Source organism: Amblyomma maculatum, chromosome 11, assembly GCF_055883805.1.
Source record: "Amblyomma maculatum isolate TAMU_Amacu chromosome 11, ASM5588380v1, whole genome shotgun sequence".
Classification (NCBI taxonomy): Eukaryota; Metazoa; Arthropoda; class Arachnida; order Ixodida; family Ixodidae; genus Amblyomma; species Amblyomma maculatum.
Genome location: NC_139354.1, coordinates 63614955 through 63759133, shown reverse-complemented (window position 1 = coordinate 63759133; position 144179 = coordinate 63614955). Strand labels below are relative to the sequence as shown.

The 144179-nt window shown below is 44.0% G+C and overlaps 3 protein-coding genes and 1 long non-coding RNA gene across 4 annotated transcripts in view; all 4 read right to left on the bottom strand.

Annotated features, from left to right (window-relative positions):
- The window catches only part of LOC146173973 (PDZ domain-containing RING finger protein 4-like), a 2016-nt gene extending 1723 nt beyond the window's left edge, over positions 1-293 (bottom strand). The window contains exon 1 of the mRNA XM_084585308.1: positions 1-293. This exon is cut by the window's left edge and continues 504 nt beyond it. Within this exon, the coding sequence (XP_084441434.1) occupies positions 1-171 (171 nt within the window). The 5' untranslated portion in view covers positions 172-293.
- Positions 294-38376: 38083 nt separating this feature from the next.
- On the bottom strand, positions 38377-53552 carry LOC146173972 (uncharacterized). The gene is made up of 4 exons (XM_084583671.1): positions 53415-53552; positions 49528-49701; positions 40437-40631; positions 38377-38465 (listed from the first exon to the last, which is right to left on the bottom strand). The coding sequence occupies exons 1-4, from the start codon at positions 53491-53493 to the stop codon at positions 38431-38433; spliced, it is 483 nt and encodes a 160-aa protein (XP_084439797.1). The 5' UTR covers positions 53494-53552; the 3' UTR covers positions 38377-38430.
- A 5453-nt stretch (positions 53553-59005) lies between these two features.
- On the bottom strand, positions 59006-69799 carry LOC146173971 (uncharacterized). Its single transcript, XR_014701879.1, has 4 exons — positions 69551-69799; positions 64180-64356; positions 59956-60147; positions 59006-59120 (listed from the first exon to the last, which is right to left on the bottom strand). It is a non-coding gene; the product is annotated as an uncharacterized LOC146173971 (long non-coding RNA).
- Positions 69800-82590: 12791 nt separating this feature from the next.
- On the bottom strand, positions 82591-137041 carry LOC146173970 (papilin-like). Its single transcript, XM_084583667.1, has 9 exons — positions 136715-137041; positions 97481-97666; positions 96003-96170; positions 95167-95331; positions 92340-92525; positions 89475-89654; positions 86429-86593; positions 84076-84249; positions 82591-82675 (listed from the first exon to the last, which is right to left on the bottom strand). Exons 1-9 carry the CDS (start codon positions 136797-136799, stop codon positions 82647-82649), a joined length of 1338 nt encoding a protein of 445 aa, XP_084439793.1. The 5' UTR covers positions 136800-137041; the 3' UTR covers positions 82591-82646.
- Between the last annotated feature and the right edge of the window lie 7138 nt (positions 137042-144179).

The window sequence follows — 144179 nt, the reverse complement described above, 5'->3', positions numbered from 1 at the left end:
ATGGGAGGAAATCGCCTTCACTTGTGCTTGATCGCCTGACGATGGCGACAGACAAGAGCGAGCTCCGTAAGGCCGTCCCCAGACCAATGGCCTTATGGAGCTCCTGAACAAAACGATAACGGACATGATCGCCATGTACGTCGACGCTGAACACAAGACCTGGGACGCCATCTTGCCGTACGTGATCTTCGCGTATAACACGGCAGTCCAGGAGACGACCAGAGCGACCCCGTTCAAGCTTGTGTACGGCAGGGAGCCCGCGACGACGCTCGACGCAATGCTGCCGCACGTAACCAACGAGGACAACCTTGACGTCGCCGCCTACCTGCAGCGTGTAGAGGAAGCCCGACGACTAGCACGGCTGCGTATCAAAGACTAACAGCGCACCGATAGCCGACGATACAACTTACGACGACGCCACGCAGAATACAATCCAGGAGACCAAGTGCGGGTTTGGACATCAATTCGCCGTCGCGGACTAAGTGACAAGTTGTTGCGTCGATACTTTGGACCGTACAAAATCATTCGCCGCGTTGGACCACTGGACTATGAAATCATTCCCGACGGAACGTAAGCATCGCAACGGCGACGCGCACGCCCAGAAATTGTACATCTTGTACGACTGAAGCCATATTACGCGCGTTAAAGAAGCTGTGTTGTTTAAACTTTTGTAGTTTTTATGTTTAAGTTGTTTTGTTTTGGCACATCGAGGCGATGTTTTTTTAAGGGAGGAGTAATGCCGCGAAACGCTCAAAACTGTATTTGTTGTTTTTTAACAGCCGCCGGCGTGCGACCTTATCACTCTGCTTCTGGAGCGCGTATCAGTTCTGTATTCTTTGTTTGATAATGCTCGATGTCGCGAGTCGCACCTTTATCAGTTTCGTTGTAGCGTAAGATGCACCGAGATCTGTCTCGAAGATTCCGGCCACTCGTGTGTCTTTCTACAATGTTTGAGCTGGCGCTGGTAGCTGTTTACGACGTTATCTAGATTGTTCTGAGCAGCCTTTAAATTGAGCGTTGACGAGTGCGACGGGCATTCTTTGTTCGACGAGCATGTTCGTTGCTATAGCCGCAGCAGAGTTGCTTAGCTCTTTTGCGGGCGCAAGTCAGCCCAAAAAAGAGTTAATTTCAGTACCATCAAGCCTGTGTCTTCTTTTGGTGTCAACGGCCTTGTCACCACTACGTGACAATATCAAACTTTTAAGAAGGTATGCAGAATTTATTGATTAGCTTGGGTTTTTCTTTAAGGACTTTTCAGTCAAAAAGCACCTGACGCTCTGAAGGACACTGTTGCTAAGAGCTTCGGCAATCGTGATCATCCTGGGTCGGTTAACGTGCGCCGATATAACTATGTATAGGGGTCGCTTTGCCCTTAGCTCCAGATATGACGCGGCCGCGGCTAAGATAGCAAGCGCGCTTTAAGCATTGGCTGCCGAGTGCCAAAACAGTTATGGAAAATTAAGTTAAACATAACGCGCTACCGTTTGCAAATCACATACTACACATGATATTGCGACAAGCCATCTTCTTGCGCATTGCTTATATATAGAGCAGAAAAAGTAATGCGATTTTTTTTTATCTGCCTCATAGATTTTTAAATTTCCGCCTGCTGCTGCACCGGATGGCTTAAGAGAGAAGGTATTGTTGATTCTGTCTCCAAAGGAAAACAATTTCCAAATACAGTCAGGAACCGGAAAAGGCAATGTAGAACATAAGTTGTTTATCGGGTATTAGCTTCACCAATAGAAAATTTAACATTTTATCACATCACATTATGTGTTTATGATAGCTGATGAAGGCCTTATAAGTGCCCTGTTTTCATACATTGAGCCCTGTGAATTGGGCACGTGCTTCTGTCCGAAACATAATCCAAAGGTACGCAAAAGCGCCAAAACCATTGTCTGGGAGATTAAGCAGCCTCTGTAGTGCTGCGTCGCACGAAATTGAACGTGCTGTAAGAAACGTGTAGATCTCAGGCAGCATTGTGACTTTCATAATATTCTTTTTTTAGCTGTCTACTGAAGCTAAGAGAAAGGAGTGCCATCATTGGCTCGAGGCTGAAGAGCTTGACTCAGCATGTCTTTATCTCGAACGCAAGCACGAGCTCCTTATAAGGGACATAACACGGAATGTCTTGTTCTTCTGATTGCCAGATTTTTTGTCGTGACATTGACGATAAGGTCGCGTCACTGACATCACTTTTTGTACACTTCAACGCACTTGCTTGCCTTATTGTCAATACTAAACTGATATGCTTTGTTTTTATAGGTTGAGAAAATTAATCTGTGGCGAGATTCCCTTTGCTGCAGCGCCTTTTTTTTTTTGTTCTCAATAAGTTTAACTTCTGGTCAGCTTTTTCGGTGAAGACCGACTTCATTATTATTTACCAAAATGCATAGCCGAAATATATCCTTTCCTTGAAGCCAGTGCCAGTTGGTTATAAATTGTTAAACATTTAGGCCGCGAATATTTGTTTATGAACGACAAACTAACCGCACGGTTCTTTATTCAGGACACCCAGGAACCATTGCAAAGAAAATCCTGAATGTATCAGCAACTACGCAGGCTTTTACAGGCTCAGTCTAGCATAGTCACTAGGCATGGTATGGAGCGGAATCAAATAGGTGAATTATTTGATGCTATAACAAGATATATTTTTATAATAGTGGGCTTACCTGTAGCACATGTTTTCTTGCATGCTTGTTCTGATTCAAATGCATTGGCATGAGACGAACAGACGAAGTCACGCTCGCACTTATTCGAGTTTGTATCGAAACTCCACATCAAACGGATTATGCTGCACCCTTCAACAGTTCTCGCTTCTAAGCAGTTTTTTGTTGCGGCGGCATCTGTAACAGAACACAGAGGTACTGTATATAAACATTAATATCGAAACGCCTAAAATTTTCAATTTCCCATACGAATGATATGTCCTTTTAAATCATAAATGCTTTTTATCTACTCTCCAGGCCACAATACTGGTGCCTGGAAGTAATTCAGCACGCAATATTATCACGCATTTTCGAACTGGTACAAATCCCACAGAAGAGGTTCACTAACATTGCGGCGGAATGACGCAATAGCCTTTCCAAAATATTCGAGAATTCTTTTAGGTTATATAAAGTTTCACTTTTCAAAGCGACTCATGCTATGAAGAACACCGCAATCTAGACCCCAGATATATTTCGACCACCTGGAGTTCTTTAACAAGCACTGGCATCGCACGATTCACGGGCGCCTTTCGTTTCGTCTCTTTGTAGGCTGGGCTGCAGCAGCCGGCATTACATCTTGTCCTCAATAGCAGCCATCAAGGCCCTTTACTACTGACGTATAATCACCGACATTTACGGCAGGAATGCCATCACTAACTACAAAGTGCTGTGACTTAAACTTTCTAGGAAGCTTTTCGCCTTCAAAAAATAAAACAACACGTGAGGCTTCTGGGAACAAGGATGAGTAAATGTGGCACACCTGGAACTTAGAGGCTACGGTGCGAGTTTGAGGGGCACCGAACAGAGAAGTTTGACACGCATTTCTAGATTATGATGCTTCACGTTTTTACTTCAGCGCGGTCGGCTACGGAACAGTGCAGCCCGATCAACAATCACAAAATTAGGTTTGTCGCTTGTCTAGGTTGACTCCTCCACTTCTTCTACAATCAGAACGAAGCTTTTAGACAACGGAGAAACAAACAGGGAACCATGCATAAAGGGTAAACATCGCAGTATTCTGGTTTTACCTAGGGTGAAGTGGCTTTTCCCACGTTGTAGAACGCGCCTTATAGACAGGTAGTTTGTCTTTCAGAGCAGAGTGCATTGCATTGATGCCAGTCAAGTTATTAGAAATAACCGTTTAAAGATAATTTTATCTCACAATACAAGCGTTCAATACCAATATTTTACAATTTTTCCTTTCTGCCTGTATGGCATTTTTTCTTTAGGTGCTCTTCGTGCCATATTTTGAGTATTGACTGCTGCTTGGCGACTGCTTTATTCAACAAGAAGGCCGATATAAGTTCTATATGTAATTGAGAATTACAATATGTAATTCTGCAGATGCAGGAAACGTTTTGTTCTTCGATAAGTTTCTAAATTCAGCAGCGAATTACTCTAAAACTATAAGCCATAAATAAACCAATATCCAAATATATTATAGATACACCATGGGGCCTTAGCCGAGACGAACGTGGATTAACATTGGCGCAGAACTTACCTTTTATATACAGTAGAAGGCTGAAATATATTATGAAACTTGCCACCTCTGCGCCTGACCTGTGCATTGCGGCTGCCTTATCACAGAATTAAATTTTACTCTTTGACCTCCACAATCTCTCTCCTTTCAGTCCCTTAGTTTTCTGGCGGAGCACAAAAAGGCTCTTTGAAATTTTTTCCTATAAATGCTTTCCTATTTCCACGAAACCACTTGCGAACAATTTCTTCTTCATCCTTGCCTCACTACAGATGCGCTCTGTGGAATTTATATCAGCTATGCTTTGCGGCTCTTTTGTCGCTTTGACGTAACGACAATTGTTTAAGGGCATCCACCTATTTTATTGCAAAAGCTTAGTATGGATACGTTTCGCTTTGTGACGTCGTAAGTAGCTGAAAAGACGCAAAATCGACAGGACTGCCACTACCACCTGTTCTTTCCATTTCCTTCCTTCCATGAGTACTCATGCCCCCCACTTTTAGACGTCATTCCATGAGTATCAGCCTACGCGCTCACCTACCGGTGACGACAGCCGGGAAGAAAAATAATGGTCTGTGGAAGAAAGATGACAAATAGAAAAAATAAACCAAAATTGGAAGGGGTGAAAGCAGCACACGAGCTTAGGTCACCATCAGGACATTCGCCAGGGCCGTCAACCTTGCTACGTTTAGGCGTGACTCACACCTTCCGGCTAATGCACATGTACCGCCGTTAATTGAGAACATTGGCGACGCTCAGGTCTTGACACTGAGCCTCAGACATTAACTTAAGATGGGCGTATAAGGCTGGTGGGCATAGTCGGCGGTCTGCAGCTGCTCTAACTTGATGTAGGATGCAGCGGCAAGCGCTGAGTGACGCCAATGCCTGTCCATTGTATGCGTTCTAATGTACCGTCTTTGCCAAAAGTAACCAGGCGGCAAGTTTCGCTTCTAGGTCGGGCAGCAGAGAATTCGTACGACTTCTGAAGCAGTAAATACGTGCAAAGTAAAGACGAGTTCCTGCTCTCACTTATTAACAAGTTGTGATCCTGTAGGAAGCCATGTTGGCTTTAGAATTCAAGCGAGAAGCAAAACATGCAGCTTGGTTACTTTTGGCAAAGACGGTACGTGTTATGTATATTGACGGCAATACGGATAAGGTTTGGGCTCGCTGTGAATAACTGGACTTTGAAGAATGCCAAGGAAAAATACTATGACCAGGTCTAAGCTTTTGCGCAAGAAAGAGCTACAATTTTCGATATATATAACTGTTTGTGTTTTAACGTTGGCCGACATGTAAAACTACGGCGGTTACTTCTGTAGTGTGGTGCGTGGTGCATGTAAACGGGGAGCTATATTAAGATGAATGGAGCAAATCTAACGCGATAAACATAACTGCCCTTAGTACTAAAAAAGTGCTAGATGGCACCGACACACAAAATGACGACAGCCAAAGAAACAGGTATGGTCACCCAGAAACTCAACAGTGATTTCGTACCAAGGAAACGACCCCTACGAAGTAAGGTACCATAATGTAGCCAGTGTTATCTGCTGCTGAATTGTTGTGTTCACGTTCAGCTGAGCTGCATACGCATGCGCCCGATGGAAAGCACAATGGCCCATCCTTATTACTGCGACCAAAAATTACGTATGCGCCACTAAAAGCGCTTAGGGTGACTTCAGTTCAACGACCTGAAACAAAACTTTGCGAGAAAAAAAAAAGTGAAATGATCGGTGATGCACTGCATTTAAAATTCTGTTGGCGTTTGGCCTTTGTTGCTTTAAAGAAATTACCAAAACAACACTTTCATGAAGGGATGCCTTTTAGATCCATAAAACTTTCTTTGCATTGCATTGTTTAAAGGGAAATGACGAAACCTTTTTCCTTGCGTGTGGAAATTTCACGGGTCAAGCGAATGACGAAAATCGTGCATTTCCTCTCAACAGTAGATGATGCGGGAATTATTAAGTGCCATCTCTTAGTCCTCCGAGAATTAGCCTCGCCATGTTGGCTCGATCAACAAATCAATTGCTGCGTAAACACAGCTAAGCGCTCTGTGAAAATGAAGTCCGGATTCAATATATTATGCTGCGCTTTTCGCTCTGTGAGAATAAAACGATGCGGGCGTATCTGTCTTGCGTTTGTCATTTTCCGAGCGTGCGCGAGCGTTCATCAAAGTATTTGATAGCTTATACGTGTAGACAGGCCATGAAAAATACGGCGTTTACTTTCAGGGCCAATTTTCAACGACTCATTGCAGGCCGTCCGCTTTAAATATACGATACCGAATGTGCTATGTGTTATCTCTATGCAAACAAGAAGCCAAATTGGATGTTAAATAATTCTCTGGCAGAGTATATTTGCCCGATCCAGTGTAAACATACTGCAACGTTCTACATAGATGGATATTAGCACCAAACGGTTCATCGAGGCTCGCGAACCATGATACTGCAGTACACGCAGTCCTGCGCACGAAAGTATGCAGTGCCAAAAACCATGCTCCCTCCAACACAAGTCCACACAGCGTAAAATAACTGCTCACTGTCTTACCACAATGTCTGTCAACCTGAGAATAAACACGGACGAGACAATGGGCGAAGATTGACCCTGTATCTAAACGCGCGCATCAAAAAGCTCCTCCCGGTGAAGTATCCTCGGTGGCCGTCGCGAGAACTAACGGCGCTGCAGTCGACTCTTGCTCCTTGCCGGGCGCGCCCTATGCTACAGGTGGCGCGGAAGCGTGAAGCAACCGGCGCACACATTCTTGTTACATGTTGCCGTAGCGCTCTACATGGCTGCAGTGCAATTATAGCAACATTACGACAGCTTTGGCTTCGAATGCATGCATTACCTCGGGGAATACGTTTCTGTGGGACGGAATTTAATGCCGTGAAATTATTGGGATAGCGCTTGTCAACTTTCTTGCCATCACCAACATTCTAGTGACGGTGGCTGCTCTTCGTTTTCATTTCTTGTTATTACACGATATCTTACGTAGCGTGTCCAGGGGAAAAGGCGTCATCATCGCCGTAACCTAAAAGTGAAAAAAAAAAACGTATCCAAAAATACGGACGTTATTTCGTATATATATTATGGCGTAGCCATTAAAGGGACACTAAAGACAGCCAAAGATGGTATGAAAATCTAATAAACTACATTTGGTGACACTGTCGCCGCATATCCGGCAGCAAAAAATCGAATAATTGCTGAGGTATTGCGATAAGAAGTTGAGGTTTTTTCTTGTTCCCGCCGGTCAAATTCAAACTGTGGCCTCCAACTACGTAGTTGGAGTTGAGTGACGCACACTATGACGTAAGCGGAGACTCCGTGATAGCTAGCGAGCCGGCGCGGCCCGCGGCGTCGCATCCCTCAAGGGCCAACTTGGCAACAGCGTACTCGCAATGACGGCCTCAGCCGAAATAAATAAAACGATGAAGACAGTAATTTACCGAGCGATGGGCCCATAAAGGAAGAAAAAAAAAACATAGAGCGCTTGTAATGCACAATACATGTTTCTCAAGCTTTTGCGCTCCTTGCACTGTGTATAAACAAACCGAGCCCTCGGTCATCGCAACGCTTCCTGACATGTTTACATACAAATCAAGATTTAGTTACCAGCAAAATAGTGTCCTCGCTGCTGCGCTTGTCAGTTTTGAAGCTTCGTCGCACTTTTTTCCTTCAAGGTTTGTGCTACAGCTCCGTGTTCAGCGAAAATTACGTCCACGGTAGCAGAACATGACCGAAGTGCCGGCGCCACTACATTTGCCAGCGCTGTGAAATTCCACATGTTAAAATGGATCCAGTGCACAACATAGTGCGCATAGGCATCCAGAACATTAGTTGCAAGACATGAGAGCAGGCAGCATGCGCCGATGATCAAGAAGTTGTCATTTTTAGACCGGGAGCAGAAACACTTTATTGTAAATGGGGCCATGACATAAAAACCAGAAATATTTCCAATGTTCTTGTGGCATCCACCTGACTGGATCAGTGTGCTCGATGAACTGGCTGTCCTCAAAAAATTTTAAACCTTTCGTGACAGCCGAAGTCTGGTTGCTGCGAGTTTTACCATTATTGTGGATCCTTTTTGAATTGATGTGAACTCAAAACAGGCAATAAAGAAAGAAAAAAAAAGAAAGCGGCGTAGCCGAGCGGTTAGCGCCGAACGTTACGGAGCAAGCAGTAGCGAGTTCGAGTCGAGTCTTACCGCTTCTGGCATTTTTTTTTTTTTTTACAAATAGATTTTTTTTAACCTTCTGTAATGCATTTCTGGTGCTTCGTTATTTTTAGTTTTTACTTTTTACCCGAGGCCCTTTCTTTCGCCGGGCGACGAGCGCAATATATCGACGCTCTCCTTGGTATGAGCGGCAAATATGCCCCTTTTGTTTACGACGCCTGCAAATAGCACGTTGAAGGTCTTGTTGACGCAGTATATGTTGGTCAGATGTGCCATGATTCAGTGAACAATTGAATGATAATGCGTTTTTCCTTCGGTACTTAGCATATGTATGCTTTTCGTGGCGTACGTAGCTGCAGTCAAGCGGTCAGGTCGCAGTCGAAGCGGCAACGGCGGCGATTTGTTGGCGCAGAAGTGTGAACGAAGGAGTGTGTCGGCGGTAGCGGATTTCGCTCGCTCGTGCCTCCGAATGCTCAAATGGGAACCATCAAGGCGCATCTGCTGCTCCAAGCTCGTAATTCAGGCGCTGCAGGTTCAAACAAACTATCCGACTGCGCACGAAATGCCTGAGCCGAAACATAACCAAAACTGAAGTGGGCGCCTGTGGCGCCTCCAAGTATATTTTTGTATTTGCCTTGCAACGTTTACGTTGTCTTTTCGCCGTCGTTTACGTATGATAAAAGCCTGTTATCATGTTTGAGAAAAGACGTACTACCGCATTCAAACATACAACGTAATTCGCATTTGTCAGCCTCCGGGATCCCTAGCGCGTCACGTGATTTGTAGTTGCGAGCCTCGGCCGTTTGGCTGTGGTGGCGATACCTGTATTTCTGTTATTCTTCTTTACTACCTTATAACAGCTCTGTTTTCAGTAAGAGTGGTCTTTTTGTAATCAGGAACTGGCATTCTATCGATGCAAACCCACTTCCTTTCTCTCTTTAGTGTCCCTTTAAGTGCGCAATATTAGTGTGGTGCCATGCAATTTTGCTTCTAATTTAGCATCCACCTTCTTGTCCAGTTAAAGTCTAGTTTCCGGCATGGATTCAAGCCGCCGACATGTGTACCTCCAATTCTTTGCCGTTCACTGTAAACGTAGGGTGTGCGCTGAGAAGGTGCTGCGTTTTTCCTCTAAAATCAAACCAAATAGACGTTTAATGCTCTGACAACAACATGCCAGCCCCTCGACGCCTAATATTGGCGAAAAAAAAGAGACGGCGGTAAAGGCGCTATTGCGTCCTAACTTATGACTAAGCTTTAGCGTTCTGCTACATTTTTTCTTAACATCAGGCCTCTGCATGCCGGCCTCTATGCTTTGCCCCAGGGGGAAGCAGCACCCATAGAAACGATTACTTGGAAGTCCCTTATTTGTTCGTGTCGCTGATAGACGCACTCGACATTAAAAGGTGGGCGCAAGCTCCGCCCAGAAGAGTGAACTATTTCTTATCTGCATTTAGAAGAGGAACTATATTGAAGTACTCTCCTGGTGTAGTTCGTGTAGTAGCAAGAGCTAAACAATTCCGGTGAAGTTGTGAGCATGAATAGATGGACTTCTCTATACGGAAGATATTTTTTGCTCCTTTCCTTTGTCTGCCTTCGCTCGCACAGAGTGGTTGTTGGTGACCCCCGCTGTGTTCGTGGCTCAGCGACACATTGCGGTGCGGAGATGAGAACTTCCCTTCTCAGACTGTAGACATTTATTTACACTTTTTACAACTTATTTACATCAATGTCGTCAGATCCCACACGGCATTTGACACCCGACGGACGACCGTCGGTACGCCCGCTTCGGACGTTCGGACCTCCGTCGTACATCCGGTTTTTGTTCCGAAGTCATCTCTCGGACGTCCTACGGACCATCCGATGCAAGACCGCAGAGCATGTACAGTTAATCAAGCGGACGTCCGAGCGCGGACATATGGACTGTCCTCGGCGGTTTCACAGTAGCATGCATACCAGGCAAATCCGCGTGATTTTTACATGCATTTGTTTGTAAAACGGTGGCAGGCCACAGTTTTTATTAAAAGAACTAGTCCTAAGTGAAATGAAAGTTTTATTTCACGATATCTACATACATAAAGAAGAACGGGTTTAGTCAGATGTGCTCTTGCGTGTTGAGCTGATCGTTCCGATGAATTCATCGGCCACGATTTCGCGACAGCCTCACAGGTGCCCCTTGAGTCCGGGTGTAGGCTCCTGACCGCAACTAGAAAAAAATCAGTTCAAAATACCACACTGAGAACTCGAAATTGTTTGGTCGGGAAAAACCTTTGCACAGCGAATGACATAATCATTGGGTGAGATTACTACTACTACTATCTAAAAAGATAAAAGCAATGCCTCTAGAAGCAAACAGTGGAACGTATGCGATTTTAACCAGAGCTGCGTTCTAACTTGTAACGCTAAACGCGAATCGTAACATCTTTCTATCGGTTAATCCGCTTGCTTATTCGGCTGTTATTTGCCAAATAGTATATAACTGTATGGTTTTCAATATCAGTTTCGGCAGTTTACTTGCCTGATACGATTAGAATCAAGCTCAAGCATGTGTCTGCAGCATCGGCGGTCGGCGACTCAGATAACGAGGCTTGGCTGCTTATGGGTCGCCGGGGCAACGATGCTGTAGAAGGATTTCGAATGATTTGTGGTCGAATCAGGCAGGTACATATTCTAAACTGGTATTAAAAAAGACATACGCTTGTATGCTATACGTGTGCCGAATTTCAGCGTGAATAAGCGAGCAGTGTAACGGACAGAAGCATTTCGCAGTCCGTGTTGACCGTTGGCACACTCCTACCAAATGAACCACTCCGAAAACCAAAATTTGCGCTGTTAATTACTAGACAGATTGAAGAGCACTTAAATAACCCTGATGGGCGCATTAAAAGATGATTACTTAACACGACACGGCTATATGCTCCGGATTGTGAATCGTACGCCGACGAGCGAAGCTACGGTGAGAGCACGGCCACTCGTGCTGAGCGGCTAGTGGCTATGGCTGGCGTAGGCTTAGGCTGGCTTAGCCGAGACTTTGGCTGAGCCGCCAATAACGTATATGTAGCATGTTACCACAGTATGCTGAAATAAAAACTTCGAATTACATTTTTAATGTGTCGCAATGAACAAAATGCAGCGTTTTGTATTAAAACAATTTTTTAACAGTAGTTTGTTAATATTATTTGTCACTTCGAGTCAAGACAAGCCGAAGCCATCTATGATATGTAAACAAACATGGCGGATAAAGCGTCAATAATATATTCAATATAGCATAGTTATAGTGTGCTTGAAGCGCTGGCTCAATGCATGTGCGATTGAAGTTCACGAACTGAGAACATTTCTTTGCGGTTAGTGACATCATTAATGTAGTAATTAGGATCAGGGCGCTGTGAGCGCGTCCAAGGAGCGGTGCGGAAAGGCCAGCGCTCTGCGGAACACCGCAGAACTGCTCTGACAGCTTCTTAAATGGATAGCTTTTCCCGAGAAAACACGACCATTGATAAATTGTTATAAATTGCAATGAATGCAAGGGGCTGATGTTTTTTTACTGGTACATGGATGTTATAATGAATGCGCTCAAGTTGGAGTTTCCTTGGTAGCTCATTCCACTAATGAGTGCCCATCAGTGCCCACACATGAACTGATGAGCACGGGTTCTGTTGAGGTCTGCATAGAGACTATTTTTCTGAAATACTTGTTTGAATGTTGATCCGAGGAAGATGATCCCTCGTAAATCCTACAGACATCCCGATATGAATGTCCGTTCTCAGCTGTGTTTAGTTCCTACCGGTTTATGTCCCAATTCGGATGACCGTTTTCGGATGTGTTTCGTTCTTCCGGCGGATGTCCCGCTCCGGCTTCGGTCGTGCGGACTTTATCCGGACGTCCGACGGACATTACTGGCCATGTGGGATGCGACATCAAAACATAGAGGGCTAACTGGAAATGGGTGAACGATCTGAGGTCAAAGGCTAGCAGAATCAAACCTTGGCTTTTTATGCATTTTAGGCCGGAGTCCCTGGGACCTCCGCCAGCCTAGCCTCCCTCCTCGAACAACCCATCTGTCCTCGACTCTCGCCCAGACCCAACTCTCATCCGAGCCACACTGGCTTAAAGCTCGCTTCCTTAGCGTTAGCAAAATTCGAGTCCAGTCCGTTGACCAATCAACGACTAGTCACTCTGTGGCCAATAACATGCAGCGTTTCAAATTGAGCTGGCCAATCACTGTACCCCATATACCCCTCTCCTATGCATGTCAAGTACAACAAACACAACGCACGCACTCAGCAGCGAGTGCTTGCGCACGCAAACACACACATCTGCGATTTACACTCTCTCCCGAGGTATTCCCTCAGTTCCGTCAAGAGGCGCCAAACAGTCGCAAAGACAAACGGCGTGGACGGTTACACTTCCGAAAACACACACATATAAACACACACACGCAAATCTCAGGCCGGAACATTCTGATCGCTGCCCTTGGTAGGAAGCGACGTCCAGGCGTCTTCCCGAGAAGACATGTCAACAGCGGCTCCCTCTGCAGCGCGCTCTCCCCAGCCCGTGTTTTGCCGCGTTTCGGGACTTATGGCCCCCGCGCCCTTTCTCCTCAAACCGAGAAACACAGCAGCTTTGCGCCGAACCCACAGCCACTGCGCTTACGATGCGATTTCTAACTGGTGTGTTTTGCCTCCTTCGCGGTACAGTCGAAGCGCGACTTTTTCGAGAATCGGGACGGACAGCACTGGCAGCGTCTCCCGCTGCCATGTGTTCTGGCATCACTTCCGAAAAGCGGCCTCCTGCGCGATCGTCATAAGTCAGCCAGCATAAAGCTGCCCCTTGACCTTGGTCGCCCTTCCGAATCTCCCCCGCGACATGTACCCGCGAAGAACACTTCGTTTCTGGGCGAAGCCGACAAATTTACCTTCAAGGCTCTTTATTTCCTTGTTGAAACATATATTCAGAACCTAAACGGCATTATAAAGAAGAGAAAGCCCCATAATAATCGCTTTGCCCCGTGTGTTTCGTTAGCAACGCCGGAAGAGAACTTGCAAGATTCCAAGAGCCTACCAGTGTACATAGCGCAAATCGGACAGCTGAACAGCAGGAACGGGTTTTGATTGATCATTTTGAGTTAGTTGCAAAGCCAGCAATTCGTAGAAAATTTGAGTATATTCGCGACGAGTAAATAGACGAGCCATGAGGGCGAGGGAACATTCCTCTTAAGGAGACTTTTGTCATTGGTGAGCGGATGTCACGGCAATGAATATAAGTTGCGCATAAAGTTATTATATCACGTCAATTGAGCGTTGGTTACGTAGAACCTGTTCTAGAAGGTTTATTCTATAAAACTGTGCACAGGGCTTGCAACTCAGAGCTAATGCGAAGAGAGGAGACATCATAAGAAGTGCAGAGAAATTCAACAAGCAAATCACAGAAAATTAAACCCCTTCAAAATAATTTCGCATGGCGCGTAGAAAACGCATGCTGCGAGCAGCGGCAGCTGGCAATAAAAAAAAGATATCGCAGTTAAAAGATAACAACCTAAAAAGCTAATTAAAGCATCTGGATCGGCGTCTACAAGACCTTCTATAGACTTGCAACAGCTGGCACGTCAAACGCCTCCCTACACTGAGGTATGATATTTTTATGAGCTTTTATGTCATTTTTATGAGTTGGGTAAGTACACAAGCGTATAAGGTCTGAATGAGATGAAGATATGCTACCAAACAAGCTTATGAGCCCTTTAATTCAGGCATCGAAGCACATTCACTGCAAATGCGGTTTTTGCTGTTGAAGCAATCCAAAACCACTTGCAAGAAAAGATGGTCAAGGGAAATTAGGAACGCTAGTTCTCATTTCAAACTGGACACAAAAAACAATTGTTTCCCACTCGAATATTTCACAGATAAAATATAATTGGGTGTCGTCTGAAATGCTTGTAATCTTGTACTGTATGTCGATGTTGATGAAATAAAGTTCTGGTTTTTCCTGCGTTTCATTTGCATACGACATTATAGTGTTGTTAATGATACTGCGTTTTTGAACATTTTTTTCTTCTTGCGCTAATACGAGTAAATACCTTAAGTTGATGGAATCAACTAACGCCCTTTCCGACTCTGTATACACCTTCAATATATTGTTTTAAAATTGCAGTCCAGTGCTAGTTTGAAATTACATTATCGTCCCGTTCAAGCACTAAAAAGTATGTCACTTCTTTTTTCTGTGTGTGCGAGTGTGTGTGTGTGTGTGTGTAAAGGGAAGGGGGCGTCTCTCAAGAGCGCGACTAAGACTGGAATGACAAGTTCCTGTGATTACACGTTCCAATTCGTTTTGAATAATAATAGTCGTGCTTGTTCATTCATTGCCTTTTGGTGTGCGCACGCCTATTCTCACTGGTTCATTTTTCAGTAAGCTTGCCAAATAAATTTTCACATCTGACGTTGTTTATTCGATACAGCAACAATACTTTTTTTACGTTGCTATGTACGGGAGTGCGAGAGTGCCGATCTAGAGCTATGTTCTGCGCCATACCTAAAACGTAAACATTAAGAAAAGAGCTTCTGATTAGAATGCGGCGGAGGCCGCTTATTCGTAATCTTGCTCATTATATTTTTCGATGCGAGTAACCATCCTCATTCACTGCATAAAGATGCTGCCCAGCTGATCAGCCTGGCTAGCAGTTTTCTGCATGTAATGGAGGCAATGTGCGGAGCGCAGTAGCAAACGTGACCCCCGATGCGTCACCTTCCGTGTTTAGAGGGCTCCTCTGCACTAAAAAATTGACTAATTTGTTTGCATGACAGTACCTATGCCCCGAAAGCACATACTACAAAACACAGGCCAGGGAGTAAAGCAAGAAACAGTGCTTGTGAGCAAGCCGACGGCGCTGTCACACTTGTTTCACAGCATTGCCAAGTGAATTTCGCATAGCACGAGCACGTTCTCCAAGGTAATGCGTGGCTTCGAAGGCAGTGCTGTCGTAACGTAGTTATAATTATACTGTATACATCAAAAGCTACGTGTGTGCCGGCCGCTCCACGCTTTCGGCCCCGAGTAGCAGGCGACGCGCCCGGCAAGGAGCAAGAGTTGACTGCAGTGCCACTAGTTCCCCTGACGACCACCGGCGACACACTCCCTTCGCTGGTGAAACGCGCCGAGTTTGCCGAGGGCACAACGAGGGGGATGCTTCTTCCGGTCATGTAAGATAATCTGTTGTTGTAGCACTGCGCCAATGACTCTAAATGATTTGGTAGCACTAAGGAAAGCATAAGAGAATTATGATGTGCGTAATGCTCATAAATGGTATATTATACTAGAAATATTTTTTTACAGTGCCAATAACTTTCACCGTGGGAGAGAACTTTCACACACTTAATAAAATTTAGGATTATAAGCGATCAATTTTAAGTAACGTTAAAGTACAAGCTACGAATCAGTCGCTACGAAGACATCGTAAGAAAGTGGGCATGGGCGCTACCAGGTCCTGGCAAGGAATTTTGAAGGTAGAAGATTTGTTTATAATTTTATTATTTATTGGTGGCTGAACTTATTCGAAGCAAAATATTACGATTACTTCCAAAATAGGTGCCGGATGTATAACAATCAAGAAAGAATTGTAGTTCATCTTATCAAGCGACTATAAAGATGCGTTCATTCTTGAACTAAACACCGGTAGTTAAGCCCGTAGTAATCTATTTTACTCCCCTTACGAAAATGGATTCTAATGACTCTAATGGTCTACCAGTGAACTGCATTAATCTAGATGTATTAAATATAATTTTACTGTAGCAGTTAGGTTCTGGGAAGATATCGTTCGCAAACGTTCGAGCATTTCTCTAAAGAAAAATGTGCTGACTACAACTGTTACAGATGATGGGAAGAAGCCTTCAACAGCAAAAAAAAAAAAAAAAAAGGAATGCATACGGCAAGGAGTTATGCGTAACAAAGCAACATCGACTATGACGGATAATGTACGGGTGTTCTTCGGTGTCCTTCACCGCATGGGATTATTTAATGTACAGTCAAATCCCGATATTGTGCCACAGCAGAGAAGCGCCTTTCGAAACGACCGTTATTGAACCCCAAGTTCTCGAAATCAGCATTCGAGGACTCTACAACTGAGACACCGCTATGGAGGTTTAAATAAAAAAAAATGAGGTACTCGGAAAACACTATCATGCGTACAAAAGGCACAGAGAGGCCTTTTCTAACAAATGCATTCTGCTATGCAGCAGCATGCAGTCGCATGTTTCAGTAGCCTGGGTATTCCAAACAGAAACAAGAATGTACGATTTCTGAGCGTTTGCATTAGGTTGTATTGACGGCAGCGATCTATTCTGCTTTAACACGGTGCATAACAACAGCCCCACATCGTTTCAGACGTCGCGTGCCAAAGAATCACAAGCGCCGAAGATAGCGACCTATGATGTCCTTATCCAGCATGACGTACTCAATATGGACAAATATTTTTTTGTTTTAGTGGAGCGTGGAATTATAGCCTGTTCACATTTCTTTTTCAAGACGCCGATAGGTAAGCAAAAACGCACAGGAACCGCAAAACAAACAAAATACACTCTTGTATACGTTTGAAGCGCGCACATAAATCACTGCGCGCTGGCACGCGATGCCAACACGCATCCACACTGAGTAGGGTTCGCAGCTGCGCCGAAAGGTGGCGACTCTGCTCGATCTCAAGGCCAATAGACAGCATCCGAGCATTTGCAGCGTTCGCTCGACCGGATGTCGCTGCTGGACATTCGGGAACGGGGCTCTCCGGGTCTGATTCGGCAGTTGGAAAACTAAAGAGGCATCCGAGTCACGCACCACACTCGTCAGTGCATGCCTTTTCTCTGAACATCGGTCGTTTCTTGATCGCTCAATGTATTCATCGATGGGCATGCTTATTCCGTATCTGCGCCAGAGCTCAGTTCCGCGTATGCCACTTTTACAAGCTCGTGTTTTGCTGTGTGACCGTTGATGGCCTTAAAGTGTTGTGTTTCGCGTAACTTCAGGTATCTTCGGTTTGTTCGAGTTGTGCTTGAGCTAAGAAGCCGTTTCTTTTTCAAATTCTATTAATCCATAACTCTTCGAGCGTGGTCACATGGTGTAATATTGTTTAGGTGCACTATTCGTTCATTTTTTGTTATTTTTGCTGGTGTAAATGTAGATGTTTTGTGCGTGTTCAGATGTTTACTAAAACACTTTGCGGGGCATGGCAGGTCCATTTCTTCTAATATTTTAATAGCGACAACTACGGCGAACAGTTAGGGAGACGGCAGGACACGATACTTGCAAGAATTTATTGAAGCATACAAACAGCTGCTCATATAGCCAACAAAGGCGAGGGGGTCATTAGGAAGAAAACGGTGATGGACACGCGCGAGATCACAAATAAAGCACAATTAGGGACGTGAGTGATACAACACTGTCCGAAACATATCTAAATACTTTCTTTTTACGTATCATGATCGAGGGAGTGCCAACGCAGGCAATCCCACTCTTTGCAATTTTTTGTGCCGTTATCAATTTGCCTATGATTGTATCTTTAGTTTTGCAGACGATTCTGGTTACTTGAAGCCTGGCTTCGTGAGTCTTCTTTTCTTCTTTCCCGCATTTCTTGCAGTGAAGAGGCAGATTTGAACCTATCCCGTTTTTCAGCGATAGTTTGCGCTCACTGAAAAGTTTATTACTGCACCAGCTCATTTGTCCGATTTCAATCTTTTCACAAGTCAGCGGAATTCTATACACAACCCCCGCAGCACATTCCAGAATAAGTTTAGCATGTTTATTTTCACATACTTTTTTGACATCGCTTCCAGAAGTGATCATTCTACACAATGATGCGAATTTCCTGGGGGCTGAAAAGATGACGCGATCTTTGTACTTGACGGCAACATTCTTCGGATTATGAGCAACATTATGGAAGTATGTGAGGCTTTGCCAACGTTCTTGTTTGTGCTCTCTTCTTCTTTTACATTTTTTTATTAGTTCCCCTGTCACAGAGCTTAAAACCTAGGACGAAAAATCAGCCTATTGAAGCTTCCAAAAAAAAGGTGAAAGAAGAGAGAAGAAAGAAGGGCCAAGGCAAAGCCTCACAAATGAAAGATACGCGAGTGGTAATCCCGTACTCCCGTAAAGTAGACCATAATCTGAAGCACATTGCCGTCAAGTGCAGAGTTCTCGTCGTCTTTTTTGTCCCGAAGAAACTCGCGCTATTATGTAGAAGCATGAATTCTGGAAGCGAAGTCGAGAAAGCTTGTGAAACTAAACGTGCTAACCCTTTTGTGGAATGTGCTATGGGTGTTGTGTATAGAATCTTTTAGAAATATGGAAAGATATACATCGCAAAAACGAGACGGTGCATTGACGAACGATTAAAAGAGCACAAACTATCGTTGACGAATTGAACAAGCTCAATTGTGCAACTTCAGTGCAAAGAATGTGGGGAAAAAAGAAAAAACGACTTGCGAAGCCAGGCTTCAAGAAACCAGAATAATCTGCAAAAGTGTAGAGAGAATCGCACGCGAATTGATCGACGCACACAAAATCGCAAAGAGTGGGGATTCCTGCGTTAGCACTCCATCGATCATGATATGTAAAAAGAATGAAAGTTTTTAGATATGTTTTAGATACTGTTGTATCGTTAAACCAGCTAGCACAGAACCGGATTAAGTGGAGAAATATGGGAGAGGCCTTCGCCCTGCAGTGGGTATAGTCAGGCTGATGATGATGATGACGTATCATCCATGTACATTTTTGTGCTTTCTTTGTGATCTCGCGCGTGCTCATCATCTTCTGTTTCCTTTTCATCCTCCACCTCCCCCTCCCCGCCTTTTAATGGGTGTATAAGGAGCTCTTTGCTTCAATAAATTATTGCAAATATTTTATGTCCTGCTGTCTCTGTGTGCTACAGTTGTTGCGCTTGAAATATTAGAAAATAAAATTTTCAAGTTTAAGCTTTTATTGTGCCGCATTTGTGCAACCGGTAAAAAGAACAAAAACAACAAGGCGGCATATCTGCCAGTTCTTAACGTTTTCGCTGGTTGCGCTATGTCATACGTATGAGGAAAGAATAGCTTATATGCCGCCATGTTAAAATCCTGGCGTGCATCGGTCACTTCGCTTCTTTTTATTTATGGATGCGCTCTTCCGTCCAAGTGTTCCTAGACGTCACAAGTGTGCCTTTGTCGTAGCTTTTATGTGCGCCTATATTTTACACAATAGCGCAAGGGCCCCGTGGCGAGAAGAGCCGGTGCCTGCGTTGTTGTCGTTGGCCATGTTAATGTGAAAACCCACAGTTAACTAGAGTAATAAAAGTAAATAAATCACTCTGAATATACCGGGATTCAATCTCCTGACCTTCTGATTGCGCGACGAGCATGCCACCGATACACCAAAGTTTTTTTCTTCTTTATTGCCGGATGTCATGACAGTTCATAAAACGTGCTGTCGGTACTTCGGTTTGCAAAACGATAAAATATTTTCACTGATGACAAATAACCAAGTACAGCTGTCTACTAAGGGGGATCTGGCAACGCTCGATACACATCTCGAGTACAGACAACGTTTTCAATGAAGTGTTCGCACACGGGGTGAATAACATCTCGGCATGTTCAAATTGCAATTTCGTTTTGCACAAAGCATGACAAAGCATGGAGTCTCAGGACCATAATTAAATCGTTCGGAATATCATCTGATGAATGCACCGGCAACATATGTATGCCATATGGGTATGGGCACACGCGCACCGTGCGGGAGTAACTCACACTGCGATGCGCGCGCCCCTCGTGGCGAGAAGAGGATTGTTTTCGGAATGGGAGCGCCCGGCCGCGCCGCGGAGACACTATGGATCTGCAGTGCATGGGTCGCATTCGCCATTCGTTTTCTCTACTCGCAGGATTCTGTGGTCACAAATGAATTGCTAGGCTGCAATCACTGGGTTGCTTGTTGCAAATATTTTTACTCGCGTGTTAAAATATTTTTGATGTCCCCAAATAATCTTTACGAAAACTGAGTTTGGATCGCTGATCTCCAAGGAGCAGCGAGCTGGCAATTATGTCCGTATTTGCCGCGTACAAATCATCGGCAAAGCGTTTTTCCCGAAAAAGGGCACACTACCTTCCCTTCTTCCTACTACACTAGCTTCCAAAAGAGGACACTGTAAACTACACTACGAAAAAAATAGCTATTGTAATGCTACGTCCTTTCAAATCATGGATGCCTTTATCTACTCTTCAGGCCACCAAATTTGCGCCTTCAACCTATTTAGCATGTATTATTATCAGACATTTTTGAACTGGTGCAAATCATATCAAAGAGGGTCAGCAAAATTTCGACTAAAGGACGCATTAGTCGTTTTGAAAATTATAAAGATTTGCTTTTGGTTTTATAGGGTTGCACTTCCAAAAAGCGGCTCATGCTATGACGGACGCCGTAGTGGATACCTCAGATACATTTTGACCACCTAGGGTTCTTTAACATGCCCTGGCATCGCACGACACACGGCCTAGTTCCTTTCATTTCGTCTCTGTCAAGACGTGGCTGCAGCGGTGCACATCGTGTCTTCGTTACCAGCCATTGAGCGCCTTAACCACTGACCTAACCCCACAGAGCTATTAGCATATACGGTAGGAATATCAGTATTGACAACCAAGTGCTGTAGACTAAAATGTCTCGAAAGTCTGTCGCTTTTAAGAAATAAAAGAACACGCACTGCTGTATGGAGTAGGAAGACTAAGTAATATTGACACCCCGTGAACGAAGAAGCTACGGTGAAAGTTTGAGGGGCATAGAAAAACGAACCTAGACACGCAGTTGCAGATTATGATGTCTCTGGTTTTGACTTTAGGTCGGTCGGCTTTGGAAAAAGCGCAGCCTGATAAAACGTGTCACAGAAGTAGGTTAGTCGCTTGTCTAAGGGGCTTTTTCTGCTTCTGTTGCTATCACAAACAAGTTTTAGACAACGGGCAACGATGACTAAGGAGCCATGAATAAAGGCTAAGAAAGTGCAGTCAGTATTCTGGTTTCATCTACGATAAAGTGGCTTTTCCTTCGTTCTAGAAGACATGCTATTAAGACAGGTAGCTTGTCGTTAATAGGAGAGAGCATTGATGGCAGTCAAGTTCTTAGAAGTAAACCATTAATTAGGATTTTATCTCAGAATTCAAGTGTTCAACATTAATATTTTCTGCCATTTTGGGGGCTGTATGAGATTCTTATCCTCAGGTGGCTATTTATGACATCTTTCGATATTGACTGCGGCTAGGTGACGGCTTTATTCAATCAGGAGGTCGATATAAATTCTACAGATAGCTTGTGGCCATATAGGTGCACCATATTATTCATCAACAAAAGAATACATACTTCTGCACTGAGAGGAAGATCCAATCGAAATAAAAGAAACCTTTCGTACTTCGATAAATTACGAAAATCAGCGGCGAATTACTGTAAAACAAAGAGCCATACATTAAAGCAACGGCTAAACAGCAGTGGGAATACATTTGAGATTCATCGTCTTTACACATAAAAACAGAGCTTACCGCTTATATACTGGAAAAGGCTGGAATAGTATGTGATGAGAATTGCTACCTCAGTGCCTAACCTACTCATTGCGGCTGCCTTATCGCAAGTGTTAAATTATACTGGTCGGCCTCCCCAACCCCTCTCGTATTCATTTCTTGGTTTTATGATGGAGCACAAAGGGGATCTCTGAATTTTTTTACTATATATACTTGCCTCTTTCAACGAAACCACTGATGAAGAATTTCTTATTCGCCCTTGCCGCACCACAGAAGCACTCTGTGAAATTTAAATCAGCGATGCTTTGCCTTACACATGTCTCTTTTGTTGCTTTGACGTATCGACAATTGTTTAAGGGCGTCCACATATTTTATTGCAAAAGCCTAGTACGGATACGTTTGCACCTTGTGACGTCTAAAGTAGCTGAAAATATCAGCAAAGGCGCAAAATCGACAGGACGGCCACTAGCATCTATTCTTTCCAATTACTTCCTTACGTGCGTACTCGCCTCATTTACTTTTAGACGTCATAAACCCACGTCTTTCCATGAGCATGAACCTAGGCGCTTTCCTGCTGTGACGACAACAGAAAAGAAAGAGGATGGTCTCAGAAAGCAATATGAAAAATAAAAACATGTAACCGATTTAGAGGGGGTGAAAGCAGTGCCCTAGCTTAGGTGACCATCAGGACACTCGCCAGGGTGTCAACCTGGCTACGGTTAGGCGTGACTCAAGCTTTCCAGCTAGTCCGCATGTACCGCCGCCAATATACTTAACACGGACGTTCGAACAGATGAGCTGGGCGAACACTGGCGATGCTGAGCGCTTGCTAGTGAGTCCAAGAGAATAATACATGATGTGCGTTTAAGGCAGGTGGGAATAGTGAGTTATTTGCAGCTACAGTAACTTGATTAACTTGATGTTGGACCCAGCGGATAGCGCTGAGCGGCGCCAATGTCTGTTCAAGTTACGACTTAGCGCGCCCGTGTTAGGTATATTAGCTGCGGTACATACACCTTTTTGGGCGACGTGCAAAGAAATGAACATTTAAGAACACTCAGGAATCATACTATGACTGGGTGTGTGATTTGTGTGGCCGAGTCGTGCTACCCACTCTTTGTGCAATGTCTGCGCGCCGACCACATTCGAAGTCTCTAGGCTCAACGATTAAACCGGCCAAAGCCCTCTCTCTATTTTTCTCTCGAGACGTGCAACGCGCTCTTCATCCGCTTCTTTTGCAAGCCGCCTCCCGAGGGTTCGTTGCACCTGCCATTTGTGGCTATGGCATACGAGTGTGGAGCGAAAGCTGTGGCTGCAGACAACGCAGCGTTGCATAGAACACAACCAGTGTTCCGTTAAAGGCATAAAATATCACTGGCGATTTAGGTGGTGGTGGCAAAGGCGTTTATTGCATCTAAATATGGAGGACACTTAACCTCCGCCCTTGATGGTAGGACGGGATAGCGTAGGCTACCAGCCCACATATAAAGCCTCGTTTTAACCAAGCCGTATGAACGTGCCTTAGCGGCTTCTAGGGGTAACGTGAATACCAGGGCCCTAACAGACTGATTCTGGAATAACCGTCCCACGTGGAATGAGAGAGCCAAAGTTGGTAGCTCCTGACATTAATTTCGCGGGGGGGGGGGGGGGGGGGGAGAGGTGGTGAAGTGTGGCTGTTCCTGGCCTCACGGGACTGGGACAGGTAGGTCAACGCCGCTTGCGGCGGGGCTAGCCTGCCACTGAAATTTATCTGTTGTAGGCCGTTATTGTACCCTCCACCGCTTCGGTGCTGGCCGACCGCTGTTGCCGACGCGCGTTTTTTCTCCTATTCTTTTTTCTTTCTTTTCTATTTTCCCTTCTTTCCGCACGAGGCAGTGGAGGTGGCGTTGGTGACAAACATTTATTTGTACAAGGAGATGTTTGGACCGAGGCCCTATTGGCCCAGGCCCTCACAAATCTAGGTGGAGATCCTATTCCGGAGCCCCAATGGCGTCTAACGCCGCTCGCGCCCTGGGAACCGAGGTCCGCTGGGACTGTAGGCCATGGCAGCTGAGCAGCGCCGCCTCCCAGGCCTACCTACAAGGGTGGGTAATGAAGGATTGGGAACGGTGGGGATTGGATGGACAGGCCCAGACCATGTGGAACACGTCCGAGAAGGTCGCTCCGCGCAGTCTGCAGCCCCCATCAAAGTCTGTATTGAAGTGCTTCAAGACTGCCGGGCAAAGCATTGTGTTTGTAAATATTTTGAGAAGGATCCTTTCATCCGCTTTCCAGAGACCTTTACAAGGTTCCGTAAAGCGGCGATGGCTGTCCTTGTAATATGTGGCAATTTCATTGAATGCAATACCACATTGAGTAGGGTCGGAGTAGACTTCCCGAGCAAGTTTGAGTGCCCGGGGAGAGAACGCGCGGGCCGCCTGATTAGCTAACTCATTGCCCAGGAATTCTTGATGGACAGAAGCCCAGATGAGATTACAATTTTGAGGGTCGCTGGACCGACAGCAATTTTGTAGGATGCGCTTGGCTAGAGGATGTATCCAACCCAGCCCATATTTCCGACAGACCCCATTGGAGTCAGTAATGATGTGTTTTACTTGTGGGAGGGAGAGGGCGACCGTAATCGTTGTTGTTGTGGCTGTAGGAAGAAGGAAAAGAAAATGCACTGGCCTGCTACTGGCTTTTTAGCTGAGCCACCTCCGCTGCCTCGTTGGTTGGTTCACAGGAAGTGAAAGGCGCAGTATCTGTCACACTTGCTCTGTGGACACCTGAACCGCGCCGTAAGGGAAGGGAGGAAGGTGGGAGCGAAAGTGGAAAGAGAGAAAGGGGAGCCGTAGTGGAGGGCTACGGGGTAATTTCGACCCCCTGGGGATCTTTAACGTGCGCTGACATCGCACAGCACACGGACGCCACTTCGTGCGCAGACAGAAAAGAGAAGAAAGAAAGGGAAAAGGGAGAGAAAGACGCGCGCCGCAACAACAACCGTCGTCCACCACCGAAGTTGTGGCCGGTGCAATGACGGCCTCCAATAGATAAAAATTCGGCGGCAGACAAGCCCTCGCCGCAAGCGGCGGTGACCTACCTGTGCCAGCGCAATCGGGATTTCCTCCGCGTATGTTGTGTTGTGGGCCTGGAACGTGAGTCTTGCCACTGTGTTTGTGTTCTGGACCACTGCCGCGGTGGACCACCTTTCACGGTAGGGACTGACATTGTCCACGTATTATGTATGCATGTTCTCGACCCTCATGCCGTGCCACTGGTTCCGCACGCGCCTAGCGACGGCCAATATGGTCAGAGTGTGACATGTTGCGGGGAATGGGCCTGAACCCGAGGGCGCGTCTCCAGGGCTCTGGCAGTCGTACCCATTCCTCAAAGGTGGTGGTGCATTGGATGCGTAGTCGGTCGAGAATACGGCGACGGGACGGCGTTTATGATAGGCGCTTGTATTGGCTGAAAAGATGGGCTTCTCGGAGTTGCCAATAGGTATTGACCATACCAAGGCCCAACAAACGCTGGTTGTATGTGGCAATGGGGCGCTAAAGATAACTCTAATGGGGCGAAAAACGCAATGGGCTGCTAAAGATAATGGGGCGCTAAAGATAAAATATTAAAGTAGAGAACCTTGGGAGACCCGATACTGCGAGGCGACGTCCCCGCTCACCAGCGAAGAGCCGTCTGCCTTGCGGCTGAGGCCACAAATAACCAATTCATATTCGCCAGTCCTTCGTCGTGGAGGCTCCAGCCTCCGTTCTTCGGGCCATGTGCCAGGAGCGGGGAGTAAGGAGCCTCCTAAAATCTGAAAAATAAAATTTTAATCAATCAATGAATCAAAATGGCGGTCGCTCACGGCTAGATGTGCTTTTCGATTCTGAATTCTATCGAGTTTTTTTGTAAAGTGCGCTACGGCGCTAGGCACTTCAAAGGAATAGATCGAAAGGCCCTATCTTCGCCCCTTTAAATACCGCTGTCCCTAGTAACCGGTGATATGATGATTGACATTTCGTGCGGACACAGCCTGTTCACATTCTCCATCGACAACCGACACGACACATGCGACAAGAAAAGATTCCGCCTTAATAATTGCATTATGCGAAAATAGAATTGAAAGCTATTACCTCCATGCCAGTAGGTAGCGCATGACTTCAAATATCAAAAGTATGAGCAGTATGAAACACAGGTGGAACCACAACGCTGCGCTCGTTGCTTCCCTAAGCGTCCTTTTAAAGCAAAAGCTAGAGGCTGATGGAACGAAATCCCTTGCACGAGAGTTGAACGCAGTTATTTGTGCGTGAGTGTGTCATATTCAGCGATATTCCGCGAGACGTGTTATTGTCTACCATTCCTGATATCTGCAATACCATAGGAACGCCACGCGACAGGAGGGCTAGGGTACTGTCCAAACACACTTGGCGGAAAATGTGTGACAGATAATGCGCCTTTCCTGCAAACTAATTATAATTTAATGTAGCACTACAACGAACGCCGGTAAGAGGCAAACGACGAGAGCCAAATTGTGAGGAAGGATAGGATTTCGCCATTCTATTCTTAAAAAATATCTAAGAAACTATAATTTTTTATCGCCTTCACCGTGCGACGAGAAAATGCTACAATGTGACTGATTTTATAATCAAGTGGAGCTCAAATCTGTCTTGAACGCTACGTTTTTAGTAAGCGAGAAAGTTAAAATTTAATCATGATGCCCTCGCTAGCCCGAACCGATCTGGCTGGCCGGCGAGTGCGGGTCGGCGTGCTAATAATGTCATTCTATGGGCACTCGCAATAAGCGAGTGATGTGGCTGGGACAGGTAGGTCACCGCCGCTGGCGGCGGGGGCTTGCCAATAAGCGAGTGATGTGGCTGGGACAGGTAGGTCACCGCCGCTGGCGGCGGGGGCTTGCCTGCCACCGAATTTTTGTCTATTGTAGGCCGTCATTGCACCCGCCATCTCTTCGGTGGCGGACGGCAGCTGTTGTTGCGGTGCGCGTCTTTCTCTTCCTTTTTCTTTTCTTTCTTCTATATTTCCTCTTCTGTCTGCACGCGGCAGCGGAGGCGGCTCAGCTACAGATCCAGTAGCAGGCCAGTGCATTTTCGTTTCCTTCTTCCTACAGCTACAACAACAACAATAAGCGAGCGATAAGAATCAGGAAAAGCGGTATCAACGGAAACAGTGGTGCTGTTTTGGTGAAACCGTTGTATGTGGGTTGTTATGACCGTGCATCATCCGCACTTGCGCGCTCTATTGTTCGCCTGTGGGCATGGATAAGTGCTGTGGATATGTGCTGTTGGTACAAGGGCTCTAAGTGAGCCTGTTTCCATGAATCCTTTTGTGTAAGCCTGTTTTGCTTTGTGGAGACCCTGCAAATGCCAAATTGGCCCTGTCAAGGGAACGTCTAGAAAAATACAAAGAAATGTCCCCCTGCGGGAAATAGCCGGAAGTGCTTTCGTTCAATTGTTCACCCTTCCCGTCGAGAAGCGCTATCGTCCAGTGAGGAATGCCTACTGTCCAAAGGAGACGACAGAGTGACATGTCCGCTGACGTACAGGACAAGAAAGGAGCAAGGTGATTACGGCCATTAGAGGATTTCCCGGGAATGCAGGAAAGATTTGCAATTGCTGGAAAGAGACAATGCTGGGAGCAGTATGCGGCGCGCACGTGCACTTGGGTTTCTGAGAAGGAAATCCACTTACCGGAACCAGCATATCGAATCTTTGCTGAAGAATAGAAATGTACCTCCTCGCCGTTCCCAAGCTCTTCCCGCCAACAAGTGACCACGCCCAACGAAACAATGCCGGACCAGTCAGTGCATCAGACCATCAGTCCAGTGATGTGTTCGATTGGATGCCGATATCTGAGGGGCGTGCCCTGGAACTGGTTGGTCAGCATCTTCAGAGAGGGGCTGGACATAGGGGGTTTTAAGGACATTGCAGAGCACGAAAAGACGCTTTGAGCCCTGGGTAAACGGCTCATCCAGACGCTTCTCGCTATGAACTCTTAACGCTTGCCATTTTGCTGAAGTACCCTTCTTTTTCATGCAAATAATCATGTAAATACGTTTTCTCAAAGTGCCATTAAACCTGCTTGTATATATTTTACCAACTTCGAAGATTCAATCCTTCATGAACCCGGAGTCTCTGCACGCTACCAAGTGAAGGCCGGGTCGACTTAGCCCCAGCGTCACGACAGGGTGTTGTGTCTTTCGTATACTAGTATAGCCACTTCAATCCCTATGACATGTGTATGTGTATATATATATATATATATATATAAATTAGTATGTGTGTGTGTGTGTGTGTGTTGCCTGAATTACCAGGGTTTCGAGGTAGCTCTGAAATATGTTTTTTTTTTCGACTTCACAATGCGATTGAATAATAATGTCAGTTCTGATTTGTGAACGATAATCCCCCATTTCTCTCTATCCACTTTCGCTCCCCAACCCCGCCGGGGTGGTGCAGTGGTTACGGCGCTCGACTACTGTTCCCAAGGTTGCGGGATCGAATCCCGGCCTCGGCGGCAACTTTTCAATGGAGGTGAAAAGCAAGGCGCCCGTGTGCTGTGCGATGTCAGTGCACGTTAAAGAACCCCAGGTGGTCGAAATTTCCGGAGTCCTCCACTACGGCGTCTCTCATAGCCTTAGTTGCTTTGGGACGTTAAACCCCTCAAAACCAAAACCAAACCAACTTTCGCTCCCACTTTCATCCCTTCCCTTAAGGCGCGGTTCAGGTGTCCACAGAGCAAGTGTGACAGGTACTGTGCCTTTCCCTTCCTATGAACCAACCAACCAATAATCTAAGCTATCGATTCTTCGTCTTGCCCTTGTGTATTTGCCCATAAAAAAACTTTAAGGGCTTTACACTTCTACTTCTTTCTCGAGTAGCCATAAAACCTACCAGCAGTGGGGCTTTCTAACACAAACATTGGGTTGTGCCATGATCCTCGTTTTCTCCGCTGACCAGTTGCTGCGCGGCGGAGATGAAAAAAAAACTAAACAAGACTATTGCTTATTAACTTTGATTAAATTGAAATGCGTCTAGAAAGTCTATCTCGATTTTTCGTGGACTTGTAAACACTCATTAGGCTGCAACTTTTCTGTTTGACGAACACATGATTCATGATGCGCCTTTCTTGCAACGCTTTTTGATTAGAAAAAGACGTTTATTCGTTCCCAACGCGCGTGCCTCGAGAGCCACGCAGTCATCTTGGACGGGCGCCTTCCGACCGTTGCAACGCCATCTTTGCCAGCGCATCTGACCACCTCTGCTTTTCAAGCTTAACAGAGCCAACGCCGTGCCACGACCTGCAGCTATGGGCTCACCGAGGCGCGGAGCCCCTGGGAGGCGCAGTTTCGAAGCCCGGGGTAAGTCAACGGTCACGGAAGCAGATGTTTGGCTGAGCGTTCTGAGGCGGATGTCTTTAATCCTTGTGGAAGGACGCGGTTGCCTTAATTCTTGACGCGGTACTCCATGCATCTGTGGAAAATATTTTTTTCCTTCTGGACTGGCGCAGCATCGCCCTTATGGGTTACAGCCGCCTACTTTCACAGCTGTCCTTTTTAAGGCCATAAGCCTTTCTAGGCTTATGGAACGAAATCCTGTGTTCGAGAGTTGTGAGCGAGATCTTGCGTGAGATCTATATTTCCCGACCCGCCGGGGTGGCGCAGTAGTTACGGCGCTCGACTACTGTTCCCATGGACACGGGATCGAATCCCGGCCTCGGCGGCAGCTTTTCGATGGAGGCGAAAAGCAAGGCGCCCGTGTGCTGTGCGATGTCAGTGCACGTTAAAGAACCCCAGGTGGTCGAAATTTCCGGAGTCCTCCACTACGGCGTCTCTCATAGCCTGAGTTGCTTTGGGACGTTAAACCTCACAAACCAAACCAAACTATATTTCCCGAGTTTCTGCGAGATGCGTATTTGTCGCGCTCCTGCCATCTGCAATCCGAAACTTGAACGCGCGCCAAGGAACGCCAGGCGGCAGAGCGATGGCATACCGTCCAAACTTTGCCGGAGGAGGTGGGACAGACGCTGCGCCTTTCCTTTCCTGTAAACAAATTATTATTATTATGTAGCACTGTAGCGAATGCCGATAAGAATCAAACGTTAAGAGGCAAATTATGAGAGAGGAAAGGTAAGGTTTCGCGATTCTCTTGAAACATCTAAGACCCCCTCTAAATTTTTTTTTCAGAATAACGACTTGCGACTTGCGCGTTCATTTTTTTTTTGTTTCTTGTCGAATTTGTTAGATTTGAAATTTCAGATATCGAGCTGTGACTACTTGGGACGATTTGCTTCTAGCAAATATTAATCGTGCAGTTGTAGAAACTATGGTTGCAGCGTTGCTTGAGGAGTCCGCCTTAATTTGTCGGCATTTTATACTGAACGCTTTTGACACACGCTAGCGGTTAGCCATTTTCAGCGTCCTTTCGCAAATAAGATTCCTGGCCAATGAACAAAAGATTTTATTTTTCCGATCGCTATAGCTGACGCCTGTCGGTCGTTTTACATATTATACGGGCCTCTATAGGACAGTGCTATAGTTGTACAAACTGTTTTTAGCAGCAATTAGGGCACACTAGTACATTGTTTGGTAAATTTTTATTTTATGTTCTGTTCACATAGAATCTGCTATAGTGCACATTTTATACTAACGGTTGAACTTAACACATAATCATGGCTTTCGTACACTTAATTGCATGGGAAAAATTCCCCTTTGTGCACTGCAGGTGATTGTTTACTGGCTTCGCTTTCTTTTCGATTTCTATGGTGTCGGACGTTTTTTTTTTACACGTTTATAGTTCTCCGTGGTTGCTCATGTCAGAGAATATCTTTTACTCTTAATCGAGTTCATACTCCCGCATCCTCTTGTGCGCGTATCATGGCATTGCCACTTCGGCAGCGTTCCTTTTAACACAGGCCATATTTTGTCCTGATTTCTAGGAGCGGATCTCCGTCAGCTGTTGAGCTCCGAAATGGAGTCAGTCTGGCTCGCCCTTCTGCAGGCCATGTACCTGCGTGATGACATCCTCAACCTGCTCGAGGAACTGCACCGTCAGCTCTCGCTGGCTGCCCTCCTTGACCGTGCCAACAATGAGCCACGTTTTCGTCAGGGCTAACAGCAACTTTGCCGCTCTCTACAAGACGCAATAAAAGTGGCCTCGCTACTCTTGAAGCAAACTGTGCTGCCCATACGTTTGTTCAATCCCCTTTTCCTTTCGCCACGTTTACCCTCAGGAAGCGAAGGAAGCGAACTCTACCTCAGTTTTCGTACTGCAGAGAAAGAGCAGGGAGAAGGCAACCTTAAAAGAACTTATAAACACTTATAAACTTATAACTTATAAACTTATAAAGCTCAGCCGTGTCTACTGCAGGACAACTATCTATCCTGTCCATATCAGGTCATCGTATGCCTGGAAATGCCTCGAATATAGAAAGGAAGTACATTTAGCTTATGACTTGCAGGCTATACGAATTGCCCCACTTTCCGATGCATGGGAAGCCTGTTCTGCTGAAGGAAGTGAGATGACGGTATCCCGGTAAAATTAGCCAAATGCCACCATCTATGTCATATTTCTCAGTAATTTTCTTTCCATGAGGGCATCGTGCAGAGCTGCCCAGGCCAACGTTGTTTAACCCAGGTAAGACAATTGTCATGTGCCCGAATATTCACGTAAAGCGGGTTCATCCTGTATGACCACTGCCAGTCGCCAGAGGTTGTAAAAGAAATATACAATTTTACGGCCATTTGAGCCCTCTAACATTTCTTCCATGACCATTTCAAATGTTGAAGCATTAAATTTGGTTGCTCGTTACATCGACCAGAGCTGTTGCATGTGTAATATATATATACATAGCATAAGTTGTCAAATAGGTAACCAACTTATTGTGTTGCAACATCCAAATGAACTGTGTTTTGCAGCGGGACTTCCGCAGCTTCGGAACGTATCGCGTTTCTTGTAACTTACCGGTTTATATTAGCGTCTATAGTTTTCAGCCTGCTTGGCGTCATTACGAGATAGTTGTGCCTATTGATTCTAAGATCACTATAGCATATGTTGTGGGCTAATCTAATTTCTTACAGAAAAAAATTAATTTTCTTATTTTTTGGTGCTTTACCGAGGCGTGTCTATTATTGTAGCAGCTCCCTCTCTGGCCGAGAAGAGGGGTTAAAGAAAAGAGTGGCACGAGCCACGTACCTGAAACACTCGGGCTCCGGGTTGGCACTCATAGGTAGAGAAAACGTAAACATTCTAAGGACTACAGTCTCTCTAATGCTAGCACAATTTTTTAATCGTTTTTGCTTTATATTGTGGCATACAGTTTGATGGGATTGTTTCTATATATGTGTAATTACAAAGTACTCTATTTTTCGCACGCCCTAAGAGAATTCATCGGAAGAGAAAGGGCCACGAGCTCTGCGCCGCTCGCTAGCAGTTCCTCTTTCTTCACGGGAATTGTTTTTTTTTTTTTGCTCGAGGCTCTCTCGTGGCTGGTCTCTCAATCGGTTACACAGCCAACAACGGTGATACGGCTCAACCGTCTAACCAGTGCGCAAGAGCGGCGCTCTTCCTCTTCTAGAGAACACATTCGACTGTTTCGTGTCCTGCCTTGCGACGGCGCTCAACATTGTCGAAATTCGCAGCCGCGGATAATGCTACACACTAAATCTGTGCTAGGGAATCAGAAGCCGGCCCCACCGGGTGGTGAAGTGGTAAGATGCCCGACTACTGTGCTTGAGTATCCGGGTTCGATCCCGACCTCAGCGCCATCGAAACGAAGAGGCGTCCATGTGCTGTGCGATGTCAGTGCGCGCTAAAGATCCCTAGGTAGCCGAAATTACTCCGTACTCTCCACTACGGCGCCTCTTTTTCCTTATCCACTTTCACTCCCACCTTCCTCTCTTCCCTTACGGCGCGGTTCAGGTGTCCACAGAAACGAGTGTGACAGATACTGCGCCTTTCCCTTCCTGTGAACCAATTATTTTTATTTTTCAACAGCTGCCCCGCCGCAGTGTTGCTTTGGTAAGGCGCCCGACTCCTGGGCTGAAGTTCCCGGATTCGATCCCGACCGCCGGTGGCTGCGTTTCGATGGAGACAAAACGAAGAGGCGTCCGTCAGCGCAGATCGAAATTATTCCGCAGCCCTCCACAATGGCACACGGTTCTTTCCTCTTTCTCTCTTTCGACTTTCACTCCCATCTTCCTCCCTTCCCTTACGGCGCGGTTACGGTGTCCACAGAAAAACAAGTGAGACAGTTACCGCGCCTTTTCCCTCCCTATAAATCAGTTTTTTTCTGTCTTTGTACTTTCACTCCCATGTTCTTCCCTTTCTCTACGGCCGGGGCAGGTGTCTACAGAACAAGTGTGACAGATGCTGCTTTCCTTTCCCGTGAACTAATTACTACCATTAGTAGTAGTAATTAATCGTCAGGTGGTGGTGGTAAGAACATTTATTGTTTATACAAGGGCCAGGAGGTAAGTTTAGATCAGCCCATAAGAGACCGGTCTTTACAAGCGCTAGGTGGAGATCCCTAGTTTTGGACCCCAGTGGCGATTGCCGCAGCCCGCGCGCGTCCGACTAAGGCTTGTTGGGCCTGTAAGTCGTGGCAGTCGAGCAGGATTGCCTGCCTCCCAGTACTCCCGGTTTGGGTTGGCGATGGGGGGAATAGCCGATTTGCAGGGGCAGGCCCACACCATGTGATAGATGTCAGAAGATACCGCTCCACAGTGCGGGCAGCTGGCACTAGAGGAGGGGTCAAAATGTTTTAGCGCTGCCGCGCTCAGCACTGTATTGGTGAAAAGGCGGAGAAGGAGCTACTCATCACTCTTTTTGAGACCTTTACATGGGCAGGGGTAAAGGCGACGACAATTTTGATAGTATGTCGTGATATCTTTGAAGGCGTAGACCTGATTAAAATCGGGTTCCTGATCGGGTGGGGAGGAGAAAACAGCCCAATAAGTGAGTGCGTGGGCGACTGCGTCTGCAGAATCGTTTCCTGCCAAACCCTGATGAGTAGGGGCCCATATAAGGTAACGGTGTGTGGGGTCCGTATCCCGTATGCAATTTGAGCAGATTTTATAGGCTAGTAAGTAAGACCAGACTCGTTTTACGATCCGACAGGCTCCTTGCGAGTCGGTAATTGCGTATTTTGAATCGGAGTTAAGGCCGCGAGAGCAATCGCCACCTCTTCTGCGTGTGTTTTACTGTGGGCTCTGAAGGTGAGACCGCTAACCGTTTTGCTGTTGTGAACTACAGCGGCCGTGTACCATCCTCAGTGAAGAGGAACGGAGGCGTCCACCTAGTATAAATCTCTTTTGTTGCCATAATGCCCGTCAAGGGCTTCTGCTCGTTCCAGGCGCCGACCATTATGATCTTCGTGTGACATACTGGCTGGAAGAGGTCGCACACAGAGGGCGTGTCTCCCCGGTTCTTTGGTGCGAAACTTGTCTTCCATGAGAGTGGTGGGTTCGATACCGAGTCGAGCATGAAGGCGGCGACTCGACTCTGTTTGCGCTAAACGCGTGCACTGGTTTGTAAGGTGTGCCTCCTGAATGCTCCCGGAATGTATTCACCACCCCAAGGATCATAAGGCGGGTGTTTGAAGTAGTGATTGGGAGGTCTAGGGCTCGCTTAATAATTTTGTGAGGTATGACCTCAAGGGCATCCTCTTCTTGTTTCCGAATCGTCACGAAGGTGTTTGCCAGCCTCAAGGCATCCTTATTTCGTAACCGCTCGCGTTTGTTTAAAACCCAGCGGACCATGAGGCCCACCTGGTCCCTCACCTTACGACGTTTGGCCAATGTAGTGCCGCATGTGTTTGTGGATGTAGAGTCCGAGTACCCGTATTTCGTCAGCTTCGTGTATGGGACCACTGTCGAAAGAAAGAGCGATTTGAGTGCTGTACTTTGGCGAGTGGCGGAGGTGCACAAATTCCGATTTTTGTGGGCAACACTGAAGACCTCAACGGTGGGCGTAGCGGTCTACTACCGTCACCGCTGTTTGCAGGCTGGTTTGGATGTCCCCATTGCTCCCATGCGTGGCCGATAGGGTGATGTCATTAGCATACAGGGCGTGCTGCCCACCAGTGACACCATCGAGCTGGGCAGGCAGGTGCATCATAGCCATATTGAAGAGGAGCGGGGAAAGTACTGCGCCTTGGGGGTTCTCCGCGTAACGAGTAGGTAAGGACCAGGCTCATTATCTTGGATGCGAATTAGGATTGACGATCCGTGAGGAATTGCTGTATGAATTCGAATGTGTGTAATCTCGTGTGTTACGTTATCAAATGCCCTTTTGAGATCTAAGGCGAGTACTAACCGGTCATTGTGAGGGCATTCGAGTGGGTCAACGACTTCCCGATTGAGTTGCAGGAGCACATATTGAGCGGATCTGTGTGAGCGGAATCCAAACATGCTACCCGCGAATACATCTTTTTGTTCAATATATTCAGATATCAGGTCCCGCACACTCGTCTCCATTAGTTTGCCCGCACATGAGGTGAGAGAGATGGGGCGGAGGTTATCGGTGTCAAATTATTTCTGTGATTTAGGATTAAAGGTTACCAGAGCCGTTTTCCAGTCGCTTGGCAGTGGGGTGTCTCTACGCCAAATCGCATTGATGTAGTAGAGGAGGGACTGGTATGCTGATTCGGGCAGGTTCGTCAAAAGCGCGACGTCAACTTGCCCTCGAATGCATAAAAACGTTTTGACATCCCACGAAGCCCGTTACGGTATTCCATATTTTGGAGAACGTTCTTGTAGGCTGAATAATAGGAGTTACGTAAGCGTCTCAGACACGCAATGACCGTTGCAGCCAGATATCCCTTGTGCGTCACTCGTTGCTCGGGTCGATGGCGGAAATAACCTTGGTTACGCCGTACCAGAGAGAGCAGTTGAGAAACTGTAGCAGACATTTCGTTCCTTCCATCCTAAGGTGGCCTGCATGCCCTTCCCCTACCCGGATTCAGCAATTGCCGTGAAACAGGCACCGAGAATACAATAAAGCGAGAAGGCAGAAAAGGGCTGAGAGTCTCGAACGCCGAGGGAGCCGGACGCATTTGTAGATACGACGGGCGAATATTTTTGCGTAGTTTTTCCGAGTGGGATATTCTTCAGTATTTGTCATAACCTGCTGTACAGAATTTCTTGTGCATTTTATGTTTCCTTCGCTTTGTTAGAGAATTTACGTGATTTTTGTTTGCACTGTGTTTATTCCTCTCCTGGGAAATTCACTACATCAGACTGCAAGATATTAAGGTAGAAACTTAGCGGAATAAACAGGCCAGGTAAACGCTGAATTCTAAAAAGCAGCGAAAAATTCTCATCAGTGACCGTGTTCCTAATGATCATGAAAACATTTTATATTCGCATCCAATCTGCTCAAAAGCATTCACTGCTGTGATGGCGGCGCGGCAGCCGCTTTGAATGGGCGGGGCTTTGAGAAGTATGCGTCCACTGTCATGACGGCGCGCATAATTGACATACTGCAGGCTTTGTGTTCTGTTTTGTGTAGTGATAGACAGAGGCTATCGTTATCCTAAGAGCCTGCTACAATGTCACGCATGAGACAGCTGCTTGGTGCTTTGATGCTCTAACTGCCGCCACGCGGAAGTTACAGTGAATGAAACAAAAAACGGATAATGGTTCGTTGTAAAATAAAATTGCTGATTTCCATAACGAACTGAACTTGGGCGATGAACATCGGCTTGTTTGTTTTGCGTCTGGAACAAAAACCATGGCGCTAGGCGCGCAGCCCACAATGAATAAAGTATTTACTAAGCAAGAAAAGTTAAGCTCGGGCGTTTTTGTACAATGAAAAGGCTACAATGCCCAAGAATGAAAAACAGCAGCTTTTGACATTTACGTCCGGTCTAATGTTGGAGATGGTTATTTTTAGGATGCAGTTGTTGCTAGTTTGACACCGCGGCTGTAGCCCGGGTGAACAAATAAGGAAGTATGTATCTTTGAAGCTGGGCACCTCGTAGGTTACCCCTTTTTCTGTCATTTAAAGAAAGTACAAAGAATATAAAAAATAGATGATAGTATTCTCACGCTTTAACCGTTGAAACCGAACATCCGCTTATGTAGGAGCTGAGTGATCTAACGAAAGCGCGCACCTCCCGTTCTGATTGCGCAAACACGTACGTCAAGTTAAAACAGTTTGATCTAAGTGTAGGAATTTCACCAGTGGGCGGAGATCCTTATGAACAGCGAAGCAGGGTAATATGTCGGCCAAGGCACAAACTTTAAATGATTGACGGAAAAGCTAAAATATTCCAGCAAAAATGCCGCATATGCCATTTTGTTTTCCTGCGCCTCACCTGCATTTTTCACAACTCTGATTCTTAAGCTGTGTCTTAAAGCTTCTCGTACAGCCAAGGTGATTAACAGAAATCTAGTATATCCTAACTCCTTTATTACCATTTCGCAAGAACCATTCGCCCGCTGCCTATCTTGCGCTTATTGAATATCTGCCGAATGTCAGCTCAGATTGGATGTCGAATGAAGCACTTCCCGAATGCAACAGGACTGATTTACTACAAGCACGCCTTCTTTGAACATTGGCCGAGGCTCAGCTCGGCTAATGCCGGTTAAGGAAGCGTGATATCTGTTATGCAAGCGTATGCCGCGTTGCTAACCCAAGTTAAGCTCATTTATATAGCAACATGCTTTACATAATATATTCTTTGTTTGGTTTTACGACGGCAAACACTGTCAGATGTTAAGCGAAGAAGTTTGCCACCATTACAAGTCCAGGTCGAACTGCTCTTCGTTTTCTCTTTAAACCCAATCTCCTTGTTATTGAAATCGCCAAGAAACGCGCACAGTTGTTCATCTATGTCATACACTGGCAAACACGCAGTGACGACATTGATAACCAGTCGAAGCATTGGCTCCGAGACGTGGCTCCTCTTTGGCTGTTTACGCACACCAAGCAAACGCCTCGCTATATTTTCGCCTATGGCGAGACACGCGGTTCCGCGCTGATGCGAATCGAACTAGCGCCGCTGGCTCTGCGCGCCGCAGCGGCGGCGCCAAGTGCTGTGGTACGTCACGTTGCTGACACGCCTTCATTACTCCACTTGAAGATTAAATTTACCGCGCCGATAACCTTCTATCGACAAGGCTAGTAGTGTTTTCGATTTAAAATGTCCACACGTTTGCTTCACGCAAGAGCCGCTTTCATTTGATTAGCGGCAAAACGAACCCTCCTCTGTTAAACAGCACTTTGCAGCAGGACCCTTTTCCCCAATATTCATCCCAAAAGAGCGAGCACCGGGCCGGCGCAAATGCACCCCTCAGAAAGGCGGTGTACACGCGGAAACACCGGAATTCGACCGAAGCATCTTTTGACTGCGCTGCGGAGTGTCTATCTATTGGCGGTCAAGCCAAACTTCCAAGCCTAACCGTGTGTTAAAGCGGCAAGGCCGAGGGAGGGCAAAAAGTACCCTGTCCAACCTCATGGGCTGAATGGCAGTAAGCAATGTATCAGGTAAGCTGGAGCTCCAGCACTTTATTACAGCAATGATGTGCGTGAAAGGAGTGCAAATATTTCATCAATAAAAAATATTTTATTTGGGTATTCTCGGAGAGTGTTTGGACCAATCTGAAAAAAAATAAAACAATAACAAGAGAGTTTGCAAAATATCTGTCAGGAAAAGTAATGGAAGCCTCACTTGATCAAGTATTCATCAGTTTCTTTGGTTATGGAAGGCATTCTTCCTTTGCCATCCAGACGTTATTAGTTCTTTACAATGCTTTGAACCTGTCGCTGTTCAATGTTAAACAACAAGGTTTTGATTCTATTGAAGCATCGCTTAGGTGGCTAGTTTTATTATGGGTGACGTTGATTCTGATGTATTTCAGCTTTTGAACTCCGTCAGTACCAGAGCAGTTCATTGAAAAATAACAGATTGATCGCATGAAAAACTTATGCGAGCTCTGAAAGAATATCAAATGAATTTTCTCTCTTCTTATTTACCACTCAGACATCTTTTTACACTAAGGAAAACGCAAAAGAGAAAGGTCACACATTATAGAATTCAACGATGTTTTTGGCATTATGGCGGTGGGGCCTGGCAGAGACCAAATACCAGGTTTCGCATGGCAAAGTAAGACACCTCATTGATCTTCATTATATTCTTTATTATTTTATTCAAATAAAAGTGCAGTATAGAAATGCAGTTCATTGAAATATTATGATGCTTACAGCTATTCCTTGTTTATTCTATATTATACAAAAGACAATATTTTTTAGCTTTTTCAAGTATTTAACCGACTAGCGGTTTACCGCAGATAGCGAATAATTCGCGGCGTTTAGACAACAGCGATAAATTTCAGTGTTAAGTGCAATATCTTGGTGCACGGTTAGCGCACCGCTGAGTCCAGTGTAGAAAAAAAAAACAATTTGATCTTAGCTTGCTACTTGAACGCATTAACCTATGACCTTGTGCTGCATTTTATAAGGATTTATTCAAAAAAGATATCAACTTTTTCTTTCGTGAAGCCTAACATCGATATGACTGCAGCATCATACAAAACAGTGCGCAGCCTGCCTTGTAGTCTCAAGGAACCGAGATTGCGCATTAGTTACAGATATGAAGAGTTAAGCTTGCTGGTACATGGTGTGTCGGTAGTGCACTGTCCTTGTTGTCTCGTTTTACTCCTTGTATTTTTTGAGCTGTGATCTTTTCAGTCATTGATAGCTATCATCACTCGCCCATACACGGGTATGCGATTTAAAAGCCATGATGTGGCACAAAGTGTAAGGTCTGGTAGCTAATAAGCGCACTGTCCGGTCACTTTTCAAGGATGCTTCAAAGCCAGCCTAAGTAATCGAATATTATACTGACCTATGCCAGAGGGCCAAATATATCCAAAATAGTAAAGAGCTAATAAAGCATTGCATAATAAGGCTCTTGCATATCAAAGGCATCGCTAGGCTTCATAAGTAGTCGTACAACACCCGTGGCAACTTCAGCGCTCTTCCTCTAACATGTAATTGTCTTCCGCAAACGCGTTTCTCAAACATGAAGATCAAAAGATTTATGGCAGAACTATTCTGCACGTGCTTTATTACTGATCTTTAAATGACATGTAGGGAACTTGGAAGGAGCCTTGTAATTCGGCAGCGCTCATAACTATAGGTGGTTAATGTTACCTGGGCAGCTGCGGACCTGACCTGAGTCAACGAAACGCCACAATCCTAGCACATGAAGGTATTGCCTTAGTAAGTTCGCGCTTTCGGAGTGGCAGATACACTATAATCACATAGACTTTGTTATTTATAGCACCGAAAACCGACGTGATAGATCCGTTCGCTGTATACACCGCAAGAAATGACTCGAAGTGCACGACCATCGTACCATCTTCACGCCATTGGATTGAGTTGATCTGTACCAATGGGCTGCCGTACTTCTGCAGCGACCATAGTTTCACCTTATGTGTAACTTCAGAATCGGGAAATGACCAATAAATACCAGATATATGAGCCCCATCAGCGAAAAACGACCCAAAAATGTACAGAGTGACAACCCTAGATACTCGATATTCATTTATGCGCCTTTTCATTACTTACCTTTGCACTTGTGGGTATATATGTCATAAGAGTAAACTTTGCTCTCCGATCCTTTGCAGTGAGTGAACCATAGGATGATATGAAGAATCCTTCGCTTGTCATAATGCTGAGATAAGGACGTCTTGCGACAAAGGTAGAGATGAGTCAGATAGTACTCGCAGTTGTACACTTTAGGTTTAGGCTTCAGAGTCGGAACTGTAGAAAATGCAGGACAAAGTTGTTTACGTTGATTATTGTTGCGCTAGCGCGAATCAGAAAATATCCATGAAAATTCCAAAAACAAACAAGCAACATGAGGCTTTTGCTATCCATATCATTTTATATGTTTTGCTTAAAGAGACGTAGCTCCGTTGCAATTGTTTTAACTAACCTATAAAATGAAACGTTAAATATTATTGTTAGAGGCGAAACGCTTCTCAAAACAGGCTCTAAGAAGGTGCTTTCACCTCCGCCGGTTTGAATTCGTCGATTTTGCTTACAGGTGCGTTGTTATCAAAGCAAGAAATTGAAGCACATTCCATTGTTTCTAAACAATTTGCATTTATATAATGATGACTGCCTTGAAGATGAAAAAGTCAGGCAAACGGCTAATAATCCCTCATTTAACTTTACCTCACCATTTTGTTTCAAACTGCGTTCAGTTAAAAAGGAGTAGAAATACCCGTTATATATAGAAGCATAAATGCAAAATATTCACTACGCTGCTAAACAGCCGTCGCAGTGAAAGTATAAAGGCGCGTAAAATATGTCCACACAAGAACAAATTACATGCAATCATTTGCCTCAATCTCTCCAAATATAAAATCTTCTAAAAGGCCATTCTCGGTGCACTCCGCAGTTATTACGTAGTGATGTGAGTGCGCCATATTACCGCGAACTTTGTATCTCTGTTCACTGCTGCAGCCGCCGCATTGCGGCTTTATCTCTTTACATGTACTGCAGAGAAGTAACTCGCGATTATTTGTTTATGAACTGTTTGCCGCCGAGATATGGCTTCATCATTTTTTTTCGTCGGTGCAGGATGCACGGAGGTGTTTCTCGAATGGTTACAGACATGGGATTTTCTCACTGTTTTTGGGTGTCCTAGTTACCGTTTCTGTCTTTTTCTAGATATTTCCGCGCCCACCTAAAATTGCACGCTCACGAGTACCTCGGGCATCCCCTTGTCGATTACCGCCGAGCAGTCGCTAATATGGCCACCGCCCAATCCTGAGATATTTCACGAGCACGTCAGCTAGAGTGCTCAACGAAATCCAAGACTCTTCAAATATTGCCTACAGTCCAATCACTAACATGTGCCAAATATTAATGCGACAATTCCACTGGGTCAGGGGAGCCTTTGGATATCAGTTACTTATGTTATTTAAGGAAGCTTCCCTTTCTGTAGTGTAAATAACAGCGGCTGTCTTTTCCTCTTCACAGGCGGCGGAAGGGCAAGCACGTACCTAAAACGTAATTAAGTAAGAACGCAACATTGAATGGTTCTGTACATGCTGTGAACTTTGTACATATTTTCATCACTTCTAGAGAGGCAAGCAATACGAATTGCATATATCCTAATACCTGAGGGAGTTCGCGAAACACCATTCCAAGACAGTGACAATGCTGCAGCCATAAGAACAAAAAGGAGGGGAGAGGATATAGAAGGAGAAGACATAATTCTCCGCTTGCCCATACGTCATATTCGCCTCACTCATAGAGAATATGTTCATTCGGAGTAGGTGCAAATGTCTTCGCTCGTGATTTAGTTACAAGAAAGGAAACTTTACAGATGGCTAAATGCTTTTCTAGATCGCATTACCTTCCTACAATTCAATTTGGTTGTGCGCAAGACATCCAGCGTTAACACCTTGTTCAAGACAAGCTGTACGTGAGCATGCACAGCCGAATCGATAACATTGGCTGCGTTGTCATTGCTTGCTGGCTGCTGCATCTTTACGATCTCCTTTCGCATTTGGAGGTTGTTCCAGCACGACGGTTATTCCAGCACTCCAGAAATCCATTCTTCGTTCAGCCAGAATTCTGGCATCCTTTCGAGCTTTCACTATATATTGAGCAGACACTTGAAGAACTTCTCACCAATCCAAGCAGTTCCCTTCAAGTTGCTTGTTCTAGTAAAAGTTTTCCATCAGTGGCACATGTGATAACTGCAGACAGAGTGTGAGAACAGCGGCGGTGAGGACAGAGTCTCGACCCGGCACAGCTGGAGCCGAAGCGAGACGAGGACAGAAGCAGGATCCAGCCGCGCGTACGGGCTACGCGGAGGTCATGCACCGCTGCTTCAAGGGCTCAGGTGTTCCCACGGCCGATGCGCAGTTGATGTAGAGATTGATCGCAATATATTTAACATTTTTCAACCTCAACAAAGCTCCTATTGCTTTTAAGGGCAGTGCAAGAAAGTAATGGCGCATGAATATGTGTACGATGCGTATGACAGATAAGCGATGCCTACGCGAAGGAGCTTTCTGTGAAGTGCATTGTACATGAGTGCGTGTGCATCATATACCATAAGAGTGCTTCTCAAAAATATTGCATATATATGCGCTGAAAATGCGATTTAGCCGAATTATAAACACTTATGATTACTTCTTTTGAAGTGTGCTAACGCTATTTTATTAGCAGAAAGAGAGTGCCAGAAATGCATTTTGTTTTCATATTCTGCTACAGTTAGCTTGCACGCCTGTGTCACTTCGTGCCTCCCAGGTAAAACGCAGCTGGACAAATATTAAGCTGTTTTCACTACGAGTGATAGCTCCAGCCATTTCTGCTACTGCTGCCAGAGCTTTCGCATGTTGCTTTGAAAAGTTCGTAAACTATCCCCATATTTATTGCTTCCCAAAGCCCCGGACATCAATATTTCCAGCAATTAGCCAAGCCTTCCTTTAGGTAAAACCGCCGCTAAGCTGCTATTTGGGGTAAAATATGTATCAAGTTGATAAATTGGTCGTATTCGTTGCATGTAGCTTTTCCATGTAGCCTTTCTGCCACCTTGACAACGAAACGAAATGGTGATACTGGTTTTTCAGGCTAGATGAATTAGCCTCCATTTAAGCTCTTTCTTCAACTATGTGGCCCGCTTACATCATAAGACCCCATGCAGACATATTTCACGGGCCTTGTGAAGCATTCTTGGCAACCCTTAATAATGTATAAAAAATTCAATTTCCTGAGATTCTAGCATTGCATTCTAGAGGTCATATTTCGCAACGCGTTTTAATGACGTTTATATGAAACTTCTACAGGAGAACTAACACATTTCGCTTATTTCGTGTAGGTTGTCAAAGGAGTCAAATAATGTCTTGCACTTTGTGAGAGTGTCACTTTTCTATGTAGATTACCGCTGAACATAATTTTTTTTTTCGTTTCACTAATTGCAAAATATTTTCTTCATAGATACCTAACATGATGGAGGCGTTTTCGAGCAATCCTGCCGACTCCGACTCGATACAAAGGATGCATGCTTGCGCACATTGGTTTTATATTATGTCGAACGCTTTCACCAAATAAAGGGTGGTGATAGCAACAAACATTTTTTCAACCTGTATAGATTGTGATGCAAAGATATTGTGCAGAAATATTAAACCCCCCGAACTAAACAGAAATGGCATAATTCGCACACTGGCAACATATCGCTCAACAATGCCGAAAACTTGTTGGGAACACCGAACCAATCATTTAAACATTGAAAACCTATTTGTTGCGCGATGCCTCATTTGACTAATATTTGAGTGAACTAGCCATGCTTCATTTAAGCGACAAGTTTAAGTGTCTTGCGCGACGCCGGAGGATAACAGCCCACATATAAAGCCCAGCTCTAACCAAGCATGGCCGAGGGATAACGTGAATGCAAGGGTCCTGCAAGGCTGATTCTCAGTTCATCTTTGCCTTTGAAACGAAAAGCCTGAGTTTGCAGCTCCTGCCAAACGTAATTCCAGGCAACCCTAGGTCCAGTAAGTGGTCTGTCATGTCAGAGGCCGATTACCGCCTGCCAGCGCCAAGATCGCAATTTTTCGCACACAACACCAAAGCCGGCGCCGCTGCTGGATTTTCGGTTAACGGGGAATTTAAAACTATCGCGTTAAAACTTGCAACTAAAAGATCCTCATAGCGGAGGAAACTCACATCGTAGCACTGCGGATTTAAAAAAAAGAAGCTGCCGGTGAAACTACCAAGCTAATATGCTCCCACACCACAAGAAGCCGGCTGGAAATACTTTCTGTCAAATTAGCCGCTTTCATACTCACATTTCCGCTGTGCTGACTGAGGCGCTTGTTGATCTAGCATAGTTTTGGCTTTGGGTTTACTTGTTATACTTTTTGTTAACCTCCACAAGATCGCTTTTATTATTGCGAAAGCAATACTCGACAGCCGAAGCAAGACCTTGGGTGGCCGCAGCTACGCCATGAAGAGGCGCACTACGGTCTCCTTATTAAAAAATCAGCCTGCCATGACATTTGAATTCACGTTACCCCTATGCCACAGGCAGGAGGTGCCAACTCGGGTCGCTCCTTTCATATGGGAGGGTGATATCAGAATCAGCCTGCCAGAACCGTTTTCATTCTCGTTACCACCACGACACGCAGGTACGTCCATACGGCTTGGTTGAAGCATGACTTTATATGTGGGCTGGTAGCTTACGCTCTCGTGTCATACCCTTGACGGATCAGCTTAAGTGTCCCCGATAATGTAGCACCTTACCCCTATGCCACAGGCAGGAGCTGCCAACTCGGGTCGCTCCTTTCATATGGGAGGGTGATATCAGAATCAGCCTGCCAGAACCGTTTTCATTCTCGTTACCACCACGACACGCAGGTACGTCCATACGGCTTGGTTGAAGCATGACTTTATATGCGGGCTGGTAGCTTACGCTCTCGTGTCATACCCTTGACGGATCAGCTTAAGTGTCCCCGATAATGTAGCACCTTACCCCTATGCCACAGGCAGGAGCTGCCAACTCGGGTCGCTCCTTTCATATGGGAGGGTGATATCAGAATCAGCCTGCCAGAACCGTTTTCATTCTCGTTACCACCACGACACGCAGGTACGTCCATACGGCTTGGTTGAAGCATGACTTTATATGTGGGCTGGTAGCTTACGCTCTCGTGTCATACCCTTGACGGATCAGCTTAAGTGTCCCCGATAATGTAGCACCTTACCCCTATGCCACAGGCAGGAGCTGCCAACTCGGGTCGCTCCTTTCATATGGGAGGGTGATATCAGGATCAGCCTGCCAGAACCGTTTTCATTCTCGTTACCACCACGACACGCAGGTACGTCCATACGGCTTGGTTGAAGCATGACTTTATATGTGGGCTGGTAGCTTACGCTCTCGTGTCATACCCTTGACGGATCAGCTTAAGTGTCCCCGATAATGTAGCACCTTACCCCTATGCCACAGGCAGGAGCTGCCAACTCGGGTCGCTCCTTTCATATGGGAGGGTGATATCAGAATCAGCCTGCCAGAACCGTTTTCATTCTCGTTACCACCACGACACGCAGGTACGTCCATACGGCTTGGTTGAAGCATGACTTTATATGTGGGCTGGTAGCTTACGCTCTCGTGTCATACCCTTGACGGATCAGCTTAGTGTCCCCGATAATGTAGCAACTTACCCCTATGCCACAGGCAGGAGCTGCCAACTTGGGTCGCTCCTTTCATATGGGAGGGTGATATCAGAATCAGCCTGCCAGAACCGTTTTCATTCTCGTTACCACCACGACACGCAGGTACGTCCATACGGCTTGGTTGAAGCATGACTTTATATGTGGGCTGGTAGCTTACGCTCTCGTGTCATACCCTTGACGGATCAGCTTAAGTGTCCCCGATAATGTAGCACCTTACCCCTATGCCACAGGCAGGAGCTGCCAACTCGGGTCGCTCCTTTCATATGGGAGGGTGATATCAGAATCAGCCTGCCAGAACCGTTTTCATTCTCGTTACCACCACGACACGCAGGTACGTCCATACGGCTTGGTTGAAGCATGACTTTATATGTGGGCTGGTAGCTTACGCTCTCGTGTCATACCCTTGACGGATCAGCTTAAGTGTCCCCGATAATGTAGCACCTTACCCCTATGCCACAGGCAGGAGCTGCCAACTCGGGTCGCTCCTTTCATATGGGAGGGTGATATCAGAATCAGCCTGCCAGAACCGTTTTAATTCTCGTTACCACCACGACACGCAGGTACGTCCATACGGCTTGGTTGAAGCATGACTTTATATGTGGGCTGGTAGCTTACGCTCTCGTGTCATACCCTTGACGGATCAGCTTAGTGTCCCCGATAATGTAGCAACTTACCCCTATGCCACAGGCAGGAGCTGCCAACTTGGGTCGCTCCTTTCATATGGGAGGGTGATATCAGAATCAGCCTGCCAGAACCGTTTTCATTCTCGTTACCACCACGACACGCAGGTACGTCCATACGGCTTGGTTGAAGCATGACTTTATATGTGGGCTGGTAGCTTACGCTCTCGTGTCATACCCTTGACGGATCAGCTTAAGTGTCCCCGATAATGTAGCACCTTACCCCTATGCCACAGGCAGGAGCTGCCAACTCGGGTCGCTCCTTTCATATGGGAGGGTGATATCAGAATCAGCCTGCCAGAACCGTTTTAATTCTCGTTACCACCACGACACGCAGGTACGTCCATACGGCTTGGTTGAAGCATGACTTTATATGTGGGCTGGTAGCTTACGCTCTCGTGTCATACCCTTGACGGATCAGCTTAGTGTCCCCGATAATGTAGCAACTTACCCCTATGCCACAGGCAGGAGCTGCCAACTCGGGTCGCTCCTTTCATATGGGAGGGTGATATCAGAATGAGCCTGCCAGAACCGTTTTCATTCTCGTTACCACCACGACACGCAGGTACGTCCATACGGCTTGGTTGAAGCATGACTTTATATGTGGGCTGGTAGCTTACGCTCTCGCGTCATACCCCTGACGGATCAGCTTAGTGTCCCCGATAATGTAGCAACTTACCCCTATGCCACAGGCAGGAGCTGCCAACTCGGGTCGCTCCTTTCATATGGGAGGGTGATATCAGAATCAGCCTGCCAGAACCGTTTTCATTCTCGTTACCACCACGACACGCAGGTACGTCCATACGGCTTGGTTGAAGCATGACTTTATATGTGGGCTGGTAGCTTACGCTCTCGCGTCATACCCCTGACGGATCAGCTTAGTGTCCCCGATAATGTAGCAACTTACCCCTATGCCACAGGCAGGAGCTGCCAACTCGGGTCGCTCCTTTCATATGGGAGGGTGATATCAGAATCAGCCTGCCAGAACCGTTTTCATTCTCGTTACCACCACGACACGCAGGTACGTCCATACGGCTTGGTTGAAGCATGACTTTATATGTGGGCTGGTAGCTTACGCTCTCGTGTCATACCCTTGACGGATCAGCTTAGTGTCCCCGATAATGTAGCAACTTACCCCTATGCCACAGGCAGGAGCTGCCAACTCCGGTCGCTCCTTTCATATGGGAGGGTGATATCAGAATCAGCCTGCCAGAACCGTTTTCATTCTCGTTACCACCACGACACGCAGGTACGTCCATACGGCTTGGTTGAAGCATGACTTTATATGTGGGCTGGTAGCTTACGCTCTCGTGTCATACCCTTGACGGATCAGCTTAAGTGTCCCCGATAATGTAGCACCTTACACTCACTGTGGGGCGAGAGGGACCCTCGATCACATAATTTGGGAGTTCCCACAATCTCCAGGGATAGGGCAAAATATTACAAGTACAGAAGCCTGGGATGCCTTGCTGCGAAGCGCGGACCCTGCGATCCAGCACCGTACCGTCCATCTGGCGGAAGAGGCCGCAAGAAGCCAAGGGCTACCTACAAGCCTCTAATCCGCGGGCGCACGACTCCCCGTTTCCGATGGAATTAAAAGTTGTACAACCAACCTTACACTGATAGGGCGTGATAGAAGAATAATGTAGCAGGCAAAAAAAGCACCCGCCGTGTATTACGCAATTGAACTAGACTTAACCCGTGCGAAACCACAACTATTTTTTTCTTTTGCTCTTTCCTTAGTGTCCCATACTAAGTACATACTACTTAAAGAAAAGGAGGAATTAATGTTTCTTAGGGGAGAGAGGTCAACTAGGGAAGTAATTCTGAGTACAAAACGTAGTTCCCATATGTAGTGCCGCCATTATCAAACTGATCCTTGTGGCCAGCATATTGTTTTCTCGCGAAGTCAAAAATGAGCGAGGTTCGGACGAAATGCACGCGAAGCGCGTAGCAATGTCAAGGCCAGCTGATCTTAACATAACGCAGAATGAGCTTATCCAATATATGAGGTCAAAATAGATACGCAACGCAACACACTATCACAAAAGCTCTTGAAACGACGATTTTGCCGTTGTATACAGCAGCTACTCGGCCGTCTATCGCAGCCGTCAGTTAGCGGCACGCCGAAATCTTCCAACGATCTATTTTGCCAGGTTCAAACCTTGTTCATCGGCAAAGTTTAGCACCAATCGAACGCATTGGCTGAACGGGCAGCTTTCCCTCTAGAGCTTTACCCCTATGGGGTCAACACCTTCATATCGGAGATCAGCGCCAAGCGTTATCAATATATCGTCCTAGCAATCCTTCATCTCCGTAATAGTTTGTGAGACACAAGTTCTATAAAAAAAAAGCTATTCGTGTTGTTTACCATAGTTATTGACGTGGATCTGCGACTTTTACAGGTGTGGTTAACACTTATAACTGAAAGAAATCGCGTTTTAGACATAATTTGATATTTACTGCCTAATAACTTTCTTCACCGCTAATAAATTCTGCGCTAATTACTCTGCTAGGTATTATGTTGCTGATAGCGTACGTTAGCGAAGAATAAAGAATCCCATATCTCGTACGCTCCAGTTTTACACCATGTCCCCACAGACGCCAGCGCACTATTCAGAGGAGCATTGACTTGACTGTTTTTGAAACTGGAACAAAATTTCCGTTATTTTTAAGACCTCTATACTTCGTGTGTCTGTGAATAAAAAGAGACGTTCCTGACACGGAGGTAGTTGACAAACCCATCGTAGTAATGACCCTCATGCAATGTAGGAAAACCCGCTTACCTGGTGGACATGTAGAATTGCACTCTCTTTCTGATTCAAATGAGTTTAGGTGATCTGCGCAGACGAAATCATGCTCGCATTTATTTGTGCCTACTATGAAGCTCCACTTAAGCCGAACAATACTGCAGTCCTCCACTGTAGGTGCACTGAGACAGCGGTGGCTTCTGGCAGCACCTGTTACAGAACCCAGACAGGGTGCACGGAAGATCAAAATTACTTTTTTTTCATGCGCTGGAATTACCATACGTTGTGCCAGCAGTATCTACCAATTTTGAGCTTCCAATTTCTGTTCTGCTTTATCTCATAGGTGTTACGTGACACACTCACACACAGAAAAAAGCTTACTGCTTTCTTCAATGTTTCCATTTTACACTTTAGCCTTGGTAAAACAAATACTGCCTGGTATCTAAGCACGTTTGCTAAGCTTTTACCCACGCCTTTCTGATCGTTATTATTTATTCTAACATCTGTGCGTCTTCATCCAAGGCTTCAAATTCAGAGTGGAAACGAATTTTAAAATCAGGTCTGCATACAGGCACCAAAATTTGTTGCCATTTAAAGATTTCCAGCCTGCTTTTATTCCGATGCTTGACTGTATGCTACTTAACTGAAGGTAAAAATTGATGGAGAGAAAGAAAACAAAACTGCACCTACTATTCTATACCTGCGCGCTTCACTCATGCCTATAAAAATAAAAACTTAAGAGGAATAATGTATTATTTGTGCGCTGTGGTAAAGCGGCCCCTCCGACATGGAAAGCCGGCTCCTGACCTTAATGTAGCGATTCTATGAGACAGTTCAGAAACGTGTACATTTGAGCTGCTTCCAAAGACCAAGCGCCTCAATTTGAGCTTTTAAGAAGGAATTATTCTGCCACATTTTTAATTTCAGAAAACAGTTCGTCTATGCTGCTATATGCTCATTTAATCAATCTGCATAATTATAGTGTTCCTAAAACTACACTTCTGCCGTACTCGTTTTTCTACAAGTAGCTATACAAAACGGTGGGGTGGTCCTTTCCTACGGCATCAGAATTAATGTTTACTGGCATAGAATTAGCAAAGCACAGTGTGCAAACGTAAATTCGTCCTCTTTATGTAAAGTTTTACCAGATTCAAATTTCTGCAAAAGCCCACATTATTGCTTCTTTATATCAAATGAAACATATCGTAGGCAGTTTCGGAATTTTTTATACTCCTGCAGTTTTAATTTTAAAGCATTACTATCTAACACCATAGATTTTACCATGCCTTGAACCAGGGACAGACACTAATGTTCAAACCATGGTATCAGAAAAACTCTTCCGACACAATGGCCCAAATGGAAGTGGGAATCACTAAATCTCTTAAATAAATAAATCGAAGTCAGTCGGTTCCGAATCCAGGTCAAGGCAAAAAGCTCCGCCTCAATGCCCACTACTCTACACTACTTACTCCATTGGAAGCCGATTTCTTAACGTGCCGAGCTTTCACGCTGCGTTTTCAGGCTACGCAACAGATGCTTAATCTCTTCCGGCATCTGTTGTTTTGGCCGATGACAATAAATTGAAGTTGCGCTCAAGGCCTTTAATACTAATGAAAGTCCAGCCTTTCCTCTGAATACTCAGCCAAACATGGCAAGATATGTCTAAGCAAAGCTATACGATTGAAACACCTTCTGAAACGAAGGGATAAAAAACACTTCACCGTGTATATCCGGAGCAAAGCATAGCGACACAGCGGATTTATCTTTTGTTGCATTTTTACCCGCTCATTCATGGAAGAACACCTGTCACAGACGAAACCAAGTTTGGACATTCCCCAGCATAGAGGAAAAAAGAAAACAAAAGATTCGTGTGAAAGTCTATCAGTTTCTACTGAACCACCCCTAAATCATAGGACTGGGAAGGCCTGGCAAACCCGTGAACAGCGTTGTTGTGAGCTGCGGTGCCGTGATTTGTCTAAAGTTCGATCTGGTTATTAGTAGCATCTCGCACTTGTTACATGTATTTAAGTTTCAAGAATTCAACGCATTAGGTAACATGGCTGTAAACAGCATAAGCTGTACTCCGCATCTGAGCATTAAAGTACCGCCGCTCGCAAATGCCCAGAAATATCCCGGCCACATCGTAAATAAATTCGATACAATATCTTAACTTCTAAAGACGGATGGTAGGCTGCCTGGAAGCCATCTCGCAAATGCAATTGCCTGGTCGGCCCACAACGCCGCCCTTCAATAACTGCCGTTTTTTCTAGTATTTTTTTAGTCTGCAGTTCTCCAATCCTGATTGGTACTCATTCCTAATTTATTCCCTACTGGCATGGCCCACAACCCGTCCATAGCATCTGCTGATGGAGTGAGATCGTGGTAAAGAGCACATTTCGATTCCTTTATTCTAAGGAGAAACGCGATGTTCCAAAAGACAAAGGCAACGCGAAGCCAGGAGTGACAAAGGAGCACAACCAAGAGTACCACAGAGGGGCAAAGTGATTCCTCTGTCCCCGGATGACGTCCGGTATGACATTACCGGACACTGCCCAGAGCAACAAAAGTTGGGATCACACAACAGATGCCGAAATTCAGGCTGAGCTCGTAAATGCAGCGTGAAATGAATAAAATGCAAAATATTTTTGTACTCAAAAAACCGAAATTGCTACCTGGACTTCCACATGCGTTGAGGCCTACACCGATCGGAGGCAGCCATGTTTCATAATTTTTTATTCATTTCATATTAATTTTTCTAATGCTTATTTGTATATAGAGTGCCAAATAAACAAATTCGAAACAAACTGCGCCGAAACTGCTTTTTCGGGACTGAAGAGGCTATTATACTGCCGCTTTTAAACTTAACCTGAATCCGCCAAAACTAAAACTGTCGCGCACGAATTACCAATTTCCGCTGAATATGTAGTACAACATGAATACTGGCGTAAATGCACCAGAAGATATTTTTGTCGCGCTCTACTAGATGTTTAGAAGAAACCTGTCGCGTCAAAACCGAACAAGCAACGGCCGGTGAAAAGTCTAAAATAAAGCTAGAGCAGACATTCCTGCGCCTTAGCGTTACATACAGACTTGCTTTCGACTGACGGGAATCGCACGGAAACTTTATTTACAGTCCATAAGGAGCGTCATGGGCCATCGCTTAGCTAAACTCCCGAAGTGAAGCTGGCTAAATAGTCCTGCCTTATATGATCCCGAAAAACTATTTCTGCAATTTTGAAGGTGGAGGAAGAAGAAATAAAGCATTAGTAATGTATAAAATAAAATGAAAGGCTCTTTCTGAGCCTTTGTCGCTTTGGAACGTTAAACCTCATTATCCATATCGCAACAACACGGAAACAAATTTAGAGGAGTGGGCGAGATGAATAGAAGCTATGAGCGTGGAAGGAATAGCTACATAACGGTGACTTTCATTTTGTGTAGAGTGAAAGCCGGTATAGGCTGTCTTCCCCCTGTGAGTTAACAAACCGCCAGCAGCCACTAGTAATTAGTTTCGCTCAAGTGGTCAGGATAGGATCTCCGGATGTTATTCGCCGAAAAGCGGCATGCGGCTGCCTTCCTTCAAGGGCGATATGACTAGCCTTTGCAGAAGCGTGGAAGATATTTATTGAAGTTTCTTGTTTATCCACCGAGCGAAATGAGCATGAAAAATTGGTATGTTGTAAATGTAGGTTTCACCTATGAGAGAACAAATAGCAAACGTAATACACAGCCTAATGCAGTAAATAGCCATCCAGATTCTCATTCGCGAACTCAAAGACTATTTGCCACTGTAATGGCGATATAAGGCTTGCGCATTTCAACGAGGCCCAGCGCAGTAGATCAAGTTGGATTAATGGCGGATGCGACAATATATCGTAGGTTACAAATATTTTATCGTGGCTTCACGCGGAGACGACGCTTACCTTTTACGAAAGGCAGAGATGGGCTGTATGCAATGAGAATCACAACCATGGTGCGTAGCCTTGGTATTGTAGTCGCCATGTCAACGATTCTCTGAGTGTGAAGACGTTTCTTACTGTAGTTATAGCATAATGAAGAAGTGCCGCAAGTAAGCGAGTGGTCTATATATGGCGTAAGTATACTTTCTGTTAGCGCGACTTCTCTGACGCAGATGTCCTTTCATCGAGACAAAAGATTGCGCCTTCGACAATGTAGGATAATACCGATTGTGCTATGTTAATGCTCTCTGTATGGATGTGGTAACACCGGCTATCCGAGGTAACCGCTCTGTTCAGAACGATCAGCATAGTGCCTCTGACCCCATTGAGGCAGGTGGCCCGGCTGTACTATGCAGCAAGCTCTTTGTTTCGGGATTTGAGTGACCTTTAAAAACAGAAAGAAATCACATGCAGCTGCCTTTTGTGCGCACACTGTATTGACAGTCACCCGCTTCTTGGACGAGATCGCCCTGATAAACTTAAGCATTGCTCTCAGCCGCTCCAATGGGTGCATAATGAGTTTATTGGCGGCTAGTGGAGCATAACTAAGTGGGGAGGAGGCTAGCTTTACACTCTTGCTTGACTTCCGAGCTCCAGCGATGAGATCCAAAATTACAGTAAGCTCTTTTTTGAAACTTCGATTATGCTTGCACGAACGAGAGTTTGCCGCCTAAGACTACGTTGGTGGAATAGTCGCGACAATGTAGAAAGTACCGGTAAAAGAGCTTCATGTTTGCCATGTTTAATAATAACTAAAAGTATTATGACATATTATGCCAGGAATCGCGAGCTGGCAATGTAAGAAATAACTTGCTCTACTAATTTACTTCGCAAGTGAAAAACTATAAATATAATACAATATACAATTGTACATACCTTTAACACGGTAGCGTTAAGGGCTCCGTGTCACAGAAAGGTCGTTGTCGTCGGCATTAGAGTTGTAGCGAGAAAATGAGAAGTAAAGAACAATAAAAGTGATGAAAAAACCCGCGGAGTCAGACATTGTTTCTTCTCAGTGCGAGGCGAGCACTCAGCCGCTCTCCCGCATTACCATGCTTTATTTACTGCTCTCTGTCATCTGTAAACGACCTGAAACAGTACGATCATGTATTTTTGCTCTGTTGGGAAGGGGTTTATTTCTGGGACGTGCTACAAAAAACTATTAAAAAAAGAGTTACCGCTAGCCTCGGACGGAATTAGATTTGTGCCTACAGATAGCGAAGATGCATGTCTTTTTTATTAAGCTATGCTCGTCGGCCTTCAATATGTATGGACCTCCCAAATGGCCGGGCATCACTGCGATATGGATGCCCGGTCTTCACACATGTTTACTCTCGTGAAATTATTCACAAGTTTGTTGAGGTATTGAAATCTCAAACATATGCCACAAAGGTTAGAGCCCTTGGTGGCGCTTAGAGAATTTAAGTGTGTCAAAGCCATACTCTTGGATTGGACGGGCTCTATTTGTTTACAATATATTTTGAATGTCTATTAAATCATCCACCACACAACAGCCACATTGCTTCTCTACCGATACATATGGACGTAATGTGTGCACTGCCTTAGGTCTGTCAGCTAATATTTAGGTGCGTCATAGCAAATAAACTCATTACTGAAGTAATAGCTAAAGCAGTAGGAAAGAACATTTCAGCTTTGGTTACCGAGGTGTGGTGCTAACTCGAGAAATTATTCGATCGTACGGCGCTGCCGCACCAGATAATGCAAGCCGCCGCCCGATTCAAAACCTTATACACCCTTTAATAATCTTCACATTATCGGGGTTTAATCGCTATCCCGTTGAACGCAAAACGGCGAAGCTTAAGCGCCTTCCAATTTTGTTGGAACACCTCAGACTGCCTTACTGAGCATAAAGCCTTACATTTGTCTCAGTGTATTGTTATGTGTTACCTTTAGAAAGCGCAGGGAGAAATTTGAGCATAGGATAAGAGGTAATTCCTAAAGGTAGAGATGATGTTTCACGGAAGACAAAATATTTTTAATAATAGTGTGTTCAGACTAGAAAACAGAATTCGCGGCGACAAATTCTCTTCCGCTGTGAGCGCATTATGCTGAAAAACTACTCTAGGTATCCAGATAATATCTAAACTCCGCTAATAAAATGTCAGTTATCTCTGTAGGTTGGTAGTCGACATCTTACAAGTCGTGAACCTGGCGACAACATATCAGGTTTTGAAACGAAGCGACACTTGTTTTCTAAACCCGTAAAGCGCGAGTAAAACCCACGCTTTTATTTTTAATAAAAACCGAAACGGAGTGTAAAAGGTGCGCAGTAGGCTCGGTACTGAAGTAAAAGGTAATTCGAAATGCCTGCGCTGCGGAGACATGTATCCTTTATTTCGCTCTGTCTCTATTTAGTCTAGCGACCACGCAGCTGGCCATGACTAGCCTTTTACGTGCATGAAGCTGCGAGAAAATGAATAAATATGCTTTTCCCTTTTCAGCTTTGACTGATTGCATTGAGCATTAGGCAAAGTTTATTTTTACCTAAATTGAAGCCTACGGTACCGGTGAAAGCAGTGGAGAACACTCTTTAGGTATCAGAAAGTACTTACGCCTTATTGAACCAAAATTAGGAAACAATTTATGCATTTTTTACCTATAATGCAGCGGGTGAATTTGCGAGAAACTGAAAAACTAACACATTTTATGTACAGAATGCGTGAGAAAGTTTCGAATGCCGAAGCGAAGTTTTGAATGTCTAAAACTTTCACCACATCTTCTATGTTTGCGTGTGTATTCAGTTTCTTTTCTCTTCGATTTCTGTATTCTCGCTATGTTATTCTTGTGTTATGAATGGTGTTCCTTATGTTAAATATGAAGCGCTTGGTATGGCGGTGACAAATGTGTGTTTCTAGGCCCGAGGAGTTTATCCTGAACGCGGACCAGTAATTATTATTTGTAGTAATGTTTGTTTTTACACCATGTTTTTAGAAGACATGTTAGAAAAAAGGTGCTTTTTACATTGCTTCTAAACTTAGTTCCTCTATTGCTGGTATGGTGGGAAATTTTTACAGCCGTGCAGTACACATGGTAAAGCCGGGTCAAAGTTAATATGGGAGGCTTTCATGAGCGTATCACCTAACTGGGTAGAAATAAACTTTGACACATGGCGTCAGTGTGAGCTCCATAATTGGGAAAATCGAACATGGTAGCATTGGCAGCGGCCGCAATAAAAAACGTCTCATATTGACCGCGAATGAATGCATTTTTGGCAGTGGGCATCTGCTCCCTTTAAAAATCCTAAGTGCTCCGTATATTTTGGGGTGCATATCTATCCCAAATCAGCTCTGGCTGCAAGCCGTAACTACTGCGGTTTTTGAAGAGTGAAAACCGACCCCAGATGCACTCCCGTCCTGAGCTTAATGTTTATGATGTAGAATATTACCCCAGATTCCGCTTTCTAAATCGAACCTCATTTTGGGAGGACGCTGGAGGACAACCCATTTATTTCGGTTTAAGTGGATTCGTGTTTAATGCGTTTGTGGCATTTTCCTTCAGTAGCGCGTTTACACATATGGACTGCCTCAGCCGTGCCCTGAAGGCTGCTGCCTTTCCGACTCAGCTGCTGAAAAATCACTCCTGATGGGTCAGCTAGCTGAATGCGACCTAATACTTATCGGCTCTACTCAAGTATACGCAGTGTTGCCCCTCCATCTAGTCACCATCGCCTAAAGACATCCTGGGCTGCAATCGCTTTTGGAAGCAGCATTCTTTGTTGCTGCGCTTTACCAAACCACCGTGGCCTTCCTAGATAATGGGTGAAAAGGAAAAACCCCCCTTCTCATATAGGGATCCATATACTTTCCTTCACGGGTCAAGTCGTGACGGTTCTTGTGGTTTCGCATCTCTTGGAATTGAGAGCCTGCATCCCAGAAGTTCCAGCAGTCCCCAGCTTCCAAGCAGTTGTGCTGTGCCGAATGTAACAGTCCATCTTGCGGACTATATTAATACCACCCTTGCCACCCACCACCTATCTGTTATCCGAGGCCTGCCCCGCATGTCTTCTCGAACCACTGCAACACCTGTGCCTCGCTGTCGGTTCTCACAGCCAAGCAGAGACCTCTAGCTTTAACGTTGTTTCTTGACAGGTTTCTCGGTCACTCTGGAGTCTGGAGCAATTACGAAGCCAACTCCCTGGCTAAGGTTGTCCTACTCCCTGTCCACTCGTCACAGACCCCTTATCGCTATATGACTTCGTAAGCCCGATCAGATCCTTCTAGAGCTTTGGAGGGTTTCTGCCCAAATCAGCGCATATTTTTTGGGCGCCCCTTTTAGCATATCTCTCGAACAAGCTTCTCTACCGCCTGCCCTCCTTAATTCTCCAGCGAACAACCTGACTCTCTACACCATTCAGGAAGCACGCCTAGGCTCTGACTTCCTCTTCTCCTCTTCCGTCAAGTGATGACACTGGAAACTTGAGGCGCTTGCTTTGCATATGCGTAGCCTATATGGCAAGCACAGACGCAGGCTCCAGAGAGTAATCGCTTTCTCGGAGTCTCAAGTCACGCAACACCTGTCGCTTTCCTTGGCGCGTAGTCGCGTATCAACAGACCTGCCCTACTCGCCTATACTTGATGAGTAAGTTCTAGCAACCATGATCTAGGCGCACCTTAGCAGCATGGTTTGGCACTTCTAACTGAAGCGTCGCCAGCGCAGTAGTAGTTCTCTCTCTTTCTCTCTTCCTTTCCCCACACGTCATACCATGACGACACACTTTACGCATTGGGAAGTAACCCTCACCTGAGACGAAAAAAAAAAACAGTATCCCATCATATACTTCTAAAACGTTTTCGTTTTGACACCTAATTATTCTTGTCTAAGCCAAATTAATAAAAGGATTTTCACGGCTGTGAGAAGAAATGGAGGAACGGCCCCAGACGTTATTCAGCTTTCTTCCGTTCATACCTCCATATCTCTGAAAAGGAGACGGCGAAGGCGTCAAACAATGCTCGAGAACACGTATACAGGTGTTGCAGAAACGCTTCGTTTCTTTTCTGTTCGCTGCTGATAGGCTGACAGCTATTTCACGACATGCAGTGTACAGAAGCGTTAGTAACAATGGCTTGAAATTGATTCTGCCAATAAGTAACTTCATCTTGGAACGTTCTCGTGCATTTTATTCAAATATTGTTCTATAAAGCCACCTAACGTATTACCTGCCTTCAAAACACCATCCAGTAATTTCTTTATAGAAAAATGAAATTCGAAAAAATGTGTATTGTATGCTTTTATTGAAGGAACTATACGACCATAGGAGACGCCAAAACATTCGTTGACAGAGCGAGAACATATCTTTAAAAATACACTTCACCTTTATGGTAAAATACACATAAACGTCCCACATACTCAAACTTGGAGAAGTCCTCAAACACAACATGGGAAGTTTTCAAATGTGCTTCTGTTGATGAACTGATGACATGTTCATTTTTAGAAGCTTCTACAATTGGGTAAAGATTTGTGTGAACGCTATCAACATATGAGCTCGGCCAGAACATGTATCGCACTTCTATAGTTCTAAAACATTTACTTTTTGGCACCTAATTATTGTTGTCTAAGCCAAAGTAATAAAAGGATTACACGGCTGTGAGAAGAAGCCGAGGAATAACCCCAGACTTTATTCTGCTTTCTTCTGTTCATACCTCCATATCTCTGGAAAGGAGGTGGCGAATGAGTCAAAGAATGCTCGAAAACATGTATACAAATGTTTCTGAAACACTTCGTTTCTTTTCTGTTCGCTACAGATAGGCTGGCAGCTATTTCACGACGTGGGTCTGTTGCCTATTGTTTTGTAGAGTTTCATTGCAATAGCAAAGTTCACATTATATTTTACAATTATAAAAAAGAATGTAAAATTAGTACATGCACTATGCGATCACTCCAAAGCTCCTTTCCAAGTGCTTTCCTTGTGCGTCTTTATTGAAACTCTAATTTTACAGGAGCATATTCATTTACAGTAGTGAGTAAGAAGCACCTTTCGTGTGGTGCTGCCTGATATTTAAAACTTTTCTCTGCTCCTCATAATCGCACCAAAACCACATTTTGTTTTAATTTGTGTTCTCACACCTACATTTTTATACTGTAGAATCGACATTTTCTGCAGCCTTCGATCACAAAGGTAGGTGTGAAAACTAATTCCTTTTGCCAAGGCATGATTAGGATCCTGTTCTGAGGTAAGTGGTTAGCCCTTTGCTAATACGTCACTGCACCAATATGTCACCCTATATATAGTAGCGCTGCCTAAAAACTAATTATTACAAGAAAATATATTTGTAAACTAAGCCGCATGGTGGTTGGAACGCTCGGCTACTGATCTGTAGTTCCCGGGCTCGAATCAAACCGCAGCTTATAAGCAACGATGGAAGCGAAATACGAGGCTTCGTATACTCTGCTATGTGAGTGCCTCTTATTTACCTCCAAGTTTACTGGTAATCCTAAGGATAGCACTGAATTCTCAATCGCTATAACAGCAAAGTTAAAAACCTACCTTTGCATATTCCATTAAAGAAGTCATAGACATACAGCCTATTGCTCCAAGCGCCGCAACCTGTGTAAAACATGAATGTGCGCATTGTTCCGCGTCCGTCTGGATACGATAAAAACCAGCGAGGGAAGCAAGAAGGTCCATGGAGCCAATCGCTGCAGTGCTTGAAGTGGCTTAAACCTCCCGGCGGTAAAACTGAAATGAAGCAAATTGCTTTGATTCTCTGCTCTTTCTTGAAGATATATTATTGGTAAAGCACTATAGTGGTAGAGAAATTATGAGCTCATATTAGGTGTAATCAGGTCATTAAAAAAATCTTCTTTACGAGCTCCACATAATAGTCCAGGAAAACATTTTATAGAGCATACGTATTTGCGAAGTCATATGAGACGCGTCACGATACATGGGGACGTGCATTGCCTATTCACTAGCAATAATACCAAAAGATATGACCGCGAATCAGAGCTCAGTGACGTTACGATAAAACACGCATCTTTGGACCTTTTATCGCTGATAGTGCAGCCTGTTTAACACTCAGAGTGGAACCAGGAACACGGTCGACAGCTGTTCGGGACGCGCTGTGCCAACAGCTCTAGAAAACCTGAGTCAGGGCTCTATGTTCAAGCAGCATGGCATGCTCCTTTAGCAGTGTGGACCTCTGGTGTTACCTTTTCCGAGGAGGCTTCACCGGAAGCATTTCTCTAAAAGAACTGGTCACGCGCCCCTGCTTATCCTCAGACAGTGTAAGAGCCTTCAGATTGCAAGTGGTAAGTTTTCCATTCTTTAAACATTTCAGGTGTATCACCCGAATGCAATAGCGATGAAATAAAAACTTTCCGACAGCGTACTCGAGAAGCTACGTTTAACAGCTGTGAAAGGTAAGCAGTGATGCCACCTAGAGAGAGACAAGCGAAGAGAATAAGCAAAAAATAAGAATAAACAAAGCATAACACAACACAATAGATGCATCATATTTTAAATGAGGAATGGTGGCACACTAAATCATAGGTATTAGACGTGTTTAAAAAATGTTTACTTCTCCGAGAAGTTCTCGATTTTCCTTTTGGTCACTACATATCGTTATATTGTGCAAATGGAGGAGTTCTACAGTAATTCTCGTAAATATGTTTAATAGCACGTATCTTGATATTCTCATAAAGACCACCTAGACTTGCTAAGTACTCAAAAAATGCCTTTGACTAATGTCTACTACCACCGACTGGGATAGTCCCTCCGAATTTGTTATCACTATGAATTGCTGCGTTGTTAAACGTAACTATAAAATGCGTCTCTCGGCTGCAGCACTTTCTGATTCGTGCCGTAATTCAACGCGTAAAATGGTGCCTAATTTTTTTTTCGCTAATAGCATACTACTTGCCTCATTCAGTCTGAAATGCGTTCAAATCTGTATCCTGTGATACAAAGTAAAAAAAAAAAAAAAGAGTAGAAATCGCGATAGTTACTGCGGTACGTCCAGCCTGAAATAGCTTTCGCAAAAATAAATTCGCCACCACATCCAATTTAGAGGGGTCGTGTATCCAGCGGAAGCGGGATGGATGAAGACTGCTTCTGCGTATTTTGCTTGGTTCAACGTTTTGTCGCAGCCGATGAGTGCTGTATCTATCAACTCTGACAAAATCGAAGGAGCCTTTCATCGTACCATGTTGTCATTGAAAGAGGACCATTCATTAAATAGAAATACACGCGTTTCATTCATGCAGGCATAGGCAACCTACAAAGCTGAGAGAATCATTTTACATGCTTCAATCAAGAATGTAATACTTGATATTGACAAAGCATTGACAGGCTGTAGTTCTTAACAGCCCCAAGGTTGCCGGAGCAAACACGCATAACTTCATGCCGGAAGACTGGAAAACTGATTAAAAAAAACCAATGAAGAAAGGTGTTAGTACACGATGACTATAGTTCGCATTCGGTCCTATTGATTCAGCAATAAAGCACGCAGGTACAAAGCAACTTCAAAACAAAATTATCAGAGTACATCAACCCCATATTAAAGAAATCACGTGATAGGAAGCTGTAATATTTTCTATTTAAACATACGCTCGTCAGAACACACTTATAAGACACAACTTTAAGTGTAGCGCCACACGACATACATAAACCTGCTTGTTTATACCAGGTATTTTTTGAAAGATCCAGTCTGAAAAAAGGTAACTGATTTCTGGTTCAGTCTAGCTCTAGGGCTATATTGGTGGCTACAGCGGACAGAAGGCGCCAGGCTTAATGCTTCAATTAGGTCGCTCATTCAATAAATACATTACCCTTTTAAATTTTTTATGCTTGGGTGTCTGTCATATTTGCAGAATTGGAGCAGCAGCAGATAGCCCTGCATGTACAAACTGCGGGTGCGACGAGACTATAGGCCACACTCTTTGTTAGTGCCCCATATTCAGCGAGGAAAGACAGTGTTTATGCCGTGCACTGCAGTGTCTAGATGGACGCCCACTGACTGAAATTAAGATCCTAGGTCCCTGGCCACGGCGATCGTCTGCGGTGATGGCCTCCCAGACACTGCTCCGCTTTATGAAAAGCATAGGACTGATCGAAAGGCTATGATTTTTTGTTACGTGATGTGACTGTGACGTGATGTGAGTGACATGTCTGTGATGTGACTGTACTGTCTTCACCCCTCCCTCTCTCACCCATAACTTTTACACCCACCTACCCTCTCCCCCAGTGCAGGGTAGCAAACCAGTTCCTTTACCGGTTAACCTCCCTGCTTTTCCTCCTGATCATCCTCCTCCCTCCTCCTCCCTTTAAACAGTGTAGCCATGAAAATAAAGTGTATTAAAAATTGTAACTGACGTTGCAACGCCCACTGTTGTGAGCCTAATAGGCGGATTCATATCGCAACACAGCGGAAGCGGGGCATCCGGCGTATACCGTTCGGCCAATGCTCGCTTTGAGGCCACATTGCGAGCGACATTACGTGTGCATTGGGTGCTGACGGGGCGGCTATCAACCAGGCCGCGGTCGTACCAAAGTTGACAACGAAGCGCCGTGCGCCTGTCTGCTTCTATGTCTATTGTGATGCGAGAATAGTGATGAAGTATCCAGGGGCAGAGATTTGCGTTACATGCCTTGTGCTACTGTGTGAATTGACTCTCAGAGTGACGCTTGTCAGTCTTGTAACGCGCACTACAAATGTTTTAATAAAATTATTTTCCTGCACTAATCACACGACTAGCTCCAAATTTGCAAAAGTAGTATACCACTGAAATGAAAGTTGAAAGTTCATTAGCGTATTTTGTTAATGGACGAATGACTTCAAGCGTTCTGCCTTTTACATGCTGTCCTCCGTAGCCCTCATTATAGCCCCAGAGTTAAAATGAATTTAAAGCCAGCTATTATTGTCTTAAAATGTTATATTTTATAAAAACTCCCGGGGAATAATGGCCTAGCTAGTAAGGCGTGTTGCTCGAAAACCGGAGGTGGTTGCTGCCAGCCACCCACAATTATACAATTTTTGGTGAGGCGAAATCCGCCTATTTAAGTGGTAATTGCTTGAGGCAGAAAGCGACAGATAACTTCCATTGTAAATCGTGCTTTATTCAATTCCATTCCAGCACGACGTAGCGTTTACCGTGAAGGTTGCAGGACACTTTAAAATCAACTACAAAGTCACCTGGCTAGGCAGTCATAGGTCTATTAACCAACCAAACCTAACGCTTAAGGTCAACAACGCGTTCGACGGAGAAACCGTTTTTCCTGCAAGTGCAAACAATCTGAAGGGTGATTCGAACGCCGCTTCTATTCGATACCGTCGACAGAAAACAATCTTCTTCAAATATTCCAAGTGCTAAAACAATAATACGCAAGCCGTAGTGCACTTTTCAGCATTACTGCAACGTTCTGCCGAAGCAACAACATGCGCTCCGAATACACCGGCGGCACCCCTACGAATACCGGCCAACCTCACATTTTTCTTCTTGATATCTCGGTTACAAAATATTTCATGAAACACACAAATATACTTTTTAAGGAATAGTGACATTGCTTTCCAAAGTAATAACCGACCTTGAATGATTAACAACAGGGCATTTTGTACTTCATGTTTGGCGCGATAATCATTGCAGGTACACATGATATATATAAAGTGCATTTTGTGTATCATGCGAGCCTCACGAATGCTTCACGTTACCAAACAAAAAACAAATCAGCGAAAGAAATATCTGTAGCGTTATTGTAAAGAGCTTCACTTACTTGGTGGGCATGCTTGAGCGCACTTGTATACATCGTCAAACGCATTTTCGCTACCTGAGCAGACAAATCCTTCTTTGCAGTGATTTAAATGCGGGTAGAAGCTCCACTTTTTTTCGACCTTGTTGCAGTTTTTCGCCGTCGCTAGTTGTAGGCAAGCCTTGTTTCTTGCGTGAGCGCCTGTTACACAGTTAAGTGCTTCATTATGTCAACTGCTGTGTGATGTACAAATCCTCGCCTTCTTTTTCAGCACCTTCTCCAAAACGTATCATTTGTAGTGACCTTATGCCTGTACAATTAAGTCAATGCTGTAACATGAAGCCGTCTATGGGTCCTTAACTATATCATCAAAGCAGTTTGGATCTATGCAGCCTCTGCCACTGTAATCAGTGTTATCGGAATCGCACGGTTCTATCAAGGCTCCGAACATGTTAGCTGAAAAGGAAGCATGAGCTTCATGCGGAAGTTTCCTTGTAAAGGGCCGAAGTTTACAAGTGAAACAAGGAAGTGTACAGAACCCGGTATTGCCTTCAATTTTTGTTCTCCACTAAAATTACCATTTATGGCTTTGGCATGGTGGTATTGCATGTTTTTGTGCTTATGCTCTTACCTGCACTTAGGTTTCTTAAACTAACGACAATTTGATGCAACATTTTAATGACAGGCCAATTATTCCACGTCTAAAAAACATCTTTTCAGGAGTTGCCGAAGCCGGAAGTGCAATCTCTGCGCACATGCTTAGTTTCCTAAAAGCAAATTTGTTGCCGCTTTGAGGACTCCAGGTAGATTTTTAGCATAATTGGAGCACAAGACCACACAACAAGTCAACTGACATTATGTCAGTTTTGGTTAGTTAGTCCAGTCATGGGCGAGAGCACAGATATGTACTGAGAGCGGAGTTCTCAGCAGTTGCTTTAAATTCCTCTCATCGTTTAGGTTCTTGCGATGGAGCGCAGCCGTAGAACTGACCGCGATTGTTTCGGTCGCACTCGTATCAAACTACTAGGCCCTGCATTGTTACTGATATCCGTTTCAGAAACCTGGTGCTACCATTTGCAGATCTCTCGCATCAGGTGAAAACAACACAGGTGGGATTACGATGGCACCGCAAAGTATTGGACTAATAAGGATAGGCCTGTGTATGACACTATAGATTAGAGATGAAACAGCTCGAAAAAAAAAAAACAGGAAGCAAGTTTCGGAAAACTGTTTTTTATGAAGTAATAAAAAGCAGAAAAACACCACTGAATAATGTTTCCTAGAAATGCTTGAATATTTGTGCAATCCTTACACTTGGTAGATGGCTGCTTCCAAATAGAAAAGGGTACTGAGAAAGCAGCAGAAAGGAAGTTTAATTTGCTGTTATTCAGCTTTGTTTGCCTAAAATACGATTAGGTGGGACGCTTCGTTATAAACCGATTATCAACTTAAACACTTTAGTACGCCGAAATGCTGCATTTCGGCGTACTAAAGTGTTTTAGTTGATAATCGGTTTATAACGAAGCGTCTCACCTAATCGTAGTTTAAGCAAACAAAGCTGAATAACTGCACTGAAACACTTTAGTACGCTGAAGGTCGAAGCGGCAACACATCAAATGTAGTCTCGTTTCGATTATTTGCATTTCGTGTAAAGTGGAAATAAAAAAGCTGGTCATTTCGTATTCTCACAAACGAGAAGGTTTCTCTCGGGCACCAATGCTGGCACACAAACGGCGATGCCGGCGACCAGCCAAACGACCACCTGCAGAGGCTAGCCAATATCGTGCTTCACTGCACCACTGATAGTACTTCATGCCACTATGTGACGTTACAAGTATTCACTGTTACACTTCAGTGCTTCATGCTTCAATAACTATTGTGCTAATGACGCGTCTCGATCCGTAGAAAGAGCATTTAACAACTTTTTGGAGCTCAATTAAAATTGATCTAAAACTTTCATTTTGTCCAGAAATTGTCCATGGTGACCTTAGATGTACATGAAGCCCATAATATTGTTGCGAATAAGATCGGCAGTGGCGGGAGAGGAGCCCTCATGCTAGGCCAGCCAGACATTAGATCATCGTTCATCCTGTCGCCATGTTGTTCCGCCTCTTTGCTTGTCACCACGTAACATTTTGGTTGGAGGTGCGGCGTATGTCATCGCCATCCTCGCCATGGAGCATCGACCCCATCTGTGAGCCGCGACCATCGACCGAGGGCCCTGGGACATCGCCGAGCAGCTTCGCTCTAAGCCCTTCCGGCCCAGACCCAACCAACTACGACCGCCCAGCCCCCATCCCGAATCTGAAGACAAGGAGAACAGACCGACCAATCAGAACCGAGACGAACGACCCGAAAGACCCGAAGGACCCAAAGGAACCGGACATGCACACGCAACACCCGCCCAGCCGCCGCCCGTCTCAACCTCGAGCGGATGGTTGTAGAACTCCAGGGGAGGCGGATCACCCAACCATCATCGTGTTCATCGTCATCGTGGTGGCAAGCGCATCATTCTTTTCTATCTTTTCTTGAACATCTGCAACATCACCTCCCCATCGACTTCAACGAAACGATCTGGACGATCGCTCAGTGGCCCCGGGAAGTGTTGCGAAGAAGATCGGCAGTGGCGCTAAAGGAGCCCTCGCGCTGGGCCAGAAATTTAATCATCGGTCATCCTGTCGCCATATTGTGCCGTCTTCTTTGCTTGTCACAGCGTACCGATATGCTTTTTATAGCCTCAAAACCTTGCGCCGCATCCATTTAACAAACATAATGGTAAAATTTTAATGCATAAGAAATGTCTGGAAGAATAAGGAACTGAAAGTCAATATGGGCAGATTAGAACAACCTAAAAAGAAATTCTAGTGGAAATTAAGAAGAAGAGTTGTGCATGGGCAAAACATGCAGTTGTGCATGGGCAAAACATGCAGTGCGATGGTCGCTTAGGGTAACAAACTGGATTCCAAGGGAAGGAAAGCGTAGCAGGGGTCGGCAGAAAGTTAGGTGGGCAGATTGGGTTAAGACGTTCGCAGGAGTCAAGTGGATGCAGCTAGCACAGAACCGGGTTAATAGGAGAAATATGGGAGAGGCCTTCGCCCTGCAGTGGGTATAGTCAGGCCGACGATGATGATGGTGGTCATGAAAGAGAAGCGAATACAGCAAATCGCTAATATTCCTTGTCATCTGAACGACGGAACGAACAATATTACGGACATTAACCTGTTTAGGAAGCATGACAGTAATATGAACACAACTGGCAGCTCACGTACGTATATCGAGCAGAACTAACGGAGTAGGAGAAAGTGCTCAAATGTTGTCAGGATTGTTTGTTACATCGCTCATTATACTGGAGAAAACGTTGATAAACTGTGAAAATGCAAAGATTTAACAACTAGAACAAAACGTCATTGACATAACCTGGCTATACTTTTAAAATGCAGACACGTTTCCGGCACTTATTTCCGCATGGTTAACTTCGAGCGAAATGTGCTAAGCATTTACCTGCACGGTATAATTCGCGCAAAAAAGACGCTAAGAAGAGAAAACAGATAAAAATACTAGGTTGTGTACATTTGGCGGCGTTTTTGACGCAAGGAAAGATTAGAAACATCAAACAGTAGAAAAGAGAATGCACGTAAATACAGAAAGCACACCTGAACACATAGAGCGACTAGAAATTACCAGGAAGAAGTCAAAAGACAGGAACATGGGCAGACATCTTATCTCCATGTGACTGATTGCGAAAAAGAGAATAGTTATAGATTGAACAGCGCATGATATTTTACCGGAACAACGCAATCACAATTCAAAAATATAAACAGAAAAAAAAAGAAAAGGGGTAGAGAAAAGGAGGCAAAGAAACAACGCCAGAGCATTTTTCACTCGCACTACTCCAAATCGCTGCTGCTCTCATTTAGAGCATTGCTTATCAAATTGTAACGTTGTACGCTAAAATGAATGAACACAGCCTCTGTACGGTATGTCCCTTGAGCCAAATTGTGCACTTGGAGGGCACACAGCCGAATTTTGACCACTTTGTCACATATTCCGCTGTGTAACCTGCATTAAATATTACAGCATCCATCCAGAACCAGGAAAGGTGTCATGTGTTCTTATAGCCAACTAAATGTGGCTAAAAATGTGCACCAGCATCACCAAGTTGTGAAGGAAGACTGTTTACCCTATCCACACAGCTATAACTCTCGTCTACCACAAATAATGAATATTTTTCAAAATATTCCAGCAGTTCCGGAAATAACTTTCGGCCGCGCAATTTCCGGAAATTTTACATTCCTAACTCATCCCTCTCTTCTTTTACATGCTTCCCTTCCACTCCTTCAATCCTACAATGAGTTCCTCCTTCAGTCAACTACGCATGCGGAAAAAAAAGGTTTTCAGTCGCGTGGCAAAAATACACATTATTTAAAGCATCGGCTGCCTGAAACAGAAAGGTAATTGTCCTGTGATTCCGAGAATAACCGAATTATCAATTGTTATATCTATTAGAATCACAGAGATACCAAGCCGTTCAGTGTCGTCTAGTTGATCACTGAATTTCAAGGAAACAGATCCGTGCAACAGTTGATGAGTTAGAGTACTTCGACACAATTTGAGCGTCACAAGTAACATGCGCTCTCAAGCTCTCAAATACAACGTTAGAAAGCCAGCCCCATTGAAACATGACCGTACTGGGGCGAGAGTTGCCGTTTAGACACACTGAGCTGCCTGGCTACACGACTCCCGGAATCCGAGTAGTTCTGGTGGGATAAACACCAGTAGTTCGGGAGGATGGCGAATCAAACCAGTTTGATATCTTTGGAACTGTGGTCTTGTGTCGCATATACATCTGCCAATTTATACCGCTCGTCATGCTAAAGATAACAGCAAGATGTTCAAAGAGAACTGCCCATACCGAGATATTCTTATATGTCAGTTATAAATTTGGAACATTGATTCCCCTTATCGATTTCCACCTTCCTAGAATAGGCGACTGGTGTCTCCTTGAGGTAGTGGCGTGCATGGTTGAAATAATTTCACTGCACGACTTGCTGACTGTTTGATGTTGAGGTAAAACTGAAAACTGGTGTTTTTTATTTTGTGTTTTGCAGAAACCACTCAATCATGCCTTTTGTTTCTACACAGCACGTCCACTTTTGAGCAATATGAGGGAAGAAAAAACACAATTTGAGATTCCTCTTTGCAAATATCTGAGTATCGGCGTTTGGCGCGTTACTGTGCAACCAAAAAGGACCGTGTTCGGCCTCTGAATTGGCAATTCTCGTGAATAAAAAATTGTGAGAGCACTTTTTTCTGAATCAAAATTTTAACTAGAGATAAGCTAATTATTTCTTCAGCTCGTATTAAGTCAACTCTAAAAATTTGATTGCATACTTACTTTTTCCATGAAGAAAGGAGATGAATAATACAAACAACAATACCAATGCTCTGTGCCACCGACTCATTTCTTTCTCGATGTCAACAAGCTTAGAGTCATGAATATGTGTTTGTAATTACTAACTTCGAGGTCTTTTTTCCCGATTTCCTGATTGCTGCACAGCAGACTCGCGTATAATATTCAGCCGTAGAAATTCAGAATTCTACCTTTTGTAAACACCACCTCAGATCAAATACCGAGCATCTGTGCGTTTCAAAGTACAGAGAGGTCTCCTTTCTGCTGTCGTGCATGTCTTCTTGGTACCTGGCGAGGACAGCTTTCTCTGAAAGAATTATTTGTCCATTGTTAAATGGACGCGGGCGCGCGCTACCTAGGCGTTCTGAACGACGTGGCATAAACTGAAAGTTTCTTTAAAATGTACTGCGTTCTGTAGAGTACATGTGAATGTGATACTAGGAAATAGATTATATTGCACTTTGAAGCCGTTGCGGTAGATGACGATAGCGTACTGACACTTTCAGGTTTGCTTAAAAACGTTTAGGTTACCTGATATATTGACCCGTCGAAAGACAGAGAAACACTTCTCTGTCTGTGTTACTGTGTCTTTCGCTTGTTCAATCTCGTCGCACGAGTAGCCCAAATGATCACCAAGTTAAACATTGACGTTCTCCACAGCAAAAACCCACTAACAGTCTTGATATTAGAGAGCACAGTGGACATGGAAGACATGAAGCTTCAAACTGTGTTTTTTTTTATTAACGTTGACTTAGCGATATCGCCTCTAAAATGATTCCCGTGCGTGCTTTGACAGGCACGCTTAGTTCTCTTTACACTTCCCAATAAAGGTAAACGTAATTGCTTAATATCTTCTCTGTACGGCGAATAACTGTGAAATCTGGTCAATATTGTACGTGAAATACAGCTTCTTAGCTGCACAAGCAGCGCTCTCTTTCAAACAGGCCCGGAGAGCAGAACAACATTCACGACAAAACTCAATCTCTAGCCTTATTATATAAGTGTGAGAACTTTTAAGTTCTACTGCCTCCGAAAATGATTACTGATTACCGCGGTTGAGGCCGACGCTGATGGACGCCAAACTACCAGGCAGATAATACGTATACAATCTCAGGTATATGATATAAATTAGACCGGGACAAGGACATATTATCCCGAAAATGAGAGCAACACAAAATGGAAGGGGGGGGGGGGGGGGTCTGCAACTTGTGGCCATATGCATGCTGTTGCACATTGTGCGAATACCTTCCCATAAACATGGTAGACGGTTTCCGGCACGAACTGTGTCACTTCCAAAAGGTATCCTGAAACCACGTTGGCTCCAAATGCAACGAATATGCTTGTGTATCACAGCCAAATAGAAGAAACGTACGTCGTATGTTGTGCTTGTGATTGTATTTTTACGCCCATACACATTCTGCTAACAGTTCAATCTCTACCATCAATTCAAACAGACCAGGAATCTTTTCCTGTTTTTGTAGATAGGGAGCCCTTCTTGGTTAAAGTAGTATGGAACATTCGTTTCATAACTCAGATTTCAGATATTGCCTTTCAAGAGGGATTTAATTGCACATTTGTGATTTTGCGTCGCACTGCGGAATATTGTGTCCTGTATTGCACCTAACCTTGCAGCGGTAAGCTCGTGTGTCAAAGCCGTAACCACATGTGCGCATTACAACATGGAAGCATTGATATTACTCTTCAATAGAATACGAACACTTCTACTTTCGTTATTTCTATATTAGCAAGTGGTACGCTCATTGTGGCTGGATTGGCTCACAATATTGAGTGCGCGGAATAACAAATGGATTGGTGAAGAAGTAACCGAAGAAAATAGCGTTTCAGTTTCAAAGCATCATAATGGCAATAACGGTGCATGCAAAATGACACCTATAAGGATGATGACAGAGTCGCTCGATGCATCGCCGTTTATATTTCTGTCAATAATATAAGAGTCTGTGTTTTCACTCTCAAAGCATTAGTTCCTAACATGTGGCGGATATTTAAAGAAAAAAACCTAAATATTGGAATCGTGAAAGTCCCCCCACCGAGAACGACCGTCATACTGCAATGCCCGTGTGACGTCACAAGAGAATAGACAGTGGAGCGTCATCTGCAATGCGTGCTGCAATACCAAAGGACACGCCACTTTTTCTTTCTTGGGCAAATAACAAAGTGACCATCCATCATGTACATGTTACTGCACAAAAACGATATGGAGTAAGGTATGTTTCGCTCGACATAGTTACGGCTCGGTAACAGTCAGTAGGCTGCGCAGGTAGTATGTTTCTTAGCTTATCGATGCACTGATCTGTCGCATCATTCCGGCGACGATGCCAGCACCACCAAGGGTCGCCTATCGCCGTAGGGTGAGGTTTTCGGCCCCGTGACGCCGAAAGCTGATCAGTGGATTGTGGCCCCATCTGCTTTGGTCAGATCGGAGGCCGAGCGAGAACTTGACACCCGATTAGTTACGGCCTGAACAGCTGTGCTTGTCTCTACCTTAACCGTGTCAGAAAAAAGAAAAAAAGCTGCTCTACTTTATATGTTCTCGCTTGTCATTAGCAATATCCTTGCCAAAAAACGGAAGCCGGCGCCGCACTGAGGCCTGTCCTGAGACGAGTAGGCCTACCACGAGGACACGGGGTTCGGGCCTGCAATTTCGGCGGTTACGAAGCACGCATTCACAAGCTTTAGCGGTTGCATATGGTCATCGAGTGCAGTTCTGGCAATATTCACCACAAATCAACGACTGCTTACATCCCAAAGCACGCGCACATGGAGCGGGAAGCGTCCATATGAACCTGTCTGGCGAGCAATAATGAGGGCAGCCGCCAGCTGCCTGCATCGCTTGTTGATTCCCGGTGCAGCCAAAGGACGTAGCATCCTGTCCGCTGCTTCAAGTCCTGCTAAAGTCTGTAAAAATATAAAGGTCCAACTGGTGTGAAAAGGAAATATTTTTTTTTGGTATTGCTACTCTGCTGGAATTTTATGCATGGAGAAAAGAGCAGTATACATTCAGTTATGTACAAAAGCTGGGGACAAAGCCGTAACCCGTAAAGCGGCGCATTTCTGAGGTAGTTTAGGGCTCACAAACTAAATACTAAATGGTGTATGTTTACTTTGGCGCAGCTGCGGAGGAGGCGAGAAGGAGACGGCGGCTTCTGGGAGGATCTGTTCGCTGCGGGCTGGCAAGCGCATCCGAATCGCGTATAGTTTTGCGATGATGCGACAAGAAGCAGTGGCGGTGGCGCACACTTTCGTGCGCTAATTAGGTTTTACTAACACGCCCATATAGCAGCCTCTCAAGAGGTACCGCTTCATTCAAAAATTTTGTTTGTTCTTTTAATATCACAAGGTCTGCTCTCGCGTCAACGGATGTTCGTTGACGTATTCCTCTTATTTTTTGACCGAAAGAGCGGCTGGCAATAGCTCAGCAATCATCAACACATCATTAACCCCTCCCCCTTTTCGCGGCACACACGGCGGAAGGAAACAATGAAAATGTCGGTTTTTATATTCAGGAGCACCTGTTTCTAAAACAAGCTATCATAGCATACGAATAATATGCTTCTGATTGTATTCCTAAACAATACAGGTTGAGCTTATCGATTTCGGCCTCCTCGACGATCTCTACACGGATGCCCAAAACAAGTACAGTTTCTGAGAATCCCTAGGGTCGCATTTTGTAGTGAAGGCTTCTCAAAGAAAAAACCGAATACTCAAATAAAATCTTTTTGCCAAAGAAAACAATTATAAGCGACCACTGCCCACGGCGGGCAAACAAGAGTGCAGCCGACACTGCGAATAGTAAAGGACATAGGAATGATAAGCCTTTGTGACGTCAGCGGCCAATCGTTGCCAGACCAGCAAGCGGCTTTCGAAATAATAGAACAATCATTTTAAAAATATCTACTGAAGCGAATGAGGTCACATTTCGTAGAAATATAATTTCACGTGTGTGGAGTGAAGTGCTATAATCCGTTTATGTTCAAATATTAACTGTCATGACCGCTTTAATATTGCTAGCGTCAAGAAAAGAACATCATTAGGTCTTTCTTCTGTCTATTTTGCTAGTGTTCTGTTTCCATGAGCGTCGTGTTGCGCAGCTCATGCACAACACGCAGCCAAACCGGAGGCCTTTAAATGTAGGCAGGTGGTTTCTCTACTTAAATAGATATGATTATTTCTTTGCTATTCAAGATCTAGTATTCTCCTACTCTGTTCAAGCAATAAACTTCCGTTCATTACCAAAGCATGTTCTCGTGTTCTTTCTTCGAACCATACTTATTTAGCGCTCTGTGTAACTAGCTCAAGCATCTGCTTCAAAGCTAATTAAGTGATTACACGTAAATACTTTGGTTACAATTAGTCAATTACAGTAAAAAGAGAGAGAACAAACGCCGAACCGCTTACTTAAAAACCGCGCACATTCTCGCGCAGATAGTTTGTTCGATGGATTATTCATCCTTCGGACGAAAAATATTATTACTGTCAAAAACAAAAAGCTTTTTCAGGCTTATCGCGTCACTTTTGGTTTTGTAGCATATTAAGTAGCATATAATAGACACTTTGTAATCCATTTTACTGCCGTATTACTCAAACTAACTCAGCATTAAGTGCTGGCTATAAAATGATGCCTTCAACTACATTACGCCTTTCTTCCATAAAGTTGAATTGACAGCTGGAGTTATAATGCGCAGTTTGAATATCTGAAATTATTCACAACGTACCGTGCTTACAAAAAGTAACCAAGCTGCAAGCCTTGCTCTCTGCCACAAGCTTTGCCATGAAACTATTTTAGCGCTTGAGCGTTGGTTCATGGCTTCCAGTCCACCGCTGAAAAGCAAGCAATGTAGGCTCGTTTATTTTGGCAAAAGGGGTAAACCGATGGTTCTTCGAGACGCTTCCCGCAGACATATATTGGTTTGTACCATGCGAAGCAATAAAGCTGGCGTAAATGTACATTTTCATAAGTATTTCTTCCTTATATAAAGACACGTATAATACACAAACGCCTTCTCTTGAAATAGCATCAACTTGCGTTGAATGAGTGGATAACAATGCAAAATCATGCTGTATGCTCATATCACGCTGGACTGGAAGCATCCAGCAATTATACTGCCATTTGCTAGCACTTCTACCATATCCAAACCTGACAGTCCTTCCACCTTATCTCGATATAGTTCATGAGTCTACACCCATTTCAAGTATTCGACATGTACGTTTGCTCTTCTACTTGTCAGGAATATGCCTGTCGCTGACAGTGCATCAAAGTTGCTGAGCCACACAGGACAGATAGCTACATCCATTCAGAAGCGGCCAAGTCTGAATTTGCACATGAACTTCCGATAGTAGACATGACACTGCGATATACATGTCACCGCAGCAGCTAGAGGTAATTCTTAGTAAAATATCAAAATCTATGACTTCAATGAATCTAAACAAATTTTGGAAGTGCTTAGTGCTCATAGAAGAAGTACACATAAAATGAAGGAATACAAAAAATTGCCGACGATTACGTTACTTTCTAATGAGAAATTTGAGCGCTGCTCATCAGCTGTTTCATCAACCGGAGAACAACCTCGCCGCCACGCAGGCAGAGGGGGGGGGGGGTATACACAGCAGCGAAAGGAGGGTGGCTGGAGCTCGCGCAGCAATCAGATAACACGCGCGGTCACTGCCAAAGAGGAAGAGAGGGGGTAAGCTGGGGGCTGAAATGGGGGCGGAGCTGGTTGCAAGGCGGACAGCGACGACTGCGCCGCCGACGAGTGCGACACCGATAATGACGCAAGAGACAGGAACGAGCGCCTAAGAGCTGCGCTCTTAAACTACACCGTCAAGCAACCTGTTAAAGTAGTAGAAGCATAAGACTTCTATTCGAGCAAGACTTGCAGATCAACCATGTCGATAGTCTGGGCGACTAGTCGACGCTGTTCTTCTGAGTCAGCGCCAAGCCAGTCGAAACAGGCAGTGATGGAAGGGTAGGGATGGGAAGCCGACTGCTTAGCAGCTGGGCAGTGGGAGATGCAATGAGGGAAAAGGTAGCATAAGTGGAGGGGCAATTGGGACAAGATTGGTTTGATCGATAGCGATATAGGAAGAGGCGGGAGAGGGTAAAAAGTGCATTCACTTGCATGTGCCAGGGAAGGCGAGCCTCTGACACTGTGAGTGATGGATGAGGGAGTGATTATATGCGCGTATCGAGACGAAACTGTAGGTAGACGTTCTTAACAGTGCGGCGCCGGGAGTCTCCCAAGACCTCCGAGGTGTCCGGTAAGACTGTCATTGGCGAGTTGAAGAACCAACTCACTGCCATCAATCCTTAATGCGCAGGCACCCAACGGAAGAAAAGAGTGGAAAACTTTGGTGTGAGCTATCTCTCTTACTCTCACTCTGATGGGACTGCGGGGACCATCGTTCCAAACCTTGTTAAAGTGAAGGGTGCGCTTCCCTATATAAGGAAGAGCGGCCTGGTGGTCGGAATGAATTTGTATATACTCAGGAACAGAGAGAAGCAAGGCGAAGGACTGGAGGCCGCGAACAATGGCGAGAATCTCAAGAGACAATGCGTCCGAAGAGTGGAGGTAAAGCACACTGGTTTGGGTTCCAGGTGGTCGGAGACGGGAGCTGTAGAGTGTAAAGGCAAGATACAGGAGCCATAAATGAGGCATCCATGTGCACACTTCCATGTACACCACTTCATGGGTAGCATAGAAGGAGGAATGGTACATACTAAATATTTTACACCTGTTTGGGTGCAAACATGGTGTTCGAGTGTCCCCAGGCTAACACCCTACCTAAAAACGGCAGGGTATGGGTAAGGCATGGTGGTTAACGCTCAGAGATTTTCGTTTAGATACCCCCCCCCCCCCCGAGTCATTAACCACTCACATTGAGGCATAAAAGACGACCTGCGTAGCTGGGAATAATAGTGAGGCTTGGAAAAAGGGCGAAGAGGAGTAGAGAGAACCGTGGCAAAGAGCTTAGTTCCGGAGGGGGTGATAGAGCGGTATAGAGCAGCCTTGTAGAGTCCCAGCACTGCAGGCTCAAGGGGGTAATGTAAAAAATGAAAGTGTAATACATGAACGAAGGGAGCCGTATTGTTGTTTTTCCCACCCTTCGCCTCATTTTACAATGTTGCCATTCCTGCTACACGTGTCTCAAAACGAGGAAATCGACGCAGCTTCGGCAGAAGTCTTATCCCTACGGTACGTGTTGCATTTCTTTGTGATGTCCAGCTTTTTTAGCCACGCTTGTTTAAGTCAGCCACATCTTGAGACAAGCAATATGGCGCTGAAGCTACAATGGGTCGGCATGCACGTCGTGCCGTCGCCCGAGCCACCCTCCGCGGCAGACTAAAATTGGCAAGTGCGAGGTGCCATAGCAGCCGCCTCTCCTCTGTTCTAAATAGAAAAGAAATTAAACACGCGCTCCAAACTGAATATTGACCCAATGTTGCAGCCAGTCGCACTTGCGACACTTGGCAATCACCTTCGAATGTATGTTTATCGCCGGAAATTCTTGCTCAAAGTCTTGAACATGCTTTGCTGCACGTAGCTTCGCTCCATTTTTCGAATCGCCTCCAAGAATGTGGTCGTTATTTCCGGCTGTCGCTGTATGACAACATTACAGCTATGATGACTACAATAATTTACATTTCCCACACGCGTATATACGTCATCGCAGCCAATACACTAGTGGCAGAAATAAAGAAAATAGGAGTTTCGTTAACGTAAGTCCCCCATCCCTTACTTCTGGTCACTAGGAATCAATTTTGGCGCGCCTTGTGTCTATCGCTGGTTTCCAATACGGACTGATTATATTATGCTGATTTCTGCCCTTATTACTACAGTAGACAGGTTTGGCTTCACTTATGGGGTTTAACGTCCAAAAAGGTTTCAGGGGTTAATCAACGCTCTAGTCTAGAGCTGCGGAAATTTAGCTCCTTGGGTTTTCGTCTTGCGTGGAGACATTGCACAGTACGTGGGCAGCTTGCTTTTCGCTTGCTTAAAAAAGCTGCCGTCTCGGCCTGAATTTGATCCCTCAGCCTTGGGTTCAGTAGTAGAGTCCCGTAATATTACACTAAATATTGTCTGCAGTATACTTTATAGAACCCTGTCCAGCCTGGTCCCTTGCTTGATTGAAACACATATGATTGCACTTATCCAGCAGTGATTTCATTATTAAATTACAAGTCGGACCAGATAGCAAGCTCATCGGTCTATATTTTACGAGTCGTTAACATCTCTTTTATGCAGAAAAATATCGGTTTACGTATATTATTGGTTTACGTTTATTCCATTATATTGACGGTCATGAGGCAATACACATAACCGGGTGACTAGCATTACAGGAGCAATGTTACCCGTGTCATCAGCCACAGTTCTGTCAGCCGATCATTAACAACCACTCCCCTTTTTTGTATTTCATCCAAAAGTCTTCTATTTTGGTTAATGGCTAGGTGTGTAATTGAGATTCTCTGCTGGCTCTCATATTGTCGTACTGAAGGCATTAGCTATGCTATATGTTTATCTCTTAAAATATTTTAACTCCCTTGTTCATAGGAAAAGGCTATTGCCTTTTTTTTTGGCTTCCATTGCCTATATGGGAGGTCCGACAGTGCGTCTTATCCTAAATGCACCCGCTATTTTACGACGTACTGTGTGCTCTAGCTCCAATGAAACCAATGGACCCGGGAGCTCTTGAGGGTCGGCTGTCCTAATCTGTAGCACTTATCGCTACCGTTCAATAATATTGAAAACTTACATAATGTTTTATGTATTGGCTTCAGTAAGGCACCGTCAGAGATAATATTGTAGATTGCCTGGAAAAAAATGGCGGGTTAAGTTTTATTCATCACGTAACGATATACATGCCTTTATTTATTGTTGTTCGAAAAAAGTCCGAGACCTACTAAAACAGTCATTAGATAGGGCAGACATTTCAGTGCTTCCAGATGACTGATAAAGTAACGAAATATGCTTATCTCAGAGCGCAGTCCCTAACGGGGTTAGTTGTTTTGCAATGAAGTCGTCTGGAACTGCTTACGCGCCATAGAAAGGGGACGAGTGCTGACGTTTCACGGAAGGCAGCTCTTGCTGAGCGTTACTATCGGCCCACCGTGGAAGCGGCGGAGATAAGATGCGTCGCGTATTGAAGTGAATCGGCGTAAACTTCGCGTTGAGGTTATATTTGTGCTCGAATGTACCCATGAAACTTGACCGCGCAAGGTTACGTAAAAAAAAAAAAATAGCTCAGCCCAGAGCAATTATTGCTAGCAGAATACTTTCATCATAGAGAAATGTTCCGTCATCATATTTCTCAGTTTGCTCGTATTCTCACCTTACTTACCACACTCGCCGGCAGCATACCTCGTCACCTCCGCAAATAGCAAATCCTTGTTTCCGGCAGCGTATGGAGAGAAAAGGGGACTTTGTTACCTGAATACGTAAGCACCGTAGCAAAATAGCCACATTGGCGTTGCTTCAACTTTTAACAACTAATATACCGCCAAAATGTCTAGACGTGCAAAATCTTGTTTGGTTTGTGAGGTTTAAAGTCCCAAAGTGGCTTAGGCTATGAGAGACATATGCGAAATCTTCGGTCACTGAGCATCTTGTGAACACCAATGTTTGTCCCATATATAATTTTCCATGATTACTAAGCAACTGCATGCATGCTATAGGTTGAATAGTACACATATTGGGTTTTTATTTTTGCATATATATTTTTGGTACTGTTTGTTTTGCGCCTTTATGAGACACCTGCTTGGTTTATGCCATGATATTGTTCTGAAATCTTTGGTGCATGATTTGGATGTTTTTCAAAACTTCTATCAGTTTGTTATTTTATTGGTACCGATCATTTTTGGTTCCTATTCATAGATAAGTATAGCAAGATGCATTGTAAACTACTGCTGTAGAGAAGTGGCCTTCTGGGACTCCGTAAGTAAGCGCGCAAGCATAAGTGCGTATGTAAATGCATATATGTGGGTTGGAACTCGTTCGCATGATCAATAACTTAGAAACATTTCGCCTGGGACGTTCATAGACTCCAGACTTTGGGCTGCAGGCCTGCAAAAATAATTGTTTTAAAATGGGGCTTAATTGAGCCAAGGCAACCCAGCTGTCATGATCAAGGGACACCTTTACAGTGCTCCGGGAAAATTTAGACCACCGGGCAGTATTTAAGCTGCACTGACATCGCACTGGAGACGGGGTGTTTCTTTTTTTTTTTATTTTGCTTTGACCGAAATACTACCGCTGCAGCCGGGATTCTATATCCTGCGACTTTGGAATCAGTATTGATGCTTGTTGGTCCATATGGGAGTTGATATAACTGTAAAAACAGCGTGAGATAAGGACGGAACAAGAAACGGCGCACCACAGAGTTGCTGAATATTCCAGGAAAAGAATATTGCACGCGCAAGTGACAGGCGCATAAGCCTGTCATAACTGACAGTAGAGGATAATATAGGATAAAGCGCACGTTTTTGTTATTTTACAATGAAAAACAAATGACTGTTATGAGTTGTCTGCTTCACCCTGAACGGTATTTTCTGTTTCATAGTCGTGTTTAAACCACTCAAAAAAACGTATTCAAAACCCGAGCGTTAACCGAGCTCACGCTCGTTTAGCTCGGCTAAAAACCCAGAAAAAGCTCAACTTCAGCACTTAATACTTACGCTTTCACAGCATGTGAGAATACCTTAATACTCTCCTCGCCTCGTTAGTTTTTTTCTTGCTATTGGTAGACATCCATTAACGTTTGATTTTATATTTTACTCGTCAAGTTATTTTTAATTATACAAGAAGACATTTCAGCCTATTGTGAAATTATCAATTATAAATAATACGTTTATTAAATCAGACCAGCTGTTAGAGACACTTAACCGTACTCGATATAAGCTTGTCAATAAATATGACTTGATGCTATAGGTTAAACCACAATTTTCAATCGCAGTTAAACAATTATCGGAATTAATACCAGCAGTATAGTCTAGTGCAATGGTTCTCTACATAAGATGTCCAAACGTACCGGACTTCATGCTTTAACGCAATCATAACGACCTAATTATCAGTTACTAATTATTGCCTAATTATTCAATGGCGAATACATCAGCTATAACGAATCCAATAGTGTATGAATGCCATAACTTAAAGGTAAATTTTTCTCTCAATTGTCCTATAAATATAGTTAACTTCAGTGCAGTTATATCCGATATCAGCTAAGTATAAAACGAAATGAGATTATTAATTAACCGTGAAGCTCGCTCCAAAGCAACTAAAAATTTACGGTATTCAACTAGACCAACAGTTAGACCAATTGGCCAATTAGCTTAACTACCTACATTCGACACCAGCGCTCAAACGATATAGCACTCGTGGCTATTCTGTTGTGGCGTACATTCGGTACACACATGCCACACACGGTCTGCATGAGCCAAGTAATGATACGTATTAAAGAACGGCTGTAAGCCAAAGCCCGTCTCGCGCTCTCATTCTTGTCGCATATTGATTCCAAGTTAATATTAGAATGCGAGACAGTAATATGGCACATCGTAAGTATAAACGATATATCGTAAAAGAGATAAGCAGATCATCGTATTAAACTAAGTTCACCGGAAACATATTTCTTCATTTACGACACGACAGTTGCCTCAAACGTTTTCTTTTCTTGACTTCTCGAAATGTGAAAGGCTCATAAGTGCTCCAATCTCTAAAGTGCTGGAGAACAAAACATCCAGGCATTTTACGTTGAGTAAAGTTATGTGCACGGACGGAGAAATGGTCCACATACGCCACCAGAGAAGGCGGCCACGGCCGCCATGGGCAACGGCATAGCGGACGGCGCTCGCTAAAACCGGCTTTGGCGGTGTTACAGTGAACTAGAATATGCAGCACAGTGGGCTGGACGGATTTCCCATTGGACAGTTTTCCTCGAAGAAAAAACAGGGAACGGCGGCGCTGCTGTTGGCCACTCTTGAACACGTTCACACGCGTTGCTTTATAGCTTGTGAGCTCGTCCGATTGGAACCATGTGATGCGCGGCGTGCCCAGCGTAAAGAAAAACAAGATATTTATTTTTGCCTCCTCATTAATCGCCTCGACAGTGTTTTGGGAGCAAAACACCAACTGCTCAAGCGCCATGGCAATCCATAGGTTTCAGCCGACGCTGCGATCGCCCTGTATTGAAATTGGCCCTAAATAGGCCCCGTTTTTGGAGACACAAGGTTGGTCCCGTTCACTTCACTATATATCCTAGTTCACTACAGTCGCATCGTCTAGATCAAAGACGGGCATCATCCTAAGCGGAGGAGCACGCATCGAGTATCCTACTTTGTGTGCGACGGTTGTGTGAGAACTGGGCGTGTGATCACCCAGTTCTCCTTACACGACCAACGTTACACGACCTTACACGAAACAACGTTGTTTCGTGTAAGGTCAGTGCGACAAAGTAGTGTTCTTACATTTTCCTCATTGTGCAACTTTTAAACATTTCTCATTTCTTCGCAATGCCTAAAAAAAAGCAGTGACTATACTTTTCAAAACTTTTCACCATGGAAACAAATAGATTACACATTTTACCGTTTTCAAGTCACCTGAGCATCCTGTTGATATGGAATGAAAATGACTAGATGTTTATTCACTTTTTCGTTCTCTCTAAGGACTTTGAATGTTGAGTATCAGCAAAAAAACAAGCAAAGAGAAGGTCACGAACGCATATATATCACACAGATGGTCTGTGGCTTTGTACCGATATCGCCGGCTGCTCTCGGGGTTTGTGTTCCTACGGGTACACACTTTTTCCTGGCCTGCTGTTCCTTTTAAATGAGGCGAAATACTTCAAACTCCCATCTTCTGTACAGCGTGCACGCCTGCGTTTACAAGCATCTTGCGCAGAGCGAAGCATCTAGCGGCATTGCGCCCTTCGGCGAAGTTGCTTTTAAACAGCTACAATTCATCCCTAAACATTTTCATTGAGGTTATCCTTCCGGTAATAACAACGTAAATCACGACAGACCAGAAAACAAAATAGATTTATTGTGTCCACTTCTGCGTCGTCCAAACTATTTACGTCAGCAGCCTCGAGGAATGCGCTTGTGGGCTGAAAAAGAAAAAAAAAAAGGATATAATCATTGCGATATTATATTTCGATCTGTGCAAAGAACGCCTTAACACGTTCACTGTTGCGTGGGCCACCAGTAAGAGACTTCGTGTGTTACTGCTCTGCGGCTCAAATAAATATTTAGGCGACGAAGTAATGAGATATCTGGAATTTTACAAAACCGCTTGTAGAAAGATGCATGTCAGCTTTGCCATTGCCATTTATGAACATTTTCGCCAACTTGGCTTAGCTATTTGATGTGGATCACGCTAAAAGAAAGAATTATGAAAGTGTCCCATGGAAGGACCAAAACCCACAGCCATTTGATCTACAAAAATAGCTGCGGCTTAGCAAATCCCTGTTATGCAAGTGAAAGCTTTTTTTTTTTTGTTATGCTTTGCTGCTAAGCCAGATAAGACTCATATAGATAACCTAGTTTGCAGAGCAGGAGCTCGATTAAGCAAGGTGATATACGGTTTGCTGTGGTTTTACTCATCGAAAGGTGTCTGCCAACGTCAAAAAAAATAAATAAAACGCACCCGAAGTATTGCTCTCAGCGCGCGACTCTTCTATGGCTGTTTGCAAAACAGTCGGGTCTAGACGACACGAAAGTGTCGAGAGCATTTTGAAAGGGGGAGATCCCAGGATACTCGCAAGAGTGGCAGCGGTGGCGGTGGAAGGAAAGGGTAGGAAGGAGACTGAAAGCTTGCGTGGCATTGTTTCAGACAATGGTTTATATGTGTAGAGATATCTACCGTTACGCATAATGTTTGCAAAGTGCGCGAAGAAAACGGAGAAGCAGGAGATGTTCGTAGTAGAAGAAGAAGCAAAGGAGCAGACGAAGAAAAAGCGAGGGCCACCAGTTTCGCGCGCCTCACATGCAAAGAAGAAGCGCGGCGCCGGCTACTCGCGTCGCACCTGAAGTCAAACTGCCGATGCATTTGACTCGGCTGGGCGAGGCCAGTAAATCTTTCGTTTCAATGTCGGTCCCGCCGTAAACGTGCTAAGTTAACTATTATAACTGGCGCTAGGAACAGGCCGCAAGGTGTTTAACTGCCAAGGAAAACTTTTCTGCACCATTGTGGTAACGACTAGCGCAATTCCTTGAAAGTGAAATAATTACGGAAGCTTTTTTTAATTATCTTTAGGAGCTGAACCTTTCCGAGAAATTGTCACTACGGTAAACAGGAAAGATATCTAAAACTCTGAAGATAGCAATTAAAAACTACAAAGAAGGTGCGAAATATTCGCAAGAAAATATATCTCAATACGATCAAATCAACCAAACGCTCGCTGTTTTGTTTAAACGTTGCCGCTGGCATGAGTGTCAGCGGGAAATAAATTGATGCATAATTCATTTGCTCGGCACCAGATATTAAGTAGCTGTGGCTCGCACTTACGAAAACACACTTCCAGGCAGTCTTCCTTTGAGTCGAAAAGGTTTGGCCCACCGTTGCACCCGCCGTATAGGAACTGGAAGCAGTTTTTGTGGTAGTGGTCGTAGTACCACTTGAACACAAATGCGTAACATGGTCCGCGGTTCGGCCAGTGGTGGCAGTCCTCAGGAGATCTCCCTGCATCATGTAGTAAAGTGAAACGAATCGTTAAGAATTAAAAATATAGGGCTCCACCTAAGTCTTCCTAACAGCGGAAATAGCGATGCCCCCCATTACAGGACGGTTTCCAGTAACTGTATCGTTGAAATATTTGCGCCGTCACTTCCATCGCTCCTACCATCGTTATCATTATCACTACTTGCAGAGTCATTATAATTACTACTATCACCGCATCCCTACCTCTACCATCATCATTCAAATAAATGCAACGTCATTTTCATCGATACTACACTCACTATCATTTTCACTATCTGCAGAGTCATTATAATCGCTGCTATTGTTCTTGTCATTATCATAACCGCGCCGACATTTTCCTTGTTATAATCCTCACACTAGAAAAGAGGAATTAAGATGTTTCTGACGCGCCCGGCTTTTAGTAGTCGTTTGCACGCTCTGCTGATAATTGGAGATATAGTGGCTCGATTGCCGAGAGGCAGAATTTTTTATTAAGTGACAGATTTAATCGACACACGTTGCGGATACATTTGCCCAACACTTTTATCTACATCACTCAAGAACCAAGAAAGGCTTTGGCTTTAAAAACGATGGACGCTGCAATGATACGTTCATAAGCGCTGCCCTTTAATTCCATTTAAAAAGATGTTGATATCAGCAGCGCTTATTTATTCTTGCAGAGAATAATTTCTAGAGTTTTCAGAAACTACCCAGCAAGCGATGCTGCTGTCGTTGCTCCGGTAAATTCATAGATTTTATTCAGAAATGAGCCCATCGCGAAATCTTTGCTTACACCGTAAACTGAAGCCATATTTTCCCCCTAAACATCAAATAGCTCTCACTTGTACGCACAGTGCAATTTCTGAGCGTAAGCAAAGCTCACAGGAAGATTTATTAGTGAGCATTTGTAATCACTGCAACTGCTGCAAGTTTGGTTTCTTTTCTTAGCTTCGCCTTGAATATTGAGTTTTTCACGTTTAATAATCTCATTACACATTATCTTAACCCTGATTGCTTATTTTATTTGTAAAACTGGTTGATGGAGTTCCAATGTCCAAAACGCTTATGACCCGCAGGTAGATTAAATGACATAATCTTTTTTCTCTTGGGCAACTGCTGAAATTTGTTTTCAGTAAGTAACTTGAAAATGACTTCCAGAACGTAAGCTCGCAGTGTGTACTTAAGATAGATGCGCGTTTTTAGATAAATTAGTGAATTGCGCTTTATGCACAAATACGGCCAAATGTTCTCCAGCTTATCCTGTACTCTGATAGCTTCCCGTTTCCGATCTGTTCTGACTTCCTAACCAGAGATAAATCATTGCACCATAGGATTCTGGGTGAGTAATTTCAGTATTGCACTTTTGTGAATCTGGGAGTTTTGAGCATAGCATTAGTTCAAATATTGTTCTCTGCGTAGTTTATTAAAAAGAATATGTGACACGTACCAGAATTTTATCTCAGTGGTTTTACTTCAATATGCCGAAACGATCGCTGACCTTGGTAAAAAAATAAGAATTTTCCATACGATCTTCGCACTCAACACCATAATTTTAGCCCGCTTCATCCCCACAATTTTAAGACATATGGTGAAGACACACATCAGCTACTTATACTGGTTACTTCCTAAGGCAATGCTTCATTGTAGCCTACAGGTGACGTTCCAGACACTGTGTTCTAGACTGTATATTTTCTGGGGGAACAGATCATTCACTGTGTCAAAACCAACAAAGAATGATCATGCCACAGTTGATTTTAGAGAAGACATAAACATGTTTGTCATATTATGATGGAGTTTACGAATTGCGGGACAGTTCGTTGATGCGTACATCCAGTAACTATACTAGGTATATCGAAAAACGCAGTTAGATATTACATGGACTCACTAGGCATGGCCAAACGAACATTCCTACATTAAATGTTTTCACTAGAATTAGAACTTGTTCGCTGGATAATCAGAAGGGGCACATAATAATTGTGGATAGAAATTACTTACTTTTAAAAACCTTGACAGGGGTTTCTTTGCAAAACAGTTCAGATTTCTAGGAAATTTATACAACTTCCTAAAAAGGTTGCTACAATACATCAAACTAAATACATTTCATTCCTGGACGGCCAATTTTTGCTGCAATATTTTCTTAGTCTGCTAGATAACGATGTGTAATGACGTTGTTAGCACTTACGTCTTTCGCAAACCTTTTGGCACTCTTGCATTGTGGGGAAGTTATTGCCACGATTATGGCAACCCGATCTCTTCTCGCATAGTCTTGTCCCCACGTCATAGGAGTATACACTATGCTCTTTGCCATTGCATGAATCAGGGCCAGGTGGCAGGCTGCACACATCCCCTATTGAGAGGCAGACAAAAAGAAACACATTTAAAAAATCATATACGGAACCTGCAAATAAATTATCACTGCGAAAGTAATAGTGCCAAGGTAGTGATATCCCGTACTTTGAAAGAAAGTTATAAGTACCTTAACTTGCTACACTGCGTTCATCCTGCATACCCTAGATTCTTTTTATAACAGGTAGATATTCGCCTTGGCTAGTGGCAGCCCTAGTTTTTGCCCAAAAACTTTCAAGTGGCTTCGAAATATATTGCCGTCCTGTAAAGCTCGTGCTGTTATGGGCGCGAGGCTTATCTTTCGAAAAGCGAAGAGGAATTGAAATGCTTGGCAAAACTTACTGCTGTAAATATTTCACTGTGTTTTATCATACCATGCAATTTTAATACGAGGTATTTATATATATTGGTTTGGTTTGATTTGGTTTGTTGGGTTTAACGTCCCAAAGCGACTCTGGCTATGAGAGACGTCGTAGTGGAGGACTCCGAAAATTTCGACCACCTAGGCTCCTTTAACGTGCACTGACATTGCACAGCACACGGGCGCCTTTCTTTTCACCTCCACCGTTGTAGCGATAATGAGGAAAAAGATACAGACTTGATTTGTAAGCAGCAGGCAAGCGTACGGTATATAAAAGAAACAGCAACAACTTTAAGTGCATGTTAGGGAGCTGGTAGTCGATCATAATCTGATACGTTAGACCAGCATGTATCCATACAGACACATACAGGTAGGAAAGCATTGTTTGGTAAGATTTCAGTGTTATTCACCTCACCTATGTACCTAATGCATCATGTCTGCCCTATTAGCTTGAAAATGTGAAGCGAACTTCTTTCGAATATTTGGAAACATGATCGAGCTTTATGATTCTATTTAGGACGTCGACAATCATTGTTTCACAACGTCGATCTACAAATACTCGGTTAGGCTGCCTGTTCCGTTCGTATTGTAGTTCTAATAATCGTGCAATGCTACTGCTACCGCAACATTAAATGTCACCATTACACCAGGTTCCTGGATGCGGTCAGCAGCAATGGCGAAGAGGAGATGCCGACCGAGGGACTTCACGCTTTAATGCTGCAGCAATCTCAGTTTAGTGTAAATGGCAAAAGGCGACACTAATCTCTTTGGCTCCCAAATTAACCACTTATGTTTTGTTGCGCATGTATTGATCAATAGCGTAGGGCTCACAAAGGCCAGTATTCGATGCTTTTCAAATTGCCGTAAGTCTGCATAGTGCTGCAATTGTGTGTAGATTATGATTATGCACGAAACATCAACTATGTTGCTTTTCTCATGAATGTCAGCATATATACTGCGCAGTTAGGGCGCGCGAAGTAGATTCAGTAACCTACAACTAAAATTGAATAAAATAACAGTGTAGAGGCTTCCTAAATCTAATATCAGACAAGGTGCTTATAATAGTGCACCTAAAATCTTAGGTTTAATGCATAAACCTAAGCACAAGCTTACAATTACTTCATTATTACTAAAATGTTATCTTAGCATGACTTTTAAACCGAAATGCATTAGCAAATAAAGTTATTTTAATCGTAATCGACTATATTCAACTCTAGGAGTCGTTTTTTTCATAAATAAGCTTTACAATCAAAAAAAAAAAAGTTCGGGGGTCGCAGTTTGGCGGCAAACACTGATATCAGCAGTAATGTTGCATCCACAGCGGACCAAAAGTAGCCTAGCGAAAAAGGACCCGCTGCGGAGGAGCAGGGCACACGACCATGCATGTTTGGGCTATAACCGTATCAACGTCTTTAATGGCTCTACAACACTGACCTCCTAAGAAATATGGCGCGCCGGCTCTCTAGAAGCCCACTGTACTGTTCACGACAAACTATTTTGCATTTAGCTACATCCATGTCGATAGCTGATACTGAGAAAATGTATGCGCGGATTTAGCTCACAAAGAAGAAGGTTCAATTGTAGCCAGCCACATTAATAGACGGCTGTTTGTATGAGCTGATGAACAAGACATTCATATGTTGTATTGGTGCACTTTTCACAGCGCGTACAATGGGAGTGTGTTCAGTACAACTGCTGATATATTAACTGAAGAGAAAACTTGGAATTTTTACATATAGATTTAAAACCGAAACTCCGCTTGAAACGTAACAAGATGTAACAAATCAGCAATCAAGCTCCGTTAGTTCAGTCTAGGCCGAAAAAGGCTGCATAATGCCGCTAAAAAACGAACAGCAGACAGCAGTTTTGATTTTATACTCTTTGTAGTTTTTCAGTTATCTTTTTACGTTGTAAATGTCCATTACACTAAGTCACTTATTGGCACCAGGAATTTAAATTTGTTATTTATTTCATTTTGTGGGTGCAAGGTCATTCCCCTACCATAGCAATTCTAAAAAAAAATTGTCATTACTTACTTCCGCGGTTCCGCGCTCTCATTCCTACGTAGGTAATCGTTATGCAGCAAGTGGCAAGCAAGGGGTCATCTGTCATTTTATCGACACTGACTCTGTAGTCGGTAATATGCTAATCAACATTTTATGGGATCTAGTTGTGCAGAAAAACATTCTACTGTAATAACATAAGCCAAATCATTAAATAACAGAAGGTATAAAGGGAACTCAAGCGCCTCCATCTGACGACAATACACGAGGAGAGGGTAAAAAACTAGAACTACAGTAAATACTTTACTGAGAACTCGCGTCTTATACATGTTTTCTGTCGAGTGTATATTTTATTACCTGCAGTGGTTTAGCGTCGATACTGTAGATACGCGCTTCATACATATATTATGATGAGACTACCCCCCAAAAAATAATAATGTGCCTCTGCCAATGCCACTAGGTATAACGGGCTTACGCGCCCCATACAGAAAAAAGTGCACGTTCTGGGCTGTACTCACGGCTTCTGCAAACTTGGCTGCACACGTCTCGGGAGGCAAACGAGTTGGCCCGCGCAAGGTGACAGGCCACACCCAGGCGACATTCTCGGGTGTGCCTGTCGAAGTACCACGTGTGCTTCGATGGCGCGTAGTTGGCGCACACAGGGTCTTCGAACGGTCTTGGAAAGTGGCAGAAGGACTCTGCATTAAAGGCAAAGCAATGAAAGTCTTTGGAATCGTGTTGTACTGAACGTATTTGCGGAGCGTATAGCATCTCGCATGTAATATCTTTGCCGAAAAAAAAAAACTAGTTAGTGCCAGAAGGTGTTCTGCTCACGCAGATGTGAGCCAAAAGCTATTGGAGGCGGATTATGGCGATTTGATGAAAAAAAAAAAGGTGCGCCGTATGCATGGCCTCGAAATTCCCGCACTGGCAACCCAGGCGGCTTAATCAGGTTGGTTATCGCAGCCACATTAAGCCATATGCTATTAATAGAATTTTACCATTACAAACGAACTGCAGGAGTAAGAGTTTGCGCAAACAATGACTATTGCCTAAATATATATGCCAAAATTATTGGTCCTTCTTCCTAATGAATGGTTCGAACAGGTGGAAGGGAGAAATTCGCCGCAAATAGGAATATGTTTTACTAGTACAATTATTATTAGCTGGTTCAGTGCGGAAATCAATCCTTGTATCAAATTAAGAATTGAGCGAGGGGTATAAAGTTGAAAATAAATATTATAAAAGTTAAGAATTCAAACAAAACCGTCCTAATCGCTACAAACGTAGAGCAACAGCATAAAGTCCTTGCAATGACTCCTCATCTCTGTACGAAAAAACCGTATATGAAAATCTCAGTCTGCTTGTTAGCTATACGTCCCTCTACGTGAGGAGGTTCTGAGAGTTTTATTTTTGTTTGCACTGCAATTACAGGCTAGAAAGGAGAGATGAAAAAATGGCCACCAGCTCTCCTTTTTTCATCAAGTACAGGCGCATAAATGTTGGCCCTTATGGCAATTCACAATGCAGGCCGTTTTTATTTCAATGGTGAAAAAACAACGCGTAAGAGAACTTAAAATAAAGCAGTGCTAAATCTCTCTACCGCAATAATTGTTTTTCGAACGCTACGCCCTTAAACTTTCGCACGCGGTGTAAAGTGTACAGTTTCAATTGTAAAGTTGAAAGTTCGCGCACGTACCAGTTTTGTCTTGTGTTAGCGTATCGTCTTGAGTTAAAGTTCAACGCGCCTACATGATAATGGAAAACTAACTAGCCGCCATTACAGCATTGCTTTTAACTGTAAGCCGGTTTCCAGTAACGACTGAAGCACTGACTGTAAAACGTATACTATGCTAAACAAAGCACAGCGCTCTATTTAAGAAGAATTCGCTGGCAAAATGTCAACCAAGATGGTACCAATGCATGAAATACACATGTATAGTAATGAGAGAAATAGGTTACACTTGCCATCAAATGCGTTAAAGTTCTATCCGTCAAAGTTACAAACGAAGGCGCGCAAGCTTTAGTGAAAACTGTTCTCTATGCGTGATTTCATGTATACAATGTGCGAAAAAAAAATAACTCAGTAGATGAGCTAGCCGATTCGCTCCTGCTCTGCTGCATTCATCCGCCCTACCTGACGCAGCAGCATTTAAGTAAATCTTTTGGTTAAGGTTTATGTTCCTGGAAGAGGGTAAATTGGTACTTGTACACCAAGCCGCCCTTAGCATCAAAAACATTTTGGAGCTGATAAACCCATAAAAATGCTTTTCCCAATTTGGAATAGAGTAAATGAAGGGTGAAAGAAGTCTGCAGACGTTGTGTGAAAGCTGAACACTAAAAAATATTGCTTTGGAAAATGACGCACATGAAACCCAAAGAGAGCGAGGCAAAACTGATACTACAGTCTTTGAGTTTGAAGCCTTTTAAACATAATAGAATATTCAGTGGGTTACTTTCCTTTTGTCGTCCGCTGAAATACTAGTAATAGGTTTAAAAATGTTAGAAATAAAAGGTTGAAAAAAGGTTTGTCGTTGCTAAAGAGCGCAATGTCAGCTAAAAAGCTAATAATTAATAAATTGCCTATATTTATTGTCACAGATTTTTGAGTCCTATGTCCTTCCTTCTAACCCATGTATGCACGCGAGCATATTGAAGCGCAAACATGAGTACGTCAAGTGTGAACTAAGGTCAGCTTGGCGGGACCTTCAACGACCTAGAGGTCACAGTATGGCTCTATAGTTTAACCATGGTTTCACTTATGTTGTACCACCAGCTTATCGTTGTCGTTTGACTTCAGATAAGGGATCACGTCCTCCCTCTTGTAGTTGATGTGTCCTCGACTATACAGTCTCGCCAATTTAATCTCTGTAAATCTAGGTCTGATCATGTCTAAACCTAAGCTTAATCAAACTTAAACGAAGCAAAATGGCTTTTTTCCTTCATCTAACTAGGTTAAGTAGGGTTACACCTTCGACAATTGTTGCATGTATGCTTGCAAGAACAATGCAGTCACATAACGAATCTCCGGAACTCATGAAAGTATCAATATAAGCGCGGTTCAGCGAAGATAATCCGCTCAACAGTGAGTCAGTGAGTAATAGCGTAACTTGTGCAGCGCAGTTTCTAAGCAAATGTAACCTATAAGTAACAATGAGTAACCGAGAAAAAATTGTTTCACTTTATGGCACGATCTTTCAGCTGAAAGTAAATCGCTTTTTGTAGCATCATTTAACAAATCTTAAATGTTTTGTTTTTCATACACAGTTGTGATTTGTTTCAAATGGTTTTACCTAGCTATTCTATAGTGTCTACCTGTTCTAACAACTGGCAAACGCACTAACCCTCCTATTAACTTGAACTCGCCGTGCAGTTTTGCTTACCCGATGGGCACGTCTTTTCGCAGACGCTCCTTTTCACAAAGCTGTTGCCGGCCTTAGGACAGACGAAACGACGCTCGCACCTCTTCGTGTCCAAATTGTAGACCCACCTTTCCATGAGCTGTCCGCAGCCATGTGTAGGCGGGAATGAGTAGCACACTGGACTCGGTGGCGGCACCAGCGATACTCCTGCGGCGACAGTCATCTTTTGTTAAAAGTAATAAGGCATATGTAACGGCTACAGTGGCTACCGACTTCTACATTTTGTATTTAGCTTAATGCAGGATGACAAAGATTGGGTAGAACTAGCAGTGGCTAATAACGTTCTTTTCGTGTCTCTCGAGTTAAATGAACGGCAACCTTCTGGACTCTACGGATCTCTCTTTTCCTCGGCTTTTATTTCCTTCCTATTTCTGTAATTTCCGGGAGCGCTGTTACGTGGCACCAGCCGTATCACATTTTTACGATTTTCTTTATGCGCACTACACCTAAAATAATTTATCCCACGTGCCCTGTAAAGCGAGCGTTTCAAAATATTTATTTTAGTACATAACCCTTGGGGTGCACAAATCTAGATCCAATTGACATAACTAGCCGACACGGTGTTTCATTTTGCAGTGGTTCGTACTTTAGGCAACCTGTATTGAAGAATTCCAGAAGATAGGTTGCATCAACGCCTCAGTAACCATTGACACATATACGGACTGCGAATCACGGACTTCTAATACGTTTGGATCCCAGAATTCAAACAGGAAACATGTAACAGTAATCTCACATCTTTCCAACGATGAGTTCATATAAAAAAAAAATGATCACGAGCTGCGATATCCGCGCTCGAAGAAAATACACCTTTTGCGGTATTTCCTGAAAACACAGCAGGAGAACAACATCGCATACAAGAAAACAATTTTTTTTTTTATAAATGTCAATAACACTTTCTTTTAAGTTACTGTTCGGGCTCCTGACAGACAACAAAATGCTGTTTCTACCTCAAGATATGTGAATGTTTTTATTTTGAACCACCCTAGCCTAATTCCTGAGATTTTTAAAATCCATCTCCCGCCACAGTGCCTATTTGGCACAAAACACTATTGTTTTTGCATGTATCCGCTTCCCACTCAGACAAAAACGTGTTTGGGTTTGGATTACTGGGTCATCTGTGAGCAGGTATACACGTATGCTCGCCAGTTTTCACAATGAGCTATTTGGCAGGGAGGATTTAAACTATCAGTATCAGCTCCGATTATTTCATGCGATGCTGTTAGTGGCAGCCGCTTAATTACCATTGATATAACGTGGCCCACGGGCTCAATGCTATTTCTGAGGATTTTTTACTGGTACCAATAGCAGCAGTTCTATTTTCGGCGATGCTGTGACGTGTGTGACGTAAATTACTAATCAGCTATGAAATTATACTGACATGGGTATAATATAATTTTCCTCAGAATGTTTTACGTATATGCTCACCGAGTTTTAGGTGCTGACACAGCATATCTGGTAGATGATGACAGACATATGATGGTTTAGATTCGTTTTTTTTAACGTTCCATAGTGAATCAGGCTGTGATAGACACTCTATTGGAAGGTCCAGGAAATTTTTACCGCCCGGGGTTTTTAACGTGCAGTAATATCACACAGGACACGGGCGCCTTGCTTTTCTCCAGGATCGAAAAGCTGCCGCCGCGGCAGGCATTTGATCCCACATTCTTGGGCACGCAGCCGAGAGCCCTAAATACTGCATCACCACTGTGTTCGGTAAAATCATTCGATGCCTAATGCAGTTTACAGAGAATGGAAATATATTTTTTCTTATTACAGGAATCAAACGAATTTTCAACGAATGACATTTCATCAAAATGACACTATATAAATCGTGTGGCAGATCTATATTACTGCCTGAAGGAGCAGGCCACTACATTCTCACATGCAGTCTTTGCAGTATTAGATGGTTGCAATGGGAACTTAGTGTTATTTAGGAAGAAAAATAGGGAGCTGAAGAAAAGGAAGGCGGAAGGCAGGACTGTTAACCAGATATAATTCCAGTTGGCTACCCTGCACTGGGGAAGGGGAATGGGGGGATTAAAAGGGGGAGGGTAGAAGAGGAGAGGACTTGAGACAGTCACAGCCTGTCAATCAGGCTAGTCTCTCTTAAAAAAACGAAGTGCCTTGTAAGCTTTGAGCGCAGATGACTTTTGTGGCCATGGTCCCAAGATCTTCCCTTTCGTTAAGGGGTGAGAGTCCAGACGATCCGATGCAGTACGCATCGTATGTTGTTCAGTTGCAAAAACAAAGAAAAAATCTGATCGTCGTGTTACAGTACGTTACAACAGGGTGCCTCGATGCATGCGCCCTCTGCGGAGCGCGCGAGCATCGAGGCACCCTACGTTGCAACGAAGAGAAGCAAGAATGTCGACGCGGGTTTTTTTTTGTGACACGGTGTGCGTACGATACAGCGTAAAGCGATGACAATCATCAGGTAGAGTATACTCACTGCAGAGAGAATGTTTATCCCATCCATTTTCCTCCAATTAACTAGGTCATGTGCTAACTGCATCAAAATGACCCCTGCGAACTTCCTATCATCATTCTCCACTCTAATTCTCTACCGGCCCCTGCTAAGCTTTCCTTCCCACCGTCAGCGACTATCGGTTATCATGCCTTCGCCCTACATGTCCTGACCATGCCTACTTCCTCTTCGCAAAACGATACTGCATTGTAACTGTTGACGCTTCGTATGACTAATATCTTCAATCTTAAGAAGCCCTCGAATATCGCTGGAATTTGTAAAAACACATATAGCCAGCAACCTTTCAGAAAGAGCGATACTCACGTCTTACACAAACCTTGTGACATTCTTGTAGGCTCGGGAAGTTGTTCCCTCTGTTGTGGCAGTTGACGTCTTGCAAACAGTGTCCGGACTCGGGGTCATAATACCAAACTGTTCTTTGGCCGCTTGCACAGAGTTCCATAGGTCTCGGAGCATCGCAGACGTCGACTTATGTAATAAAAAAACAATACTCGTGATTACAATAAATCGCAACTACTTGTGCGCTTTCCAGGCGCCTATATGGTGGCATAATTAGTGAAACGTAGAAATTAGTTCCACAGTGGGGCTTAAGATAACTGCTCGCGGAAAGCAGAAAAGTGAATCATCTATTGAAACCTCACGATTTTCTGTAGATTGTCGCAACACATGGTAGATAAAGAGGAGGCACTGAACGTGCCCTGAACTCCTTTATCCTAATCATAATACCATTTTGCAATCCCTAAGACAACAGCCTCATTGTGCTTCGTTACGTCCCATGTTGGCTAGAATATGCACTGTCATCTGTTGAGGAAAGGTATCGTTCCGAACAATGTATTCTCAAAAGATCACATTTCTTTTTTTCCGGTGCTGGATACATAGAGTTCGCCAATGCAAGCATAATGAAGCCAAGTACTGTTTAAAATAGGCGTTAAGGATTTAAAAAGTTGAAAATGTGCGCCATCGTTTTGTGGTATAGACCAAAACCGAATTTGACAGTTCAAAGGTATTTAGCCATTCTGTTTCGGTGATTTCTTAAGTATCCTAATATGTCGGGTATCATTTTGTCAAGTGGGAACCAATAATCATAAAATAAAAGTCGACTGCAGAAGGGGAAGCATTACAAACGTTTAAATTCTCACCTGCTCTGCACTTGGAGACGCACTCTGCTCTCGAGACGAAGGCATTACCGCCGATCACACAGTTTGCTGACTTTTTGCACCGGTGAGTTTTTGCATCAAAGAACCATTGGCTGTGCACCGTGTTATTGGAGCAGTATTGTTCAACTTTCGGGAACAGGCAAAAGGAATCTAATGCAGGGAGAATTGAGAGCATGAAAAAAAAGTTTATAGGTGAGAGACAGGCCATTTTTGTTGATGCGTGGAGGTATGCCCTGTGCACCCCTCGTTTCGAGATTTAATGTAAAACATTGACCAATGCACTAATATTAAGTCATCTATGTATACGCACTGTAAATAAGTAGTAATTAGGTTCAGTTACACATAAAAAGGAATTTGACAGTCGTGAACCCAACTAAGGTTTCACAATTTTCAATGGACGCTGAAAAACGGGAGTAAAAGTGTCAAGCTGTCAGGTACAATCAGGTTTCTGCCTTCGTTCAGTGAAACTTTACCGCATGCTAGATTTTTTCGGTCATTCTTTGTGGCGATATTTTGTGCTAACAGAGGTTAGTGCAACACATCATCTTCCAGGTTGCGCTGATGATGAGCTTTAATTTATGCCATAAAAGCGCCATCGCATGTAAAAGATCTAATTAGGTAAAGAAATACGAGTATTGTTGTCACAAGTTACACGATAGTACAGTATAATCGAAATCCGTTCAGGAATTCGAAAATCTCTGCATGCCTTGAGGACTTTTGGGGGTAGTAACTACCGCAGGTGAGAGCAAAATTCTTTTTTTTGGTCAGACTGTGCAGTGATTGGGAAAGGTTGCTCGTCATAGCCTACATCTTCGCAAACACCATGCGAGCATGTTGGACTCAATATTGCAATGAATACTTTTGCCGCATCCAAAACACTTGAAAATATATCTAAGTTACAAGGAGTTTGCCGCTGTTCATCAGAAAGTACAACTATTGAGTATAGTTTTTATTTCAGTGCAATTCCAGTGTGCCTGTATACAATTCTTTCTCGAGCGACAGTTCAATATACAGGCTGCAGCTTTGAATCTCGCATCGCTGTGTCGAACTTGGTAAATCGAAATACGTGTATATGTCCACTGGAAATTACACAGATGTTGCGCATTCCTTTCTCTAAAAGAAACCTTCTAAATAATATAAATAATTGGGTAACAAAATGCGGTGTTCAAAGCACTATTTCGTCTACTCATTAGGTGAATCTTGAGCTCCCTCCTAATTTTAAAGAGTCAAGCCACGTACAACCTTGCTAAACTTTTAAATTATTCAATAACATAAATTTCTCTGTTATAGCAGTTGGCTCAAGCATTCCTTAAACTCCGACGTTTTTCTTATACTTCTGCAAAGATATCTTCATGTCTCCAAAGTTCAAGAATCGAAGCTCGATCCTTCGCTTATGGTCTGCAGTTTATGGCATTTTGCATGCGGTGGAAGACCAATGACGATATTCATTTCCTACTCACACGCCGGGCAGGCATACTCGCAAGTTTCCCTGCTGTGGAAATTATTACGGTCCTCTGCGCAGAGTTGGCTCCTTAGGCAGGACTTGGTGACCATGTCGAAGTGCCACCTCTGGCCGGCCTTGGCCACCCGGCAAGGGTGATAGCCTTGGGCGTCATAACAATGTGTGTGAGGGTTCCTAGGCCCCCCTGAAAATAACGAAAAACAAAAGTTCAAAATGATGGTTAACAATTTATGGTTTATAGGCGTTGCAGCGACAATTGCAATAGTTAATAAATTTGGCTTAACAGAGTTTTTACCCGTCTGACAGTTTTTCTTCATAGCTCCGCTGTCGCACTGAGATAAATCACTTGCCATAGCGTCAAGCGGAAAGAACGTGAACAAAGTGGTGTGCTTTCTTTTCTTGGTAATAAATCATCTTCGCACACACCGCGTCGTTGTCGACCCTTTGTTTGGCCCTTATCCAGAACTAGCCGAGGTACAAAGGCTGATGATTCAGCCGTTAGGAATTGTGGTTGCCTATCTTTTCTTTCCAACCTACCGTGCCAATACCGTACCCAGAACTTTGCGCAGCCAAGAAGATCAGACACCAGCTGTTTTAGCCGCTTGTTGAAGTGGAGACTCAGTATACGTTGTTTATTCTCACTAGGTATCCTGCAGGTGATGCTTGCGTATAATGCAGCGCCGCACCCGTAATGTATCTCAGTGATTTGTCCAAAGGCTGATGGGCGTGGCTTGTCAATACTAGAGAGCAAGTGCCGCAAACATGAAAAATTGCTCAATGTTCTGACACGTAACAACGGGCTACTGAATGTTTTCCCAGGGGCGCTGCATATGCGCGCAGCATAGTTCTTCATGCGTGCGAAAACAGCTAAGGCGTGTGAATATCGCTTGTACGTGTACATTACAAACGAAAAGGCGCTCACAGAAAAGGCCAGTAAAGGCTATATAGTGACGTCCTGAGAATGCGAGCGTAGCAGTCGTTTCCATGTTTCTAGAATATCTGTTCCACGCTTGTGGACCAGGAAGGTTAAAGGCGAGATTTTTTGTACGCGAGATAGGAGGAGCACAGGATATCTGATCTACGGAGTGTTTACTGCATAGCAGCCTAAAAACTCTACCGTCGTGACAAATTTCCCTCACAATACTTGAACATGCATTAGAGCCCACCGAGAAAGATGAGCCGATACCTTTATTTTTGTGTACGTCATAAGAAAAACAGAAGTAACGCTACCACTACCATTCTTACTACCATTTTATAAATCATTGGCAGCCAATTTAATTTCTACATACTTGGGTGCAAAAAATTGTCACAGTGAGAGGCCTAGCTCCATTTCATGTTGGCAGCACATGCGGCCATTACTTTTATTTGCCGAAATTGTTATTTGCATGTTCCTATGCCATAATCATTTTGGTTTGAAATGGAATACAAGTAAAATTGTCGAGGTGTCAAAGTTGATCCAGCCGTATGAGCCGACAACGACGGGTTGTTGCGCAACAATTGTACACAACCCCGCCGTGGCAGTGCAGTGGTTGAGATGCCTTACTACTATGCAGGTGTTCCCAGGTTTGATCCCCAACGTAGGTTACAGCCACCAATGCCGGGGTATTAGCCCGTGCATCCGCCTAGCGCAGCCGCGCAACGCCAAAGCCGCTGCGCTCACTTCGGTGACATATTTTCCGTAGTGGAGTCCCACGGATGTGTTCACTTTACGTGCACCCATATAGCACACGGGCGCTTTTGTACGACCCCTCCTCCAACCGGGATAGCAGCATTGTCCTGAGTCACAGCATTGTGCTACAGTGGTTACCTGCTCACTGCGGCATCGCGGGCAACGACCTCGCAGACGCCGCTGCAAAAGAACTAAAAGATTCCACAAGGACAATTTCAATACCATTCTCACGAAGAGATGCAGCAAGACTTGTAGCAACTGAATCATGGCGATTGCAACGCTCTCTGTGGTGTGACCCGAACCATCAATATCGACCTCTACACCGAATAGATCCCACTTGCGTCTTTAGAATTCCTCACAATTTGAACAGGTGGCATCGAAACTGTCTACACAGAATCCGCTTGAATGTGTCATACACAAACTACTTCCTACATAAAATAGGCATAGCGAGCAGGCCTCTGTGCTCTACATGTGATGTGTGTGAAAATTTTGAACATTTGGTAACCTCCTGTCAACGGTTTACTGCACATCACAGGACACTGCGCAATAATTTAAGCTTACCTAAAGAAACAACCTTGCTCCTTGAACATGTCCTGGGTCCTTGGTGCGACGGATCGTCTGCTGCGCGAGCTACCAAGGCCTTACTAACTTTTCTGAAGGACACAGGGTTGATTAATACCCTTTAAAACTCATCTGTGTGTGATTATGTGCGTGTGAAAGTTAACTTTTCTTAAGGACACAGGGTTGATCAATACCCTTTAAAACTCATCTGTGTGTGCTTATGTGCGTGTGAAAGTGTGCGACACCGATTCTCTTTTTTTCTCATTTATTTCCCCTTCCCCTCCCACACTCTGTCACCCTCATCCCTCAACCCTCATCAGGAGTAGCATGCTAGGCTTACCACCAGGCAGACATCTCCTGTTGCCATTAAAATATATATCTCTCTCTCCAGGTTTGATCCCGACCGCTGGCGGCTGCGTTTCGCTGGAGAGGAAACGAAGCGGTGTCCGTCTGCTGTGCGATGTCAGAGCCCTTTAAAGAACCCTAAGCGGTGGAAAATTTCAGTTCTTTCCTATGGCGTCTCTCGTAGCCTCTGTCGCTTTGGGGCATTAAACCCTACGAACCAACCACACCAAACCAAACCGTTGTGAACACTGTACTATGGGTGTTGTGCAAGTCTGATCGGATGTATGACCATTGAAATAGGTGGCAGAGGGCTTTCCTTGACCGTGGAAAGATCTACATAGCGAACGCCCGGGCAGTACGGAGTACCGCATGATCGCTATTTTCTCGAAGCTGACCGAATAATTTGTGTAAACGTAAGCATGATTTTGATATACCGGATGTCCAAGCGAACTTCAGCCAAGAGTTAAAAAATAAAACATTTGAGATAGGCCAGAGACAAAACTTGTATAACAGCTTACAGCCATCCGGGGCACCACAGAAAATTTCTTATTTTGCAATTCAATAATTGGTAATAATATGATTTTTCTAATTTATTAAGTACTGCCTTTAGACAATAAAAGTAATTTACAAAGTTTGAGACCACCTTCTGAAACCACCATCCCGTTTATTTTCGACAAAGAAAAGTTGACGTGTATGATTTTTCAAGTTCTAAAGATAGCCCGCGAAATACAAAAGATATCACGTGACTAGCGCATTCGTGCGCCACGCTTGTGGCGGTCTCAATCCTGGTTTGAGTGAACAAAATTAGCTGCGGCCTTCACTCGACAGCCCAGTTCCAGCAGTAGTTATGTTGGCGATGGCTACAGCCAGCGCGGTGCGTTCGCTGCGGCTTGCATCGTCATATGCCCCGACCTCCTGAAGCGGAAGAAGAGACCATCGCATACATATCGGCCCGCAGTGGCAATGTTGTCATGGAGCCAAGGCAGCAGATGATTTCATTCACTGAAGGCCAGGTTGTGAGGAGCACATTCGGGATGCACAAATGCGCCAGTCACGTGATCGTTTTTTTTTTATTTCACGGGCTTTCTTCAGATGTTCTAAAAACGATACTTTCTTTATCGGAAACAAGTGGAATAGGGGTTTCAGAAGGTGGTCTCCAACTTTATAAATCACATTTATTTTCTAAAGGCAATACTTAACAAATTAGAAAAATCATCTTAATTACTAATCAGGTATTTGAAAAAAAAAACCACTCTGGTGCTCCAAATGGCTGGCAGCAGCATACACGTGGTTTCTCTGACCTGCCTCAAAGGCTTCATTTTTGAACCCTGGGCTAAAGTAACCTTGGACACCCTCTCTACAAAGCTCAGCTCCTATCATATGCCAACCAAACGCACTCCGACAGCAGGAGATTGTTCCTCACGTACAGTATACATTTGCTGTCAAAATGTCCGCCATCATCCTCTATTCATTTTGCTTTCTGAGAACGGCAAGCTGGGACGTATTTTTACGTGCTGTAAACAACAAACCTTGCTCGAAGAAAAGTAGAATCACACTGGTACATTTCTCTATTCTTTATCTATTCGTTCGAAAAGCAGTTGCGTTGAGGCCGTCAGACTTCACATCTCCCCACCATCTCTTAAAACAAGCACTAATGACTCGCTCTCACAAACACCATAGAAAAGCTATAAACTGCTGTCTAGGAATGGAAAAAGACGTGACTCAAGCCGCTGACACAACGGTCCAAACGCGGCTAGGTGATGACTGACGTGCGTACTGGCGCCGTCGTTCTGACAGCGCGGGTGAAGCGTGCGCGTCTTCGGATTCCAACCACTCAGCATAAGCGCTGACAAGTATGACGTCATTCGAAAGAGTGTAGCGCACCGCTCACGCCATGCGTACTTCGGGAAGCGAAATGACACCGCTTTTTATCCGCTTTGAATACTTATGTTTGGATTTTACAAAGAAGGGCAAAGGCTGCTTACTGGCGCCACACTAACGATAATCCCCTCAAAGGGAAAAATACGGATTAGCCAGCCACCCTTGCCTGAGGCGCCACCAGTGAACGCTCACGAGCTAAAAAAACCCGCTTGCGAGAGCTACTGACTCAAAGTACTTCGTCATTGTTAACACTTCACACAACAGCGGAAAATATTTCTCCTTCAGGCTTTTAGATGCTGGATTGGATCGGTAAAACGTTTATTTGTGGCCTGCACTAGAACGCGAACTCTCTCGCGCGCGCTTTAGGTGCTGGAAACGAATGGTAGGGCGTATGCGTACGGTAGTGTTGCATGATAAATACTACGAAACCACGAGGCAAACCATTAAGTATACTTTTGTATTTTATTAGTTCGGCTGCCCTTCTTTGCGCTTTCATGAATGCGGGCGTATAGTACAATGGGAATTATTTTGCGGAACTATGGATATCAAAAATCGCTCAGGTTTTATCCTTTTGCCTCAGCTGCTTCACAGGTGCTGAAGCAGTTCTCAAATCTGGCGCTAGTTTTCTTATTATCAAAACGATTCAGGTACAAGTAGATGCCGGATCTGATATATTTTAAGGCGTAATTGATAATAAACTATATCTATTTAATTTTCTCTTAAAGGCATGGTATAAACGGGTTCAAAGTGATGCACTTTCGCTTGTAGAGCCATTCTGAGTGCAACTGTATTATTTGATTACGTGAGAGGAATCCATACAACTTATGGGCTATAAGGGGTAATTTCTTACTTGGAGCTAAAATCAGGTGCTTTGAACTGCCTCCACGAAGCTATAGTTTATTAACGTTAATAATTATAAAGAGAGCCCTACGCCAACTGGTCAAGCCGCATGACCTAGTTTAGGGGAAAGTTGTAATCGCAATAGCGCGATTATTATGCCAACACATGTGTGTTTTGTAGCGATTGATTGATTGATTGATTGATTGATTGATCGATTGGTTGAAAACATTATTGTGTGCATGGGAATTCTCGGAGTTGTGGGTGGTGCGTCTATTTCGGCAGTCCAGTGGCCTGCGCCGCAGCGTGGAAATTACGAGCCAGTCCTCGCTGTGCAGAATGGCCTCACATTGCTCCAAATTGGGATTAGGAAGCTTATCGACAATGCAAGTGTGACAGATCCTGCACCTTTCCCTTCCTGTGGACCCACCAAGCAACCATATCACCAAAGGGATTTATTTGGCATGCCCGAACCATGCGAAAAGCCGTAGCTATTTCTCCACAGTGTGGGCACTCTGGTATGTAAAGTGAGGGACACCATATTAGTGAGGTTTAAATGGTGAAACCAGAGTGTCTGTTTGTAGCTAGCGGAGGGTGTGTTCTTCCGCCTTGTCTAGAGTTTTGTGAGGTGTGGTAGCTACATTCGGCTAGCATGTCGAGCATTTCGCGAACCGCTCTGGAACCTGGGGAATGCGCAGCGGAGAGGAGGAGAAGGTGCGAGAGGCGTGACACTCACGCCCACACCACCGTCGGAGCCACGGTTTACGTAACCCTGATTCCATTAAGAGATAGGAAGCGTGCAGAGTGGGTCAGAGAAATAACTCAAGTTACTGATATTCTTGTGGAAATTAAGAAGAAGAAATGGGCATGGGCAGGACATGTAGTGCAAAGAGAGGATAAGCGATGGTCGCTTAGGGTAACAAACTGGATTCCAAGGGAAGGAAAGCGTAGCAGGGGGCGGCAGAAAGTTAGGTAGGCGTATGAGGTAAAGAAGTTCGCAGGGGTCAAGTGGATGCAGCTAGCACAAAACCGGGTTAAGTGGAGAAATATGGGAGAGGCCTTCGCCCTGCAGTTGGTATAGTCAGGATGATGATGTTAATGATGATGATGATCCCATGTTCTAGCTGTGCGCATAACTGCGGATGCACGACTGCGTGTGTAAGCGAAGGCGAGACACGGCGGCCGCAGCACAGTCGTCCAGCATGGAGGAGAGTGGTGCCGCTGCTCAGTGTCGTATCGATAGGAGACGCTCAATTCCTCGGATGCAATAGTTGTCGCCTGGCAATTGGCCATTCAGCAGAGAAAGAATGAATGCCGAGAGGCCGAGCGAGCAGCGGAGACGCCTGAATAGAAAGAAGAACGTCTCGCCAAGGCGGACAGGCCAGGATGCAGAGCGTAACAGGCAGCGTATAGCAGCTCATATGGAGCCTTCGGAAGATCAGGGGGAACCGACGACGGCGACGAAAGAGGATGTAAAGGACCGTCGTGTAACTCATCATACCATTCGATTGTCAAAAAGTTAATCTTCGAGTCAAAAATTAGATGCAGACTTCGCAAACAATACGTTTGGACATGTGCAGTGTTTGTGAACGATTGTGGCACAACCCTAGCGAAAAAACCATATGAGTCACAATAATCTCGTACAGATTTCTGAATCTCATACTAAACTGATACAAATCTCATACAATCTCATACATTTCTCATACGTTGAATGATAATTGTATGAGATTATATGCGATTTATATGAGTTTAGTGTGAGAAATCTGTATGAGGTTATTGTGACTCATAGGTTTTTTGCGCTAGGGAAGAATAACTGACACCGGTGAGTAGTGCAATAAATGAGATTTTAACGGCCACGCCTCAGTGTACTGATTAAGGAGCCGTGTTTCTTTCTGTGCATAAAATAAAGATATTATGTGTGACGACCAATGTCTATTTAATGTTATTGAATATAAGCTCAACATTGTGCACGGCAACATGCCGAAACAAGAGGAAAGTAGCTCTCGCCACGTATGTCTTAGCGTAACCGAGCTAAGTCACTGCCAATTGTTTTTTTTTTTATCTACGTTTATTTCAGCACAGACGATTAGGTCGATTTGTCATGAAATAAGCAATCAAACGATTTAAGCGATTTCTCAAGAATTAAGAGATAAAATCAAGCAAACGCTCTTATATGGATCCAAGCATCCATGAAATCTAGTACTTGCGTATCGGTTAAATAAGTCAAACCTAACATAACTAAATGCAGGTAATCGAAGTTTGGCACTTGAAATAAACAATTTGTTTTGCGTTTCTTCTGATGCCGGATAGTTCCTCAATATCTAATGTCTTCGGTTCTGAAATCTATGCCGCTATACTTAAAAGCGCTTACCTACTCCTCTTGCCGTTTGCCTGTTGGTGAACTGCCTGCAAGCTTTGCTTTGAGATATTGCAACTCTAAGTTAGATTCACGATTTACATTGAGTATACTGCTAGAGTTGAAGCACTGGCTTCAATTTTATTGGGATTCACTCCTACACCACGTGCCGCTATTCTCACTCACTCATTAAATTTTGTAGCAATCCTGATGGTTTCATTTTTATTACTAGCACCCACATCTTATATTAGAAAAAAAAACAAAAAACAGAACGCTATTTTAAATAGCGCTTTTAATTTGGCTTTCTTTTCTTCGAACATTTTAATTATGCATTTTTTTCTGTTCATCCACCAATGCCTGCATCAGTATAATAATGCATTGATTACAATTTGTTTTATGTGGTTTCTCTCGAACTGATCTTTTGGAGAAATAGACGTTAGTTATATAATTTACATGTCTTTTTTTCAAGTTAACGCATCCAGATAGTCTTAACTTCAATCAGATAAAATTTCTAAACCATATATCATTCAAAAATTCCTTAACTAAGAAATTAGCCCAGCCTGTCGCTTCTGTGGTGAAACAGCATCATTAATTGAAGTACATAATTGAGATTGTTGACCCATATCTTCCCATGACAACTCATGTCTGATCCCTAATTGGACACTTGGAATGAAGTAAAGGCGAGCGGCGACCAGACCATCCATACCAGAGCCGTGGAGCTGTGGCGTGAGCCTGAGTCAACCGAAATCTTCATGGTTCTGATATCACCTCGTTAACCCCCCCCCCCCCCCTTTGTTTAAATAATGAAGTTGTGCTTGACTTGACTCGTAGTCATCCTTTGTGACCGCTTATATCGCGCTTATTGCATAGCTGTATTTCTCTCATCATTGCCTCTTTCGGCCTCTTTCATATGAGAGGCATATCGGAACTGGCATTAATTTTACTGTATGCCTCTTATTCACTTGCGCGTTACGTCCAAAGTCATAATGAAATGAAAATTTTGCAACACTGAATGCCTGCACTAGCATCTGTACTACATTAATGTACATTGCACTTTTAGATTAAACACGTGAGCAGGTGGTCGCTTTGTTATTAGCATCATAACGTCCAAATTGGCCGCAAATCGAAGAAACGGAAAGCAATCGCTTAGGTGCCTGGCAGTGGTACTTCCAAGCGTTCAGATGCAGGCTAGTTTGTTGAGAGAGGCCTCACGCTCTCGTGCTCACCCATAGAGGGAACGACTGTAGACATGTAACTCGGACTGACTCGTGAACATCAAATCCGCAGTCATTGAAGAATTAGAGAAAAAATGAAATGACAAAATATGTGTTCATTTGACGTGCTTATGCATACAAGCTATGCATCTTGGAAAAAAAGCAAAGGATGGTTATTTTTAAGAAAATACGCAAACCTGAAGGTGCCGCACGTAGCCCATCACGCGAAACCTACCCTAATTATGGAAACATATCACATCATAGATTCAAGTACTTTAGTACGTACTATGCGTTATATCAGCCTGGTCAAACCATCAGGCGTTTAACGTATAAGTCTCATCCGGGCTCCGAATAGATTTGGTGTATAAGTTTCCCGGCTGAGGTATGTTACCCAGCCGCACGCCACAGGTCTACTGTTAACACTTGTAGTTGCTGCTGCCAGAAAAAAATTGTAGTAACGAAATTAAACGAAATTATTAGCTTATGGCGGGGTGGCCCCAGATATAGAAGTTACAAGCTACTAAAAAAAAAAATAGTGTGAATAGTGATAGCTCGTATATTAACATTCCTACCTTTCGAAAATAGTGTGATTTATTGTCTATTATAATTTCAACTCTCCGTTTGGAATGCGTTAGCTGTTGCCCATTTGCTCTCGATGCCTTATTGCTTAGTCCTTGAGCATCTCTGGGTTTACTTCATTACTTTGTCCGGCCTAAGAAAACGTTTTATTCCGATAGGGATATTAAAACACCATGAGGTTAAGATATGTTTGAGCTGAGGACATGATATGATGACGTGCTTCGAGACGCGCATACTTTTCTGAGCAAAGGTACCAATATCATAAGCTTCTCCTATAACTCGGCAGGGTCGATTGTAGGGCAAAGTTTGAATGCATCTCTTAGTCAGAGTTATAGATACTGTTCCTTTTTTAATATGGTTCTTATCAACGACAAATTAATGCATGCTTTGCCAAAAAAGAAAATATATGTAATACCGTTAGCAATCGTTAAAGCCTTAACACTTTGCTGAGCCTTTGATGGCGCGTACCTCATGAGCATTCTGAAACACAGCTTTGAATTGGTTAAGAGCACTCTTTAAATTTCTTGCACTAGCTAGGCAGTACAGCACTGACAAAAATTTTTGGCCGGAGTGGATAAAGTAAACCGAAGTCCAATGACGTGACATTAAGTCTGCACCTGAGGGAAGCAAAGGCTGTTTTTTTTTCTACAGCGCTAGGCGAGTCAGAGGACTTAACAGATTAGTGCAAAGCACAGGGCACGAGAAGCCCTGCAACTACTCTGTTCAACTTCCTCGTGCCACCGTTAGGTCATCCACCTGCTAGGAGCACAGCTTGTCGACGTGCGTTTAGGTAGCCGATAAGGAAGCATCTCCGCTGCTGACACTGTCCCTAGCGCACAGCTTTCTGCTTCAACCCCTTAAACACGGATGAAGCAGAGAGGCAAACTGTACTGTTAAGCAACAGGTGGAAAACACAGAAGGTAAAAATTGGATAAATTCGATGGAAAAAAAACAGAGTGTGGTATTACACCGAAAGTGGAAAAGGCAGATCAGGAAGGAAGCTTTCTTTGATAACTCAAGAGGCAGTGCCCTACTTTTTGAAGCTACATCAGGGGGCTTTAGAACACGCAGCTAAAAAAGAAATTTAACAGTGAAGATGACGTCAGCATACGTCGGCATACTTCTTGCATGGACCATATCTCCTCTTTAACAAAAATAAATTCAGTGTTGTTGCTTGTTAAGTCTAGGGGAAATTCTTTCAACAAGTACGCGAATCGACAAAACGGTCTCTATATTCGGGCTAGAAATAGAGCACGTATTATAAAATATCGGGAGGATAACTAAGCTCAGTTGATAAGGACACAAAGAGAGATCTTTTAGCACTCCTTTCCACGGCTCTCGTTCCGCGGTGACTATAGTGGATCCTCGCAGCATTACATGCACTTTGCCACTTCACTATTCACTAAATCTGCGAGTCCCATTGATACCTCGTCAATACTATTTAACATACAGCAACGAAATTTTGTGAAAGACTGCCCGACATCCATATTAATCATCGTTTAATCAATCCGTACAAACAGGTCGGACATGTATTATATTACGAATAGAGGATAACCAATAGTCGCTAAGTGTAACAAATTGAATTCCCAGGGAAGGAGAGCGTAGCAAGGAAAGACAGAAAATTAGTTGGGCGGATGAGTTTAATAAGTTGGCAGGGGTAAAATGGATAAAGCTAGCACATACCCGTGTTAACTGAAAGAAGTAGGAGAAGCGTTCGTCACGCAGTGGGTGTAGTGAGGCTGATGATGAAACGGTGATGGCAAACCTGCCTAAATGTCCTTAGGGGTAGCGTGCCTAGTTCGGAATGCACGAGCCCTGGAAAGTTGGATTTCTTTTACCATCCTATCTGATTTGAGGTCCCCAAGTCCAGAGCTCTTGCGAAATCTATCATGTTATATATCACGAGGCGGCATGTCGCACAACAACCGCATCCAAGAGCCACGCTTGTGATATTATCGATCACGACGGTGGCGCCGACTTCACTGACACCCGATTTCCTGGAGCGCTAGGCCTCTAACGCTGTTTTTATGGAAAGCCACCATTTGACTACAAGGACACTTTGCAGTGACTGACAGGTTACCATTTGCAGTTGTGGCTCTGTTATGGGAGTGTGCCGACTATTTTGCTGGACTCTTTGTTATGCAGAACTGCGGGGCAGGAGCCGTATCATGTCGCCGGCACTTTAAGTTTTGAAACTGTCACTTGAGCAGTTAATCTGGGTCAGGCATAATTTAGATCGCTGTCATTCAAGCAGGGAAACCTGTTCTCTGATCACCAAAATTTTGCTGCAGCTGTTCGACTGTTCATTGATTTATGTTCCGTGCAACTAATACTCTTGGACAGGCAACACTTTATATTGCAAGTAATGATAGATCACCTATTCATATGAGACTTGTTAAAACTTTTTGAATTAACCCTGTATAAAATAAGAGCGAACATCGCTTAAAGGCATCAGACAAATGCGCACTTCTTAAATTTCCGCCAGGCACTTCACTGGAACATTTACGCTTAAAATTTTACCTTATATACCGAGTGCATTTTTAAGGTCCAAACTTTTCACACATTAGCACAAAAGTAAGGGGTTTTAGATTTCTTTAACAATGGGGCTATGTTTGGGGCATAGTCGAACCTCAAGAAAGATGCAGACTGCTTCAGCCTTTCTGATAAATAACTAAATTCGTCAATAAAGGTTCTCATTTTGATTTTACGGGTACGTTCCAATCGCGACTCGTCCTCTAAAAAGTATAGCTGAGAATAAGTTTTCTAAAATACTTTGTAGCACGCATTACAGAACCCTAAAATGGCACCCTCATAGGCGGTTTCACACGTCAACAGAGCGCCTGTCATAATTAGGTAACTCCACACTGCCATTTACCAACTTTGATGGAATCAGCTTAAATCCGCATGTGCACGCGGTTGTTCATTTTCGATTTCGTTTCGACCACGGCCTCACCGTTCCCCGCCACATCGGTACCCATTGTGCGAAGTTACTGTGCTTGCACACAGCCTTAAATCACTCAATGACCGAGTTACCTACGCCAGACGTGTCGGCTGGTGCTATGTTACTGTATTAAATCTCCCGTCGAGGTGTTTGTAAGCCTTGTACCGCGCTTTAAAATGTTTGAAAATATTATTCCCCTGCTTTCGAGGCTGAGTTCCGATCCTCAATATAAAACCTTCACCTAGAATACAAATTAAAGGATAAATTTTTTTGCAATTATTTAGCTAACTAAATGTAGCTTTTTCCTCATACCAGGTGTGCAACCTTAGTCCCCAAATACGATCTCAAAGCTAAAATGAAAGCGAAGTCAGTTAACTTTACTTCAAAGACATTTGAACTGCAGAACAGACTGCCAAATGCTGTGCCAGTATATCGATCTGAAATCATCGAGAAAGAACCGTGAAACTGAGTCTATGGATCCTGGAGATGTGGCGAAGCGACATCTGTAGAGTAAACGTGAGAGGCGGAGGATGGGACGAGTTGCTGAAACACCAGAAAATTGGGCTATGAGGCTGGAGCTTGATCCTAATTGAATATATTTTTCTAAACGTGCAGTGCAGCCAGGGTGAAGTACCACTTTCTCAGGATCGCTATGTTAGTTTTCACATAGCTTTCCTGAATACCTGACCAGCCGGAGCCGGCAAAGAGGCTTGTAGTTGTTATGCTTTGCTTGTTTCATGAACATGTTGCCTTAAATGGAACTTATTTTATTTTTTTGAAGACATCCTATGCCAAAACGCAATCCAAAAGATAAAAGAATAAGCGCATGCCAGCTGGTGCTTTCATACACTTATTCTATTTTTCATGAATCCTTAAGAAATTCTGGAAAGAAACGCCTTCCGCCATCGCCCATGTCAGCATGATGCGGCAGAGAGGTTGTGCCCTGGCCAAGGAACAATAGCTTAAGAGAACTTTTTGTTGGGCTAGTTGGTAGCTGATGTAGTAAAGTTAGAGATGCTGAAAACCACACATACACATTTTCTTCGCTTGTGTGTATGTGTGTGGTTTTCGACGCCTTTAAATTTACCATGAAGGAACGGTAGAAATTATGCAAACCAGTCATGCGAGCAAGCACATTGCCCAATTCTCGGTTCGTTACGTGTTGCATTATCAAAATTTTTCTAAGCCGTCTAGCCGTCAGAATGTAAAATATGCTCCCGTGTTATAAATTCTTATACTATAAAATTTTGTTTTAACATCTGTGCATCTTTAGCTGAGCAGACAGTGAGCTTGCCTGGTCGAAGCAATTGATGCTGCGCCTAACTGCGAAGATACAAGTGACCGGAAATTACATAGAGCAGCACCAAAGAAGGACTTAAAAATGCTAGAGAACATGAAGCTTATGCTTTTTACCTATTAGGTGTATATTGAGGTTATCGGCAATAAAGTCAGGCAAGCATTAATCTTCCATCCTTCAAAGCAGCTAGCAGGACTTTGTACAGACTGTTAGCTTAATGACAATAGTAAGATTATCTGCCACATGATGAACATATATATTTTGCCCGCTAAATTTTATGAAAGGTTTATTGCCTAGAATTTCTGAACGGTCTGTTAGCAACCCTTCTTAATCCATACGTCCGCCGTGATGCCCATGTTAACAGCGCAGCTAATCACGCAGTTAACTGTACAAGCGATGCTGTCCGCTACTTAGCGCTTTCTACTTATAAACTGCTCCAATTTTTTTGCCTTTATAAATGAAAAGCTTACCATTTTCCAGGAAAGTCAAACTTTGTGTAAAATAGCTTTCGTTGAATCGAAAAGCATTTTGGTCACTTCACCAAACTCATTTTTATGGTACTCCGAAAATCTCCAAATGCACGATGGCTGTCGGCGCGCTCCTATCTGTACATAACTCGCCATCTGTCGACTCGCGCGGCCTCGTAGACTGCGAGTCACGTGGGCGCCACGCGTAGTACAGTGTTTGTTCGTAAGCCTTCTTCTGATCTTTCTTTAATATTTTGTACTATGTATGTATGTATGTATGTATGTATGTATGTATGTATGTATGTATGTATGTATGTATGTATGTATGTATGTATGTATGTATGTAGTGAATCACTTGTTGACGTGATACTGAGTGTAGACTGATATACACGTTCAAAACTCGAAACCATGATTTCTGAGCATGTTGATACGCTCCCTTTTAAACGCAGAAAATGCGTGCCACATTTTCTGAAGTGTTGGCGGCATTATGAACGGGGATGTTTGGTTTTTGTTTGGATTCAGGGTTCTACGTCGCAAAGCGACTCAGGCTATGATAGACGCTGTAATGAAGGCCTCCAGGCATTTCGACCATCTGGGGTTCTTTAACGCGCACAGAAATCGCACAGCGCACGGGCGCCTAGCTTTTCGTCTCCATGCACACAAAAGCGGCCGCCGAGACCGGGATTCGATCCTGCGTCTTTGAGGACAGTAGTCAAGCGCCCTAACCACTGCGCCACCCTGCTTTTTTTTTCTTTATTGTACCACTGCGCCACCCTGCGAGGCATGACGGGGATGTGTAGTTATGGGTTTGACTCAGAGGTGTAGTGAAATGCAAAAGGAAGCCGGATTGGTGTGATGTGGACTGAAGGATGTTCAGACGAAAAGCGTATTTTCTATCAGCAGTGTCCGCCATCGGCACTCCTTTAAAGCTTCCTATCGCTAGCTTTAAACTGCATTCATACACGGGAATGTAAATACAGCCGCTAGCAGTTAAAGATGTTAGTTTCGTATGTAAGAGGGCCCTACTGAAAAACCAAAAGTTCCAAGGGGCAATAACCTCATAAAATCTTATTTAATCGTATAGAGTCTCATACGGTGCACATCATTATCATAAAATATCGTACTTAATTTATGATAATGTACAAGAAACTATGCCAACTTTTGCAATTATATGCGACTTGTACGTGGTTTCTTATGTGAATTGAGTGAGATTGTGTGAGAAAATGTGAGGTTATTGCCCGTTACAGTTTTTTCAGTAGGGGGCGCAGTAGGCGTTGTAAACGGCTGACCCTAGTGTGGTTTTATTATTTGCCTCCGTCCTAGCGAATTACGCGATTTCAATGTAAAATATCACCCTGGCCGAAAGAATTACGCGAAGCTCTCACACCTCCACATAGCCCTCAAGTAAAACACTCGTCTTCTTGCTGCTGAAGTCGCTTTCAATGCTAATAGTTGTTCAAAGTCTAATGCATTCAGGGAGAGGTATAGGCGCTGCCTGGGTGGCTGAGCGGTTATGCATCTTTCCTGCTGAACTCTGACACGATTGCTCGACTGTGTGATGTCAGTGCTCTATTTCGGACCTCCAGTGCCACGTCACTCGTAGCCGACTTCGAATCGGAAGGTTAAACCGCACATTCGACACCAAAACCTTGTTGTTACCAACTTGCTATTATCCATTCGCTTATGTTTGTTTTTAATGCATGAGCGATGATTTCAGATCAGAACTTTGTAAAATATATAATGGATCTGGTGAATACAGGCGCATCAGTTTGACAGGCGGTATATTTGATAAGCAGAGAGAAAATATTCCAACGATGTATTGTTTGTAAATAAAGCGCCACAAAACAGCTCTTGTGTTAGCTCTTCAACTGAGCTTTGGTCACGACTATAATTTGTTGATGTGTGTGGCACACACAGGCACAGACCGATATGTTGGGCTTGTTATGTTGGGGCACTGATGAGTGCACTGGAATAGGAAGTTCCTATGGGTTGTATTCCTCCAAAAAGAGTTTTCCCTACAGCAGTGCCAAGAGGGCACCGTTAGCGCCAAGACGGGCAAAACGCCGACGCAAACAGCGGGCAAGTGAAACTGGTTAGGATGTCTAGCCCATGAATTTTGTGTATAGCACAGCACAAAAAACAATTACGAGGACGTAATAGCTTGGCCTTAAACAAAACGCGATAGCACCTTTAGATCTGATTTATTTGTCCGAAAGTTTTAAAACTGTACCCTAATTCAATTCTTTCTGAACACCGTGGCAAAGAATCTGTTTAATTACATCTGTTCTATTAGTCCGTTGGAAGAAACCTCATCGTCAACTATGACTTCATTGGCAAATTTGATGCAATCATGTGCGCAGCCAGGGCCTTATTCAGCTCAGTTCAGTCGTTCAGTCGTGCCCGACTCTTCGTGACCCTATGGACCATATCACGCCACGCTTTCCGGTTTCTCACTATCTTCCTAACATCACATAACTTCATCTGCAGCGCCTCGAGGATGCCTTCTAACCATCGCTTTCGCTGCCTACCCCTTCTCCGGCGACCCTCAACCTTTACCAACATCAAATCTTTCTACAGCGACTCCTCTCTTCTCATCAGATGACCAAAGTAGCTGAGCTTACTCTTTAGAATTTGACCCTCCAATGAGCTTTCAGGGTTTATGGTCGACAATATTGACTGATTTGATCTTCTGGTCGTCCAAGGAACTCTCAAGAGTCTCGGCCAGCACCACAATTCAAACGCGTCAATTCTTCGGCGGTCAGCCTTCTTTACAGTCCTACTCTCGCATCCATACATCACACCTGGAAAGACCATAGCACGAATTATACGGATCTTGGTTGGCAGACTAATGTCTCTGCTGTTTACTAGGCGGTCAAGGCTAACCATGGCGCTCTTTTCCAGAAGCAGGCGTCTCCTAATTTCATGGCTGCAGTCTCCTTCCGGGATAATTTTGGAGCCCAACAAGAGAAAATCTATCACAGCTTCAACTTCTTGTCCCTTGATGCTCCAGGACTTGATAAGGTAAGACGCCATGAGCTTTGTCTTTTTAATGTTCAGTTTAAGCCCAAACTTACGGATTACAAGGATTCAAATGAACCGGGACTTCCGTTCCCAGGCGCCCGCCGAGAGCTGCAAATATTTTTGGATTGGTCTGATGGATAGTCAAATCATCTTCTTCCTTACTTCCCTTAATTGAATAGTAGGGTTAGATATTGCAACGTTGAATGCTTTAACAGCTGTTCGTTGAATCCTACTCTTCGTCCCAAAGACAGCCTGATAGTTCGCGAGCCCAAATTACAAGACTTTGTGCTCGCCCAAATAAATAACAATGAAATCGAATGGTTCTAGCTGGTTTTTGTTAGTTTCAGCTCGTGCCAGCTGGCAATCAACCGGCCTTTTCGGGTTGCAGATGCATATCTGCTGGAGGCCACCTGGTCCCAGTTGGTCAATTGGAATAAACGGGTTCCAGCTGACTTTCACTTGGGAGGTAGCTCGTTCCGGCTGGCAAACAAACTGACCTTAGTTATGACTGCTGTTGAGGTGAGTTGTGCGTTCTATAAATCTGGGTGTAAAGAGTTAAAGCTCTGACAAAACCAATAAATAATTACTTAGGAAATATTAGTGCTCATAGCTGACAGCCGCCTCAGGAATTACTCGCTACATAGTTTGGAGACAGAGATTCCCAGGCGACTCAGCGTTGATGCTCCCATGAAGAAACTATCCCAGGAATACACTTTGCAACGCTCATAGAAACGTAAATACTGTCCTTGTACTTATAAGTGGAACGAAAAAAGCAGATATGCTATAGGAATAAAAGCCCCATTTAAAAGTTGATCTTTTGTAAAATATTTACTGCTATCTTTTCTTCTCTATACAAGCCTGTAACATTTCTATAAAAAATAATTAGGATGGCACTTTACCATCGCTTTAAGAGTAGAAGCAATAGCCCAGATTAAATGTTAATCCTATTTTAAAGGAAAGTGCATGGTCGCAAAAGAGCAACCCCAAGGCGAGCCAGCAAATGGGTGCCATTAAAGCTGTCCCATAATGCATTTAAAGACGGAGCTTAACCCCTCACCCTATTCCTCACGACCGCCGGCTATGGCGGAAGCGGCGTCTTCTCGACGAATAGCAAATGTAAACTTATTCCCTAAATTGAAAGAACGAAAAGTGCGTGATGCATGAAAATGTGCCCATTTATGCCTTAAATGTGGCAATTATGTTTAAGACGCACACCCCTGCGTAAACATGGAGAGACCACGTGCCTTGGCAAACCTACGCGGCAGCTTGTTCTAAAGGTGAAGCCGGATGTTTCTGAGATATGCATAGGGTATCTTCCTAATGCACTTTTAATTTGCTGGACCAATTTGTCAAGCCTATATTTTTCTATAAAATAATAATTTAATCGTAGCGATTGGTGTGGACTCTCCACTTTTGCGGAGGGGTGTGTCTACATATATTGTCTTTGCACCCTACTGAAAAACAAAAATTCTACGGAGCAATAACCTCACACAACCTCATCCAATCACATCGACTCTCATACGGTGCAAATCATTATCATAAAATGTCTTCCATAATTTATGTTAATGTATAAGAAACTTTAAGATCTTACACCATTATATGCGACTTGTATGTGATTTCTTACATGAATTGCATGAGTCTGTGTGAGAAAATGTGATGTTATTGCCTCATACAATTTTTTGAGTAGAGTAGGTGTGGACAATTTGTGTACAATATAATATATATATTTAGGGCGATAGCCTTTTACGGCTCATGACTCGCCAGCGTGCTCGTCTGTGCGTCCGCGAGAAATGAACCGCTTCTTCGCGAGAATCTACTTGTCAGTCATCCTGATGACGTCATCAGAAAAGCAAAATTCCTTTCTCCACCGATAATTGAGCCTCCATCCCTCGGATCCACAGCCGAGAGCTTTAACCAACTGCGTCCAGCCCTGGACCGCGAAAAGCACATCATAATTCTCCTTGTCTAGCGTGAGGATGAATACTAGCAGGATTCCGCGAGTGGGGGATACTGCGCCTTTTCTTTCCTGTAAACCCATTATAGAGCACATGGCGCGGTGGCGCAGTAAAGATGCCGACTACTGTGCCGAGTACCCGGGTTCGATCCCGACCGGCGGCGGCTGCGTTTCGATGGAGGCGAAACGGAAGAGGCGTCCGTGTGCTGTGCGATGTCAGCGCATGTTAAAGAACCCCAGGTGGTCAAAACTGCTCCGCAGCCTTGCACTATATAGCTCGTCTTCTCTCGTCCACTTTATCTCCCGCCTTCTTCCGATCCCTAACTATGCTGTTTAGGTGACCCCAGAGCAAGTGTACAGATACTGGCCCTTTCCTTTCCTGTGAACCAATTATTATTGTTATTAGAACACCGATGCAATTTTATGCGCTCAACGGAACGCTCATTGGGTTTGACAAGGGGAGCGCGATGTACCGTGTGATGCAGCAACGCTCAGGTTTTCGCAATTCTCCACTGCAGATTCTGCAGTGCCCTCGGAAGTTTTTTACTGATTATTTCAGGGTATGAGAAGTTTAATTTTCTGCGGTTTAGTAACGGTGCCATTCTGTACAGTTGCCACAATTTCGAGCAGATTTCTTCCCGCATTATTACATTCGAAGTCCACATTATTTGGTGTACTTTAAGTCAACAGGTACGATGTAATATCGACGATTCTGTCGGAACAATGCTTTAGGCGAGGTTCAGTTCGTTTTGTTGATTGAATCCCTAATATTACTACATGACTAGATATTTACGCCAGGCACTTGAAAACAGCTCGTCAACAAGGTACATCTCTACTTCATCTCTTCTCACACGCGGCCAATCGTTTTTCAGTTGCTGAATTCGAAAAGAAAATTACTTGAGAAAATATTTTTTTCCCAAATGGGGGCTTTCATTTTTGTGGGAGGATGTTTTCTAGAATAGCTCAGTGTCGATGCCACTATATGTGTGCTGCGGGAAGTATAGGCTCTGGTGATGTTCATAAAAAGTCCGAAGATTATTCGAGTAAATATAGTGTGTACTCTCTGTAGGAAATTAAAACGCGTCAAGTCTAGAACATAAAAGGGGGCGGAATGGCTATAGGGACCATCCTAATATTTTAGAGCCGGGCCTTCAACACATTAGTCCGGTCTTGTATGCAGCTCATTTCGAAGATGTCTTTAGAAAACTTTTATTAGGCATTATATATTGACATGTGCTTTGACAAATGACCAAAATTGAAAACATACAAGGTTAAGAACAGGACACACTGATCATAGCATACCTCGTGTCGAGGAAATACATAAAACTTCGCCATTTACTTTCCGGAAACAATTGTCTGCTAGTATTGATACAATTTTGAATGAGAAGGTAATAAAATTATAAATAGTATATATTAATTTGACAAATAATATGGGTACAAACGTATACAGCAATCGACCCCACAGTGTGTTTTGGGTTTTGTACAGCTCTGAATTGACATAGATATTATTACATTATATCACAAATACCAAGGCGGACTGAAAACCACCCGGGCATGTCCATCCGGCACGGAAAAAAAAGGGCACGATCACTGGCGAAGGAGCTCTCGCTCCCCAAGGTAGAAAAGTTCCTCAGCCAGAAAGCTTACTATCTCCTTTTGCAGACGAGCTAAGACCGGGAAAAGCGCACGCCGGCGCCGGCGTGAAGCGACAGCCTCACTACTATTGCGCCATAACGCGAAAGCTCCAGCCAAAATCAGCAATCCTGAAAAGCGACCACGACGACATCTGCCATTTATCTGAAATAGATTGATGGCAAGACTTCTGACACCGGCATTAACTGCCCTCCAAAAGACACGAGCAACGACGCATTGCTGGGCCATGTGACGATCAGATTCTTGAAGTGGGCACTTGGGGCACTGCGCTGCCCGCACAATGCCCTATCGTTGCAACCGGCGTAGAGAAACCCCCGCTACAAGAGTCATATAAAGTCACGTAACTGCGCTGTTAGAAGCGATGCTGTGAGTGGTAATCAAGAAATGGAATCCGCTCCTCGACATGCGTTCTGCAGGCACTAACGGAAGAAGTAAAGTTCCTACTGACTATACTGATTTGTACTCTGAGATGTCTAAATCCGGGCAGACATGGCGGGAGTGGCGCCCAAATGCCAACATACATGAATAAAAATTAAGATGGCTTAGCGCTGCTATTCCTGGATATACGTAGTGAAAAGCAGTGACTACCTCGGAATCAGAACTTAATATCCCCAGTCTTGTGCGCCGTTCGCAAGGCGCTACACTCTCCTTGGCTTTCACGTCGAGACCGTCTAAGTTCACCGGCGTTCTATAACTAGTTTACAGGAAAGGAAAGGTGCGGCATCTGTCACTAGCGGAAGGCAAGAAGCGCCGCCCGGCGGCGTTGAAGCGCACTCGTTCCCGCTTGGTCCTCATAGCTGACGGCAGATGGGTGACGTCACATCCTTGACGTCACCCTAATTGAGTTACTTAACTATTTTGGTCTTTGGTACTTTCAAATTGCGCGCTAATCGCAGAACCTGTCAATCGCGGAATCCCGCTATCATCCTCACGATAGACAAGCGGAATTATGAAGAGCGTTTCACGGCGAACCCACCCTTCGAACGCGGCTGGCCGAGTGCCGCACGGCATACCAGTTCTGTGCGCCTTGCCCAAAAAACATGAGCTCACAGCAGACTGAAGGAAATGTAAAACTCTGAGAGGAGGATACGTTACATATGCGAGGTACCATATTCGGCCGCAGAAAACAGTGTGGACAAGGTAGCATTTCTATAGCATGGGTAGTTCAAAAACAGTTGCCGTAGCCACCTTGCTGCACACCTCGTTCAAGAGGAAACTCCATATCGAAGATGCTATCAAACGTGCCTCATAATCAATGCCAAGGACGCGGCTCATATATCGTTGTGTGTAATCTGTAGGGCACCATTGAGGCGTGCTTAAGGCCTGCCAATTAGGAGATGATTACTTTTGCCAAAATTGATAGAAGCCCCAGACACCTTGACATATATGTCAAAAAGATGATGACAGCGCTTCAGGCTCGCTTCATCACAAAGATACATCGTAATGTCATCCGCGTAAGCAGTTACTCGCAGCGTTTAACAACCTGGGAGATGGAGGCCACGGATACTCTGGTCTGTAATGATAGCCCTGAAATAAGACTCTGAGCTGAGAGCAAACAAAAGAGGCGAGAGGGGACAACCTTGTCGGACAGTGCGGGCCACAGGGAAAGGGGCACTTTCCCAACCATCAATCGCCTGTGTACTTTGAATGCCATCATAGATGCATTTAATTAAACATATGAAACTTCGGGTAAATTGAAAAGCATCTTGAACGCCGAATATGTAGTCATGTTCTAGCCGATCAAAAGCTTTTTCTTGATCTAAAGAAATAAGGATATTACTAGCTAAGCGTCTCTATGTGTAATCAATATATTGTCGCGAGTGGTATACGACAACATATGTATTTACCTACCAGGAACAGAGCACACCTAATGGCAACCAATGGCCATCACACTCATCAAGCGTCGAACCACAAAGGCTGCGAGAGCCTTGTAGCCCACGTTTAGAAGCGTGCTCAGCCTCCACTCTCCTCGACGAGATGACCTAGAATCATGTTTTGGGATCAAAATTTTTCGCTCTCTTCAAAAACTGGGCGGAAATTCTAAGTGTTCAAAACACTGGCGAAGAACATTGGTAAGCACTGAACCGACAACGTCGCAAAAACCTACATAAAATTCTACAGGGAGCCCATCAGGCCAGGCTCTGACCCGCGTTTCATTGACCTTAATTAACCTAAATTGGGAAGTATCATACGTCACAGGGCGCACCTAACACTGCCAATGAGTCGTTGTTACAGCCTGTAGAGCTAGAATAACATCTCTTAGACTTGGGTTAGGTGGAGCAAGTAGATTAATGTTTACGACTTAAACAGAAAATTTTACAAAAGATTCAATTGTTTGTATGCAGCGAACACATGCCGTTAATTGATCTGTGAAGGATTGTTATGTCCAGCGGCAATCACATAGCAGCCAAGTATTAATGCCAGGCATAAAAGAACACATTCCGTTAACTGATCTGCGAAGGATAATTATGTCGAGCAGCCATCACATAGCAGCCAAGTATTATTGCCAGGCATAAAATCTAAAAACAAAAAACGCGCTAGCAACTGTGCGCACTTGCGTTTTGAAAGTGAAGAACAAATTATGCATTTTTCTTTCTAAACGTTAAAAATTGAAAAAAAAAAAAACACGCACAGGGCCCTCTTTTACAAGGAAAGTTATTTGGCCTACTGGAGATTGGAAGATTAAGCAAGACGGGAAGAGCACAAACACAACCGCGGACTAACAACTCTATTTTATTACCTTGGATCAGATTATATAGACAAAGGTCCCAAACAATAAAGCGAAGAACCAATATTTTACGCTTCGATGATATGGTTATTGTTAGGCCGGGATCAACGGCAGCATTTTTTTTTATTGTCCTTCCACTCCCAGCCCGCGCTTCGTCAGTAGGGCAGCCGGACCCAGCTCGTCAGAGCGATAATTGCAGCCTTTCTTTCCTCCTTTCCTCCGGCGTCGTCCGCGCCCCGCGTCAGCTTGGAATGCAGGAGTATTAGGGTGCATTGATAAACAAAGAGTCGGCAAATATCGTCGGAAATAAAAAGCGTGTTCTGGAGTGTTTGTATTTTTATTTTTGGGCTGGTGACAACGAAGATGAGATTTATTACCTGATTGACAAATCTGTCGACTCAAGCAGGTGTTATCTTGAAAGCTAGGAAGATCGGCCTTTGTGTTCATGATTTCATTTTATAGTCTAACGCAGTGCTTGCGAATGCCCCAGGGGCATCGGGCAGCACGTCCTTAGCGGCGTTTACTAATTTACGGTTTTGTTAGGGTATATTGCTGCTGATCGGTTTTCACGTTCGGTGTTGATATTACTGTTATATATGTATTCTTCTTATATGTTCTTTATGCGACGTAGTGAATGTGTATATTTTCTCAAACACTCGCTATCTAATACGCCTGCCCAGTATCGCTGTTGCCGATAACAGTTTGGCTTAAGTCAGCTTAAACCCAATAGTCTTTACCCGCGTTTTCTCGAACCTGCCCTCTTTGCACCACATGAGAAATCAAGGTTTTATAGAAAAAATGACGCCGTGTCTTCGCGGAAAGGGATATAAGAGGAATTCTAGAACCATTCTTATAAATTTTAGTAACCTAACCGGTTTGAAGGAAATGCACTCTGCTCCACCTTGTAGACTAACTTGATTAATAGTAGTTATAAGTTTACGGCTTTATTTGTTTTCAGTGAACAAATACATCAGTATTTGTTCTGAAATTTGCCGTATTCTCTGGCATCAGCCTCTCTTGGTAGAACACAATCTTTGAGAAAATTTGCGCAACAGCGGCAGTTTAATGATGAAAATCATCAACCCCGCATTGCGCTTAAAGCTACCGAGCTGGAAATTCGGACCCATGATGTCGCCGGAGAGAGTAGCGCCTTCCCCCTTAAGGCGATGATGGCCATCGAGGCATTCTATCGGAGGTCCCACCACGGCACCGCCAACGAAGGAACGCAGGAGCTGTTTTACACACGGCGTTGCAAAGGCGCCCCAGCTGTGCTCCATTCAGCCCAAGAACTGGAAATGTGTCCCAGAACACTTTGCTGTAGATGCTCCTGGATGGTCTCCCACAGCGTGGCTAACGCAGGGGCGATGCTGTGAATACAACCGTTTTAAGCTTTCCCTCAAACGCAAGCGTGATCCGGCCTTGCACACACGCGGCGCCTCTCGCGGTGCGGCAACGACGGCGACGCGCCCGTCCTCTAATGCCCACTGAGTGAATTGCCACACTAGCCCCCTGTGGGTAACGGGATACCGTCCTTTTCCCCCTGCGGCGCTTGTTCGGGGCAGAGGATGGCGGCATGCTCTGTCCCTCTAGAAGACCGTGGGATGATAAAGGAGGACAAACACCGTTTGGGAGAGGTTGAAAGCCTTGAGGGGAGAGAGCGTGGAGCGTGTACGCTTGATTTTTATTTTAAACAATTAGGGACCTTGGCCCGAGATTATTTCCAACCTACCGGGGTTGCATCTTAATCAACTGGTTTGATTGGCTGCCTAAATTTGAGGCGGGTCATGTGAAGCGACTGCTCTCATGTCTTGGTCGTTGCCTTAAAAAAGGGGGCATCAGACCTGGTTTAGCAGTTCTGTTCATTCAAGCAAAACTGGTGACTCCGTGCTCGGAATGTAAGCTTTCCTCTGTGTGTGTTAAGCGGTTCTATCTGTGATATAAGTTTAGGGCATGTGATGTACCTTTTTTTTTTTGTTTAGGTGGTTGACAGCTCTGTGTGAGGCCACCAGTGCAACTTCAGTTGTCTCTTGTATATATTCTGTAAATATATCTTCTCTCTTTATTCAATATCAAGACTGTCTCACTTGTCATATTTCTTCATCGTGCGGAATCATCCTTCTAAACCTTCGTAAGGCGATACCTCTTCATCACTGTTATCTCGTCTTTGTCTCCCTTTCCTCAAGTCAATCATCTTAACATATGTGTTCAGAAAGAAAGTTCTTCAGCGCTACAACGTATCGATGTGTTACCGTCGCATTTATCTCCGAATTTTGAAATTGCCAGTCCCCCTATCCCATCATCCTTGGGGCCACAATTTGGTGCAGCTCCCAGTCGTGTCATTTGGGGTCAATACCCTCTCAAATTTTCAGGAAAATAAACACGCAGTAGACGCTAAGTTCATTCAGGGACAGCTGAAATAGCGCCAAATGCGCACACACACACACACACACACACACACACACACACACACACACACACACACACACACACACACACACACACACACACACACACACACACACACACACACACACACACACACACACACACACACACACACACACACACACACACACACACACACACACATGCACACACACAGAGCGTGATGACGGAGTTCCGTATAAAGTAATGTCATTGCATTTCCAGGGTATGTGGTAGCTCCAAATGCTATGCTGATGCCCATGCTGATCTTCATGTCTGTACTCTGCGAGTGCATTTTGGGACCTCTTTGCCTTAGTCACCATTACTACAATATACATTACTTCTATTTTATGGGATACCTTCATTAGTTTAAAGTCCACGCCAAATTTACCTCCATTTCGACCCTCTCCCAAATCATTTGCTTTGCTTAAACAGGTCGTCCAACCCGAGAACCATGTGCTTAGTACAATCGCTCCTAATCGCGGTGTTACAGCCCATATCGCCATAGCCCATATAGCAAAATAGTCACTTAAAGTTTTAGTTGTCACAGAATACGTCATCTAATCCAGTTTGGTCTTTTGAGTAATTATTACTGCGAAGCGTTCTTAAGTGTATTCCAGCCGTATTGATGTGTGTGACTAACCAGGCAGCACCGCGATAGGCGAGCGTGTACCGGCATTGACGCTGGGCGTATACGCAACCATGGGCGGCACAAACAACCCGCTAAATGCTGGCACTGCACGGGTCTATGTTGGGCCAGTGCAGTGCCAGTATTGGATCAATGGTTTGTGCTGGCTGGACAGGCACTCTGAGGCAGCTACGAAACGGAAACATGAACAGCGCAGCGCAGAAAGCCTCTTCGTTTTTACGTCGCAATGCTAATTGAGGAAATAGGAACCAGGCGACGCTCTTAGTCCAACAAAGCGCACAACGTGTCATGCATACTGGATTAGGGCAAACAAAGTCCCTTTGCTCTGTCTCATCGCCAACTGCGTAGCCCGGCTAGGGCTGTTATTTTTCGGGGATGCCCGTGTCCTGGCTAGCCGACGACTCCTACGCGAGTCACGTCAAGGCTAATATGCCTCTACTATGGAGCGAGGCGTAGCGCGCGTTGGTTGAAGCAAGAAATGGTTAAGGACGCCGCCGACGCTCTGCCCGTTAGTGACGCGAGCGAAGCGGCGATATGCGGCCTGCAAATAGTGCGCCGAGCGTAGGCGCGTCCAAATATGTCGCCCAAGCTCTGTGCACAACAGTCGCCATCAATGACCTGCTTCGTAATCGCTACCGTGCAATGTATCCTTGAGAACATTTATGGTGCCAATATGAGAAATTATGCGTTGTTAGGATGTTAGGAACTGGTAGCTATAATATCGTTTTCCTACTGCGAAGTACCACAGGGTGGAACTCGTTTCATGAAGAGTGTTTTGAAATGAGGTTAGGGAAATAGGCATCCTTTCTAACAGTTTGCCAAGTCGTTGCTGATATCATACAGCTGCATTCGCCATTGTGTCCAAGTGTTTCTTGACCAGCATTGTTACCGGAATGGTCACTGCGTTACATATAATGTTTTTTTTTTCTTGTCTCTGGTCACTATGTTTGGATTACAATGCAGTCTTGAGTTTCGTGAATATATACAGAATTAAAAATTAAGCCCATTGCCAGCAAGAACCTTTTCAAGCGACGTCTAGTGAAGTGTTTGCTACCCAGTAGTGGATACCTGGGGAGTGGCCCCCTTTTTTTTTCTTTGATAAGCGAGATGCTCTTTTCTGGCTCATTTCTGCTTTAGTCAACCGCCCATTCATCTTGGTACAAACCTATATAGAATCAAAAAACAACATTCGTTGGTACAGGTCCCGTCACAGTGTTTGACAATGAAACCCTCTTTTTTATTGTTTTATATAATGCTGTATTTCTAAAAAGGATTAATTTGATGCTGATTCTTTGGGAAAACCTAGTGACACGTCCGTCGAAAAAGCGATGATGTCATAAAAGGTTCGAAAAAGAATATATTTAGAATTGACTGTCTCTGATTTAGTTTCCTTGAATCAATCTGGTAATAAGGTATTGCTAACAGCCGCCGGCGCCTTAAATTTTCTATGAGCCTTGAACTATGAGCCTAGGACTACGCGCGAGAAAAATGAAAGAATTACTCTTAATCATAACAAGCTTAACCGGAAAAGCAAGGAGCGATATGCAAGTGCGAAAGCCACACATATCTTAATTATATTGAGATGACAAAAATTTTATCACAGCTTGTTCGCTCCCAGGAAAGCATGTTTTGCTAACGGTGTCGTGACGAGTAAGAAATAGTCAGAGACGCGTTTCCCGCTCCAAAGTCGAAAAGGTAAGCAGACCCTGCCGCACATGTTTCTATCGGGCATCTGGTGTATTGTGGAAGCGCCGAAGTCGACGCTTGACCGCAGGTGCTGTGTATCGGAAACAATGGTTGCGCGCAAGCGCAACGAAACACGCAATACCCGCCCTCGTACCAGCCACGTATCTCGAAACGTGCAGCTGGTGTTTGACGTCGCGTCTATTGTTCGCGCAAAGCACTGTTTCCAAGCTTGTGGTCAATGTAAAGTTCTCACTTACTGCCGCTGCTGCACGCACCTTTGACTCCGGTCAATGCTCATAATTCGCCAAGTGCCGAGCTCCTAATTTACCCTTACCTTTCAGCTTGTTTTGTGGACATTTCTGTTTGAGGAGTTCAGAACAGAGCCATACCTCAGTCAGCACGGTAGAGGGAAACAAGCGTATATTGCGAAGATTCCGTGCATGGAAAGGGGCCGCAATATTTGACCCCTTGTCTAGTCTTACTAAAGACAAGTGGGGTATTACTCGCCATCTTTAACAGCGAAAGCGGCAAATGGTACCTCTATCGGCATCCGTGAAACCACGGCTGAACAATCGCGTGCATTTACGAAGTATTAAAATCTTCCCAGACATCGTATACGCTGATGCTCAAGACATTCCAGCACTGTACGGGGTCATGATACCTGCTCAACTGCTCAAATATTTAAGGGAATCCGGCAAGGTGGAGTAGATTCGTAATAAGGGAGTAATTACTCACTGACATCCACCAAAGCCGCAGCCATATGGCTACAAAGGAAAGCTGCAGAGCTTTCTTAGAAACGTCGCAGTTAAAAAAAATTCGTCCTGGTCCTGAGATCGAACTCGGGACCACTGCCTTTTCGGGGCAGTCGCTCTAACAACTCGAAGTTTCTGAGAAAGCTGTATAGTTTTCATTTGTAGCCGCATGACTGTGCTTGGGTGCACGTCAATTTCTGCTCAAGTGTTAAGCCTTTTTATCAGCGTTAAAAGGCAATCAAAGGCGCCTATATTTAAATAGACATTGCAGTACTCGAACTAGTATTGAGTGCATGCTAGCCAAAAAAGTGCTTAATTTGCCAAGGCACTTGTTGTGTCGGCAATCTTCGTCGGAAATTCGATACTATTAGAGCCGGTGAGCGGCTCGCTTCATCGTTCATAGTCCTGTTCACGGAAAGCGATTAGTGTCGTTTAGGTTGCTCTCTTTCCGAAAGCAACGATCGCATCGAAACAGCGGCGTCCTGCCATTCACTTTACTGCAGCGCATTAGACTCGAGGTCATCCAACTGGGTCAGTAGCCTGCAGCTGATATCAGGCAAGATCTTTATTATTACTCTTATTGTGCGACTGGTTGTACGACCTAGGCACGATGCGTTCAGAGAGATTACGGAAATTATCGAAGCCATTGTCCTGCCGTATGTCGAAGTGAGTTGGAAAAACGGGGGCTCTGTCTTGCTCAATTGTAGAAGGAGCAAAAAAAGAACAATGTATAAGTTGCTTGTTATGTTAAGCACCGTAGTTTTGTTCTCTGCAAATTACTGTAGCACTGCATTTATACTTCAGTACAGGCAAGTACATCCATTCAGCGCTGGGCGACGTGTCCGAAAGCTTGCTTAGGTCTCTATAGGTCATCAGTGTTCACCGGCCCAAAGCATATCGTGCAGCATGATATCAGGCCTAGAGGATAGTGCTGAGTGATGCAAATATCCTTTCAGGCCACCGACGAATTGTAGCAGTCGTGTTAAGAGTGCTTACGGCTGTAGGTTGTTATTATCAATTTTTTGGCGTTTTGTAGTTCCTGAGAGCGTTTTTATTTCATACATTTTTTGCGATTATATATATCGGAGTGTTGTTTCAACACAATTCTCATAACCACGAAATACAGCCAGCACGAGCATTGTATGTCTCAAGGTGGAAAATAATTCGAACTTTTGCTGACCGACACAGCCGTCTCTTTCTAAATGCGGTAATTCGCTTTCTCTTTTGTCTTCACAGTCGGTTAGCACGTATCAGTAGAACGGTTATATTTATTACATATCCTACTAGTGCACTGTGAGGGAACACTCTGAATAGTCGCTTAACCTGAAGCACATAGCAAACATTGATTGGAAGAAACGACTACACAGCTGGGTTTCATGCGTTATACTAGCACTGCAAACTTCTCTGCGTTACGTTACCGGTGACAAATGACCCCGGAACTTAGGGCATTGTTCGATTTCTTTTTCTGCTGTCCTGGTAGCAAAGACAATGTATTAAAGAGGAAGAACGTTTATACCGCAAATAGCGTTATACGATTCGTTATTTTTATCATTCGGAAGCAGTAACTGATATGAATGCGACATGTGATGCTGATAATTAACGCTTCTATTAACGCTTTAGCAATAGGAAATGCACTGGAAGTGTTCCCTTGCAAAAGGCTACCCTGAGGCGCAAGACATTAGATGCTGTGGTTTTAGACATTCGGAGACATTAGAAGATGTCTCAGAAGGTTGCCGCGACATGTGATGCTGATAATTACCGCAGTTCTATTGACGCTTTAGCATCAGGAAATGCCCTGGAAGTGCTGCCTTGCAAAAGGCTACCCTGATGCGTAAGACATTAGAAGCTGACGTCTAGGAAGGTTGCCGTCAGAAGAAAGAATAAAAGTCCAGTGAAGATTTCGCTCTGAGCTGATGTGTTTATTCTATTCTTCGACAGTGTAACACACCGCTAAGGAACGGAGACACGAGAGAAAGAAGCGTAAGACAGGAGAGCGCCCCTCCTTCCTCGCGTATCTTCTCCTCTTGTAGTTGTTCCTGAGCCCTGTGTTATAGTCTAATAAAGGTCCATCTTCTGACGCTGAACACAAAATAGTCAGATTGTAATTTTTTGCGCATTTTTTAGAACTACATGGGTTAAGTTATTTCAAACCCTTGACGATTGAGCTGGTTGATACGCTGTTTCTAGAAAACTTTGCATATGAATTCCTAGCATTTTGTTGAGAAAAGAAATTAAAATTTATATGCCTACTGCAAATGGTGGTAAATTTATCAAAGGCAGCAGCAAAAGATCTGCTGTTGTTTTCCTTGCTAGCGAACACCCCTTACAGTCTGGAATCAATGAAGTTACTTCCACGTGTATTTTACACATGTCTGGCTCAACTTCACATGTTTCAAGTGACAGTGGGGTAATTAAGTGTCATTTTGTCTCGCACTTCTTGCTTATGTTCTTAGCAGCAACCTCCGCAATATATCAAACGACATACTAGAAGTTTAACAATATAAACTGTAATTTCATAAATTTTATAAGAGGCGGTATACCTAGCGTTTGATGTATAATTCGGTCTTTCGTTTCATTAAGCAGTGTGCTAAATTTAGTGCTTGCCGTATGCCTATAGGCAATCAGAATTAAGAAAATACAACGTGTGCGGTAATTACTGGCTGCATGGAAAAAAATGAATTTGTGGTGTAAGAAAGGCAGCACCTAAAAGCTTTGTGTTATTTAGGAGCATAAAAACAAAGAAAAAACAAAGCCTATTAATGGAAAATTACAAAGAAATAATTCAGAGTATAATTGGTTTGTGTCAAGTGAGCCTGTAAAATATGAACGAGGTAATTTTAATCGACCATTACAAAGTAGCATAATACCCTGGGAGTACTAAGCCAGTTTGTGTCCGTAAACTAATTTTTGACGTGTGGATTTCTTTCAGCACAACACTGTATTACCTATACAATTACTTAAGCAGCGGCTGTTTTTATAAATGTTCCATATATTCTATATAGTCCGCGAATATGAAAATTGAGGGTTGCAGTGTTTGCTTATCAGGACATTGCACCGTATAAACACATTATTTTTATTCCCGAATATAAGACTGTTTAGAACGAAACCTCATGGCCTTCAGTGGAGTTGATAAAAGGACGATCCTGTTTTTACTATACAGGTCTGTTTAGATACACCTACAGGCATCACAATCTTGATTTACCGACGAAAATATGCAATTGTAGTTCATTCGGATTCAGGAGGTGGCCTCATGAACAAACGTGTAACATATAGCGGTAACTCCTGTAATCAATGCAAGAATATCAACGAGCATTAAAATGACAGCGGTGAAAGTTATTGCAGCAACACATACTCACAGGTGTTCACATTGCTTTTCGCATCCGAACACCGACGTATTCCTTTGCTGTTACGTTTCCTCTGTCAGACGGATGCGGCCTTGCAAACGTACACCGCTCGTCACAAGCGAACAGTTAATGAATTCAATGCTTCACAGCTCGGTGGCCTCGTACACTCCGTGCTCAAAGAGAGGTGACGCGTCATGCTAGAAACCCGATAGGCGACCGCTATTTACCGCCTCACAATGCGCCGAAGAACAAATAGCCGATAAAACAGGCAGCGGCGTACGGCTTTCGGCCTTGTCTGTGACAGCTGTCACTTCTCCATTACGCGGGCCGGTTCTCACCGCCGTCGCGTTCGAAGCAGCATCTCCGAGACACGGAAGTCGAAGAAGTGCCCCATCGAAAAGTCGTTGCGTAGTGGTAGGGCCCTTCCGATCCTGCAGTAAGCTACCAACGCCGACAGAGTCGTGAAGAAGGAAGGGGAAAATGAAAACAAACGCGTAAAATTAAACCGGCTCTCACGTCCGCACTGCGCGCGATGCCTTCCAATGAGTGGATATGTTAGTTCCTGGCCCGCCGCCCTGTTCCCCTTTCGCGGCGTGGCGCGTTGCTTATAAGAAACCGCCCTTTGCCAGCTGCCTTCTCTAGGGGCAAGGTCGATCCTTTATTGGCAGAGATACGATACGAGATAACCATCTCTTCAGTTCGCCCTGTAGTAAAATACATTCATTTGGCTGTGAAACTTATCATGGCCATAATAATTTGTCTTTTCCTTCCCGCTCGTCGTTGTTCCTCCCATGCACGCTCCGCGGTTGATTAGGCGACGAAAAGCTAAACTTTCTCGCAGTTCCAATTTGATATGCCTAACTTGATAACATTTTAATGACTGTTTGTTCTGTTAAACTGACAGCATATGAGCTTAGACAAGTGACTTGACTCGGGTAAACACACAATCGGCATTTGGGAGGAAGCTCTCTGTACTGAATGATTAAAAGAAAAACTAAATGTTTTATATCCGGACGCTTTGAAATAAAAATCAATGAATGAGTCAATAAAAGTATGTTGCAACAAACCCATTTAAGTAGAAGCCTAACTTTTGACTTTGCAAACACGTTTTGACTATGAGCTCTTATGCAGTGAGCGCATTTTGGACGAAGTTTTGTGACCGCAGGACACGAACACTTATCTGCCGCGAGAAAATAATTAGCCTCTATGCAGGGGTTAGTATAGCCTCTTATATGTTAATCGTAATAGTGGTAATGAATACGGTACTGGCAGTGTGCAAAAACAGAACTGACTTCATATTATATTACTTACCACCGCTAACAACTGAACTTTGTTCTCATGCGCCGCCACGAGTTCGTTGTTACCGGTAACGGCAATAGCTGCATACGTACACAACAGCAGGGAGCTGTGTGTTGAGACTGCATTGTGCTCGAACGGGATACCCGTGGTAGCACTTTCCTGTTGGTGGGTTGACACTTTATTCATTGCATCGTATAGATAGATGTACGTGCGGTTCTCTCAAATAGTAATAATATTCATGTTTTCACTTCATCGCGTATAAAAAGGGGGAAAACTCTTCTACCTGACTGTGTAGATCACGCCTCGGTGAAATTGATAGCCTGATTCTAAAATGAGCAAATATATTTTAATTTCTTTCTTTTATTTGATAGTCGTTTATCCGGCAATACGACATCGTTAACTGCTATCAATGCCTTAGCCATCACAAATGGTTGTACACTATCTCCTACGCAAACATTATGTCGCTGTAGCTCTTTTGACTAACATCTTTGAAATGCATTGTAAATAAAGGAAACATTGATTGATAATGACTTCAGAGTTACAGCTTAGACGAGTTTCGGAACATTTCATTCATTGCTTTAGGCTCTACATTTATAGCGGAAAGCTTGTCAAATCAGGGCATATCGCCTGCGTGCTGATACTGCTTCGCAACAATATTTTTCTCGCACACATAGATCTTAACGTTTATTTTCGACGGCGTATCTCTGGTGTCTCTTGAGGCTCTTTACATATTGTACATTGCTGTTTAGATGTTCAAACGCCTTTCGCTGACGACTGTACATATGTTTACTCACTTATGGTGTACGGTTTCACACTTAGCTTTCGATGATTTGAGGGGTGATAGAAGGCCACAGGTGAAATGGTCAAAAAAGAAAACATGTAATCACGTAATCATCAGAGGCACTATAACCATGTGGACGGGGTTGCGTACGGTTTCTAAAAGAGGTAAATGTTTTATGTGAAGCAAGCGACGTCAGTATTGTGCGACCTATTTGGCGTTGTGCTATAACATGGAAAAGGCAAAGCCAGAATAAATCATCAATGTGGTGGTTCCGAGCCCTCCAAAAGGAAATATCAATATTAGTTTAATTTGTATTTTACCGTAATTTTACAAATTATGCACTTCATATGAACACACTACGGTGCACGGGGTCCCTTATCGACTGCTAAATCTCTCAAAGCCATTGAATCAATTCTTTTTTTTTTCAGATTCACTACGTTTTAGCTTGTCTTCTCAGTGGAACATTTACTTCAAATGTCTTCTCAAACTGCAAAATGCAAGAGCTGTTTCCTCCAATCCTTAATATCTAATGTCCACGAGGAGGTCTTTCTTAAGGGGAATGCTTGTGCACTCTAATTTGCTCATTAAGCGTCTTTGTCTTCATTGGGCCTTTATATTATAAAGAACTGTTTGATTTGAACAGCTTGCTGCACTTGCCACTGCATCTTGTTTAGCCGTTTGTAAACACAACTGATCTGAGGTGCAAACAATGTATTTATCAGGTCGTAGCTTCTTTAAATGATTAGAAAGGATCTGTCAGGGCCGGGATTTTCAGTGACCTTCTGTAAAAACTAATATGTTCTACCACAAGCAACTTTCTGTCGTCCTCCTGTACTTTGCTGTATACATCGCGAGAACCGATGTCTCTGCACGCGCGTCTTCGCACCTTCATTGCTCTAACCATCACTGCAGCAAAGTCACTCTTCTTCGTGATGTGTGCAACGTGCAAGATGGGCAACTTCACGAGATAACACAGAACACACTCTCTCACTGCATGGTCCTTACACCTTTGCAGAAATACGTTTTACCATATCTTTATGTTCTGTCAGTAGTAATTCTTTCTTTATATATACCGTAAGCCCATGAGTTAATCAAACGATTTGAGTAAGCTGGAATTTAAAAGTAATAAAGATGGTGAAACTGCAAAAGTCACAATGCTATCTATTCGAGTCTTCCGTCATTCTGCCGTTATACTCAGCCGTCAAAAACGACGTGTACATCTAAGGAGTGCAAAGGCTTGAGGAAGTGTGCCTGAGAGTCATGCATGGGGGAATAAATCAAATTCTGCGTACGTGTTTAACCTTGTCAGTAGAAAAAAAAGACGTGTAGTGCTAAAAGGATTGTCCAGTAATCATTGTTTATTATTTCAGGGCTCATTCGAAATGAAATAAACCAGGAATAATGTACTGCGAAATTGCGGAAGTTAATATTTAGGACCGATCTAAATCAGAAAAAGAGTCAACGAAACACACAGCGCCAGTGTCATCTGCTCTTTCGTTGTTCCTTTGTCTGCTTTGCACTGATCCCTTAGATAAAATACAGCAGCATCACAATATCGAATCACCATTATGACCATCCCCACCTTCATTGTTATCCTTAACCTCTGCCTAACTACTCGTACGGCTGGGCAAAGGCCTCTCCTGCATCACTACGACACTTTTACAATTGCAGCCGCGGCCCTTCACCTTCATTTCCGCTAGATACCGGCAGCGCTTGCCATCCATTTCAATTCACTGCACTATGGTGCAAGCCGAGGGGTTACCTTACTCCCGCTTTACCTGTCCTGCCTCTCACCTCCTGTGGCTGATTGAAACTAATTAAACTTTATTGTCTTTCTTTTGTTAGTCCTATTCTTCCACTTTCTTTAAATACTGGCCATTTTTGTACACACCACGTTTGTTTTAAGCATTTTCATTAGCATTCATGTTTGAGCCTCACAGTTGAATTCTGGCAACTGCTGTACACTTTCTTCTCAATTATGCTGCTGAACTCTATTGTTAACCTACAAGTATCTGTCAGATCTACCAGATGCACTATCCCCAGAATTTATTCCCCTGCGGCGAGTAAACGCTGCCTGGCGTCCGGTTCCCTCCACAAGTGGATGTATCTCCTGACCTATTCCAATAGCGTGCTTAATTTCATAACCACTAACATTCATTGTATTTAGTTCTAAAGATCAATTCTGCATTTCATATCCAAGTGTTCAATTATGCTTCTCACTGCGACGCCTTGCGGCTTAGCAAAGGTAAATGGTTCTCTAGACTCCTTTGCCCTTCCACACTTTGTTTTCACGTGTAAATTTCTGCAACATAGAAATCCCAGAATACTAGTTGCGTTATTAGGATTTATAGCTTGCTCTTCGCTTTGAAGTTCTCTTAACCCCTTTTGTAAACAGGCAGGGACGGTGCTGACTGAATCGTGACTTTAGCGTGACACACATTCCGGTTGGAATTTTATGAATTTTCTTACCAACGATTACCTTGACTGTGCGTGTGACATATATTTTCCAACATGCTTATATATGGGCTTGTACATCTTGATTACGAATCAAACGAGGGTGAAAACATATACAACTGTTAAAAACTACGCGAAATCGGAATACAGAGCCGAGTCCTCCGCCAGCTGTGGGCAACGTATTCCTGAAAACATCCAACGGTCGTCCACCAACCTAACCATCTGTTCGCCCTTGCTCCTGCTGCCTTCCTTAAAGAATGCAGCCCTTTACCTTTAATAACCATCGGTTATCTCTCTTCGGATTACATGCCTTGTCTAACCCATTAATTCATGCATGAGACTAGAGAGCCAATTACCTCGTGGTCTAGTTAAACATATTTGTTCTCCTTCTTGTAACATTGCGCCTGCCGTTATGCGCTGTCCTACCTGTTGAACTTTTTATTTATTAGCGACGTTTCAGTCCCATAAGTGAGCACCAATTAAATGCAGTTTTTGTACAGTTCTCTTTTGAGGCATGCGGAACATTCATGATATGATAGCACGTATACAAAATTCGCTCCACTTCAATCCTATTATAATTACCATTACTGTAATCCGGGTTTGCCCGTATGAATATCATATCTGGAATGTCAAGATCTGACCGCGTACAGCGCTGGTGTTGCTGAAATTGCGGTTACAGCTGGCGCCCAACAGGACAGCCAAAATAATTATTTCAAAGTTTCTTCCCAAATCCTTTTCAAAACTCTATTACCAACGGTATCTCTTATGAACTAAAACTATTATGAGCTACGTTCACGTGTCAGTAATATATAAGAAAGCACATACGTGACATTAGTTTTCAGCATAAGCCTGTTAGCGTCATAACCCCGCTTTTAAGCACCGTTCGGCATTTGTAAAGTCTTTCCAGTCAGATGCTTGTGGAAATGCGGACAACTAGATAATTTTTTGTGAAGCCTCTGCCTTTGGTTCGTGGATGCTCTACATACGTCTCCAGCATTATCCAAATGTTAAGTTGGCCACTCGAATTTGAATCGGAAATGGTTAAGCGGGAGCTGGCGCGAAGTTTCCTTGACTTCATCCACAAATCAGAGCACCATGCACAGGGTACCCCCATCGCTTGGGCTTCAGCAGTGACGCTTGGCGTTGCCAATGTTGGAATTCTTTCTAGAGTGAGCTAAAACTCAACATTCATCGTAGCGTGGTGACAAACAGCTTACAATTTGAGACGTATCTTCGACTGCCGACTTTAAAGTGTTTGTTAAAAAAACTCAGCTTTTATTGCGATGCAAGAAAAACCGGTTATTTACCTGAATCTTTCATGCTGTAGCAATCTGCTGCACGAGCGGAAGATGTATTGTCGCAAATTTAGCACAAAAGAAAAAAGACATTTTCAGGAATTCTGGTTGTGTAGGGAGACATGACCTATATCGACATTTTTATATATTGTTAGACGAAGACAGCTGAATATAGTGCCGATTTCTCTTTTGTTTTCACACAACGACTCGATGTCGTTGCGCACAGACAAAATAAATGAAAGGCAATCTCTTTGGGCTTGCTAAATTGTTCTCCTGATCAGTGAAAAAATACTTGATTAATATGTTGAACCTATGTGAAATAGGACAATAGGCACATTTCCACTAGTCGCTTTTTTCCCATTTTTCAGCAAACTTGTTCATGTTCACAAAAGCGGGCGCGATTTTTCTGAAGCTGCCTGAAGATATAGCGACTGAAATTCTCATCTCGAATACCATATAGACCTAACAATTTGCATCACACCAAAAATTTTCCTAATTGTACAACGGAAGTATCAGTACTGCATAAAGCTGACTTCCTAGCACGCAGTTAATGCAGTTATCGTAGTACCGTTCATTCCACGTATTCTTTATTGAAAAAACAAACGTACATAACTGATACAAGGACAAAGCTGTCGAGTTGAAAACTACATATAACAATTTTCTATTTAATTCAGAAAGTGCTAAACAGAGGATAACAGAGCAGGGCTGGTGGATTAAATTGCAGATGTATGCACCAAAGACTGGTTCAAAATTTATATTTATAGCCCCTGCTCCATTAAGCTGAATCAGTTAGCAATAAAGATGTCAAATTTCTATCCGAACCAAACTAATAAGTATGGCTATTATCATCACTGATGTGTAAACAATTCCAGGGTGCCAAGTGTACAAGCTAAGCGAACTGGGTCACCGCACTCCTCAGAGCCGACATCCAAAACACAGGCTCGCATGCATCCCAGTGGCCTTGTTAACTCCACTATCAGGACCTGTCAGACACCACATGGCACTACGCGCTGAACCAAAAGGAATAAAGAAAGATGGCACTCACATAACATATCCTCCATCTCGTGTTGGCCGCTCGCTAGTCCCGCGAGCAGAGCGCACAGCATCCAGGGCACGGCGGCGTGCTTCATGTTCTCCCCTCTCGCGTGGTGGTCCCGCCCCGCACACTCAACGCCGTCTGGCCGCTGGGAACGCTCCTCTCCGACCGCGAACACGCGCGCACTCGCCGTAGTATAACGCCTATCTTGCGCTTCCTCCGGGCAACCAACTTCTTGCTTGTGGCTTTCTTCTCGCGCGCCTTCCCTCCTTTCTTCTCACCCCGGCGTTTGACGCCGCCGGCTTCTTGGACGCCGCGCGGAGGCCTGTGGGCGCCGCGTCCAAATGCGTCTCTGCTCTGGCAGCACAATGCCAATGTCGCAAGCCGCCCCGAGCGGCAGGTAGGTGTCGGTGGAGCGCTCGCGTTTCTGTTCGGCTCTCGGAATCTCGCTGATCCTTTGCCACTGGGCTTTCCCTTTTCGCTGATTGGTGCTCTAGACCAACGATTGCCAAATATTTCTCACCAATGTTCTTTCTCCTATAGGTGAAATGGTTCACGAATATTTTATTCATGTTTTAGTAGTCGCGTCGCAGTAGTTGTTTTGATATGGTGTTTAAGGGCTAAACCTAAGCATTGGTAGGAGTTATAGCTCTCCATCAAAGCTACGTTTACACGTAGGAAAAGAATTCAGAATTCGCAGCTGTTTTTTAGCCATGACAGATTAAATAGAAAAAAATATCAGGGAATCAAAATTATTCTAGATTGCAAAAATGAGGCGGCTCTATTTCATACGTCCACTTATCGCATTATTTCATATCTTCGATCGAAAAGAGATTTGACTTCTACCTTTAGTGAGGCAGCTATTACTTGAGCTTTTTTCTCGGGACCATCTATTGAATTAGTTTATCATGACGCGAGACCGCCGCTACCTTGACGCAGTCTGATATTGTTGACTTTTCCAACCTGAGGCCAGCTGATTGCCATAACGACAAGATAATGCTTTGCGTCTTCAAATGATATATGTTCATACATCGCGTGCCAGACCAAGGTAGGAAAACACCATTTGATCCGGGCAACCTTGTTTATGGCCTCCTGAATCACTATGACAAGTGAGTCAGGGTGTCGTCTTACTCCGCGTACGAAGTCAGCATCCCCTAACGCGTAAAAGGTGAGCCGGAAGCGATAACGCAGGAAAAGTCTCTCTATGTGTAACACCTTTCGTCACTTCCGCTTGAAGGAATGCGCAGTACTTATGGAGCTGCGATGAATATGCCCGCGACTAACTACCGCACATGTCATTTGTGAGGGCAAAACTTTATTTGACCCTTTAACTTTATGTGTAAGCGAAAGGTATTTCTTCGGGAGAACGTGCCGTTGGTGTGGGGTTGTTGAATATTCGTGGGAATCGGGTAACGAACTAACTGCTTCGTGGTTGTTGGAGAACACCGCAACTTAGTCATGCCCGGGAGGGGGGTGGTTACAGTGGATAAAGGCAGCCTGGCTGGACGTGATGGGCAGGAGGAAGGTAACCTGTCACTGATACTAAAAAAATAAAAAGACACGTACTACTCACCTCCTTTTGCTTTTGCTCCAACTTTGGTAGAATAACACCGCTCGTTATAGAATGAGCTTTTAAATATTGACTGATGTACAAATACAACAAACGGTGGTGATTAGATTCATAGCCATTGATATTAATTTTGGCTTTCTTACATGCAATATGTTTGGAGCTTTTGCAGCTGCTTTTCCACTCATACTTGATTCTTGCCTACACATTCCAAATTAACATAAATTATCTTTACAAAAACTATTACGAATCATGCATTTATGAAGCTGCTCTATTTGTTAGCTTTGTATATTCCGTAATGCCCTAAACAAGTTCTTTTTTAGCGCGTGCACTAAACAATGCCTGCAAAAGCCGCTTGCAAAAATTTGACCATTTTACTGGTTTAGGCGGAACAATATGGCCCGCGAAAGACATCTATAGCCACGCGCAGAATAATCATTCAATAACTGTTTTCTTTTTGTATATTGTTTACATTTGCTATTATCGCTGCTGCAGAAAAAATACGATAATAACTGAATTTTGATAATCAGTGCCAAGCATAAACCATTAAAGTGAAATATTTTCAAATCAGATCAACGGCAATAAAACGTAAGCCATCAGAATTAGTCCTCAGGTAATTTCGAAAAAGTTAGAGTATTTCAGTAGTGTACGCGCATGAACTATGCATGTGCTGTCTATGTGAAAACCTCATTATATATAGACGCTTCAAACACTTACTTCATTGCGCCTCGAACAAGTAAGGGCAACTTCCTCATCATTGGTGGTGTTAGCCATACAGGATATCCAACCCTCCTGCACCACCCGCGCACGCACGCACGCACGCACACACACGCACACACGCACACGCGCACACACACACACAAACACGCGCATGAGCATGCGCACACAATGAATTAAGTCCGGGCACGAAAACATGTATTATACTAGGCCTTAACGTTTTGTATTTTCTTAGGGAAGATTGTATCGCTTCGCACAATGTACCATTCTCGCCAGAACATGAAGCAAATAAACCACCATGTCCTTTCTGCTCTGAGAAAAAATTCAAGTCGAAGGGTTTCAGCAAAGCATGATTGTGAAGCGTTTGTTTTCTTATCTAGATATTTTCTTGGTTCTGTTTTTTGTTTTTTTCCATGCTTTCCTAGCCTATAGTGACCTGCTCTTTTAAACAGCTAGGTCTTGCAACCTCCTTCCCTCGTTTGGTACCGCCAGTGGCCACGGTACACTGACCTTGATTTCGCAGATGACAACTAACTGGATGAAAGTACCCATCCTCATGCTTAGGTAAGTCCATGGAAAGATAAAGCTAGCGGAAGAGGGTCCACAGCAGTTGCTCTATAGGCTTATGCGTCGACCACGGCAGCTGGTGCATATAAATCAAAACCCACTGCAGAAACTGACCGGTAAAAATGAAGATAGAAATACTACCGGGCTCGGTGACCGCCTGTGTTAGTAGTGCACGTTTGAAAGAGGCTGTCAAATATTTGGTGCGCCGTTTAGGGGGCAAACCCATTTTCGAGCAACACAGCGTGCAAAGAAGCTTCTTCCACCGTGTTCACATGAGGTTAAGATTGATTTCTAATGCTTTATTCAGCGTCCGTAAGCAGGAAGGCGCTGTCAAAAGTTTAAGCGATTGTCTGCATACGAGGCCCCCTTTAAAGTGTAACTGCGGCCTTGGGCATCTTAAGATATAAAGGTGGGTATATAGATTCTGTGACAAAAGCACCCCCTATGTATACGAAGATTCCATTTCTTTCTGTACTGTGTTTGTACACATCACTGAAATTGGAATTTAAATTCTAATAATTATGCCACATACTGCCTTGGCTATTGTCGTTATTGTGATTACCAAGACTGAAATGTAGGGCGTGGAGGGAGCCTACAGCGGCAGCGCGCATTTTAAGAATTAGATGTTAAATCTCTGGAACGTTTTACATAACATAGACTCCATTCTGTATCTATAGATGAAACAGCAATTTTATTATCATATTTGAGAGGGTCTCACACTAACGCTGTTTATAGAGTCAGTGGTCGTGCCTAGTTCATAGCTTATCGGTCACTGCTGACACGTTCCTCATGCATGTCCCATCTTTATCGTAATTCATTAGCTCATAAAGCAGCTGTCAAGGTCATGTGCATAACTTCAGGTTTGTGAACAGCTGCCCCCTGTTATGTGTCCGTTCGTTCTTGTAGTAACTAATGAAGTAAGGCTTACTTTAAATGTCACACCGCACAAAGCAAGCACGCTAGGAACAAGCAGGCAAAAACCGGAAGCTGTCGGCGACACAAAGGATGCCATCAATTGGCTTTTGTTTTTAAACGCTATCAAGGAACTTCATCCGCAGGAAGTGACGAAATAAGGCGGCAGTTGAGCAGTAGCTCACTGCACAGTGTTACGCAACCCATTTGTAAGACTCGTGAAATGCCCGCGTTTCTGATGACGTAGTAAAATACGCGTTAAGGACGCGCCGACGCGACGACACCCACGTAAAAAGCGCGCGCGCCTAGCGCTGACGCGCCCGGAGGAATGCTGATGCCGGGCTCTGCGTTGTTGATGGTCTGGAAGCACGCGAAACGCAGCGAGCGGAAGCGCTCACAAAAAGACAAGAAAAAGTAAATAAAACTGCGAAAGAAAGGGACAGACTGGCGTTTTTTGTTTGTCGGTTCCTGAAAACGCTCCGCTGAATTTCGCAATCGCCTCCGTGTTTAGAGACCGACAACGGAGGGTGCGGCGGGGATGTGAGGGATGCTGGTCTTACGTGGCCAGCACCATTCATCGCTTGCTTCATGGACGAAGTTACGACATAACGAAATGAATGCCTGGTGGTGACACTTCGAATGTATCACCGCCAACTCTGTTTGGTTCTACCCAAAAACGTAACCTCTGATGGTACCTTACAGCAGGAGCTATTTTCAGTGCATTGCTTAGAAATGTGGCGTTAACGAAGCCATCCATAGAGTCTAAGGTCAAAAGCCTAGCGCTAAAAATTAACCTTCGGACCCATATTGGTAACAAAGCATCTGTCACCTACAAGGTGAGCTCCTCACAATAGGAATATACCGCGTATTGGTTTGTTTTAGTACCTTACGGGCCCAGCTGGGCATTGCATAAAAGGGGGGGGGGGTAAGCATTAACGAAAAATGGTTACATAAGATGCATATGGGTTCACGTCATACATAACACAAATACAGGAAAAACTGTTATAAAAGAACTCAGCCTGAGTTGTTGTACATTACGGGCATGGTGAAGTATGGCAAAAACCAAATAATCTGTAGAAGTACAGAGCAAGGCACAGGTACAAGGCGGCAAGTTCAAACAGACTGCAATGCTACGCTAGATTCAAGCGTTGTTAGTAACGATGAGCGGAAAGGTGATGTTTCGTTAATGACCACAGTGATAGCAGGTAAATCATTCTACTCTTTTATAGCCAGGGCCAATGAGGAACTCTGATATTTGTTTGTGCGGGTAAAAACTGCTTGAATTTTATGCGCATGGTTGGTACGTGATGATATGTGATGTGCTGCTCTGATGTGCCTGCGTGAGAAAGATAACTATTGTAGTAGAGGGAGTTGAACAACGATAGTCGAAAGAATTTCAGTCGTATATCGGGATCCAGAAGATTTAGAAGTTGCTTTAATGCAGAAACCCTCTAGTATGCGGATTAGGACCGCAGAATGAAGCGGGCTGCCTTATTTTGCCCATATCCTATGGAGCTGGAGAATGTACATTGAAGTGATGCCATGCTACCGAACAATAATCTAAAGATGCCTGAATTAAGAGATGTGTAGGCTTGTAGCTTGGTATCAGGCGTTGCTAAATATAGATGACGTTTGAGAAAGCCTAATTTTTTCTAAGATTTGCTAGTGACATATACTATGTGGCTCTGCCAATTGAGGTCCGGGGAAAGAACAACGCCTAAGCATTTTAAAATTTGTGTGCTTTCAATGACACAGTTATTTAAAATGAAGTGGTTTACTGGAGTTTTATAAAGTGCAGAGAAAGTCACCTGTTTGGTTTTATCGGAGTTTATTTTCATCTGCTAAACACTGCACCGAAAATGCACTGAGGCAAATGGCCTAAAATCTTATCTGCCCAGTAGCCCACTAATTATGCATGTATTTTTACTTAAGTTTACATTAATACTTCCGAGTGTGTCAGCGTCAAGGGCCTGCATTTCGGTGGAATCGCAAGTTTGTCTAAAGAGGATCAACGCCACATAGTGTGAGCGTGAGCACTTGGATCACACATTTTCGACCAGCTTTTATAGATATTCTCAAGTGCGGTGTTAACCAGTGTATAGAAACGAAAATATAATTTCCTTGAGTTATTGTTCATAAGCTACGGGACAAAATTATTAGCTATATTATGAATAAAATTGCGGACCTCCTGAAGAGTGGACCATATACTCTTATACCACAGTGAATATTTATGTGTCATATTTTATGAAATGCTTTATTTTGTATGATTAATTTACACCCAAAGCTATGCCAGTTTTCATACCTGCTCAACTAAGCAGTTAATACAGTATTCTAAAGTACAATTATGCGAGCACTTCGATATAAATTGATGCCAGTGTGAAAACTAGGTCATCTGCCTAAAAACATATAATCAGGCACGCTGTTTTGAAGAAAGAGAAGGAAACATCTTAAAGAGAAGATAAATTATTCCTGCCACGGAAGTAAGATTTAGCAATAAGCGTTTTTTTTTATAGCACCGCATATTAAATTATACTATACATTACCTTTAGCAAGCTCGAGCATCGCAACTTTTTTTTATATAAGCACGCCTGAAATATTTAAAAATGTAACGCACATTTTCAGCACCAAATTGCGATATTTTATGTCACAAAAGTCGACTTGGTTAGAAGGAAGGAAACAGTGAAGACCGACACCTAAGAACTATCCACTGCTGAACTACTAACCGTCTTCAAGTACCTTGGTCCTGAAGAGAAACAAAATACATAAAACCTGGTGCTTCAGAAGGAGCTGACATTGACATTGTGATTATATGTTTACGTTCAAATCATGTGATAGGATGCCTTAATTCAGGGTTCAGTTTCTAGTCTTTCTTATCCTCCAGGAACGTTGATCGGAGGCGCTCTTTGTTCGTTCTAATAATTTTTCAGTTTCTACCTACAAGATTTTGGAAAATACAAGTTTTTTTTTTTTTTCAAATAACAAATTAGAGGCAATATTTTAAGCGTTCAAGCATTCCAGGTTATTAAAGATGTCAAGTGTAGGTCTAAGTATCTCCAAACCAGAATACAAAATATTTCGCTCTGTACGCACAGACGATTAGAAAGATAACTTCAATAGATCTCATTTCTGTTTTGTGAGGGAATACCCCGCACAGTTATGCTGCAGCAAACTTTATACCTGCCTTTACGTTCTGGCTATAGATAGGCTTCCTCGTAGCACCTTAACATGAGTCTATGAAATACATTTTAAACTCCTGCTCCATAAAAAATCGTTAGGCTGGTGACAGGCTGTTAAATGTAAAATCGCCATATATATTGCACCATCCGAGGCAAAAATTAACGGATTCACCTACAAAAATTATTTCCCTCGCGATTTTTTTTTATAAATGTGTTTTCTACAGGGATGCAACTAGCTTTACTCTGTCGCATTTGCTATTTGTATAAGTTCAGAAATACCCATAGAGCATTTGCCATCTTAAGAATACATCGCAAGAGTTCCTTCTTCCGGTCGCGCCGTTATTTTAGTAGCTAATTTGTTATCGAGCTCACGACACCTAACCAGTGCTCCCCAGCTTTCTTGAGAACAGTAAACCTACACACATGTGCAAGTACAGCCGATATGCGTCATAGGTGCTCCACCGTTCCGAACAATACAGCTTGATCGTGATCAATTGTTTGCTAAGATGCACACATGTTATGCGCGATACCAGTT

Coding starts and splice junctions, on each gene's coding strand:
- LOC146173972 (XM_084583671.1), bottom strand. CDS start 53,493: ATGGCGACTACAATACCAAGGCTACGCACCATGGTTGTGATTCTCATT. Junction 40,632..49,527: donor CAATTCTACATGTCCACCAG/GTAAGCGGGTTT, acceptor CATTTTCTACAG/TTCCGACTCTGAAGCCTAAA. Junction 38,466..40,436: donor ATATACCCACAAGTGCAAAG/GTAAGTAATGAA, acceptor ATTTTTTTTCAG/ATTGGTCCAAACACTCTCCG.
- LOC146173970 (XM_084583667.1), bottom strand. CDS start 136,799: ATGAAGCACGCCGCCGTGCCCTGGATGCTGTGCGCTCTGCTCGCGGGA. Junction 95,332..96,002: donor CGTCTCCAAGTGCAGAGCAG/GTGAGAATTTAA, acceptor TTATTACATAAG/TCGACGTCTGCGATGCTCCG. Junction 89,655..92,339: donor CGAAAAGACGTGCCCATCGG/GTAAGCAAAACT, acceptor CCTTTAATGCAG/AGTCCTTCTGCCACTTTCCA.